This window comes from Acartia tonsa, chromosome 10 (genome assembly GCF_053477335.1).
Source record: "Acartia tonsa isolate MP-2025a chromosome 10, ASM5347733v1, whole genome shotgun sequence".
NCBI classification, from domain to species: domain Eukaryota; kingdom Metazoa; phylum Arthropoda; class Copepoda; order Calanoida; family Acartiidae; genus Acartia; species Acartia tonsa.
In genome coordinates, this window is record NC_137269.1 from 7,259,286 (window position 1) to 7,403,464 (window position 144,179).

Genomic DNA, 144,179 nt, shown 5'->3' on the forward strand with positions numbered 1-144,179 from the left:
TGATAATTTATGCTGAGTTAAATGTACTGTTTGAACTTCTATCTAACAGGATATGAGAACTGGGAGGTTGTGACACAAAAGAGGCCAGCTATGGTGCCATGTAGGAAAAGTGGCATTGCATTCTAGGGCCTAAAAGGCGTCATAGCTGACCCCTTTTCAGTCCATCATATGACATGGGAAGGAGGTTGAGGAGCATTTTATGCAGTCTAAATTCCCAAGAATGCAATGCCACTTTTCCTACATGGCACCACCTCCCATGTCATATGATGGACACAAAAGAGGCCAGCTATGACGACTTTTAGGAAAAGTGGCATAGCATAGTGGAATTAAGGCTGCATAAAATGCTCCTCAACCTCCTTCCCATGTCATATGATGGACTGGAAAGGGGCCAATTGAATAATTGTTAATCTGAATGTACTATGTAAACACTCTTGTTATGTGTGTTCTGATTAAGTTCTCATATCCTGTTAAATAGAAGTTCAAACAGTACATTTAACTCAGCATAAATTATCATAATTTATGCAGGGGTAAATTTTAAATAGGGGGGGGGGGAGGGGTAATAATAAAGAATTATCATAATTTATGCAGGGGTAAATTTTAAATAGGGGGGGGGGGGAGGGGTAATAATAATGAATTATCATAATTTATGCAGAGTTAAATTATGTAAAACTCTTGTTATGTGTGTTCTGATTTAGTTCTGATCTCCTGGTAGAAAAAGGTCAGAAAAACCTATGTTTTGTGAGATTTTGCTTTGTGAAGGACCAAAATGCTATGTTAAGGACATAAATGCTAAGTTTTGCAAGAATTTGCTATGTGAAGGACATAAATGCTATGTTTTGCAAGAATTTGCTATGTTTTGCAAGAATTTGCTATGTTTTGCAAGAATTTGCTATGTTTTGCAAGAATTTGCTATGTTTTGCAAGAATTTGCTATGTTTTGCAAGAATTTGCTATGTTTTGCAAGAATTTGCTATGTTTTGCAAGAATTTGCTATGTGAAGGACATAAATGCTATGTTTTGCAAGAATTTGCTATGTTTTGCAAGAATTTGCTATGTTTTGCAAGAATTTGCTATGTGAAGGACATAAATGCTATGTTTTGCAAGAATTTGCTATGTTTTGCAAGAATTTGCTATGTGAAGGACATAAATGCTATGTTTTGCAAGAATTTGCTATGTTTTGCAAGAATTTGCTATGTGAAGGACATAAATGCTATGTTTTGCAAGAATTTGCTATGTTTTGCAAGAATTTGCTATGTGAAGGACATAAATGCTATGTTTTGCAAGAATTTGCTATGTTTTGCAAGAATTTGCTATGTGAAGGACATAAATGCTATGTTTTGCAAGAATTTGCTATGTGAATGACAGAAATGCTATGTTTTGTGAGGTTTTGCTATGTGAAGGACAGAAAAGCTAAGTTTTGCAACTTGAAGGACATAAGCAGCCTTCCTAATGTAAGAATTTGTCAGACAAAGGACATAAGTCACCTCCCTTAAGTTAGATTTTGTTAGATGAAGGACATAAGTAGCCTTCCTTAGACCAATTTTCAGTGACTTCTGTCCTAATTAGGAATGACTTTGTTTTCTTTCCATGATCCGAAAAATCTATAAATAGAATTATGTAAATATTGCTATGTATCACTAAAACCACATCTTTTCTACAATTTGGGTTGTTTTGTCCGTCCTTATTATTAGCTCTGATTGTTTACTTAGGCTTTTTTGGCTAGGTATTAGGGTGGGTTCATATCGGAATTAGACAAAGCGGGGATATGCAACAGATAAAATTAACCTTAAAAACATTTCTGACCGAAACAGAATTTTAAAAAATTGAGTTTTAGAGCACGACCACTTAAAAATATAATTCATTACTTATTAGTATGCAAAGACGACATTCAAAAAAATTTTTGAATCAGAAATATGGTGCTCCCTGGAAAGGCCTTGAGGAGCTGAATCAGGAACTTTTGTCCGTTTCAAAATATCTCGTTCCTAGCCTTAGAAATCACTAAAAAACCAAAATTTTTTAAGGTTTATTGAGAATTGTTCAATTTGTAGAGGTTTTTTAGATTTTCTCAGGCTAGGAACTAGATTTTTTGAAACGAACAAAAGTTCCTGACTCAGCTCCTCAAGGCATTTCCAGGGAGCATATGCCATAGTTCTGATTCAATAAATTTTTGACTCCCATTTACAAATAGCTATACAATTGAATGTCTGGTCGTCAGCGGTTTTAAGACTTAGGATAAATTATAAATCATCCAGAGGTGTATTATATCTATATAAATTGAGTGCAGATCCCCGCTTTGGCCTCAGAAAAAAAATGTCCAAAATCGACCCACCCTACTAGGTATACATTTTGAAAGTGTAGGAAGTCTATAAGAGTTTTGGAATTATGATTCTTGGAACACTTAGGCACAACTTAATCAACAAAGCTTCTCTATACTTAAGTCGATAACACATAAGTACATCAATATTAAACATTACACTTGCTTACATATTTGAGTCAAATTTTCTCTTATTTTGAAATAATATTCTATAATTCTATTTCCTTAATATTCAAAGTGCAGGTACTCTATATATGTACAGGGAGTAAGGGAGGGGACAATGGGCAATTAATTCAATATAAGAGTTATCAAAGAAAGGGCATGAAATCCAGTTTAATCCAATAGATTTGTAGGAAATTATAAAGGGATTGTTAATTGAATAATAGATTTCCATAGCGTCATGTAAAGTGAAATCACAACTTGTTTTTGATGAAATATATTGAGGATTTTGGTGTGATTTTTATATTAAAAGATTATTGGACCCAGCCAGCTGCTAGCAAGAATATGACTGCCCCTTTTTATTCTGTTTATTTTCCTTGCCCCTTGCCCCACCTCCCTTCTCCTTTCTCCCCGTCTGCTACATTCCAAACTAACACAACGAGTGTTTATTTCCCTTCCCCCCACTTCCCTTATCCCTTCTCCCCGTCTGCAATATTCAAAACATACATAACGAGTAGCGGCATTCTATGCGCAAGTCCCCAAACTCAGACAAAAACTGCTAAATTCTTGCACATTCCCTTTAAGCCAGTCCCCAAAGTCTGAGACTCCTAAAAATTGAATATTCGATCCATTGTCCCCTCCCTTACTCCCTGATATATGTAGCATTACTTGTTGAGCTTTGTTTAAATGTATGTTGGCGTTCTTGTTTGTAAGTTTACATCTGCCCAACCCCTGTCTTACTTTTGACATACATAGGTGTTCAACAATTTCCTCAAATTACAGATTTAGAAAACAGAAACATAACTATTTTTTTTTCATTTTATGTAAAAAAGCAAAAGATAAAGTGCATGCAATAGTTTGTTTTTATGAAATAATTAAAACCATTTTAAATCATAAGATATTTTTGTAGTTTTAAGAAAACACCCAAACATTAGTGATTAATGAATATATAGTCCCCATTTGTTGACCCTATGGAAAATTTAGAGGATTGATGAGAGATTTCCTTTTTTTTTTCTTGTAAAAATTTCAGATAAAAATTGGGCTATTATAAAAGCTAAAATTTACTACTTTTATATCGAGAATCCAAAGTTACTTTTAATCTTTATGGTATACATATGCTTCTTATAAGTAATCTAAAGACTTTTCAGAGAAAATTATTCCTTTAAAGCCAACTAACTTTCAGTTTTGGCGTTTTTTATATGCATAACCAGATTACTACGGGGAATTTCTAATAGCGATTTTCCATGCATTATGCAATTATAGTAATCAAGTTTCGGACTAAACAACTAGGGGACCTCTTTCGTCTGCTTCTAAATTATTTTCTGCTATTTGGCTGTGCTAATATAAGCGACACCATTGGTTGATTTTCAATGACCTAATAGAAAGGTTGCACAAGGTTAATGCGATGGGAAGATACAGTTATTTAACCCTTTCTCTCTCTAGTAAATGTATAAGAGTCGAAGCAAAATTGTTTCAAAACTGATTATATACAAGATATTAGTAAGGATATTAGTAAGACTAAGGACATACTTACATGTTTAGGACATAATTATAGAGATGCTTTACTTACAACATTGCACCTTTTTGCCGTTGGAAACAGTATTAAGATGAATAGGATAATTATATCACATGAAAAAACTGTTTTTAAAAAGCAGCATGTTTTAAATAGATGTACGGACTTTCTGGTAACGATTATAGAGATGCTACGCTTCCTAAATCGTACCTAACTTTTGTTGGAATCATCATGCAAAGGTTGAAATCTATAGGACAATTCCATAAGTCCAAGTTAACGAAAAGTGCTAACCGTTTCGGGCCTACGGACCGACTATAATTATAGAAAAGCTTCGCTTTAAAAATGGCCTAATATACCAATTTATACAATTCGTTACCGTATGGGAGGGAGAAAGAATGAAAATGTGCACAATTTTTTATAATCACGTTCTTTCTTTCGTTGGCTTAAATTCTTTGGGAACTTTCATTTACTCTTGATTGGATCGTACAAATTATAATTGTTTAAACTTTTCTTCTAATTAAAAAAAATTCCTAAAAGACAAAAATACAGTGTGTGTTTTTTTATGAGAACTTTTTGAAAGCAATTTTACCCTACTTATAATCATCAGAATTTAATGATTAATAGCTTATTTTCTTCGTTTTTTAAGGCAATTAATAAAACAACAAAAAAATATTTCAGTTTTTTTTCAAAAAGTACAGTAAAATCTAAAATTCAAAATTTAGGTGTACACATCTAAAAATGTTTTAGCGCATTTTTCTTATGATCAAATCTTCTACCTTATGCAAGAATGGCTGCAAAACGCTTTAAAGTTGAGATATAGAGATAAAAATTGATACAGATACTATTGGTGATATGTACTAGAACCTGTAAAAGTTTGAAGGCCATATCTAAACCAGGGAGGAAGCACTGGCCCCCCAAAGTTGACTACTGAAAATCCTTTTTTTTTCTTGCAAAGAAGATTTGAGCATAAGAAAAATGCGCTAAAACTATTTTTAGATGTTGACACCTAAGTTTCGAATTTTAGATTTTAATGTACATTTTAAATGAAAACTGAAATATTTTTTTAATGTTCTATTAATCATTCAATTTTGATAAGTGGGGCAAAATTGCTTTCAAAAAAGTTCTCATAAAAAAACACACTGTATCATAATAAAATTAATCAGTACGCACTTATTATTCATCTAGAAAAATAAATATACGTATAATAACATGTGAAAATCTTGGAAAAACCAGATCATAATTTTTATAAAGTAGGCGAATTATGTTATTATATGTTATGAACAGCTACTGTACTTTTATTAGTGCGTCTGTACTGCTGGATATCTAAGCTGTACTACGTCAAACCCTAGATACATATGTAGATGCGACAAACGGTATCAGACAAACAGTTAAAGTGACAAACGCTCTCAGACAAACAGTTGAAGCGACAAACGCTACCAGACAAACAGTTGAAGCGTCAAACGCTAGACAGGCCTTCCTAAATTAAATTAATTGCATCTGAGTCCCCAAAAAGAATGAAACATTTGTAGAAGCTTTTCTATAATTTGGGTCGGTCAGTCTGTCCGTAAAGGTTTGCTCTTTTCGTTAATTTAGTCATGTTAGAATTGTCCTATCGATTTTAAACTTTGCATTATGATTCCTGTAATAGTTAGGTACGATTAAACAAATTTATAAAAAACCAATGGATTTACTTAAATGTACAGTACGTTTATGTCTTGACGCACAGTCGCATGCTGCTAATTGCTTTGCTTAAATATATGGATTAGATTACAAGCATGGCTTTGAAACCAAATAATATCCGCAGGATTAGAATCGGTTTACAGCAATACTAAAAAATGATGTTTAGCATCATATTACAGACATTTTTCCGCGAATATTAAAATAAAAATCATAAAATTAATACCAGTTTTGTTTGCCCGTGCTTTCAGACCCTTGGGACTAACAAAAATGGTATTAATCTTCTAATTTCATTTTAATATCCGCGGTAATTTGTCTATGATACTATGCGATAAATGAGAATTCTAAACCAGAAACCACTCCTGTATTGTATATCCCAATGTAAATTACAATTTGGTAAAAGTTAAGAAGTTTTTAAACCTTTTTTTAAATGATAAAAACAAAGATGATTATGTCCAAAGTAAAATAATTTTCTTATGTAGAAATGTGTGTTTAAGGAAAGGGATCTAAAGGGAAAAGACAATGGCCGAAAAATTGATGTACTTCCCCAAAAGTATACACAAAATTTCAATTACAATTTGTGGTTGAAACGTTTGGACAAAAACAATCAAAATTTAATAAAAAGAAACTGTTATCATAAAAAATGGGAATTAGTGGAATAAACAGCTCAATGTCCACTCCTCAAAATGTCCCCAAAGTTTTTTGAGTCAACGAATAAGAAAACGTTATTATAAAACTTTGGGGACTAGTGGAATAAACAGCTCCATGTCCTCTCCCAACCTGGTTTAAATATAATGCATGGTTAATGTTTTTACAAAGTGTAATATACATAAGGCACTTGAACAAGGATGACAAAATCCATAAAAGCGAAGCACTGAAACTGTAGGACAAACGGACATTAAAACTTGTATAGTGTCAGAACTGAATAATCAGAATATAAATATATAAAAGTCGAACAAAATTGTAAGTAAATTTGTTAAAAAGCTGCTTAAATACAGGATACTATTTAAGGACATACTTACACTTTTAAGGACTTAATTATAGAAATGCATCGCTTATAAGATCATACCTTTGAATCAGTATTCCAAAAATCAGATGAATCGGATACAAAAATTTGATGTCAAAATTAAAAATCAACATGTTTAAAATGGAAGTACTGACATTCTGGTAATGACTGTAGAGTTGCTACGCTTTCTAAATAGTACCTAACTACTACAGGAATCACCATGCAAAGTTTGAAATCGATAGGACAATTTTAACATGCCTAAAATCACGAAAAAAGCTATCCATCTCGGACGTACGGATGGACCGACCCTAATTATAGAAAAGCTTCGCTTTTAATAAAGTACTTGAATAATAAATTAATATACTTACGAAGGGAAATTATGTATTTTGGCTTTCATTATCCTGTTAAACTTAGGTGCCATATGCTGACACACAATTACTCTTAGTGACAAAGGGATGTATATTACACTATTCCCCAAATAACGTTTTCTTATTCGTTGGCTTAACAACTTTGGGAACTTTAGTGAATAAAGTTAAGTGTTCAAACGTTTCAATCACTAATTTTAATCTACGTCAGAAGGGTAATTTTGTGTATCATCATGGAAGATGTACATCAATTTTTCTGTCAGTGTCTTATCCTTTTCGATCCCTGTCTTCGACACTTTTCAGAGTCTCCTATTGAACAATAAACTTATGAACGCTGTTCTTGTACTGATTTTGTGACCAATATATGTATGTTGATACAATAACAACAACGAATTTGACAGGGAAAGTCCAACTTCCTGGTTACAAGAGTCTCTTTCTCAATTTATGCTTTTTAACGCCTTATTTGCAGTTTCACTTCTATTTTCCTATCCCTCTCCCCCCCTCTCTCTCTCTCTCTCTTTCTCACTCACTCTCTCTCTCTGTCTCTCTCTCTCTTTCTCTCTCTCTCTCTGTCTCTCTCTCTCTCTCTCTCTTTCTCTCTCTTTGTTTGCCTACTTGTTGAAATGCAATGCTTTAGGCCTATTTGGTAAGGGTAAATATGTTTTTCCATTTTCTACATTTTTAAGAGGACTCCTATAACAATGTATTCTTAAACCCTATAGCATATACTTAAAAGTAAATCCATTATAAATTTTTTTTTATGTAGAATAATCATATATACTTAATTATCCTGAGTGATTTCTAGGACGATCAGGCACAATTTGGAAAGCGTAGCATCTGTATGATTACGTCTTTATAATGTGAGTACGTCCATATATTATTAATTATTCTATAATCACACCAGAAAACATGGAACTTTTAATACAATGAATGAAAAATTGATGTAATCCCCATTGATGATATAAAAATTTATCCCTTTTTAAGATTACAATTAGTGGTTGAAACGTTTGGACACTTAACTTGATGAATCAACGAATCAAATTTAAGGAAAGTCCCCAAAGTTGTCAAGCCGACGAATAAGAAACATTATTATGAAACTTTGGGGACTAGTGTAACAAACAGCCCAATGTTCTCTCCATCCCTGCATTGTCACTCTGTATATGTTGATGTCTATCCGTCTTTTTGTCTGATTTGTTGAGTCTTTCTATTACGGATGAAAATATTTTTTTGTTTATTTTTGTGAAGAATATTAATCACCGACCGTGAAAGAACATTTAGCCTCCCCCTTCTAATTAGTCTGTTACACCTGTCTACCCCTTTTCCCATTTTTAATCCTCCCCTTTTCCTTCCCAATTAACATTTAAACCATATCCCCCTAACCCCTCCCCCTCTACTTGTTACCTGTGAATGGGGAGTGAGTGAAGTTGTTCTAAGAATCGAAAGGCCTTTACAAAATACCATTTCAAAAATAGTTTTTATTTTATTAAGTAAAGCTTACAGCCCTCCGAAAATTTTTACAAAAAAGTAATTTTTGAGAGCTATTTTGAAGCAATTATTCTTTATAATTGATATTATCATGGCTAGGTTAGGTTAAGTTGGGTACAGTAGTCCCAAAGGTTAAAGCCATAGGCATAGGGTTAAACTTAAAGTAACAAGGCTTAAGTGACTAACAAAAAGTCTAAAAAAAGCACTAATATTTCCTTTTTCTGTCAATTTTCCTTTCCATAACTTCTCCCTCCTCTTCTGAGTAATTTTCTCAAATTTTTTTTTCATTAATTCAACAAAACGTTTATAAAAATCTTTTTTACAAAAATTTTTAGTAAAATCTTTTATAGAAAATTAAAGTAAAAGCTAGCAAGATGAGATATACTAAATTTTCAAAACTTTTTTATGAAAAGATATTACTTTCTTTATTACTTTTAGATTTTCAATTCCTAACTTTGTATATATTTATACTTTATACATTTCTTAACTTAATTAAACTCAATTCTTTAAAAATGGAATATTAGAAGTTGAAATTAAAATGTCTTGAATAGACTAGACTACATTTTGTTACATAATATTTTTTTCGAAATGATTTTTTGAAATCTCTTGCAAAATTAGAAATTTAGAATTTGAAATTAAAATGTCGTGAATAGACTACAATTGATTTTGTAACATGATATTTTTTAATAAATTCACTGAGTGAAAAAGTCTCTGATACTTCTAAGTTATTTCGGTGAACATGGCACCCTCTTCAGTCTAAATGACATAAATCATATTAATTTAATTTACACATTAAAAGATAAGTAAAATTAAAGAACTTTGTAAAACTATAAAAGCAGAAAAGGAACCTCTATTGAAATACAATTAATAAGTTGATATACCTTCAATAATAGCAGGCATGACTGACATAATAACAAGATGTAATTTTATGACGAATATATTGCTATATCAAAAAGTGGTCATAATAGACATATTAATGATAAAATGATATCCAATAACAAATTAACAACACGTTTAACACAATTTTTTGACAGCATTGTTTCAAAATAAATACAAAAGTCTAGTAAATACAGTAACTATGCAGTTAACTTTTCATTAAGCTTCACTCTTTTATAATATTTTATAAGTAATACAATTTTTTATGGCTTTGAAACCGATTACAATACGCTGGATTAAAACCGGTTCTCAGCCATACTGTATAGCATAGTAAACATTAAGATAAAAATCATAAAATGAATACCAGTTTTATAGCCAGGGTCTTCGGCCCCGCGTGGCTAACAAAACTCGATTTAATCTTATATTTTTTTTCATTTTAACATCTGCGAAAAATTGTTGTCCATAAAACAATATGATAAATAACTATTCCAATTTCTGTTATTTTCTTTTTTGTTGTTGTTGTTGCGCTATTTTTGGACCAATTATGCCTAGTCTCTTTCACAATAATTTTCCACAAGTGTGTAAACAAGAAAAATGCGGGTAAGCTGGGGATCTTATTGCAATGTTAACTACCTGGTTCGTTCCTATTTCTTTCATGGTCCTTTACGATAATATAAAACAGGCTTTAAACACGAGATCTTCGGACAATTTGGGTTATCTCGATTTAATTCTTATATTTATAAAACTTAAAAGTATTTGAATTTCTTTTTGCAACATTATTTTTGAATCTTTACAAGCCTAGGCATAATCTATCATGGCAGGTTTTGTGCTATTTTTCTTCGGGTTACTCGTATTTATTAAAATTCAATAAAAGTACAGCATAACTTTTTGAGGTTACTGTTAAAATTACATGGTTATGAAACTTTTGGTACCAGTGTAATTTACATTTAAATATCCCCTTCCTCCCTGGGTTATAGACCCTCAACAAGAAAACAGCCTGAAACCTGACCCTAAAATGTCTAAACTCCAATCAAACGATAAAAAAATGAGATATTAAAAGACATACATCTAGATGCTAATGATATATTGGCAGTGAGGGAGGGGACAATGGGCTGTTTATTACACTAGTCCCCAAAGTTTTATTATTCGTTAGCTAAACAACTTTGGGACTTTTGGGGAATTTTGATTTGTTGATTCTTTAAGCTGAGTGTTCAAACGTTTCAACCACTAATTTTAAATCACAGAAGGGGTATTTTTTGTAGCATCATTAGGGATGCACTTAAATTTATCGACCATTGTCTTATCCCTTTAGATCCCTGTATATTTGTTACGACCTAACTATCCGAAAGTTGGCGCACCCAAAGAACGCGACGGAACACAATATACATATTATATCCCAATCCCAAATATTTTGTTGTTAAATAAGCCAACACCAGAACCAGTATAGTACAGGGCTGGAAAAACCCCCTTTACAACGAATGTAGATCTAGCTGACACAAAGTGAAATGTGAAAATTTACTTTTGGTTATTTATTTAGTGACATTTTTAAAGTTAAATTTGATATTACAATTTAATATATTTAAAGTTAAAATAAAATATTAAGTGAATAAAATTTTATGGTTTTTCTACATTTTAAGAATGTCCACCCACTGGAAACTTATAGCTATAAAAAATCGTCCTATTGATATGGGGATTCCTTTAACAATGAGTTACAAAGTTTATTGTATACATGCTTTTTGATGACTCCCAAGTTTTTTGTTATTAAAATAATGTTCTATTTAACTTGGTTGTTGAATTGCGATTCCTTGTATGATTAGACATGATGTTAAAAGCGCAGCTTCTCGGTTATAACGTTTCATCGTTTATGTAGCAATCTTCAGGGATAAGACAATGGCCGATAAATTAATGTACATCCCCAGTGATGATACTCAAAATTATCCCTTTTGTAGATTACAATTAGATTACAATTTTAACACTCAATTAATGAACCAATCGATAAATATTTATTAGAAGCCCCCAAAGTTGTTGGGCCAACGAATAAGAATATGTTATTGTAAAACTTTGGGGACAAGTGTAATAAACAGCCCAATGTCACCTCCCTCCTTATCGTTATTGATGTTGTCATCCATGTTTTTTAAATAAAATTGAAATATTAATTCTCAAAGCAATCTATTTAATTATTTATAAAAGTAATATTTGATAAATGTAATTGTATGCGGAAGTTTTATTTTATTATTGCATTTTCAGTAAAACAAAGCTACTCTTTAATTAGAGCGTGCACATTTGCTCGTAGGTTCTAATTTATGTCAATACTAGCGGCTTTGCCCCTAGCCTCTAGGGGCTTTCCCCAAGACGTAGTTAAAAAAATAAAAGTACTACTGGTGCTACCCGTAGTTTTATATGAACTAACTTCCCCATATACAAAAAAAATTGGAAATATTTTTTTTTTTGGGGGGGGGGGTGTCCCACCCACAAAGAAAATAGCCTTTAACCACAACAGGACCAGTAGGCATATTCCCTGAAGAGTAGAATCCGATCGGTTCAGTGGTTACCGAGATCTTAAGGGACGGACAGACATCAAGCTACTTTGTATTATAGATATAGGCTACCAATTTAACAAGGATGATAACATCCGTAGGTAGCGAAGCACGATAAATCATGGCTGGACAAATGGACAAAGTCTGTTATAGAATATATGTTCAGTGCCATTAAAAAGTAGTAGAAATTATGAATCCTATTTTATAGAATATAGGTTTTTTTTGTAGCACAACCGACAGACTGTCGGACCAAGTAAATTATATACTGGATGCTTTTTGGTGCAGCGAATCTTCCCAAAAAAATCAGAAGTCTATCGTAAATAAATGTCGAACATACCATAGTTATAGAGAAACTGCGCTATTGAAAATTGAAAGTTTAATTAAAATATTTAAAAAGTTAGTTAAGCATATCGAACGTTATTTAATATTTAAAAATTGCATAAGTTTCAATATATTTTGATGTTTATTTAGCTTTATTTATTTTACAATAAGGGTGCGTATTAAATTATACCTGCGGCTTTGACCCTTGCAACTAAGGATTTGGTGCTACCCCCTAACCCTCCAACATTACCGTTTTATTTAGAAACTAGTGGTAGTGCTCCTAGTCTTTAGGGGAGGGTGGTGATGGCAGGAATATAGCCTAAAACCACCACAAAACATTGATAAAGGTTTCCTGAAAAGTAGAATAAATTCGAACCTGTATCATCAGAGATCCTCAACTTCATATAAAAAACCTTACTGTTGGCATATTATCAACTTTTCAGGATCAATTTAAAGCTTTCCAATGGTTATAGAAGTTTCTGAGGTCTTCATGGACATACAGACACCTATCCTACTCTTTATTTACTTAGTTTGACGCATTTTTGAAGCTTTTTGTAGTGCCTATAAAAGAATGTTTTCCTACAAAATGACCAAGGCTAATACACAGACCAAATTACCAATGGCTGGCCAGTAAACATTTTAATTGACTAATGGTAGGCCTATATTACGTTATTTTTGTTTATAGGCACACTGTAAAGAGCTTCGAATTTTTTTGTCGTTTCAGCGTGTAAGATTGTACTACATTATACAGTAATCTTGGATTTTGTAGATTATGTTCTTATTATTACCCCATGCTGTAATAGACATCACAACAGAACAGGGATAATCAACTTTTTAACCGGCGGCGCAGAATAAATAAAAGAGCTTTTTTTCATGAATCTTAAGGGATAAGACAATAAACGATGAGTATCTGTATTACGATGATGTTTAAACCAATCAAGCAAGGACGTCCATGGGGGGGGGGGGGGGTTATTTCACCCCCCCCCCCAAATAAAAAAACTTGGACGCCTTTGCAATCAAGATTTATTAAAAGTACCCAATGAGAATACGTGTTTACAATACTTTGGGACCAGTATTATTTACAGTCCAATGTCCCCTCCCTCTAGAGTTTTCTAGTTTCAAAAACTCAATCAAACCTAAGAACAATATGTGATATTTGATTGTTAAAGGCGAAGTTTTTCTATAATTATGGTCGGTCTGTCCGTACGTCCGTCCGTCCGTACGTCCTTCCGTAACGGATAGCTTTTTTCGTTAATTTAGGCATGTTAGAATTGTCCTATCGATTTCAAACTTTGCATGGGGATTCCTTTAGAAGTTAGGTACGAGTTAGAAAGCGTAGCAACTCTATAATCAATCCTAAAAATGTAAGTATGTCCATAAACATTATCCTGTATCAAACAGTTTTTCAAATTTGCTTACATTTTTGCTTTGACTCTTATACATTTACATTCTGATTATTCAGTTCTGACATTATACAAGTGTTAATGTCCGTTTGTCCTACCGTTTCAGTGCTTCGCTTTTATGGATGTTGTCATCCTTGTAAGGTATATATTTATAGGTGAATTTTTTTAGATAAATAATAAATATACCTATTAACATCATGCAATTCAACCTTTTATTGCTTTAGTTATATGTTGATATGATTAAATTGAAAAAAAACTTTGCTTCAAAATTAAACATTTTTACCCCCAACTTATGAATTTATTTTTATATTTTGATATCTTATCAAATTACACTGCACCAGGACCAACCTATCCATAGGCAATCAAGCAATAACAAGCTTAATTTTTTAAATGTTTTAATTTTACCCTCAAATATGGTTTTTATCCCCCCCCCCCCTCTCAACTTAAACAAACCCAAAATGTGAATCAACCCCTCTTTTCAGATTCCCCCACAAAAAAATAAAAGCTTGGGAGTCCTTTTTTCTACCCCTAACTCATAGAATAAGGAGGAATAGAAATGAAAACCCTAAATATTTCTGGGAAATTTGAAGGAATCTTTGACTTGCGCAGTAAAGACAATAATGATAAAGTACAAATCACAATGACTAGTTGGACAAAACTAGAAAAGTTTAATTTGTATCAACATCTAATATAAGAAACATAAGAGCGCAACTTAGTTTTATAATATAAATACTGAGACCAATATTGTTTTGTAAATTTTCTTACATAATTATTTTTTTAAGGCTTAATATGCACATTAAATTCATTTTTAATCCATTGTGAATAGGGAAGAGGAAGCTGGATTCTTGGCTACATGGCTTTTAGTAAATCATTGGAAAAGAAATTTATTTTGAATATTTTTTCTGAATAATTACTGAAATCATGTTATTTACTAACAGCCTTGTAGCCGTTTTGGTCTTTCAAAAGTTCCAATTTTACTTCAGGCTAGCCAGGCAGAATCTTCTACCTGGATTCTATTCTATACTTTATCTTCTTTGCCCTAACTTTATAAAACCATGTCAATTAACTTAATTACAAAGCCAATTTTAGATGGAAAATTAAACGAATTTTTCCTTATAGTAAAAGTACTTTAAAGTTTATAATAGTTATCTAACACATCGTATTTCAGACACCCTTCCGCGGGAATTAAAATGAAAATATATAAGATTAAAAACAGTTTTAACATGCTTTTTCAGTATGACTGAGAGCTAGTTTTTAGGACATACTTGAAGAGAAAACATAAGGACATCCATAGTCAAATTTTAGAGGAGCTTCGCTACTAAAAAACACCCTTCTTGTTTTGATTACATAATATCATATTTAAAAAAAATGATTATAGAAAGATGATAAGATTATTTTTTTTAAGCAAAGCTGCAATACTACTGAATCTGCCACCACTAATTTCCAAACAAAAATTTATAAACGGGGGCAAGGAATTTTTTTTTGTTTTTTTGGGGGTTTGGGGTTGTCTCACCCTCCAAGAAAATAGCTTAAAACCACCACATTACCAGTAGATATATTCCCTGAAGAGTAGAATCCAATCGGTTCAGTGGTTACCAAGATCTTAAGCTTCAGACTGACGGACAGACATCATTCTACTTTGTATTATAGATTTGGGTATAGTCCCTTTCGTGGCAACGCCTCTTAAGTGGCGTTTCGTCGTATTTTTATATTAGTTTTTAATAGGTTATTTTAGGATAGGTTAGGTAAGTTGGGTTAGGTGATTGCCCCACAGGGTTAGAGACTCCCCCAATGGCTAGAAATAGAAGAAACGCTACTGTAAAAATACGACGAAACGCCCCTCAAGAGGCGTTGCCATGAAAGGGACTAAACTTGTCTAAAGGGATCTAAAAGGATAAGACAATGGATGATAAATTGATGTGCATCCCCAGTGATTATACATTAAATTCCCCCTTTTGTAGATTACATTTGGTGGTTGAAACGTTTGACATCACAAATCTTAGAGAATTAACAGGATAAGGCTGTATAAATTCTTTTTCCTTATGAAACCTAAATTAATTTTGATATTTTAAGTTATTAGAATCAATTAAAATGTTAAAATTTTATCATGATTGACGGAACTAAAATATAAAGGGGGGAGGCAGAAGTGACACATTTTGAAACCAAAACTAAAAGTCAAAGGAACTCATCTAAATATACAGCATGACCCTCAAAAAGTATTTTTAAGCATCTGCAGCCTATATTTCTCAATAAAATATTAAAAGATTCATATGTACTTGTTCTCTATAATTTTCTACATCAAAGGATTAGGGTTGGGCCGGATACTTTTTTGGCCGGATACCGGATACCGGATATCCGTCTGATTTCAAATGCCGGATATCCGGTATCCGGCCGGATATCCGGCCAACGCCGGATATCCGGCAAATATCCGGTTATCCGGCCAAATTACCGGATATCCGGCCGGATAACCGGCTAAATTACCAGATATTAAAGTAGCAAAAAATATTTATTAATAAACTTTTGAGATTTCATATAATAAAATTTGCATAAAGATAAACATATTCAAAAAATGTTCTTCTATCTTCAATAATAAGAAAATTATAGCCATTTAAAATTTTAAAAAGCAGAGATTTTTGGTGTAAAATATAAAAAAAGTTATAGCCGGATATCCGGCCGGATAGTTTCAATATCCGGTATCCGGCCGGATATTGAAAATGGCCGGATATCCGGCCGGATATCCGGCCACACCGGATATCCGGCCCAACCCTACAAAGGATATCAAAATATTTTTTTTACATCAATTAACAGCCGAGATTTTTAAAGCCAAAGTTTGGAAAAAGTGCTTGAGAAACTGGATATTGCTAAATATTTCTTAGTTTTTTATTAGTATATTACTTTTTATCAACCAGTTAAAAAACAAATAAGAGAGAAGAGCAAGTTTACAATTGATACATTTTTTATGCATTTAAAAACGTTACTTTTACATATAAAAAACTACTTTTCAAATTTTACTGAATACATTTTTCTTATAACCATTTTTCCTCAAATCTTATAATATCTCCCACTTATTAATATGACCTTAAATAAACCCCTCCCCAATTTATGCTCATTACCAGAAGGATTAGCGCAACCTTTACCAATAAATTCACATTTCACGCCCACTTATCAAATTAATCTAAGACACATAAAAATCATTTAAATTATTAAATGTTTAATAAAAGTTTGTAGCTGTAACTTTTTGGTTTTTTAACTTATTTTGATAAAATAAAAAGTGTTTGATTTCTGTTTATGTAAACTTTCAGTTTCCTACTATTTTTTATAGGATTTCTTTCTGTAAGGGTGTTTTTGCAATTTACACTAATCTAAAAATGCCTTTTAGAGCAAGTGAAAAAAGTGCTTTCAGCATGAAATAAATTTCTTGGAAACATCTTTATATAAGTTTTATAAAAAGTATTGAAATTATGAAGAAAACACGTCATTTCACTTTAAAAAAACATTTTTCTTGAAAAGTTACTTTTTCCTCAGCCACTTTTTCAAAACTTTGGCTCAAAAAATCTCAGCTGTTGATTGATGTAAAAAAAATATTTTTATATCTACTTATGTGGAATTCTACAGAGAACAAGAACATATACATTTTTTGATAATTCATTGATAAATATGGGCTGCAGATGCTTAAAAATACTTTTTCGAGGGTCATGCTGTAGAGTTACAGCTCTGAGATTTGGCAGTTGTTTTAAAGAGGTTCAATATGGAACTGTGAAGAAACGGTGGTGGTCGAATTATTTTTTGGCGGGAAACGGCTGAAGCGGCGGTTTCACCAACTTTTCTTCACAGATCCACATTGTACCTCTTTAAAGCATCTGTCATTTAAAATTTCAGTGCTGTTACTCTTTTATAGGTTGAACTCCTGAAGTTTTGGTTTCAAAAAGTGTCACAACCGCCCCCTCCCTTAAAAAAGAACAATAAAGTCCAACAGTAGCACAGAAATGACAACCAAGCTTTTGATAAAATGATCAGTGGACAATAAATTGTTCTGCAGAAATAATAGAGAAATTAATAATAGAATATACAGATCATAATCATGGATTGAATATATGACAAGGTGGATTTTTTAGTAGAATTTTTCAATAATTCACTGAAAATATCCAAGGCTTGCCTCCGCCGCCTTTAGCAGTCCAGCTTAATAAAGCCTAAACGGTAGTTGTGCGGCAACAAAGCCAACCAATAAGCCTCTACCGCAGTTAAGCCGTTTTTAGCCTTAGCTATCCTCAACCGCAGGATATAAATTTGAAATAATATTTAAAACTAGCGACTACGCCCCTAGAGGCCTCTAGTGGCACTTTAAATGTTTTTGTTTGTTAAAGTCTCTACGATAATTCTTTATGTTACGGATACCTCTTTATGTAACGTTAAAGTCTCCCAGATATTAAGAAAATTATTATTTTTTTTGTCATTTCTCTTGGGAGGGTGGTGGTACCCTCCCCGAAAATAGTTAAAAATCTACCCTGTTAAGGAGAAACCGATCGGTTCAGCGGTTAGCGAGATCCTTTGGTACACACAGACAAACATCCTGTTACTTTAGTATAAGGATATGCTTTTTAGAATAAGTGACTTGCTAAGATTAATTGACGAATGGACGGACCATAGTTATAGATTATTTGCGCTATTTATAAAGTATGAAATGTAAAAATGAAAGTTATATAAAAACTTGATAATTATATCATGACAAACAATTAGGAAAAAATGGAAATCTGGATGGCATGATCCAGGTATAGGCATGATCCAGGTATAGGCATGATCCATAGATAGCGAACCAAATATAGAACAATTTCAACTGTAAAAATGACAAAAAGTTAAATAGACGGACGTAAAAAGTAAGTTTTATATAGGAAACATTATATCTATGTGCATTAGTGATGGACTGACGGATGAATGGGGGGCTATTGAGTAGATACTCAATGATCCTGCGATTCTCCATATTTCAGTTATCTATCTTTATTAGTAACTGAGTAAATTAAATTGTATCTCTACGATCTAGCTAACAAACAGATGAAATTGATGCTAAATATTAAGGAATCTTCACAAGAAATGTCATTCTTCTATCTTAAATAGTGGCCGAGAAAGTAAATCTCGATTGGAGGATAATATTACACTCAGATAAATACTTAAATTCTAACCGGGACCATTATAAATCTGGCCTAAAATTTGCAAATTCTACGGCCAGCCGTTTTGGGGATCTTATTCTTAATAGACACAAAATTAAAAAATAAACTTTCAAAGACTACACATGATATCAAACCTTTGCTTAGTAACAAACATATTGTTATAAATATAGGCAAAAATATATTTTAGCAGTTCTAAAAATGCAACTTAATTTTTTGTATAGCTGATATAATGCATTTTCGATCATATTACAAACTTCTGCGTACATATTTAAACATGTGAGAAAAAAAATAGAATTAAGTTATGTACAGATTGAACAAGAATAGTTATGTTCATTGATAATGTAGTAAAGAAAATAAACAAATCTCATTTATCTGTAAGTATTTTATCTACTTTTAGTAGCGAAGCTACTCTATAATTCACTTTATTTGTCCGTATTGCTCTTTTTTTTTATAAACATTAAACATATGAACATTTTGTCCGTTTTTTGATCCATATTTTTTTGTGCATAGCTATTTAAGGATGTTGTCATCATCCTTGTTTTTATCTAATTGACCCCTGTTTTTTTAATATACCGTAAGAAAAGGACATGGACGTCCAATGGGGGAGGGGGGGGGGGGGTAAAGTTTTGATTATTTCTCCCCCCCCCCAAAAATAAAATAAAGAACTTGGACGTACATGCCTATATGACATAAAGATTACCAACCTCCTCCCCCAAATGCAAAAGCTTGTACGCCCTTATAGTTACATTTTACCTAACCTCAAACTACCTATGTATTTGAAAAGGTTGCTAACATACCCTAGATATGGAGGGGAGAGGACATTGGGCGGTTTATTACACTATTCACCAAAGTTTTATTATAAGGTTTTTTTTATTCATTTGCTTAACAAATTTTGTGACTTGATTGAATCTTGATTGTTTGGTTCATTAGATTGAGCGTTCAAACGTTCTTTCACCAATAGTAAAGGGGTAATACTGTGTATCATCATTGGGAATGTAGATCAATTGATCAGCCATTGTCTAATCCCTTTAGATCCCTGGTTGAATTTACTTTACAATACAGCGTCCGTTAGCCTGTCGGATAGATCTTACCAATTATAGAGTAGTTTTCTTCCATACTATCATATTCGCCCCCTACCTCGAATGTTTACAAAATTCTGTGTGTGAGAGTGTGTGTGAGAGTGTGTGTGAGAGTGTGTGTGTGTGTTTGTGTGTGTGTGTGTGTAATCATTTCTTCAAAAATATATATAACTATAGATTTTTCTAGAGGTTGGTTGGTAATTTCCTCCCCCCCCCCAAAAAAAAATAGATATATACCTATTAGAAGCTGTACTGAAAAGGAAAACTATGTCAGACCAGTGGGGTTAGCGAGATCTTTCGGTACACCCAGACAAACACACATAGTTTCTATAAGGATAAAATTCTCCCTCTAGTAACTCGCCATTGAGCCTTTTTTGCGAAAAAAAAAACACTTTGTGTGAATGATATTATGCGGAGGTGATAGAACATCAATTCTCTCTGTTTTAGTTATCATAACAAACTCATTGATATTTAAGCTATTTTCAAACGAACATGTTTTTTTTAGTTTGTCTTTGTTTTTATTTCAGTGATATTTAGTGATTTATTAAAACAATTATTCCATTACAATAAGGATTTTTAGAATAGTTAAAAAAGATTAGTTAGTCATGTTCAGAAAATATATTAAGAATTCAAAAAAACACATTTATCTATTATACAAAGTAGAGCGATGTCTATCTGTTTGTTTGTAGCGAAGTATCTCGCCAACCGCTGAACCTATCGGGTTCTCCTTTACAGGGTAGCTTGTCATAGGTCCCGGGAAGGTTTATAACTATTTTCTTGGGGGGTGGGTCACCCCCAACTACCTCAAAAATGAAAAATACCCCCCCAAATTTTTTTTATCTTTAAAACTAAAATTAAAAACTTTTTAACCAAAAATACAAAAAATTAGTTTGATCACACCTCTTGGGGCAAAGCTCCTAGAGGCTATGGGCGAAGCCGCTGGTAAGAAATAAAATACAAACCTACATTTAAATGTAAAATATATGCTAAAATAATAAAAAAAAAAGTTTATTTGTCTACTCACTTTCTATGATTATCTAGATTTTTTTTTCATTTTTTTATACTGATTTTTTCCCTAATCTTTTTATTCGCATATTATAATCTTTAAATAGATTTTTATTAGCGAAGCTACTCTATAATTCACTTTGTCTGTCCGTCCGTAACGCTATGGGGGAAATGTGATTTTCTCGAATGCTATTCAAGATAAACAGCTAAAAATTTTTAGGGATTAAATATGTTTACATTCTACATATATCAACCAAGTTTTTTTTGATTTGCTCAACTCCTTTTTGATATAGAGAACTGAAATTTTCAGGGATTAATTAAGTTACCTTCGCTATATATAGATGTTGTCATCCTTGTTTTATGTAAATTTTATATTGTTTGTAGACGACAAAACAAAAAAGACAACAAAAATTGTGTTTTATTTGGATTTTGTCTTTCTTGTTTAGTTTTATGCCATTCTGCGAAGCTCTTACGCTCTACTTCCTTTTTACTCTAAATCATTATTTCTTTCTCAGTTTACACAAAACTTTTCATATATTTTCAGTAGCTAAGCTACTTTATAATTCACAATGGCCGTATGCCAGTAAGAGACACATTATAGGAAACTTGATTTTCACGGCTCCTATTCAAAATAGACAGTTAAAATTTTTAGTGTAGATTCCTATGACATATGCCCGTCTAATCTATACATTGTTTGTCCATCTGTCTGTTATTTTGGGTGCTAGATCGATTCCTAGATTTTCGTGATTTGCTCAACTCCTTTTCAAGATAGAGGTCTGAAATTTTTATGAATTATTTAATTTTACATACTACATATTTTCACTAAATTTCATTGAGATTTAACTATCAATTGGGGTGCTAGATCGATTCCTAGATTTTAAAGTTTTCGTGATTTTAAAGGTTGTTGATTTTAAAGGTTTCCTGTTTTACCTATTTTATCAAGTTTAATGTTTATTGAATAACACTGCTCTATAGTAAATCTTTTTCCTATAACCATTCATAATTTGTTATCTTCGGTACTTATGGATGTTGTCGTCCTTGTTTTTTTATTTTGCGTTTCTAGTACGGCACTAGTTTTCTTCCCTCTCTCCTTTCTGGAAAATGGCCTAAAACCTGATTTGGACCAACTAAAAGTCTTATCGGACTAGTAACTTTATCAATAAACAATTTATTTTGACATATTAAGTTACTAAAAGGTGATTAACATTTCTACATATCTTTAATTTATACATATCATATTAATAATATTTTTTCTCAGGGCTCGTCAGCCACGCGTCAACCGCTTGTAAGCCTCAGAGAAAGAAACCTTTTACAATTATAGAACTGAGCTGGAAGTCTAAGCCTGACCCAAATATGACAATCTCTCTGTTTTTTTAAATTTTTAAAGTATCCAAACGGATTTAAATTAGAGGCTTAGTCGCGGCTGACGCGCTGCTGCCGAGCCCTGGTTTTTCTATTGGGTAAAAAATATTGTTTTAAGTTGTATGTTCTCATTTTAAACAAATACGTTTTTACATGTTATTTCAATTTGCCCTAGAGATTTATATCCATTTTTTTCCAAAAAGAAATCTCATTAGGGCAAAAACTGTTAAGTTTAAATCTCATAATTAGATTTGTTGATAATATATATTATCTTTTTTTTGGGTGTTTTTAGTCTTTTTTTATTTACTAGCGGCTTTGCCCTAGTCTCAAGGGGCTTTTTTCCCAAGAGGTGATTAAAAAAATTTAATTAAATATGAAGCTGCCACCACTAATTTCAAATAATTATACCTAAAAAAAAATTTTTTTGGGGGGGGGTGGGGGTGTCTTGTCCCCCAAAAAATAGCCTAAAACCACCACAGGACCAGTAGGTATATTCCCTGAAGAGTAGAATCCGATCGGTTCAGTGGTTACCGAGATCTTAAGGGACAGACAGACAGACGAACGGACAGGCAGCATTCTACTTTGTATCATAGATATAATTTTGTTTCACGTCTTTATTTTTGTATTACTCACTAGAAAACAATTTTAGAATTATTGACTTTTTAGTTGTGGAGCTACTCTGTAACTAAGATATGTTTGCAAGTCTGTTATTATGTTAACGTGGCTCTATCTCAGGGCACGGCAGCCGCGCGTCAGCCGCGCGTTAGCGTGTGTAATCCTCTGTAAAATCGTCAAATTATCTATAATACAAAGTAGAATGGTGTCTTTCCGTCCGTCCGTCTGCCTGAAGCTTAGATCTTGGAAACCACTGAACCGATTGGATTCTACTCTTCAGGGAATATACATACTGGTCTTGTGGTTGTTATAGTTTAGGCTATTTTGTGGAGTAGTGAGACACTCCCTACCCCCCAATTTTTAATTACCTTTTGGTTACAATGTTTTATCTTAATTTTTTTAAATAACAAATTGGTTCAATTTCAATAAAGTTATCAAACGAAAATGTTCACTTCAAATTTCTATCGATAATCCAAATTCAAATGTTTTATTGCAATGCTACTTATGGATAAATTAACTCTTGTTGTCTATGAAAATATTTTCCGAATTTAGCGGCCGGCCTTTTATTTCTAATATTGTACACTTGTGCATTCATAGGAATATTTAGATATAGAAAGCCGAAAAAATTATCATACTTTTTAATATTATATACATGAAGCCAGGTTCTTAAGGGATAAGACAATGGCCAATAAATTGATGTACATACCCAATTATGACACACAAAAATATCCCTTCTGTAGATTAAAATTAGTGGCTGAAACACTTAACTAAAAAAACCTACCAATCAAAATTCAACAAAAGTACCCAAAGTTGTAAACAAGAAAACATTTTTGTAAAACTTTAGGAATCTTTGTAATAAACAGAAGCTCTCTATTCGAATATAGGGGAGGAAGGAGCTGGAAAATAACCTAAAACTATCTCATGAGCTCTGTAATGCACTACTTTAAGATCGTGATATCATTCATTTCAGTGGTTAGCGAGATCTTAATGATCATCATCAAACACAAAAAATATTCATATATTTATACGTTTTCTAATTTATATATGATTTTCTATTTTTAAATTACATCGAATATATTTTTTCTAACATATGATATATATTTAGTTTTTTTTTACGACAAATTCCGATGATCTAATATATTTGTAAGCAATTTTATTGATCGAAACACGACACTAATTAATTGGATTTTTTTTTATCCAACTATGTAAATTACTTTACATAATGTCCTTTTCTAGTTTCATATAAACGAAGATATTATATGATTTTTATGAATAGTTAGCTTTACAATGATCTGGTTAATTGCCATTGAAAAGGATGATTAAAGTCCCTCAACAGATTATGACATATAGCCAATGAGAAGCCAGTATACACTGTAATTGACTAATGATTAGATTTATGCTGGCCCTCATTGGTATGACGTCATACTCTGTTGAGGGACTTTAATCATCTCTCCATTTAAACATTACATTTACTGAAAATATCATACATTTTTAAAAGCAAAGCTTTTCTATAATTAGGGTCGGTCCGCCTGTCCTTCCGTCCGAGATAGATAGCTTTTATTCGTTAATTTAGGCATGTTGAAATTGTCCTATCGATTTCAAACTTTGCACGATGATTCCTGTAGTAGTTAGTTACGATTAAGAAAGCGTAGCAACTATATAATCATTACCAGAATGTCCGTAAGTCCATTTTAAACATGTTGATTTTTCTACTTTTTTAAAAACAAATTTTTATGTGATCTGATTTTTGGTATATTGATTCCTGGGACAACAAAGAACAATATTATAAGCGAAGCAACTCTATAATCAAGTCCTAAAAATGTAAGTATGTCCATAAACATTATCCTGTATCAAGCAGTTTTTCAACAAATTTACTTACAATTTGGCTTCGACTCTTATACTTTTATATTCTGATTATTCAGTTTAGACACTATACAAGTTTATCCTACCGTTTCAGTGCTTCGCTTTTATGGATGTTGTCATCCTTGTTCTAATAGGATCACAATAATGATGCTACTTGTTTAAAATCTCAATATTCAGTGTACAATAATGTAGTACCCAGAGTTGATCTCTGTGAATCTATACAATTGTCAGAAATACAAGGATAGTACAATGTATGATAAATTATCTTCCTCTTGTCTTGTATGTGATTCTTGGGGAAAGAAAGGGTCGTAAATGAAATAATCTGGCTTTCTTCTAAATATCAAAGACAAACCCTAATAATTTAATCTATAAACCTCCTATCACCATATAAACTAGTCCCCAAAGTTTTATAATAACGTTTTCTTATTTGGTGGCTTAACAATTCAATTCTCATTGGTTGGTTCATTAAGTTGAGTGTCTGTACGTTTCAATCACTAATTGTAAAGGATATATTTGTGTTTTATTGAGGATGTACATCAATTTATCATCCATTGTCTTATCCCTTTAGATCTATTAGTCATACTGATTATTATATTAACCACTAAAAGGGCTTTTGAAGCCATACTGGAATAGCTATTTCTCGCATCGTATTATAAACAGCTTTCTTCGGATATAAAATGTACAATTATAAGATTAAAATCTTATGATTGTTCATTTTTATATTTGTAGAAAGCTGGATATAATATGATGCTATACATAGTTTTTTTCATATGAATAAAAACTGGTTCCTATCCACCAGATTCGAATGAATACGAGAATAGTTATTTCTCGCATCGTATTATAAACAGCTTTCCGCGGATATAGAATATAAAATTATAAGATTAAAATCAGTTTTTTTAGCCCCGAGGTGCCGAAGAAAGCTGGATATAATACGATGCTAGACATAGTTTTTTCGTATGGATGAGAACCGGTTCCTATCCACCGGATTAGAATGAATACGAGAAAGTTTTATTATTTCATTCTTATTTTTCGTTATCATTAATCCCCAAAATCTCTGGAAGTAAAGTCTGAAATTGTAAACAAAATATCTATCTACTTTTTCAGTTGCTTGAGTGTAGGCCTAGTCTACATATATGTAGGCCTAGTTCCTCTTATACATTAGAGTGTTTCAAAATCAGAAACTTTGTGAATTCGTGCAAAATTTGTTGTTCAATTTATTTACAAATTTGTAAAAGCGAAGATTACAAATAATTAAGGTCGATCCGTCCGTCCGTCCATAACCGTTAGCTTTTTTAGTTGATTTCGACAAGTTAGAATTGTCCTATCGAATGTAAACTTTTAAGGGTGATTCCTATTTATAGCACCAAATGAATAAAAGTTAAATAAGTTATAATTTTAATTCAATTAAGTTATAATTCAATTGTGTCTTTTTTAATCAGTGAAAATACTTTCCAGTATGGCTTCCAAACCGATTAATATCCGCAGGATTAGAACCAGTTCTCAGCAATGCTGAAAAATCATGAGTAGTATTCCACTAATACTAAAATTTGAAAATCCGCGGAAAGCTGTCTCTAATACGATGTGATCTATAACTATTTTCATATTATTGATCATAATTGTATCTATATCTCTCATTGATATAAAATTGTGTATTTAATTTTGAAACTCTCTAGATACAGCCGCTTCAATTGACGTATTAATATATGTATTTTATATACGAACACTTGTTTAGTGTAGTGTGCTCAAATGTAAATTTTATTATTTTTAAACAATTAATGTTATTATAATGTATTTTTTTTGTATAGCTTTTATAAAACAATGAATCATTAATCACTAATCAAATAAAGTTGATACGGAGAACGTTAAACAGTTTTTAAATCAGTAATGCTAAATTGGTTCATTAGAAGAATTCTGTTCTTTTCATTGCTGCGATTAATATGGATATTATAATCCTTGTTATAATCGCAGCTCCTCTATAATCAACGTATATTTGCACTGTATGTACGTCCGATGGTGACTATATATTCCTTTTTTTATTGGCGGATTTTTTTTCCTACCAAATCATATAAAGGTTAGGTTAGGTGATTGTCCCGCGGGTTTAGACAATTGGCCCCGCAGGAGCTGGGTATATGTAAAGCTTTCGTTACTTATGATTAAAAATCAAATCTAAAAATATAAATGTTTATTTTTTTCAGACTAAAACAATGATAGGAGTAGTAGTTTGATGAATAAGCTAAAATCAAAACTACGCATCAGTTCAATCAAACATTAGCTTACAAAAAATTATTACCTACAGTGAAAAAAAAGTGATTAATTAAAGATTAAAAAGAGGAGTTTCTTTGAAACTCGTTTTTGGGCCCCATGAAATATTGAATATTTAAAAAATCCACATACAAAGTACATATGTTGTATTGCTTAAAAAGTTAATTTAAAAATATTAAAATCTGAATTGAGTTCAGTAATCAGTTCAGTAGAGTTATCAAAGAAAAATACATCAAATGTGAATAAAAGAATTGATAAAACAACCGCGGTGATAAAAATTTATTTGGTTCAAATAAATGTAAGGAATAAGTGATTCCTTTTGAAAATGGAGTATTAAATTTCAGGAAATTATCTATTTTGATTTTTGATTAACAATTTAATTAAGCAAGTTTTAATTTGATTATAAAATAAATGTAGTGTAAAAAAATAATATTAAATGCACAACAAAAGGGATTATGGAAAGAAAACGAAGTAGTGGGTTTGGTCTTTTCACAGTAGCTTTTGAAAGGTTATTGTAGGTTAGGTTAGGTTAATGTTAATGATTGTCTCGCAGGGTTAGAGCCATCAACAGTTGCTATAAATAGGAGAAAAGCTAATGTGAAAATACGTCAAAAACCTGCTACTTCGTTTTCTTTCCATGATCCAACACGAATAAGAATAAACTTTACCTAAACTTTAGTATGTGTGTTATACTAAATATTTAAATGACTTAATAATATTTTCAACCATTAATGTTAGAAAATTAACAAAAAAAAAATAAAATTTATTGGCACCTCGGACAAACCGACGGACATACAAACAAATTTTTAAGTGTATTGAAATTGAAACAACGTGTCTTAACTTTTTATGATTTTTTAAAAATAGCTAGTCGGTGTTTTTAGTAAGTAGTAGATGTGAAATGATCCATACAATTTAGATATGTAATCGTTTTTTTTGTAGACCTCTTATTTTTGAAGTAATTTAAGTTTTTTTTTTTAAATTAAGTGGTTTTAAGGTGCCAAAACGCAACAGAAAAGAAGAAAATTGCCATTATGAAGAAAGATTGTAAGATCTTTAATTCGACACATTAATTTTTGAATTTTGTTGAGTAATTATTGAAAAAATCTATTTTGTTGAAGCCCGGTGAATCAAAACTTTGAACTTTGTTTGCTCGTCACGAATGGGTTAAAACAAAAAATTACTAAAGTTAGGTCAAGTTCTTAAAAAAAGATAGTTTGATTTTATCAGTTAACCAAACCAAGATGGCTGAACACACGTCTGGGATTTGTACTCTTGTACTGTCTGTACTATGTCTTGCTGGCAGTACAGTAGCCCAATCTTTTGCCACAGACTGTAACAAGGACAATTCAGTTGATCAGAAATATGATTATGAAGTCAGATGTCCTTATATTAATAATGCGTGAGTTTGTTTAGTAGCGTAGCTACCTAATAAAACCAATGGTATGTCCGACTGACCGTCCGTAAAGCACTTTTGCAAAATTATTACAATTTCTATTTACTTATATCTTTATAATAAAGTAAAAAGATGTTTGTTTCTCTGTCTGTCTGTCTGTTTGTTTGTCTGTACCGAAGGATCTCGCTAACCGCTGAACTGGTCGGGTTCTCCTGAACATATGTCCCGGGAAGTTTTATAACTATTTTGGGGGAGGGTACCACCACTCTCCCAAGAGAATTCGCCCCTAGAGAAAATTACACCCCCTCCGAAAAATAAATTAACATTTTTTAACTAAAATCAAAAATGGTGGGGCACCCGCCTCCCCCACCCCAATTTTTTTCTTTCTTTTTCTTTTAAAATCTAAAATAACAAACTGGGTTATCAAATTCGATTCTCCCCTCCTTAAGTGCCCCTAGATGCCTCTAATGTATATATATCATTATCCTACCACATTAAAACCATGGAGGGAGGTGACATTGGGTTGTTTATCAACAGGGTTCTAAAGGGATAAGATAATGGGTTATAAATTAGCCAAAGATGGCACACAATATTACCCCTCCTGTAGATTAAAATTAGTGGTTGAAACGTTTTAACAATCAAATTAATAAACCAGCCATTCAAAATTCAGTAAACGTCTTCAAAGTTTTTAAGCCAACGAATAAGAAAACCTTGGAGACTAGTGTGAAAAATATAGGATAGGTAAATGTTAATGATTGCCTCTCATGGTTAGGAAATTGGCTCCGCAGAGTTAGAGCCCCCCACATGGGCTATTAATTGGAGAAAAGCTACTGTGAAAATACGAGGAAGCCCGCTAATTCGTTTTCTTTCCATGATCCATCTTTTTAATTTTATGAATTCAAAACATTGTTATTTTTTTAGGTTCTACTTTTATGTGAAAGAGGGAGAAAAAGCAGATTTCAGTTGTGATCCAAGTATCAGTTATGAAGATATTTTATCCAAATGGAGACCTCCAAAAGATTGGATTGGCATTGGAAAAGTTGATCATTTCACGTAAGAATCATGCTTATGAATAAATTTTATATTTACTAGATAATTAGGTATTATCCTCTTAGAAATATTTTTTTAAATTTTGAGATTTTTATACCACCCCCCCCCCCTCCGGATATCCGGCATCAGAAATCAGCCGGATATCCGGTATGCGGTATCCGGCCCAACCCTATAAATATAAATGTTTAGGATAACAAATTGTCCGCTGCCCGAGTCAAGTATTTATGAATTCACCCACAATATATTCAACGCAACTGGATTTAAACTTTTGGAAATAAAGTAAGTTAATTGTTTTTGTGTTGTCTCCGCTCGTCGTTGGGCAGGTGATAGGTTCGAATCTCGGTCAGACATCGCGTCAGACATAACTAAAGACGTTAAACATTGTTCTTACTGCTGATATATCAGGTGTTTGACATAGTTTGAGAGGGGGGATGCCCAAAACAGGCGCAGCTCATTACAATGTACATTTAATACTTCTCTGACAAAGGTCGTGCAATCAAAGAATTGGTTGTCTAATGGATGTTACTTACTTATTTCGTCGGCAAGACAGACATACGGACATACCTTAGATATATAAACAGATTGTTACAAAGTGAGGAAAATATCCTTTTGCAGTATAGCTTCGAAACCGATCAACATCCGCTGGATTGGAACCAGTTCTATTTCATACTGAAAAATCATGTATTGCGTTGTATTACAGACAATTTTCCACGAATATTTAAATACAAAATCATAAAATTGATATGACTTTATTAACCCGAGCCTTCGGCCCCTCGGGGCTAACAAATCTAGTTTTAATCCTTTTTTTTTATTTTAATATCCACGGAAAGCTGTCTATAATACGTTGCAATAAATGTCTATTATTTGTTTATTCTTGTGACGATGTAAAGTTTAATATTAACTTTTTGTCACCGAAATTTTATGAGTTTAGAAAACTTCTCAAACTTTGTGGACAAAATCTTCAAAACTTTTCATAGACAATAATGACTAAATCCATTTAAACGAAGCTTAAATGGTAATGTCTTTCATTTAATAGAGTTACTAGCGGCTTCGCCCCTAACCTCTAGGGGCGTTGCCCTAAGAGACCTATAAGTACATCTTCCCACCCCCCCCAGAGAAAAACAGCCTAAAACCACTACAGGACCAGTAGGTATATTCCCTAAAGGGTAGAATCCGATCGGTTCAGTGGTACATACATACAGACAAACGGACAGACATCATTCTACTTTGTATTATAGATTGCGTTTGTCTTATCACGTTGGATGTGAAAATTAAGCAAAACAATATAAAAATGATAACTTTTTTTATGACTTAAAATTGTGAATTACTCATCCCAGCCGTTAGGGAGATCTAAATGGACATTCATACATAATTAAAGATAGAAATTCTACTTCTTTATTTTATAGAATAAGTTTACAAAATTGAAAACTTAGCATTTTGAAAATTACTACGCATTTTATATTTTGATAATTGCACATGTAATGCATTTTCTCGTATTCATTCGAATCCGGTGGATAGGAACCGGTTCTCATCCATACGAAAAAACTATGTCTAGCATCGTATTATATCCAGTTTTATAGAAATATACAATCATAAGATTATAAACTGTTTTTTAGCCGGTGCCTTCGGCATCTCGGGGCTAAAAAACTGGTTCTAATCTTATAATTGTACATTCTATATCCGCGGAAAGCCGTTTATAATACGATGAAAGAAATAACTATTTTTTAGTTACCACAAGGATAGGTCAATGAAACATATATTGATATTCTCCACCACCCCCGCCCCCCCCCCCCCCTTCGAGTTGTTCTGTCCTTCCTCAGAATATAATAGTTATTTATTGCAGCTTTCCGCGGACAATAAAATGAAAAATTAGAATATTAATTCCAGTTTTGTAGGCCCCGAGGGGCCGATTTCCCAGGTTCACAAAACTGATATCAATGACATTAATTTTATTTTATTATTCGTAGAAATTTGTCTGCAATACGACACGATACATGATTTTTCAGAATGGCTTAAAGACGGTTTCAATCCAGTGGATATAAATTGGCTTCTAGGCAAATGAAAAGTAATTGCAAAAACTATTTATAGAAAAACTAAAATAGATTTTAAGTTTTCTTATTGACGTTATTTATGCTGAAATAAATATAATATAAATAATATAACGGATAACTTTTTGCAAATTTACTTTTGTTATGATTTATGTAAGACTTTTTAATTCTGGAAATTGATATACTATTAGTTGTACAGATTAGATATGTAAATAGAAAATTGGGCGGTTTCCCTTATTTTGCCTCTGTAATAAAAAAACTTCTTTAGAAAAAAACTTGTTTTAGTTTAGGTTAGGTCATGTTAAGTTTAAAAGAGCCCTGAAAGGTAATAGTTAATAATAGGGACGCTAAGGAATAAAGCCCCCCTCCCTCAGTTTTCCAGTTTTCCATTCAAGCGCAGCAAATCTATAATTGTAACCAAAAAAAGTCCATACGTCCATTTAAAAAATGCTGATAGTTTACTTTTTATGACAACAAATTTTTGCATGTTAAAATTAGCGGATGCATCTGATTTTTTGAATATTGATTCATAATACAACAAGGTACAATGATATATGCTAAGCATCTTTATAATCAAGTCCTAAAAATGTAAGTATGTCCTTAAACAGTATCATCTATTTATGCAATTTCGCAACAACGTTACTTGCAATATTGTTTGTACTTATGCATTAATATTCTGCTTATTCAGTTCCGACACTCTGCAAGTGTTTATGCTCGTTTGTCCTTCAATTTTAGAGCTTCGCTTTTATGGATGTTGTCATCCTTGTTTTTGTACAAATGGACCCAACACCCTCCTGTCATCAGACAAATAATGATATCATTTTTTAGTCGTGCTACTGGTTCCCTCTCCGATTTCCATCTCGCAAATCTAACAGAGGTAAGTGGATTATTATTATTGTACTAGCGGCTTCGCCCCTAGCCTCTAGAAGCTTTGCCCCCCCCAAAAAAATCAAGTATTTCTGGTGCTGCCATTTATTTTCAAATAACTGCCTAAAAAAATGGTGGGGGGATTTTTTGATTTTTGGGGGGTTGTGGGTGTCCCACCCCCCAAGAAAATAGCATAAATTCACAGGACCAGTAGGTATATTCTCTAAAGAGAGAATCCAATCGGTTTAGTGGTTACCGAGATCTTAAGGGACGGACGGACAGACATGATTCTACTTTGTATTATAGATAGCTGCTACTCTATAACTAGGAAGTGTTCGTTTGTACGTCCGTCAGTTGTTCAAATATAGGTTATGTTAAGAAAAAGTTTTATTCTATGTTAAAATTAGCAGTTTATCAAAAATATTCTTAGTCATGTTTTTAGCTATTCACCAAAAATATCGGCTAGGCAGCGTTTTTTGTAAAGGAGCACCATATCGGTTCAGCGGTTAGCTAGATCCTTCGGTACAAACAGACCGACAGACTTTCAATCCTTTAACCCTTAACGGTCGGGCGGAGGGGGGGGGGATGCGTTGACGCCCCCCTCCGGTTTTTTCTTTCTCATTTTCTGTGTGTGAAAGATAAAGAGCCCAAACTGCGTGACTTTTTAAGTTTGGGTATGACACATAACTGAGAGTTGGAATTTTTTGAGTATCTCCATCCTGGCGGGTTCAAGATGCCAGCAAACCTGGCAGGGTCATCCAGGTACACACTGTTGTGGAAGGACATACGGACACCCTTACTGTATTAAATCGTCACTCTATAAAAGTATAATTCTTCACAATATATAAAAGTATGCATTTAGGGCAAAGTATATTTAAACCATAGTTTGTTACCAAGTACGCAAAAATATCAAGGATGCAGAAGGATATTATAGAATACTAGTGGCTCTATATTTGAAGGGATATGGAAGGGCAGAAAACTAGTCCAAAACCATAACCAGACTTATTCATTAAAATATAGCCTAAAACCATATTAGGATCTATAAGAAGCTACACTGTTAAGGAGAACCATATCGGTTAAGCAAATTAATCTGTTACAGACAAGGGAAGCTTTATATATATTTTGAAAGAGAGTCAGAGAAATCACCACTTAAAAAAATAACCCAACCTCCCATTTTTTCTTTTTTTAAAAACAAAATTTTAAGAGGAGGATCAACGCCCCTCCTTCCGACAAGTGCCCCTAGAGATCACTAGTTAAAGAAAAAAAGAAATATAGTAATGGCTTTTGTGTACATTTTTGCACATTAAGAATGAAAAAAACTCTCGTTACTTTACACAAATCGACATACTAACATAAAGACAGACATACAAATTGAGGGAAGCTAAGCCGTGCAGAAAACTAAAAAAAAGTTAAAATCCCCTTTGGGGCTTGGTCGAATAAATTACTTTGTTATAAAGCTGAACCAATTTTAAATATCTATTTATTCTTAAGTATTTTTTTATGAAAAAAAATATATTCAATGAAAAAAGGCATTTTCTGTGTATTTAATGTTCACCTCAATGCAATATCAATATTAAATGCAAAAGAAAACTAGGACTATGCTGTTCAAAAAAATCATAAAATCTATAATTATCATTATACAGACAAAATGTAGTTTCCTTGAAGTTATTGTACAATATATTAAAGTAAAGTGTGTTTGTGTGTGTTTGAATGTTTGTACCGAAGGATCTCGCTAACCGCTAAACCGATCAGGTTCTCCTTTACAGGGTAGCTTCTCATAGGTCCTGGGAATGCTTATAACTATTTTGGGGGAGGGTACTATCCCCACACCAAAAAAATCAACCTCCCCCGAAAATTTTTTAAAATTTTCTTTTTTAAATCTAAAATTAAAAGTTGGGTTATCAAATTCAAATCTCCCATCCTCAAGTGTCCCTAGAGGCCTCTAGGGGGCGTATCTATCTATTGTATTGTAATTACTAGCAAAGAAAAGGGGGATCATGGAAAGAAAACGAAGTAGCGGATTTTGTAGTGTTTCCACAGTAACTTTTGATAGGTTAATTTAGGTTAGGTTCGGTAAATGTTAATAATTGCCCGTAGGAGCTAGAAATAGGTGAAAAGCTACTGTAAAAAATAAAACGAAACCAGCTACTTCGTTTTCTTCACTATGACCCGAAAACGGTATTTACATGAAACTATTCATCTTGTTCAGAAGAATTTTGTTTGTTTAATATTAATATAAGATTAAGCTTAAATAAGCCCAGATAAAAGCAGATTTATTTTTTTTTTTAAAATTATAGAAAAATCTAAGATCAATATTTTGAAATCAAAAAATCATAAGCGAATAGCCACCTGCACCAGCTTGAAAAATTTTCTTCAAATGTTAAATAACAATCAAAATACTTTCAGAAAAAAAGTGCAAACGATCAAAAGTGCTTGCATTTAAAAAACTTAAATAGAATTTTGTTTCAAAATATTCTTTATAATTCTTTAAAAGACAAATTCTTGAAATATTATGAAATATAACAGTCGTTTGTTTTGTATAAAAAGCTTTCTTAAAATTTCTTTTTCAAAATACATTATATTGTTTGAACCTTTTTTTTTATTCTGAATTATTAAGAAATGCACGACACACAAAAAAAGAAATTTGCATTGTTTTGATATAAGTGGCTCTTTTTTTTATAAGCGAAGTATTTCTATAATTAGGGTAGGTCCGTCCGTCCGGAACGGATAGGTTTTTTCGTTAATTTAGGCATGTTAGAATTGTCCTATCGATTTCAAACATTACATGGTAAGTTGTTCTTGTAGTAGTTGGGTACGATTTAGCAGCTCTATAATCATTACCAGAATGTCTGTAAGTCCATTTTAAATATGTTGATTTTTTTACTTCTTTAGCAACAAATTTTTATGTGATCTGACTATCCGATTGCTTAAATTTTCGGTATATTGATTCCTGGGATAACAAAGTACAATTTTATAAGCGAAGCAACTCCATGTTATCCTTGTTTATAAAGTTTATAAAAATTACTATAGACTTAAGAAAAATCTTAACAGGATACAGAATACGTGAACATTGTGAGAGATAAAATATTTCTCACAGCAGGCTATTGTGATGTATAGTCCCTTTCTTCCTGACTTAAGAGCAATGCATGTATTTTGTATTTTAGCTTTTAGTTCTTGTGTCAACCGTTTCGGAGCAAGACATTGCTCTGCAACACGACACGAACATAAAAGTGAATAGTTGTCTTAATATTTAATATTATTATTGTATGTTTAACTTGTCTTGAATTAATACACTTTATTAGAATATTTAGCTGTTTGTTCTTGCTATTACTACACATCATTTTGGCGCAGTAGTGTAGTACGAATCTATAGCTCAGATTTTCTTTTAATTGTATTATTTCTTTTCTTTTTAGTTTGTTCAGGTATTTTTTTGTGTTGGAACGATGGGCTTGACCATTGAAGAGTGGAGGAAGTTGTCTCAGGATGAGAAGGACTTGCATTTGATTAATGAGGTTCATGCTCTTGGGACTAGAATTGATAATGTGGCGGCGGAGCTGGGTGGGCGTATGGCGCCGCTGGAGACGAAAATTCAGGAGTTGACGGATAATGTTGATACTAATAGTGCTGCGGTTACTGGACTGGCTACTCGGTTGGACGATTTGGAAGATCGTCTTGATAAGGTGGTGGTGCCTAGTGTTGATAATGATATCAAAACCGAGAATGTGACAGTTGTGGATGAGTTTATGACTGGCCAGCAGCGAATTCTAGAAAAGATTGCCCAGCAGAATAGTATGAATGACCAGCAGAATGGTTCGAATAACCAGCAGAATGGTTCGAATAACCAGCAGAATGGTTCGAATAACCAGCAGAATGGTTCGAATACCCAGCAGAGTGGGTTGAATAACTCTATGCCGTGGCAGCGAACGACTGGAGGATCTGGAGGTTCAGAGGAGAAGCCTAACTTGTTTGCTAGTGGTTCTCGAACTATTTTTGGTGGTATGCAAGATCATGAGGATAAGATCATAAAACTTTGGGAGTTGTCTAAGGTTGATGCTGTGGATAATATCTACAATGGAGTTCTCATGTGGTGGCCAGCCCTTTCTGAGGTTAGAGCGGAGGATTTTAATACGCTCAATTTTTTTGAAGCTGGACTGAGTGAGTTGCAGGTTAGTTGGTGTAAATCTCTTGTTTATGTACCAGATAGATCTCTGTATGTTTCACAGGGGGAGGAGAATGTTCATAGGTACAATGAAACGTGTGCTAAACTTGATGATCAGTTCAGAAAAAATGCGCCTGAATTTGCGGTTGACGATGATGTGATTTTCTTTGATGATTATTTGGAGAGATTTTGGATGACTACTAGACGTTATCATATGACTAATCATCAAGTGTGTAAGGAAATTTTGTTTGATAAGTGTGTGGGTGTAAGAACCGCTTGTGGTTATACACTAAAACCTGCTGACATGGAGAATAGACGATTAACATTAAAGGGGTACTTGTGTAAGATGCGAGAGACATTTTTACCACCCGACATGAAAAATGTGTGTAAAGATGCGTATTTGAGTGTTAAGCAACATGAGAATGATAAGATTGATGCATTTTTTGATAAGATACTATCTTTCTGGAAACGTGCGTATCCGAAACCAACTGATGATATGTTTATGGATTTCTATTCTCAAGTGTGTAATGTGCTCTTATCTCCACTTTTGGCTAATCAGATGCGTCAATTTGCGTTGGATTTGGAGCGTGACGGACAAGTGCGAATGATAACGAAGTTTCGGACAGAGTTAATAGTTAAAGCACAATTGATTGTTAAAGGGCTACAATTTAACCAAATTTCAGGGTCAATGGCTAGAGGATGTACAACAAACCAGATGGCTTTGGCTAAAACGATGGTTGGTGGCGTTGGTTCCAAGTCAAATCCTGTAACTATTGATCAGGTTAGTGATGAAGATAATTTGTCATATGAAATAAATCAATGTGAGATTGATTTAGCTGATGAATTTGGTGGACCAGCTGAACTTATTCCTTTAATTGGCGCAATTCAAGGTGGTTTTATTTGTTATTATTGCAACAGAAAAGGTCACATGATGAGGGATTGTTTTGATATTAGAGATAAAAAGTTGCCTAATCCTAAAGGAAAATACTTTTTGCGGTGGGGAAACAAGCCTTTTGTTCCTTATAAGACGGGGCAAAAGAGTTTTAAAAAGAATGAAAATAGTATTGATAAAAAGAAATTGGTTGGTGAAATTGAAGGAGAGGTGAAAGAAGGGGAGGATACGAAGGAAGTGGCGCATGTCGATGGTTTAGGGGCAAGTGATTATGAAGACGATCTTGTAGCGGAAGTTGAGGCATGGAATAATGCTATTATAGATGACATTTTATGGTATTAATGTTTTGTATGTATTATAATCATTAAAACCTTATTCCATTTTCTACTTGTTACGCGGCATTGTTTTGATTTATGCGCATTGTAAATAAACAACAACAAAACAAAATTAATGATAAAGAGTGAACGAAGCAACTCTAATTTTGTGATAATTTATTTTGATGGTTTATTTTGAATTATGAAAAGATAACATATTGTTTATAAGCGTATATGAAATTATGAGATTATGTTATAATGGAAATCAAAATAATTAATTTAGTTTTTGATTATGTTTTGTTGAAATTAGGAAAATTCATTTTTGTTTCAGACTGTTGTGGAGTCTAACAGAGATAAGAATAATAAAAAGTGAAAATGAAAAACGAATTAGGAATACAATTTTGTAAAATTGCTATTGAAAAATATTAAATTGAATTTTAAATTGAATCAAATTTGATAAAAATGTGAAATTAGATATTTGAAGAGTATTAAATTTTGATGAAATGTGGAAAATTGTTTTAAAAGTTGAGTCAGTTATTGTGGTTTAAAGTATTCGATTTTAAAACAATTATATTGCGATTTAGTAATGTTGATTCAGCAAAATTTTTTATGAAGTTTAGAATTTCATGAAGCAAAATTGTTATAATGCATTAGATATAATCGTGGAGTAGTCTCTCTCTATGAAGGAAGGGAGGGGTTGTCTCTCGGAGTTGGTATGCGCAAATATGGTGGAGCTGTCTCTTTTGTTGGAGGAGAAAGGGGGAGTGAACATATTTGCAAAGAAGTTTGCACTATCTCTCAGAGTTGGTATGCGCAGATATGGTGGAGCTGTCTCTTTTGTTTGAGAAAAAGGGGGAGTGAACATATTTGCAAAGAAATTTGCACTATCTCTCAGAGCTGGTATGCGCAAAATGGGGTGGTGTAGAGAGGTAGCTGCAATGATTATCAGGCGTGGGGCGCGCCATGCGCAGAAAGTTGAGCTGCGCAGAGAAGCAGAGCTGCGCAAGAAGGTGCTCTCAGGTATTGAGATATATAGTTAGTTGAATTTCGACTTTTAAACCTTTTATACATCTCAGTTTTAATCTGACAATAATAGTTTTGTTAGGTAATATTTTATTGAATCACAAAAGAATTGAACTTATGGTATTTGGAAAGATTAATTTGATTGGTGATTGATAATATTTGATCATGTCATATTTCTTAATACAATTTCTTTTATTGTGTTGCAAGTTTATTTGTTCAGTGAAAACATTTAAATATGGCATCTAAAATAATTGTATTTATTTTAGATTGGCTGAGAAGAGTATTTGTGGTGATTGGGAGATACTGTCATCATTATTTATTTGATGGTGAGTTGTTAAGATTTTGTTTTATGTTGTTAATATTTGATTACCATTATATATATATTGCTGTTCGAAAAGTAGTCTTGCAAAAATTTGTTATATATATATATTAATATCGATATTAATTCTTATTTACAGTGATTTATCCATCAATTGGCATCTAAAAGTTTGTAATATTTTAGATTGGCCGGAGAGAAGTTTTACTGATTGTGGATTAAGAGATATTTTGGGATGTTTCTGTTGGCCGGAGAGAAGTTTTGTTGATTGTGGATTAAGAGATATTTTGGACGTTTCTGTTGGTGGATGAAATATTGTCGGTGAGTGATTTGTTTTATTCCGTTATTTTGTTATTTGTTGTAGATAGATAGATAGTTATTTGATAGACAATTGGATAGTTACAACCTCATAACTGCTGGTGTTGGTTAGATAGCTGTTTATAAGTTTCATGAAGATTCTGAGATGGCGGCTGGAGCGGCTGAAGTCTACGTTCCAACGAAGATTGGTGGCATGGAAATCCTGACCTTAATTGATAGCGGCAATGCACGAGGCTGCCTGATATCTCAAGTGTTGGCTAGAAAGCTTGATTGTATGATTGAAGAAACGGATTCGAAAGCAACAGGCGTGCAGGGTTCCAGCATCAAGATTGATGGTGTTGTTCGGAATGTTGAATTTCAGATTGGAGGTCACAGTTTTCAAGAAGATTGCTTTGTTATTTCTGGCATGACTGTACCTATGAATCTAGGCAGTCATTGGCTGAACAAAAATAACGTGAAGACGATATTTGCCAAAGACGGCAACAGGATTGAGATGCATGGAATCAGTGTGAATTTAGTAGCTAAAAGAAATATTGTAGTGAAGAATTTGGTTCATACGGTTTTGGAGAAACTGGAGAAAGCAAGAACTAAGAAACCTGAGATTAATGTAGCTGAATTACAAGACCAAAAATGGATTTGTTCATTGAAAAATCGAATAGAAATTCCAGCATTAAGTACAGTGGTGGTAGAAGTTTCAACTAAGGGAAATATGCCTGAAGGACAGTTGTGTTATATAGCTCCTAGACAAGGTTACTGTAGCCGAAACAACTTGTTGATAAATGAAGGAATTACTGAGGTGGGAAACAACGGTAAAATTATGACTAAAATCACGAATTTTGAAACTGTTAAGAAATCTGTTCCTGCTGGTACTTTGGTTGGAAATTTGTTTTTGGCGGAGAAGATAGCGATGTTGCAAGAGAACAGAGTTAAAGAAGATGTGTCAACAACATTAAAGAAGATTCGTTTTATTAAAGATAAATTGAAGTTGGATAAAGTTCCGTTTTTAAAAGATAATGTTTCTTTGAAAGGAAGAATAGTTGGTTTGTTTTTGAAGAATTTCAAGGCATTATCGATTGATCCTACGGATATTGGATCTTGTACTTTGGAGGAGTATGACATTCAGTTGGTTCCTGGAGCTCAACCTTTCAAAAATAGGATGATTAGACTCAATCCTCATCATGCAGAGAAACTAAAAGAACAGATTGATTTATGGTTGGAAACAGATGTGATAGAAGAATGTAATTCACCGTTTAATTCTGGAATTTTTGCTGTTAAGAAGAAGGTTGGAAATACTAACGAGGTGAAAGTCAGGTTTGTCCTGGACTACCGCTCGTTAAATGAGATAACTGAGAAGATCTGTTACCCTTTGCCTAATATTGGTGAGCTATTTGACAAACTTGGAGGAAAGAAGATTTTTACGTCTATTGACCTTACTTCGGCGTATAATTCAATGCACTTGAAGGAATCTGTCAGGAAATATACAGCGTTTTGTTCTAATGGACGGCAGTATTGCTTCAAGAGGCTTCCGTTCGGATTGACCAATGCTCCAAGTGCATTTGTAAAGTTGATGGATAGAGTAATGGATTTGAGTCCTGAATTAAGGGCATTTTGCCTAGTTTATTTGGACGATGTTCTTGTATATAGTATGAATGTGGAGGAACATCTGGAGCATTTGAATACTCTACTACGAACATTCTGTGAAGCAGGCCTCAAGATTAATCTCGGAAAATGTACATTGTTTGCAGAGGAAGTGAAATTTCTGGGCCATATTATAAATGCAGAAGGCATATTTATGGACCAAGCATATATTGAAAAGATTAAGAATTGGCCAGTACCTGAAACAGGTAAAGATATTCAAAGATTTACTGGTTTCATAAATTATTATGGTTCATATTTCAAGAATTTTTCTGATATTACGGCACCATTGAACAAATTCAGAAACAGTAGTAAAATAGAATGGGATGAAAAAAGTATGGAAGCCTTTACAAAGATTAGAGAATTGTTCTGTGAAGAAATAAGTAAATCATTCCCGGATTGGAGGATGGAGGCTGAACCATTTGTGTTGGATACAGATTGGTCATCTACAGCTATGTCTGCGGTGTTAAGTCAAAAACAAAATGGGCAGGAGAAGATGATATCGTGTTGGTCACGTGTTTGTTCAACTCATGAAGCCAATTATGCAGCGCATAAAGGAGAATTATGTGCATTAGTAAATGCTGTTGAAAGATTTGAATGTTATTTGAGACACAAGAAGTTTATCATGAGAACTGATTCAGCTGCACTGAAACATCTATCTACTTGGAGGCAGAACGGATATTTTGTTGGTCTCACCATAAGGTGGATAAACTTTTTATCCACCTTCAGTTATGAGGTTGTACATAGGCAGGGCAAGATGCATACTAATGTTGATATATTGTCACGTACTGCATTAGAGGATAGTAAAGATAGGATATCTAAATTATCGACGGACGAACAAGGAGAGTTAATATTGGATACTGTATATCAATTGGAAGAACCTAAATTGTGTCTTATTGCAGGAATTGGAGCAGAGACGGCCAGTCAAATAGCATCCAGATTGAAGGCGAGAGAATTTAGTCGTAGCCTGGAGAAGGATCCTGTTTTAGTTGAGGTGAGGAAATTTATTGTAAATAATGTAAAACCTACGTCCAGAGAATTGTCTCAAATGCCTTATCGTGGTAAACAAATATTAAGATTTTTTGAACATTTGAGTTATAAAGATGGTTTAATTATCTTGACTTCACCTATGCGGCTCCAGAAAGAATTTCAATTTATTGAACGGGTAGTGGTACCTATTGGAATGTACAATAAAGTTTTCTTGTTAGCTCATGCAGATGTTACAGCGGGGCATAGGGGTTATTTGGAAACTTTGAGCAGGATTAATCGTCACTTCATTTTTCCCTATGTGTCTAAATATGTAGCGGCGGCAGTTGCAAATTGTGTCATTTGTTTGAATAGACGTAAAAAACCAAAACATAATCATAATATAGAATTTTCTCCTTTGGCTGGAGAAGCTATGGCAGAGTTGGCCATAGATGCTTTAGGTCCTTTGAATGAGTGTGAATATAATGGAGTCATTTGTAAGCATATTTTAATAGTAGTTGACAGTTGTACTAGATATGTGTGGTTGTTTGCTATTGAGGATGTTAAAGCTGAAACAATTATTGAATGTTTGAAGTTTAATTTATTTTCTGTTTGGGGATTATGCGAGAGAATCAGGACTGACAATGCACAAAGTTTCAAATCAAAAGTTTTTAGGGAAGTTTGTTTAAGGTTGGGAATTGAACAAATTTTTATCCCTCCAAGATCAGCAAATTCGAATTATAGTGAAAGATACAACCAATCGGTGTATTCGTTTCTTAAGACTGATTTACGTTTTCAAGATGGAGATTGGGCTCATAAACTTAAAGCTACACAATTTTGTATGAACACTTCTTTCAATCGGAGGTTAGGATGTTCCCCGTATTTCAAGATGTTTCTACGAAACCCTAAGCTTCCGCTTGACTCATTTGATCCTTTAACCCGCTCGAAAATTAAACATATGAATTTTTCAGAGTTATTGGAGTGCCTTGACAGAAATTGGAGAACTGGACAAGAGAGAACTGAGAAGTATTTACAGGTAGAAAATACAGAAAGGATAGGTCGGCCGATAGCTATAAATTCCTATTGTTATATTTATTATGACGTCACAACGATTGGTGTAGCTCGTAAACTCTGCTCACTATGGGTGGGTCCGTGTCTAGTGACAAAAGTAATTTCTGACAGTTTGTTCGAGATTCAACCCCTAGAAAAGTGTAGATTGAAAGACAAAGGGGTAAGAATTGTACCAAGGGATAAAATATATGTTATTGAGAGTACTTTAGACTTGACTCCAGATGAAAAGATTGACTTAGTGATTACAGATGAGTTTTTCTCTGTGGATAATACCTTGAAAGTAAACTATGACTTTCCCAATACTTTAAGAAATTTAACTTGTTCAGGCGTTTCTGAAGAGGAGAATAGTTGTGGCGCTAGTCCAGAGGTGGTTGGAAGGCGGAAGGATGGACAGGTAACACCAGATTTTTTGGAGAAATCTTTTTTGGGTGTTGGGTTGTCACAGCAAAGGTCAAATGTATCTCAGGATAATGAAAATTTAGGTGATTTAGTTGAGGATCTTAGTGATACTTTGGAAAGTACTCATATTTCTGACAGTGTAGATACGAATGATACGACTGACAAAACTAAGTTAGACTCTACATATTCTACTATTAGTAAGGATAGTGTTTTTCATGGAGATTATGCCTCTGATAATAGTTTAGTAGACAACAGTTTGGGTGTAGAGGATGTTAATATGGAATCTGCTAGAGAGTTAGAGTCTCGGATGAGTATTTTAGAGGACACTTTTCCAAAACTGCAAAGTAAAATTGTAAACTTGGAACAAAGAAGGGGAAGTGTTAAACGAGGTAGGGATGTTGAGGAGGATGAATTAGATAGATCGTTAGATAATGCAAAACTGCAAAAAATGTCTGAGACTATTCCTGTTAAAGGTCGTCCTAAAGGTTCTACAAATGAAGTACAATCACAAAAATTGGAAGAGGATAGACAAAACAGAGATAAAGACAGATTAGAACGTTATTCAGTAGCAGATGTAGTAACTAGGAACCTCGCAAAATTGATTAAAAAATAATATTTGTAATAATTTGTATAATATTTGCAGGAGAAGAGATTACCACGAAAACCGTCGGGAGCGTGATGACAAGAGAGGAAGCGGCGGTGGTGATAGACATGACCGGAATAGATGAGATGGAGATCGTGGTATGCGAAAGAGGTCGCCTGACGCTTGTAGTTCAAAGAGTGGACGTGCTGGACCAGTACCTGTGAAGAAATCCAAGGATGATAGAGGAGTCAGGTACTTGGATATTTTGTTATTTGTTGTTGTGATGCAGACCTATTGTTTGATTATTGTTGGTGGTATGTATACGTCACAGGATCCACGGTTAGCAGCTTATGATTGTTCTCAAATAAGTGATGTTGAACTTAGATCAGCTGCCTGTTTGCATGATAGGATGGAACCGGTCAGATCTGTGGAATTATTGGGGTTAGCAGAAACCGATTTTATACTGTCGGAAGCCATTAGTTGTGAGGTTAGACTAAAATTGGAGCGCTGGTTTTGCGGCACCGCGAGTCATGTGCACGTATTAGACGTGCCACATGAAAAACAGGTAGAGTTGAGTATGGATGAATGTAGAAGGATTTTTCATTCTGGCAAGTATCAGCATGATGGTATTAGTTTTAAAGTAAACATAGACTTGCCAACTGTTCACAGTTTCACGGTTAATGGAACATTGTCACCTTTCTGGGATGTTGGTGGTGAAAATATTCAATGCAAGACACTGGGAATATACGCGCACAATATGTGGTTCAATTTAGGTTTTGCTATTGGGACTTTGCATATTTTAGTAAAAAATACACCCGTTTTGATCAAGGGAAATGTTGTTATGGATTATGATAAAAAGACGATTGTGGCGAATTTTGAAGAAAATCATTTGTGGGCAACATCAACTTCACCATATTTTCCGTATGTAGTACGAAAACCGGCCAGTAATTTTAAGGTAGTTTTTCAAGATACATTTAATTTAACTACGTGGAATGAACAACTTTTTGTTTCTAACTTGGAAAGGAATATTTTAGTTAAAATTATGGGAACAGAGAAACTTACTTTGCAGCATCTAGATTTCAACATTTTTGTAACAGAATTGGAGGGTATCAAGTTTTTAGAGGAACCGAAGGCGGCTGTTAGAAGTTATTTTGGGGATTTGTTAAAACAGGAAGCTAGATTTGATTTGAATGCTATGTTTTTGGCTAGTAGAGAAAGGAATGAGAGGATGATGGAACTTTTTAGTATTTCTAGATGTGCTCAAACAGAAGTTAGATCAAATGTACAGATGCATCATGGGTTCAGAATTATATACCTGGGAGAAATTGCTAAGTATGAAAAGTGTACAGCGGTTGAAATTCCAGTAAAGTTAGGTGTGGATTATGGATGTGCAGTAGGACATTTCTGATGCTGAAATTTAATTATATTGTATTTTTGCAGGTTGGTTACGGCGGCAACAATGAATCAAAAGTTATTGAGCAACGAAGAAGATGGCCGTCACAAACAATCTGTCAATGAAGGAAATCAAGTCAAACCTGGTCTACCGGTGTCTGCATTGGTCAGCAACTCTGCATCTCGGCTGGTGTTGGTAATGTCGCGCGTTGAGCTGCCCACGTTGAGTGTGGGCAGGGCGACGAAGAACATATTTTTGAGCAGTGAGGACATGCCACTGGCAGATTTAGCTCGTCTTATTGATAATGAACCAAGGTTTAAGTTGAATTTAGTAAACATGCTTTCGGTGCAGTTAGAGATGGGGAGATGCATCAACTCCATAGACTGGCCTGTGGACAGGATCCCTATCTTTACCAGCCAGAATTCAAGACACCTCAACCTGATGGCGGCTGGTGAGCATTCTAAAGCTATAAACAGAAAGTTGTCATGGAATGAGACAACTAGTTTGAATAAGTTGAGTGCAACCATATTTCTCTCTAAGCTTGTTTGCGAAATTTTACCAAGTTTGGTGTTGCTTGCTAAGATTGAATACCTGGATGGAGATGAGAGAAAAAGCTGTCAAACGTTGGGCGAATTGTTACCCATAATCAAACATATGGGGGAACTTGAGGATTGGCATCAACTTTCAAAAATTGACGTCATACCTGCAGATGGGCGAATGAGCCTTCAGACGGTGTTGAAAACGGTGGGTAATAGCGTTGATCTGAGGTTGAAGACGCAGGTTGTGTCAGCTATCCGGCTCCTGGCACATTGGAAAGACGTCGTGAATAAAGTATCCTTTATTCTGAAGCAGATGCCATCCACAACTTTGTTCGAGTTACAGAAAGATTGGCATGATGGAAAGTCTGAACAGGATTTGAGTGCTAAAGTGTTTATTGACTCTATTCAGGTGAATGAATACATGAACTTATCGGTCTACATTCCACGCATTGTAAATGTGAATTCGGTGAGTTTAATCACCAGTGGAGAGATGCCAGCTGAGATACGTTATGTTAGATTGGATGGACAAAGAGAAATAATTGATAACCTGGTGAGTGCCACATACGCAGGTAGTCTGGTGAATGATAAAGTAGACGCAAGAGTTCTGACCTGGGAAATGCAGATGCGCTGCAAGCGTCTCCGTCCGACTCTAGCCAAGCAGATATTGTTATGTGATCCAGATACTACTTTAGAGAATGTAGTAAAGGAACTTAGATTGGAGTTGGATGGAAAAGTTTATACAAGTTTGTTGACAACCAATATTGAGTGGAAGTTTAATCCTGAACACAAAGTAAATGAGTGGTTCGAGGGTGATTTCAAATTGGTTACTCGGTTTGGGGATCCTGTTTGTGTTCAGATGGATCAGCCCTTAAATCCGAACATTCCTGTTTGTCTGGACCTTGAATTGTCAGGTCAGCAATGGCGTGTTGATGAACAAGCGAGGGAGGAAATGAGGATGGAACACACGCCTGGAATATTGATGATGCTTGATAAATTTGGGGAGGAGGTTAGTCGTAAGCATCAAAAGATTTTGGATAATCAGGAGGAGGTTGATAACGTTGCAACCTCGATTTCGGTTGCGGTTACTAGTGGATTTGAAAGATGTCTCCATATGCTTGGTGATACTGAGGCAAGGATGTCTCAAGACGGCTTGTGTGATGAGACCGCAAAACTTGGAGTGAATGATGATGAAGCTATCATGCCTATGGATATTGAAGAATCTGGCAAGAAGAGCAGAACGTCTGGAAAAAGAAAGTAATAATTATAGTTTATGTGTATTAATTCATATTTTATTTTATTTTATGTATTTAATATTTGTTGAGGCAGTAGTAGTCTCGAAAAGGTTTAAAATTAATGTTTCATATTAATGCTCTATAATACCATGTTTAAATCTGATGGTTATATGTTAACCAGTGTTATTTTTATATCATGCATTTATGATAACTATGTAATTAATGCATTATGTGTTAATCAATGCATTTTCAATGATTATATGTTAATCAATGTTTTTTTAAAAAAAAATATTAAAAAGAAAAAAAAACACATAAAGAGAAAAGGAATATAAAAAAAACACAAAAGAGTTCTAATGAACAAAAATAATAAAAAAAATGTATATGAAGTGTTTAAAGATCTGGAAATAAAATATATATAAAAAAAAAAAAAAATATGGCAGGTGTCATACCAGATCAATTATTATCTATTTAATAAGCGTTCAACGCTACTCATAATATATATATGATAATTAACATGTAAAAACCCATTGTTATATTTAATCTGAAATATTACAGTTTGAAATCCAGGTTCATGTTAAAGCCAGGGAGAAATGTGATGTATAGTCCCTTTCTTCCTGACTTAAGAGCAATGCATGTATTTTGTATTTTAGCTTTTAGTTCTTGTGTCAACCGTTTCGGAGCAAGACATTGCTCTGCAACACGACACGAACATAAAAGTGAATAGTTGTCTTAATATTTAATATTATTATTGTATGTTTAACTTGTCTTGAATTAATACACTTTATTAGAATATTTAGCTGTTTGTTCTTGCTATTACTACACGTCACTATTATAATGATACAATCCCCCTGTAGCAGATCGGACGTAATAGATAGCTTTTTAAAAACTATTAAAGCCCGCCTCGAGCGGTGTGGCGGCACTTCACGTTGGAATGGTAACGTTGTGGCTGAAGCGATCCAAGAGCGAAGCAACTCGTTCCCTTCGTTTGTACGTCTCCGCTAAGTTAAATAACGAATACTACACGCAAGTACCCACAGGGGATTTTATATGTTTCTGGATAATTAATTGCAGCTAGGATTAGCTGCCCACAAATTGGAGTTGATACTCTACTAACAACTGTTTGTGCGGAACTGATGTATTTTCAATAGACAAGTATAGTTTACACAAAATTAATGAATACATATTATATCAATATACATATAGGAAAATTACAGAGAGTATTGAAGTATTGAGGGGGCGTTTCTGATCATACAGGGATGGCAAGGGATACACGTAGGTCTGCGTAGGATATATCAGCAGGCCGGAGTGTATGTTGAGTTTCCCGTTTAGTCACGTTCAGTTGTGCATGGAAAATCTCCGTGATGCATTGAGGATGCCAAATCCCTGGATAACTGGAGCTCTCTTCTACAAAAGTACATAAGTTAAATATCGCCTAAAACCTACACGCGTAGATGATAGAAAGGTCAAATATACATATAAATGCGGAGCATTATATGTATATCGATTTCTTGGAAAAATATGGCCTCATATGAGATATCACAAGATTATCAAGATTTTAACAGAATATAATAAGTACAAATGTTTCATAATTAAAACTCGAGATCCGTCATTTGTGGGCTTAAAAATTCAAATAAAAGAAAAATCAATAGAGAAAAATTAACGCTTTAAAATGGTACTAATTTCATAAAAATCTGTCCACTCGTTTAGGATCACGAAAATGCCATTCTGCTTATTTTACAAGTATCTCAAGTAAGACCCACTACATTTTCTCCCCTTTTTATCTGGCGAACAGACGTGCCAGATAACATAACGCTCAAATTGGCAAAGACAATAGACTGGTCGGCCAATATTACCTATTGCGATGTCATGGTATTAAGGTTGATAGCCTAGATGCTTTAGTCGCAGTGTTGTATGATGGCAAGGATGCAGGATCTAACATGATGGGCTGTATCTCTGTCATCTGGATCTTCGGGGTTGATGTCGTTGGTAATAGCGACGTTGTCTCTGCTGTTGTCGTAGGTTCTCGCCTCTCAGGTCTGGTGTCGGCCTTCTTCTTTCTCATAAGCTTCTGGTAGGAATGCTTGTTATAAAGGTAAAGGTGAGCAATTAAGGCGATGGCGGCTCCAGGTCCTACACGTAGAAATGTGAGGATAATGCATATCAGATCAGTAATAAATTTTAGCCCTAGGATGACCAGGCATGCGAATGCCATTAGGTCGCCATATTCATGGAGCCAGCTCTTGACGCTGCTCCACAAATCAAGTTTGCGTTCCATGTCCGGCACTAGGTTCTCAAGGGTGTACAGGGGTAGGTTGTTGGTGGAAAGCTGGTTACAATTTCCATCTCCGATGCAGAGTCCGTAGGTGATCTCCTTCAGGCTTGCCTCGGTGTAGGAAGGGAAGGTGAGGGTGTGTAACCATTCAGCTCTCTCTCTTTCCGTGTAGATTCCTCCATGGCTGAAATCCGTCCAGTTAACTAGAGGGGTGTCGATGGTCATCTCCATGGGGGCCTGAGTCTTGATGATGGCGGGAGTCAGCTGAATCCAGCCTTCTTTAGACTTGACAGTTAGGGGGAAAGTGGCTGAACACGTTACCCTTGTAGAATGCAACTTATAATGTTTAGTTGCAGCATCTGCATAACCATCAGGATCCAAAGGTATATCTTGATAGCAATTGATGTCGTCTTTGATCTTCTGAGTCCTCTTGGTGCACTGGAAGGTCATCAACAGGTCTCCCTTCAAGAGTCCGTAAGTCTGCTCGTGTAGCAGCACTGGTTGGTCTGACTTTCCATGGTAATGGGTTTCGCATATGGTCTTCCGTAGTGTTACATCTAACTGGCTGAAGGTCTGGCGCATACTGTAGGCTAAATAATTTAAATGTACTGCAGCTTGAAGGTTCACATCTATCTGTCCGGGGTCGATGGTGGCGAGTCTGCTGAGGTCGCTGGTCTTGCCCAGGTAGATGCCGTCGTGGTCCGTAGTGATGACATTAAAGGGGCAATGCATTAATTTCATTGCGCCTGTAGTGTTGAGTAAAACTTGCTGCTGGTGGTCCACTAGGTAGGTGTCCATGGTGGTGAGGGGGTTGATGGTGTTGACCATTTGTAGAGTGCAGGAACTGTCGTTGATATTCCAGACGAATGTCGCGGCGCCAGTGATGCACTCCCCTTTATGATATGGACATGGTAGAGATAGATGATCCGTTTCACTCTCTACCTTGTTGTTGCTAACCAGAAAAGTTTCTTCTTTAAGGAGAATCTGGTACTCAGCTAACTTCAGGGTGTTGTAGTGGATGGTGTCGCCCATGCGGATGGTCTGCCCAATGCAGGTGATCTTGTCGTCTTCCATCTTCAGGGATCCGGCCAGGGTTGCCGAAACGTAGGTTGGGCGGTTAAGTTTTACTTTGATAGGGTCACCGTAGCCAGAAATTTGATATTCCTGCACCAGTGACATGCGGCGGCAATTTTCTGCAGTAATTTCTTCGTGCCTCATAGTTTGGGGTACCTGTTGTAACTTGAGGTGGCCCCAAACTCCGCACTTGAAATGGTACAAGGATACCCTCACTTCGCAGGAGTATCCGTGTACCTTCGTCAGTGTTGGCCTCTGTAGGATTGTGTAGCGCTCCTTCACTGGAACTTCTTGTGTAGGTTCCTCTGCTCTGCATATTGTTTCCTTGTTGAATTTCTTGATGGTGGAAGGGTTTGTGCAATCTACTATATCTATTGAATATGCCTTACTGGTTGGTGCTACCGAAGCCGTTAGCACCGCGATCAGTGGTAGGAAGATTATCGACATGATAAAATTCCACCTCGCGAGTCTCTAGGATCACCGCTTGACACACTCGTTGATTCTTGTTGAATTCCACTGCTTCGGTACTCAAGTTCCAGAAGACTGCTTGTATCTCGCCGGTGTAGTCGCTGTCCACTAATCCTGCCAGTAAAATTACTCCCTCCCGTTCTATGCTTGAACGGCCAAAGAGTTTCAGAAAATATCCGGGGGGTACACGGGTGTGTAGCTTGAGAGGGACGCAAGTCTGTTGCCCAGGGGGAAGGATTGTGTGGGCGGGGCAGTATATGTCATGGCCCGCACTCTCTTTCGTACCCTTGTACGGCAGCTTTGCTCCGCGTTTGACGGGGATTCTGATCGTCCGCGCAAGTGTAGCCACTGCAGGCGGGTCCATATCCTCGTCCGAGCTGTCTAACACCTCTTTGCTCTCCTCCACTTGCTGTTGCCAAAGTGTCCCACTCCTCTGCTTCTTTCCTCCGGATTTAACCCTCTCCCCTTTTTCGGGTGAGTCCGTGGACGGCTCTTCATTGTCGCTCAGAGCGCGCTTCTCTACCCGGGGTGCGGAAGGGTATGTGTACGTAGCTCGCTCGCGCTCTCTATCTCGGCGCGGTGTCTGCGGGGGCGAGCTTCTTCTCGGGCTTCTCTCTCTATCGGGGGTTCGCTTGGCATCTCTCCGTTGAGTGCCCGAACCGGACGGTTCGCAAGATTGATCTCTCTCCCTCCCTCTCCTCTCACTCTGTTCTCTGCGCGGTGTGCGCTGCATCGTTGGTGATCTGGGCGGTGGTGTATCCGGTAGGGGAAGGTTGAGGGGGTCAATGTTGGGCGGTGGTGGTGGTGCTCCTCCCGGTCTATTGGGGGGTCCTCCCTCATCATCGCTGTCATCCCCATTTGAGAAATCAACTCTTGGATTAGGCGGCTTCGCCTGCCTTTCTGGATTCAAGGGAATTTGCTCCCCTGCCTCATCTCCGTCTTCTTCAAATGGTTCTGGGGGAGAAGTTGGGTCTCCATCTGTCACTGCTGGGGGGTAATATGGTTTTAACCGACCAACATGTACAACCAAGTCCTCCTTTTCTCCCGCTGGTATTGTCTGAATCCTGTATAAAACGTCGGCACACTTCTCGGTAATTAAGTATGGTCCACTCCAATGTTTGGTCATCTTCTTCTTTGCTTTACCATGGTTGGGTGCCAAATAAAAAACTTTGTCGCCTACTCGAAATTCGCGACTGCCGTGATACTGCAAAGCATTTCTTCGAATGGTGCTTGCTTGACTCTTCGCCATGGCTTCATACATGGTCGTATATCTGTCCAATAAATTTCTCACGGCTGTGGGAATATCCTTGTCATCGTCAGGGTTTGGTAACCGCAAAATTAAATCCGCGGGTAGAGTAGCCTCTCTACCCTGGAAGGCAAGAAAGGGGGTCACGCCGGTGCTGCTGTGGATCCTCGTGTTGTACGCCAGGACAACTCCAGGTAAGTACTCTGGCCATAGAGTCTCCCGTCCTTGGATCACGGTTCTCAGCGTCTCTTCCATGGTCCGGTGCCACCTCTCTATAAGGTTGCTCTGGGGGTTCGCCACGGGGCCTAGTTCGTGCTTAACACCGAGCTTCTGCAAGAGTTTCTTCATGATGGTGTTGCAGAACTCTTTTCCCTGATCACTGTGGAATGCCTGTGGGCATCCAAAGGTACAAATGAACTTGTCCATAATCGTCGTGGCGACCTCGTCGGCGGTCTTCTGTCTCAAGGGGTACGCCTGAACGAAGCGTGACCATCCGTCCTGTAAGGTCAGGATAAAATTGTATCCTTCTGTAGTTGTGTCGAACTTGCCCACCACATCCATATAAACTGTCTGGAGCGGGTACCCGTTTTGAATGGGTACGTGCGCTCCGATCTTGATGTTGGCCTTGATGTTCTTCTGGACGCAGTCATGACAGACGGCGATCCTCAGGCGGATGTCTGCTTGATGTCCCACATAATAAAAATTCCTCAAAAACTTCGATATGGTGGAGTGCATGCCAAAATGCGCTCCTGTGGTAGTTCTGTGGCAGTGAGTGAACACCTCTTCTCTCAGGGACAAGGGGACCATGATTCTGCGTCGCTTCCCTGTGAAGGTGTTGATCTCCTGCTCAATGACTCCATCTTCTGCAATGCGCAGAGTGTCGAAAATCTCAGCCAGCCGGTGCACGTCCCTACTCTCTCCACGCAGGGTTGCCTTGTCTGGTGCACGCCGGTCAACGCCTATCCATCTACGAACCTTTTCCAAAATAGGGTCGTCTAACTGATGCCGGTACACTCTGTCTCTGTACCGTTCTCGGCGGTCAGGAAGCTCGTCAGCGGGATCATCCACAGCTCCGACGTACTCTTCCTGCTCAGCCTCTTCCTCGGCTGTGGGGTCTGGCATGTCAGCATCGGTACGCCGGCTTAACGCGTCGGCGTTGGTATTGAGTCTCCCCGGCCGATGAACCACACGGAATTCGTAACCAGCCAGCTCCTCAGTCCACCTGGCCATCATGCCAGTGTTCTTCTTCAGTGACTTCAACTGCTTGAGGGCGCTGTTATCCGTATTAATTTGGAACGGCTTGAAGCTCAGGATTGTCCGAAACTTTCTGATGCCATAAATAACTGCGGAGGCTTCTCCTTTCCATGAGGGATATCTCTGCTCCGCGCCAGTCGTCTTACGTCCCATGGCGGCGATCAACCTTTCGGCGCCATTCTGAACCTGACTCAGGATCGCACTGATTGCTCTTCCGGAGTAGTCGGTGGTCAGTTGAAATGGGGTATCCGCTTCAAAATCAGGCACAGCGCGGATGGGGGCATTCTGGAACTTGTCCTTCAACTGCTGGAACTGCTCATTCATCCCTGGGGTCCACTCTAGCTTCGTGGCTTTCTTCTGTGCATTCATCTCACACGTCAGGTCGGCGTACTCCGGTATGAAAGTCCGGTAGTACCCGTAAAAACCAAGGACACTATTCAACTCGGCGACAGTTGAGGGCGGCGGCCAGTTCTTGATACGCTCCACATACTCTGGCACCATACCGATACCCTCGTGACTTAGCATGTGGCCAAGATACTGGATCTTCTTCTGGAACAGCTTGCTCTTCTTAGCCTTCAGCTTAATTCCAGCCTTGCGGTGGGCCTCAAAAACCTGTCGCATCTGTGGTACATGATCCGCAACTCTCAGGTTGTATGATATTACGTCATCGAGGTAGCATTGCGCTACCTCGCTCCCCAGCGGGTTCATTGCGGTGCTGATGAATCTGCTGTATACCGCTGGTGCTGTGCTGATGCCGAAGGGCATGCGGCGGAATTGCCACAAACCCGTTGGCGTGGCAAAAGCCGTCAGCTCCCTGGATGCTGGATCGATGGAGATGTTGAAGTAGGCGGCTGTGGCATCTAACGTTGAATAAACACGATGTCCTCCTGCGCGGTCCAATAGCGTCTGTATCCTCGGCAGCGGGTAACTATCTTGCTCTAAGCAACTGTTTAACCTGCGGAAGTCCACTGCCCATCTGATCTTTCCATCCTTCTTGCGCACGGGAACAAGGGGGCTCGCCCATGGCGATGAACTCGGCTCGATCACTCCTTGATTGAGCCAGTCGGCCATCTGTGCCTCCAGATCCTTCAACATCTTAGGGTTCAATTCCCTGTATCTCTGCCTGATGGGCTCCGTCCCTGGCTTGAGCTTCAACTTCATGGTTACCAGGTCTGTGTGCCCAGGGGCCTCTCGACTGAATATGTCTCTGTACTCATAAATAAGCTCCTTGACTTGCTTCTTGACGTCGGGGTGCTCGTTTAGTAGCTCGTTGTCCTCCATCTCCAGGTCCTCCCAAACTTCCTTGAATGTGGGGTTCTCCATCTGCTCCTTCGTCATGGGCTTGGTGGCGTCGCTCGTCTTGTTCTCGGACATTGACTGAATAACTTCATGGGGCTCTCTCAACACCAAGCTTTCGGTGTTGATCACCATACTGCTGTCCTCACAAATCTCGGCGGTGAACACACACCCGGCCGATGCAATGCACGGCGCCTCCTGCAAGTTGACGACAGGGATGCGGACTATCCCATTTTGCTGGGCTCTGTATACTCCTTCCAACACACGCACTGGACTATCATCTAAAACGGTCTCTTCTACCATGACAATCGCTTGCGGTCGGAGTTCTCGGCTAGGAAGAAAATTCACGACAGACACTGACTCTGGCGCGAGAATCCTAGTCGCTTGGACGGACAAACGGACAGGACGCGGCCGCTTACCTACTGCGACGGTTTTCAAACGAACGGCCGGCCCTTGGGAATTACGAAGCGGTCCCTTGACATTACGTGTCCAAACGTTTTTGCGCTCAAAATCTGCTTTTGCTTTGTGCTTAAAAGAAAGTTGCGCAACATATGATTCGACGGAATCCGGTTTAAGTGCTAAAAACTCACGTGAATGGTGCACATTACCATTCGCAAAATTATCTTCTGCTTTACATAAATCTTTAAAAGTGGGCGTACAAACATTTACAGCATTACTGTAGCTACTTATTTCTGCATTCAGCTCCTCGAAGGCTCGTAATGAAACACTTATCTGAGGGTTGGGGGGCGAGTGCTCCCCCGGCGGTTTTCCAGACCGCTCTTCGTCTTCTGAGGTACTTGGAACCTCGTAGTCGATGGACTGCACAAGCGGGACTCTCGTCTGCTTCACGACCAACGCCGCCTGCACCGGTGATGAGTAATCTAGAACTCCACGAATCTCCTCGACCCACTTGCACCCAAGATTGATGGGGGTGCGAAGCTCAGGTATAACCAAGGCCTCTCGAATGTAGCTAGGACAGTCGTCTCCCAAGATAACGCTGATGTTGTAAACACGGCCGATGACGTCCATATCGCCGCCATTCGCCGCTGTTCCCACTGATAACTCGCAAGGAACGATCGGCAACTGTAGTTTCCGGGCTAACTCCTCATTTACGGCGACTCCTTCGTGCAACTTGTTACCGGTATCGATGAGACCATAGGTCCGCACAGTCGGTCCATTTGCACGCAGGCTGATCTTAACCATGGCCCGGGCGCCTCTCCGTCCTTGCATCTGATTGAGGGTGGTAGGGTCTACAGCTGCTGAGGGACTCCGACCTACCGACGGGAGCCCTCTCTCACATTTTTTGAAGTCTTGCTTCTGTGGCCAACTGCTTCCAGACAGTTGACATCTCCGTAGAACTGCGCCTGGTCATCGTCTCCTACGCCACTGTCCGCGTCTCCCGGTTCGTTGGTACGCATCTCTCGCACGGCATGCCGGCCACGATCTTGATATTGTCGGCCGCGTCCGCCGCTGTTGGCGTTCTTCTCCTGGTTCCTCTTGCGCACGTTCGCCAGCTTGTCCTCAGGAATAGTACACGTCTTCTGCCAATGGCCAGGCGTGCCACACCTCCGACAGTTGCCTTTCGGTTTGTCTTTGGTGGCACCGCCCGTACCCTTACTCGCTTGCTGTTTCTTCTTAGGGCAATTACGCGAATAATGGCCTGTCTGGTTACAATTGTAGCACTTGACGCTACTGGTTCCATCTCCGACAGCGTTGACCTCCATATCCTCGGTGCCGTCGTTGCGATAGATGACACGGTTGGACGTGGCGAGGCCATCCATGGAGGTATCTTCAGCATCTCCATGGTGAATAAGTTGGCGCTGCGTGGCAATCTCGTTCATAATAACGTTCCGTAGGACACCCATGCTGGTAATACTAGGTAACTGACAGAAAACTCTTTTCCGTACCTCTCGATGGCGTAAACCAAGGGTTACCTCTTTCCGGAATTGACCTGGATCACGGTTGTCTGGGGAGTAGGCCTTTAACCACATCTGCTCTTTCTTGGCAAGGTACGTCTGCGGAATCTCGTTCTTGCCCTGCGACAACTGCTTATACGCGTCCTTGTTGATGTCTGAATCTGATGGTGCTAGGAATATGGCATCCAGCCTATCCATTACCTGCTCAAGGGTGAGCGCATCTTGGTTGTCAGCGACTTCTCGGGCCATCTGGAACGCTTCTCCGTCGAGACTCTGGATGTATTGGCCTTTCCTGCCCTCTTGATCCGATGGGTGATGACGGGCAATTCTAAACGCATTGGCCATCTTGGTCTTGTGGCCATCCCAATCTTCTCCGGCACGGTTGCAAAACCGGGGAAAATTCTGCTTGTTAAGCTTCCGGCGCTGGTTCTCCAACCAGGTTTCGCCTAGCGCAATGAGTTGAGCGTTCTCATTCGGCGCTCCTGCTGCCTGTGCCTCTTGAATAGCACGCTGCAAATTCAACTGCTCTAGATCAGCGGCCTGTTGAGCTTGCGCCATCTTTGAAACTTAACGAAATTTCTTCAAAATTTAAGGAAAATTTTACCAAGTTGATGTCCCAGACGTCAGAATGGCTCCACACTGGTCTCCAAACACAGGGGTTTTCGTCCTTTCTGATCTCAGTTCTCATAAAACTCGTCTGGATGTACACAATCGTCCGAAATTACCGTAGTTCCTCTGGGTAATTTCCTCGTAAATCTCCTGTTGAGCACTGCGGTTTATCCAAGCACAGCTGTCACCAGTTTGACTGTAGCAGATCGGACGTAATAGATAGCTTTTTAAAAACTATTAAAGCCCGCCTCGAGCGGTGTGGCGGCACTTCACGTTGGAATGGTAACGTTGTGGCTGAAGCGATCCAAGAGCGAAGCAACTCGTTCCCTTCGTTTGTACGTCTCCGCTAAGTTAAATAACGAATACTACACGCAAGTACCCACAGGGGATTTTATATGTTTCTGGATAATTAATTGCAGCTAGGATTAGCTGCCCACAAATTGGAGTTGATACTCTACTAACAACTGTTTGTGCGGAACTGATGTATTTTCAATAGACAAGTATAGTTTACACAAAATTAATGAATACATATTATATCAATATACATATAGGAAAATTACAGAGAGTATTGAAGTATTGAGGGGGCGTTTCTGATCATACAGGGATGGCAAGGGATACACGTAGGTCTGCGTAGGATATATCAGCAGGCCGGAGTGTATGTTGAGTTTCCCGTTTAGTCACGTTCAGTTGTGCATGGAAAATCTCCGTGATGCATTGAGGATGCCAAATCCCTGGATAACTGGAGCTCTCTTCTACAAAAGTACATAAGTTAAATATCGCCTAAAACCTACACGCGTAGATGATAGAAAGGTCAAATATACATATAAATGCGGAGCATTATATGTATATCGATTTCTTGGAAAAATATGGCCTCATATGAGATATCACAAGATTATCAAGATTTTAACAGAATATAATAAGTACAAATGTTTCATAATTAAAACTCGAGATCCGTCATTTGTGGGCTTAAAAATTCAAATAAAAGAAAAATCAATAGAGAAAAATTAACGCTTTAAAATGGTACTAATTTCATAAAAATCTGTCCACTCGTTTAGGATCACGAAAATGCCATTCTGCTTATTTTACAAGTATCTCAAGTAAGACCCACTACACCCCCTCACCCGTTTATGACTTTACCCCATCCTCTCCCCTGACCATGGAGGAACATATTGACCAATATTTCAGGACTCTATTAGCAGGAATAAGGTATAACCAACAAGCGAAATAAATCTAAAATAATATTTGGGGGGCAAAGAAGGTCGTCAATTTTACGATGTGTTGCCCCCCAACGACAACTGGAAAACACGTATAGGTTTCGTGATTTTTTTATTAATTTCGTTATTGGTAGAGGCTGCTCTATTAGTAACCTAAACTGATGACAGAAATTCCCCTTTTCACAGTATCCACGTATTCTATACCAATTTCTTTTTATCAAGTACTTTAATCTGGTATTTTTGTGGATGTAGCTAATAGTCAAATTGATATTCATGAGTTAAATTTTTAAAAGCGAAGCTTTTCTATAATTAGGGTCGATCCGTCGTTAATTTAGGCATGTCAGAATTGTCCTATCAATTTCGAACTTTGCATGGTGATTCCTGTAGTAGTTTGGTACGATTTAGAAAGCGTAGCAACTCTTTAATCATTACCAGAATGTCCGTATGTCCATTTTAAACATGTTGAGTTTTTTTACTTTTTAACAACAAATTTTTATGTGATCTAATTATCCGATTGATCTGATTTTTGGTATACTGATTGCTGGGACAACAAAGTACAATACTAAATGCGAAGCATCTCTATAATCAAGTCCTAAAAATGTAAGTATGTCCATAAATATTATTCTGTATCAAGCAGTTTTTCAACAAATTTACTTACAATTTTGCTCCGACTCTTATACATTTATATTCTGATTATTCAGTTCTGACACTATACAAGTGTTAATGTCCGTTTGTCCTACTGTTTCAGTGCTTCGCTTTTATGGATGTTGTCATTCTTGTTATTTTAAGGAATACAGAGGTGTAAAAATCCTCCAAAATCACATAAAAATTTACAAAAATGAAACAAAAACTTATATTAGTAACCCTTTTAAGATTTTATCTAATATTTTTAGGTTTTTTATGCGATTTTGGAGGATTCTTCACAAAAATAATTTTGCCTCACTAAGCAGGGAGTAAGGGAGGGGACATTGGATCTAATATTCAATTTTTAAGGAGTCTCAGACTTTGGGGACTGGCTTAAAGGGAATGTGCACGAATACAGCAGATTCTTACTTATTTTGGGGACTTGCGCATCAATGCCCCGCTCACTAGCTGAGCTAGTTTTGAATATGCAGACAGAAAAGTTTGTTATTTATCGCTGGTTTTAACAAATATTTTTTCCCAAGAAAATGTCTTTTCATGTATAGAAACTCTACTGTGATATTTATGTATTAAATAATCTACGAACCGCTTGAATTAGGGGTCAGTTATAAATATATCAGAAGGGTGGAGGTAGTTCTAAACAAGATTTTTCTAGTGATTAATTACAGAATGTTTACTACATTGTGATGTGTTGATAATTTAATTTTCAAGTAAATGATTTTTTTCTTAGAACTAATTTTGTTCTAAATTAGGTTACCATGATCCCTTTACAATTTTGGTAATATTTTCTTGATAAATCTGGTTTTCATTGCTTTTCAGCGAACCCTCTTAAATTGAATTAATTGCCCATTGTCCCCTCCCTTACTCCCTGCTCACTAAGCGACTCTAATTTTTTTTAAAGAATCCACCTCAGTACATAATTCCAATGTATTGTTCAGTACAAAAAAAATAGAACCATTCTTCCCTAATCATATTTGAGAATGCATTCAATATCAGGGATCTAAAGGGATAAGTTAATGGCCGATAAGTTAATGAACATCCCCAATGATAATACACACAATTACCCCTTCTGTAGATTACAATTTGTGGTTGCAACATTGGACACTTAATTTAATGAAAAAACTAATGAACATTTTATAATAGTCCTCAAATTTGTTGATCCAACGAAAAAGAAGACGTTGTCATAAAACATTGAGAACTATTGTAATAAACAAGCCGATGTCCCCTCCCTCCCTAATACAATATGCAACTGGAATAATATAATATGTTCGTTTATTGCATACGTATATATTAAAGTGTCCCGCCCTGGAAAATTTTTTCTCGTATTCATTCGAATCCGGTTCTCATCCATACGAAAAAACTATGTCTAGCATCGTATTATATCCAGCTTTCTACGAATATAAAAATGTACAATCATAACATTAAAACCAGTTTTTTTAGCCCGTGCCTTCGGCACCTCGGGGCTAAAAAACTGGTTTTAATCTTACATTCTATATCCGCGGAAAGCCGTTTATAATACGATGAAAGAAATAACTTTGATTAAATTTTTACCCGCAGCTAAAATGTGGTCGATTTATGCAAATAAATGACCCATTCAAAATATTTTTCTGTAATGCAAAAATTGCAACCACACAAGAACATTGAAATTTTGAGGCCCACCTTATGAAGTTAAAAATTGCATTGCATCATAACTATGGCTTCATGGTGCTCCCAGAAAAGGCTTTGAGAAGTAGAATCAGGAACTTTTGTCCGTTTCAAAATATATCGTTTCTAGCCTTAGAAACGACTAAAAAACATCATTTTTTAGGGTTTATTGAGAATTGTCCAATATTATGATACTGACAAAAGTTCCTGTTAGGCTGTTAGGCTACTCAAGGTCTTTATAAGATGCGATGAATTTTTGACTTCCAAACGGGGGGCCTAAAAATTTCAATGTGCTTGTGTGATCGCAATTTTTGCATTGCAGAAAAATATTGTGCATGGGTTATTTTTTTGCATAAATTAACCACATTTTGGTTGGAGGCAAAAACTTGTATCCAAACTTTTCCATGGCGGGACACTTTAGTGTACATATTGTCAAAAAGCATTAGGCAAGTACGTGAAATAAACACAATAAAACAGGGCTTCGTCGCAGCCGCATAATTTTTGGTCCAGCCGCTGAAACTATCAAAGGTTTGGATCATGGAAAGTAGCTGGTTCCGTCGTATTTTCACGGTTTATTCACGGTGCAATTCTCGTGGAAGCTACTCAATTATTACATCACCCTGGCCTAGAGTGTTGGCAGGTGTTCCATATTAAGCCACCCTAATTAATGGCACTCTCATACGAGGAGCATGGATGAGGGAAAGCATGATTAGAGCTGCTTGATCTGTAGAATCCTAACTTCCTACAAGGGTAGGTTGCGTGATCTTAATCTGACAAATTGCGACAGCATTTGTCAACCAAGTGCAGTCTATGTGGGGACTTGAACTAGGTTTCTCCCAACCACAGCGTAGTGCGCTAACCACTACACTATGGGACACCCTTCGAAAGTGCTCTAACCTTCCGAGGCAAACATTAACCTAACCTAACCTAAAATAACCTATCAAAATCTAATGTGAAAATGCGACGAAACTCGCTACTTTCTTTTTTTCCATGATCTAATAGTTTTTTTGGTAACCTTTTTCTTCAAATTAAAATTTTTATATGTTTACTTGTTATTAGAAATGGTGGTATACAAAAAGTTTGACTGTGTCACTTTACAAAATTTGTCTTTTCTTTTGATTTTGATGGCTTAAAGGAAAGTAATTAAGTTTTCAATATTTTTATTCAACGTCAGCCGCGCGGCCACAGAGTCTTGTAGAATATTAAACATAAGAATACATCTTAAATATGATAACAAAATCTCTATCTGTAACTCAAGAAGGCTTTACTATGCATTTTATTGCAAAACATGTAATTCCCTGAATTATAAAATTTTAATGATTCTCCCCCCCCCGTACGTATGGCTTCGAAACCGATTAATATCCGATGGATTAGAATCGGTTCTCAGCTTTTCTGAAAAAATCTTGTATAGCATCACATTACAGACAATTTTTAACGAATATTAAAATAAAAATGAAATAAAATTGATACCAGTTTTGTTAGACCGTACCTTTAACCCTCGGCGCTATAAAAACTTGTGTTTTATCTTATAATTTTTCGTGTGAATATCCGCGGAAAGCTGTCTAAAATACAATAATATAAAAAATATAATATGTACATATGAAGAAAATTAGAGTTATATTTGAAGCTTGCTGTGTCACGTTAAACAAGTTTTATAAACCTATATAACAATTACATGTCATAAACCTAAAATATATATTTATAGATTAGAGTAACACAATAGAGGGGGAAAGGGTTAAATAACTGTATATCCCCTTGTGCCGACTTTCAATCTTTGGAAATCAACTAATAGCGTCCAGAATATATATAAACATATCCAAGCTGCTACAAAAAAGCAGAATACAATGTGATAGCAGACGAAAAAGGTCACAACAGGGGGATCCAGGGAGTTGTCTTGTTATACATCTATTAGGGTTTGGCCGGATATCCGGATACCGAATATTCGGCTTATTCATAATGCCGGATATCCGGTTATCCGGCCGGATATCGAACGTTAGCCAGGTATCCGGTCGGCTCGAGATATTCGGCATTAAAAATCAGCCGGATATCCGGTATCCTGCAAAAAAAGTATCCAACCCAACCCTAACATCTATACTATTTTTAGTTGAGATACCTGACATTATCCTACATGAAAAGTGAACGGCTGGATGCAAGCTTCTTCCAGGGTCTCACCAACCTGGTCTACCTGAAGATCAAGAGTATCATCAACTTTGATATTTCCAGTGATGCTTTCCATGGTAAGTTTTTGAATCCTTGTATTAAAGTAACAGGATGTCTTTCTGTTTGTCTGTTTGTAACGAAGGATCTCCTAACGGCTGAACTGATATAATTCTCCTTTACAGCGTGGCTTCTCATAGGTCCAATAAAGTTTTAAAAGTATTTTCGGGGAGGGTACTCCCCCCCCCCTAAACTGCTCCTAGAGGCCTCTAGCCGCTACTAATATGTCATCTGATAAAAAAACTGGAATCATAATATCACTTATGAGTACACTGTAATATTAATAATTGGAACTTACATCAGATTCTCTTGTTCTCTGATAAAGTGTAACTTTTAGCGGGCTAAAATAACGATTTCCCTTCCACCCCCTTTCCCCCATCCCACTGAATGAACGAACTGGCCAATAAACGAGTTCCATGTTAGCAAACTATATTAACGACAATTTTTTTCCATCATAATATCATTATCCACGTATATTTTACATCCATTTTGCACAGTGATTCATCAGGGAGGGGGGGGATTTTGATATCCAATGCTTAAAATGCAAAGGACGATTTATAAAGAAACCTTTTTTAAAGAAAGAAGATTGACTATTATAATCTAACTAATGTTTATAGATTCTTTTTACTTACAAAGAGCCAAAGTACCTAAACACTTCTTTTGAAATTGGAACTTTTCTTTTTTTAAGGTTTGACAAAGCTAAAAGAAGTGAGCCTCGACAACAATAATATCTTGTCGCTGGCGCCTGACCAATTCCAAGGACTATCCAGCCTCCAGAAGCTGAACCTGCACAAGAACAAGCTGACCCAGCTGGACGCCGGCCTTTTCGCTGACCTCACCAACCTGACAGATTTGACTATGAGTGAAAATAAGTTGACATCTCTGCCGACAGGAATTTTTGATTCGCTTGGAAATCTGGAAAATATTAAAATGGGAGAAAATTTTTATGAATCTTTACCAAATGGTCTTTTTAGTAAGGTAAGAAAAACATTTTTAAATAATTTTAAATATTAAATTTCCAACCCCCCCTCCAAATTAACAAATTCACTGTCAAGAAGGAGGTTCTCAACACAAAAAAAAACTTATTTCTTTTTCCCCCTCTCGCTCTCTCTCTCTGTCTCTCTCTGTCTCTCTGTCTCTCTGTCTCTCTCTCTCTCTCTCTCTCTCTCTGTCTCTCTCTCTCTCTCTCTCTTTCTCTCTCTCTCTCTCTCTCTCTCTACGCTACTATTGAGCAAATCAATCTTTTTTTATTATAATTATCAATAGTTATTTCATGAAATGCATGTTTTTTAAAACTGTTGTTAAAGTATTTAAATTGTTTTATTTTTTAGGCTGTAAAACTGAAAAATATAGATATGACACTGAACAATGATCACTGCAATTACAGGAAAAAAGTTTATTTTAAATATTCATTTTTAACAAAATTAGATAAAAAAAAAAATATCAATTTTACTTGGATTATAGAGATTAGTATTAACATTAGAGTAAAATACTAGAGGGAGAAAGGATTGAATAGCTTTATCTCCCCATCGCAATCACCTTGTACAACTTTTCCATTGGGTCATTGAAACTGAACCAATGGTATCGCTTATATTAATTCAGAAAACAATTTAGAAGCAGACGAAAGAGGTCTTTAAAAAGGGAAGGGAGGTAGTTGTCTGTATATACATCTATACTATAGATCCTTTATATTAACATTATTTAGTGTCTTAATTGAAGGATTTAATTAAATATTTTGCAGTTATAAGATTTTTTTTTCAATTATTAAATCGATTAAAATTCTTTAAAATAAAATATCTTCAAAAATCTTTATTTAAAAATTAAAAGTTTTTTATGTTCCAACATTTTTTAAGGCCTTAAATTAACAAGACAAATTTTCAAACATTACTTGACTATCTTTTGATTACAAAAAGGGCAAATATAATTACTAATTTTACTTTTTAATGTTAAAGCTTTTTTTATTACCAGCTACTTATGAACGTGACTGTCCTTGTTAAATTATAAAAAATAGCGACTTCGCCCCTAGCCTCTAGGGGCTTTGCCCCAAGAGGTAATTATCAATTTCAAGATTTTCGGGAAAAAAAGAAAATTAGAGCTGCCCCAAAAAATTGTAAAAAAATAGGTACCTATGCAATAAAAATAATTGGGGGGATTTTCTATTTTTGGGGGGGTTGGTGGTGTTCCACCCCCCGAGAAAATAGCCTAAAACCGCCACAGGACCAGTAGGTATATTCCCTGAAGAGTAGAATCCGATCGGTTCAGTGGTTATTGAGATCTTAAGGGACAGACGGACAGACAGACAGACAGACAGACAGACAAACAAACAGACAAATAAACAGAAAAACAGACAGACATCGTTCTACTTTGTATTATAGATAAACTATTGTTGATATTCCAGAGGGCCAGTTAGACCTGAGAATTCAAATTTTTTCAAGAAATTAAGCATTGACTACTGTCTGGACAAAGTAAACAAAATTGATATTCCCACAGATTTATTTCAGGTCAGGTTTGTAAAAGCGGAACACAAGTTAGAATCGTCCTCTCGATTTTTAACTTCATGATATTATATGTGGAAAGCAACTTTACTTTTTGCCTTTGTACATGAATTGATATTTTTATCATATTACTTTTTTAATGCTTCCTAAGATGATGTAGCGACAGAATAATAAAGTCTTTGAAATTGTCCTTAAACTTTTTTGTATTCAAGCAATTTTTCCATAAAATTTACATAAGATTCTTATCTACAGTTCTAAATAACATTTAAGTTCTTTTTCAAATTTTTTTTGTTTTTAGATTCCATCGTTAGAAATCTTGAAAATGATATATTTTCCCATCAATTCTATGCCTCAAGATATATTCAAGGTAATGCTTAATTTAAAAAACTTTAAATCATGGAAAGAAAAAGTAGCAACGGGTTTTGTCGTAATTTTACAGTATCTTTCATCTTAGTTTTTGTCATTGCTGACTCGAGGGCTCTATCCTTTCGGGGCAATCATTAATATTTACCTAACGTAACCTAACCTGAATTAATCTATCAAAAGCTACTGTGAAAATACGATGAAACCCGCTACTTCATTTTCTTTCCGTGATCCAAAACTTCATAATTCGTTTTGAAGATGATTTAAGTCCCTCAGAAGATTATGACGTCATACGATAGAATAGCCAATGAGAGGCCAGTATACACTGTAATTGACCAATGGTAAAATTTATGCTTGCCTCTCATTGGTTATTTTATCGTATGACGTCATAATCTGTTTTTTTTTAATTCAAGCTTTTATCTTAGCTGCCCCTGAAATGTATTTAAGTATTTCAGCCTCCTAGGGTTTTACTCCAACTATACTATAAGATAAAAATAGCGTAAAACATGCCTTTTTTATGTAAAATTCAATGAAAATAAAATAATAATTTTAGGGAGCTGTGAATCTGCAGAATGTAACCATTCAAACGACATATTCTGGAAATTTCCCTCCAAATATTTTTGCAGATTCCAAGAATATTGTTGGTCTAGATCTAGCAGGTAAAATTAATGATTTTTTTTAGTAGCAAAGCTACTTCTAAAGAAGCAGATTGTTTAGCTTGTCCGCATTATTCTTATTTAATGTATTTTAGACTTAAATAAAGTGTTTGATATAAACTACTCATACTTATTAATCTAAAAGCTTATCTTTTCTATTTGATTGATTGATTGATTAGCCATAGTTTCTTATGGTTTGGGCCTAAGTAGTCATGGAGTAGGTTGAGACGTTCAAGCACATTATGACTTGAACCCTCTATCTCATGAGAGCTACTCATTATTACCTCACCCTCGCCGAGTATGGCAGGTTTCTCAAATCAAGTCACCGTAATGAATGACGCTCTCCGCAGAGGAGCATGGGATAAGGGAAGTACTGATATTATGTACTTGACTATTGAGTATCCATACTTACTCAATAATCCCCTTCTTTCACAACCAGGGGAAGTTGCGTGATTACTATTGCGAAGAGAAATTCGAGTCAACACATGGAGAATTGAACTCGAACTTTCACCACCGTAGAACAGTGTGTTACAACTGACCTACGACGCCCCTTTTCTAGGAATATGGTCGGTTCGTTACTATTACCTTATAGAATGTTAAAATCATCCCATCAATTAACGATTTCATATTTGTAATTAAGATAACTATAACATTTGAGCATAATTTTTAAAAGCGTAGCAACTCTAATGGCATCATTAGACAAAAATGGGCTTTAAAAAAAATATTTTAACATTTTTATACATGGTTCAATTATTATTCGTTTACCTTTATATTTGAAATGGAGATTCCAAGGAAAAATTGGCATCATGAAATAAGCGAAGGATCTCTAAAATCATGCTAAAAATTTATGTCCAAATAAGATATTAGGGTTATAATTCGATATTTTTACTTTACTGATAGGAATCAGATTAATCGGATGATTATATCACATAAAAAATTGTTGTTAAAAAAGTTAAAAATCAACATGCTTAAAATTGACGTACTTACATTCTGGTAACTATTATAGAGTTGCTACGCTTTCTAAATCGTACTTAACTACTGCAGGAATCATCATACAAAATAAGAAATCGGTAGGACAATTCTAACATGCCTAAATTATCGAAAAACGCTATCTGTTACATACGGACGGACGGACGTACTGACCAAATCTAATTATAGAAAAGCTTCGCTTTTAATAATCATTATTTTTTAAGGAAACAATATTCGTCAGCTGCCAAAAAGTATATTCTCTGGTATGCACAAGTTGTTAACTTTGGAGCTTATGTTTAACTCAATAACAAACTTGACAGAAGCAATTTTGGATGATTTAGACAATCTTAAAGAACTAAAATTACATGTAAGTGTTTTCTTTAATTAGTAATATTTCTTTCTATATCCTTTTATATAAAGTAGTCACATTTTTTTTGTCTATTGTGAAAGATCTCACTAACCGATGATCCAATATGATTTCCCTGGCTGGTTTTAGGCAGTTTAATTTATTTTTATCTAAGTTGGGCTTTAGGCTATTTTCCTGCTTTCCTTACTCCTTGGAATATAGAGCTTCTAGATGCTAAGAGCTCAGCCTTTAGTTAATAACAAATAGTATTGTTCTAAAGATATAAGTTTTTATTGCCATTTTAGGGTGTCCAAATGGAAAAGAGGGGGGGGGGGGTAAACCGCAGAAAAATATTGATTTCTCTCCCACCAGCCAATGAAAGCTCTGTAAATAATCTAGTTTACCTGGGTTATCTCATCAATTACCTCATACGCGAGGGAATGCTGTCCATTACACTCAAATGCCAGGTCTAACAACCCAGGATAACTTAGGGGAGCCAAATGTCTTTTTTTCTGTCCAAACACCTGAGTTGTTCTTGGTGATGCCCAATAATTACAGGAATTTTACCTTTACATTATTAAAAATTATATTTGTTTAGGGAAATTTGATATCAGACATACACAGAGATTCCTTTAGATTTCTGAAAAATCTGGAGTACCTTGATTTAGCCGACAATGCCATAGTTTTCTCAGGTATAGTTATTCCTACCAGTATGATCATATATTACTGAGATAAAGTAAATGCAAAAAAATCTGTCAAACTGTTGTTGAAAATCCGCAAATTTATTTTTATTCTGGCCATTACTGCATAATATTGTGATATGCCATAATTTTTTTTTTTCATCTATAGTTATTTGTAGAGTAGCTACTTAACAATTATGTTGTGTCCTGATGTCCATTTTAGTAGCGAAGCTACTCTATAATTCATGTATGTACGTAAGTCAGTCCGTAACGCTATGGGGGAAATGTGATTTCCTAAGCTGCTGTTTCAGATAGAAGACTGACTTATTGATGTTGTCATCCTTGTTTTTCATCCATTTCTTTTAAAATAATTTTAAAATAAACATTAACTTTAAAAAAGATATTTTCTTATAATAAAACATTTTTTTGTATCTAGGGCGAAAAGAAGAGGAGTTTTTATCAAGTGGAGTTTTTCAACAATTAAGAACTTTAAAACTTGCCAATAATTCTTTCTCTGAGCTTGAAGCAAACATTTTCAATACATTTCAAAATCTGGAAAAATTGGATCTTAGTCACAATAGTTTCAGGTAAGTGTTTTATTTATGAATAGCTGCCATGCCCCTAGAGGCATCTTGGGGCACATGAAGGAGGGAGGGTTGAGGGGGGATGAATTAAGTTTAATATTGATTATGAAATTTTTTTTTAAAAAAGTAGGTATGGGGGAGGGCTTGGTTGCTTTTTTACATAGATAATTTTTCTTGGGATATTTAAAAGATCTATCTTCCTTCTTTTTCATCCCCAATGTTTTCAACCCCCCCCCCCCCCGGAGAATCTCTGTACACGCCGCTGGCTGGAAAAATAATAATTGCCAACAAAGAGGCAAATTTTTTTCGGATATTTTCTGCAAAGTTGTGTGTTAGTGTTAGTTAAATGTCCTTATTAATAACAGTTTGACTTAATAAGCGCATGTGACTGAACGCCAACACACAACTTTACGAAAAAATGCGTTAAAAAATGACCCCATTTTTTGTTTTAGGAAATTCGTAGCACGAGATTGGCAAAATTTTAGCCAAATAAAGAGGGGCACAACTATTGATCTCTCACACAACCAGGAAATTATATTTTTCATACATTTATTTAGAACCATATTGGTTCAGTGGTTAGCAAGAACCTTAGGTAACACACATCCTATTACTTGCAATAATTATAATTGATATAATGGGGAATAGTCCCTTTCTTGGTGATTCATTGAATTTTAAAATGGCGTTTGATAGGTTATTTTAGGTTAGGTTAGGGTCTATTGGGTTAGGTGAATGTCCCACAGGGTTAGGCAATTGACCCTGCAGGGTTAGAGCCCCCCGCAGGACTTGAAATAGGAGAAAAGCTACTGTGAAAAAAACGAAGAATCGCCCCTTAAGGAGCGTTGCCACGAAAGGGACTATACCCATATAATGTTTATTTTCTAGAATATCTTTATTTGGATCATGGAAAGAAAACAAAGTCATTCCTTAATTAGGACAGAAGTCACCTTCCTAGGAAGGACATAAGTAGCCTTCCTGAAGTGAGAATTTGTTAGATGAAGGGCATAAATTGCCTCCCTTAACAAAGATTTTGCAAGATTGAGGACATAAGTAGCCTCCCTTCACCTAACAAAACCTAGCTTTTTGGTCCTTCACATAGCAAAATCTTGCATAAAATTGGTTTTTGGTCCATCACATAGCAAAATAATGCAAAACTTAGCTTTTCTGTCCTTATTATAGCAAAATATTGCAAAACATAGCTTTTTGGTCCTTCACATAGCAAAATCTTGCATAAAATAGCTTTTTGGTCCATCACATAGCAAAACATTGCAAAACTTAGCTTTTCTGTCCTTCACATAGCAAATTCTTGCAAAACATAGCAAATTCTTGCAAAACATAGCAAAATATTGCAAAACATAGCAAATTCTTAGAAAACTTAGCTATTCTGTCCTTCACATAGCAAATTCTTGCAAAACATAGCAAATTCTTGCAAAACATAGCAAATTCTTGCAAAACATAGCAAATTCTTGCAAAACATAGCAAATTCTTGCAAAACTTAGCAAATTCTTGCAAAACATAGCAAATTCTTGCAAAACATAGCAAATTCTTGCAAAACATAGCAAATTCATGCAAAACATAGCAAATTCTTGGTAAACTTAGCTTTTCTGTCCTTCACATAGCAAATTCTTGCAAAACATAGCAAATTCTTGCAAAACATAGCAAATTCTTGCAAAACATAGCAAATTCTTGCAAAACATAGCAAATTCTTGCAAAACATAGCAAATTCTTGCAAAACATAGCAAATTCTTACAAAACATAGCAAATTCTTGCAAAACATAGCAAATTCTTACAAAACATAGCAAATTCTTGCAAAACATAGCAAATTATTGGAAAACTTAGCTTTTTTGTCCTTCACATAGCAAATTCTTGCAAAACATAGCATTTATGTCCTTTACATAGCTAAATCTTTCAAAATGCAGCTTTTCTGTCCTAAACATTGCTAAATGTTGCAAAATGTAGCATATTCTTGCTATTTAGACCACCCATTCCTGGGATCTTAAGCTTCAAACAAGAAAACCTTTCTGTTTGGTTATTGAATTGATAGGATTTCAGAACAATGATATTAATTTTGAGGTTTTATAACTCTGAATTTTTTCATCCATTTAAAATAGCCAGCTTTTTGTTAATAAATGTGAATACTAAAAATGCTTTTAAATTTAATGATCTACTAGCTGCTCTGCCCCTAGAGACCTTTTTTTTTTGGGGGGGGGGGTTGGTTAATTTTTACTAGGGGTGAATTCTCCTGGGAGGGTGGTACCTATACCTATAACCTATCCCAGAACTAATAAGAAGCTAAACTAAGTCCAGAACCCTATAAGTTCAGAAGTTAACGAGATATACATACAGATAGACAGACACAGATCCTGTTACTTTTATTATAAGGATAGTAAAATATATGTTCTTGTGTAAAAGCTAGCTTTTCAAAATAAGAAGAAAAAACTTGACACATCATGCCGTCCGCTGTCGCGAAGTATGGTCTATGAAGATTAGAGTGGGTCAATTTTCAAAGTTTTTTTTAAATTTTTAATTCATCACAATGGATTTATTATTACTTGGATCTTACACGAGATTTGCATGTTCTATAATAAAGTGAACTCTCTAGTGGGCTAAAATAACGATCTCCCCCACCCAATTCTTTTAACCTATTCCCTCTTCTCTTACTGAATAAATGGTCCACAAAATAAAATCGAAGAGAAATTGCAACCAAAATTTTCTCCTGTTATAATATCAACGTGAATCAATACAGAACTTAGCAACTTAATTTGGCGACAACTTTTCTATGTAATTCTATGTCAATAAGATAGCGTGCTTATCAATTCCAAAATTGAGCCATCCTTATGACTTTTGACCCAACACGACCTGGGGTTGGTTAATTACCAATACTAAAATCTAATCACACAAAGTTTTGAAATTAAGAAATATTCTAATTTATTTTTTTGGTATTAATTAATATGAATACTAAGAAAATTTATAATCCCTTATAACTTTTCAACATATATATTTAATTTTAAAAAATTCCGAAAATTAACATTTCTTTAGCTCTGTTATTGGTCATCCCCCCATATAGTATTATAATGTCCATTTCGCAAAACGTACTATTTACAGGGATCTAAAGGGATAAGACAATTGCCGATAAGTTGATGTAAATCCTCAAAGATTAAACATAAAATCATCCCTTCTGTAAGTTATAATTAGTGGTTGAATCTTTTACTATTAACAGGGATCTAAAATGATATTCAATTGCCAATAAGTTGATGTAAATCCTCAATGATTAAACATAAAGTTATCCCTTCTATAAGTTATGATTAGTGGTTGAATCGTTAATGGACAAGACACTCATTTTAATGTACCAACCAATAAAAATTCAATTATATTTCCCTAAGATTAAGCCAACGAATAAGAAAACGTTACTATAAAACTTTGGAGACCAGTGTAATAAGCAGCTCAATGTACACTCACTCCTTGGATTATTACACAGTACCCAAAGTTTTATCTTAACAATTTCTCATTTATGGGCTCAACATTTTGGAGACTTTTTATTTGATTAATTATGTAAATTGATTTATCATCCATTGTGTTATCCCTTTTAATTCCTGATTTTGGCGTGATTTTTATGTGACGGCATGGGTCAAAAATGTTTAACATTAAAGACAATTTATAAATATAGAATATCTATAATACAAAGTAGAACGATGTCCGTCTGTTTGTTTGTAGCGAAGGATCTCGCTAACCGCTGAACTGATCGGGTTCTCCTTTACAGGGTAGCTTCTCATAGGTCCTGGGAAGGTTTATAACTATTTTCTTAGGGGGTGGGACATCCCCAACCCCCCTATTTTTTTTTTCTTTTTAAAACTAAAATTAAAATAGTGGGCTTGACTACCCCCCCAAGAAATTTTTTTTACATTCTTTTTTTAAATCTTAAATACGAAATTTTGGTTTGATCAAACCTCTTGGTGCCCAAGCCCCTAGAGGCTAGGGGCGAAGCCGCTAGTGTAATATAAAAGATTTTAAGAAAAAAAATAATCAGGGACCGCTGAACCGATATGGTTCACTTTCATAGTGTAGCTTCTTACAGGACATGGGTAGGTTTATTGCTATTCTAGGGAAGGGTACCACCGTCCTCCTAAGATAAACCGTTCCTTGAAAAAATAACCCTTTAAAAAATCGAATGAAAAATGGGGGAGGAGTAATTTGTTTTTTACTTTTTCATTTTAAAAATAATATAAAAATGGAAGGGTTAAATCCAAACCACATCCACCTCAAGTACCCCTGGAGACCTCTAGGAGCGTAGCCGATAGTTTAAAATAAAACACCAACAGGCAACAATAAATCAAAATTCTTACAAATCTAAGCATACATAGTCTATGGTCTTTGTGTGTGTTCCGACCCATGCCGTAAACGCCCAACTAGCCACCTAGCCAAACAGTTTTTTTTTACTTATTTCTTTATTATAAAAAGCTATCTTTTAAAAAAATATATTTTTTTACTATGCTATTATAGTAATTGTATGGTTCTTTTACAATTTATCTTCGTATGAGACCAATAAAGGTTTAAAGCTATTTGGGGGAAGAGTACTACCACATTCTTAAGAGAAATCGCCCTAGAAAAATGAAATAAAAATTAGGGTGGGGAGACTTTCCCCTCTTTCCATTAATATGTCTATAGCATAGCAGTTAGTTGATCATTAAATTTAAAAGCATTTTTAGTTTTCACATTTATTAACAAAAAGCTGGCTATTTTAAATGGATGAAAAAATTCAGAGTTATAAAACCTCAAAATTAATATCATTGTTCTGAAATCCTATCAATTCAATAACCAAACAGAAAGGTTTTCCTGTCTGAAGCTTAAGATCCCAGGAATGGGTGGTCTAAATAGCAAGAATATGCTACATTTTGCAACATTTAGCAATGTTTAGGACAGAAAAGCTGCATTTTGAAAGATTTAGCTATGTAAAGGACATAAATGCTATGTTTTGCAAGAATTTGCTATGTGAAGGACAAAAAAGCTAAGTTTTCCAATAATTTGCTATGTTTTGCAAGAATTTGCTATGTTTTGCAAGAATTTGCTATGTTTTGCAAGAATTTGCTATGTTTTGCAAGAATTTGCTATGTTTTGCAAGAATTTGCTATGTTTTGCAAGAATTTGCTATGTTTTGCAAGAATTTGCTATGTTTTGCAAGAATTTGCTATGAGAAGGACAGAAAAGCTAAGTTTACCAAGAATTTGCTATGTTTTGCAAGAATTTGCTATGTTTTGCAAGAATTTGCTATGTTTTGCAAGAATTTGCTATGTTTTGCAAGAATTTGCTATGTTTTGCAAGAATTTGCTATGTTTTGCAAGAATTTGCTATGTTTTGCAAGAATTTGCTATGTTTTGCAAGAATTTGCTATGTGAAGGACAGAAAAGCTAAGTTTACCAAGAATTTGCTATGTTTTGCAAGAATTTGCTATGTTTTGCAAGAATTTGCTATATTTTGCAAGAATTTGCTATGTTTTGCAAGAATTTGCTATGTTTTGCAAGAATTTGCTATGTTTTGCAAGAATTTGCTATGTTTTGCAAGAATTTGCTATGTTTTGCAAGAATTTGCTATGTGAAGGACAGAATAGCTAAGTTTTCTAAGAATTTGCTATGTTTTGCAAGAATTTGCTATGTTTTGCAAGAATTTGCTATGTTTTGCAAGAATTTGCTATGTTTTGCAAGAATTTGCTATGTTTTGCAAGAATTTGCTATGTTTTGCAAGAATTTGCTATGTTTTGCAAGAATTTGCTATGTTTTGCAAGAATTTGCTATGTGAAGGACAAAAATGCTATGTTTTGTGAGGTTTTGCTATGTGAAGGAAAGAGAAGCTATGTTTTGCAAGATGAAGGACATAAGCAGCCTTCCTAATGTAAGAATTTGTTAGACAAAGGACATAAGTCACCTCCCTTAAGTTAGATTTTGTTAGATGAAGGACATAGGTAGCCTTCCTTAGACCAATTTCCAGTGACTTCTGTCCTAATTAGGAATGACTTTGTTTTCTTTCCATGATCCCTTTATTTTACCGTCTTCCATTTTCACTTACGAATATAGATATACAATCAAATGTTTTATATACTAGCGGATTCGCCCCTAGAGTCCCCCCATTTTCATATTTTTGCTAGGGACGATTTTTACTAGGAGCATGGCGGCGGTATCCTCCCCTCAAATAGCTATAAACCTTCCCAGGACCTATGGGAAGCTATTTTTAAGGAGAACCATATCAGTTGAGTGGTAAGCGAGATCCTTCAGTACAAACAGAGAGGCACACAGACTCAAAGACATCTTATTATTTTTATACAAGGTTGATGTTAATTAAATCTTATTTTTGGTGTAATTTTTTAGACGAACCCCAAACTGTCCCACTTTGACAAAGACGATTCAAGTGACGTCATATACGTTTCGGGAAAGAAAAAGGGAAGGGGGGAAGAAAATCTTTTCAAAAGAGATGGGAGAAAAAGAAGAAATTTTCTTCCCCCTTTCCCTAAACGTATATGACGTCACTGGAATCGTCTTTCTCAAAGTGGGACAGTTTGGGGTTCGTCAATTTTTAAGATTAAGGGAAATACCTTAGCCCTTAAGAGGTGCATCATGCATAATTAGAACAAAGGCAAAGAATCTGTTGTTTACTTGAGGAGGGGAGAGTCGAATTTATTATTTTAGATTTTAAAAATAAAATTAAAAAAAAAAATTGTTGGGAGGGGAATTTTTTTTCTATGGGCGATTTCTCTTGGGAGGATGGTGGTGCCCTCCCCCAAAATATTTATAAACCTTCCCGGGGCATATAAGAAGCTACCCTGTTAAGGAGATCCCGACCGGTTCAGCAGTTAGCGAGATCATTCGGTACAAACAAACAGACAGACAGACATACAGACAGAAAAACACACATCCTGTTACTTTATTATAAGGGTTCTCCCCTGAGATTCAATGAATATAAGTAGACCCTGTTTTTTATATAAGCTTTTAGGTAATATGTTCATTAGAAAAATCCAAAAAATATCATCTTGTTAGGAGAAACTTGAAAAAGAGTTAATTAACATATTCAGAAATTTTTTTTTTAGATTTTTGAATAATAAAACAAGGGCAATATTTTAGATATTAGTAAAGCTTTTCAATCAAATAAGTTAAGACAGGATATTAAAGTTAAAGACTTTTTAAAACGATGGATTAGAACCGGTTCTCAACCACACTGAAAAATTATGTGTAGTATCGTATTATGACCAGTTTTCTACGGATAAAAAATGTACAATCTTAAGATTAAAACCAGTTTTTTTTACCCTTTGCCTTTTGGATCTCGGGGCTAAAAAAATTGGTTATAAACTTTTAATTGTACTTTTTTATATCCGCGGAAAGCTGTTTATAAAAAAATGCGACAAATAACTATTCCGTTGTCAATTCTTTAACGATTTTTAGTCGTTTACCATAAATATCTTGAATTTTGATTAAATTAATTCAAATGACCCTCCTATTTGTTTTAAACCAACTTTGTTATGCAAGAATTGATTAAAATCCCGCTACAAATGTATCAAGAGATTGACACTGACATATAGGACTTGTTGAGTAGATTTGATTCTTTATGTAAACTTGAGTAATAAGTATAAGAGATACTCTGAAATTAGGGGTTGTCCGTAAAACGTCTATCTGTAAAGGTAAATAATAGTTATTTCTCGCATCGTATTATAAACGGCTTTCCGCGGATATAGAAGGTACAATTATGAGATTAAAACTAGTTTTTTTAGCCCCGAGGTGCCGAAGGCACCGGCTAAAAAACTGGTTTTAATCTTATGATTGTACATTTCTATATTCGTAGAAAGCTGGATATAATACGATGATAGACATAGTTTTTTCGTATGGATAAGAACCGGTTCCTATCCACCGGATTCGAATGAATACGAGAAAGAAGAAACATGTTTTTGAAGTTTTTAAATGAAAAATCGACATAAGTTAAATAAGCTATTTAATGGAAATGTCGTATGGAGTGATTTATTAACAATACCTTAAATTAACTTTTCTCATACAATTTGTTTTTGCCGGGCTTCTCTGTCTGTCCGTTTGTCCACTTATCTTTTTTAATACGTGCTTTGCTACTAATGGATATTGTCTTTCTTTTTTAATTAGCAATACTTAATGAATATAATTTATAATACAAAGGAACTTTATGTCTGTCCGTCCGTCTGTATGTTTGTCAGTCCGTCCCTTAAGATCTCGGTAACCACTGAACCGATTGGATTCTACACTTCAGGGAATATACCTGCTGATCCTGTGGTGGTTTTAGGCTATTTTTTTGGGGGTTGGGACACCCACAACCCTCCAAAAACAAACATCCCCCCCATTTTTTTGTCACTTAATTTAAAATGTTGTGGTTGCAGCACCAGAGATACTTAATTTTTTTAAAATCACTTCTTTGGGCAAAGCCCCTAGAGGCTAGGGGCGAAGCCGATAGTAAGAAAAAAAGTATGAAAAATATTAAAAAAAAACAGATTGAAAGAGTTGACTTTTCGTCTAAACCAGTGGACAATCTGCTCGATAGTAATCTGAATGGTGGTCTGGATGGGGAGGGAAAACAGAGTTCTCCTTCATTGGTAAGCTTTTATCTATAATAAAAAGTAGAATCATGTCTGTCTGTCTGTCTGTCTGTCCGTCCGTCCGTCTGTCCCTTAAGGTCTCGGTAACCACCGAACCGATCGGATTCTACTCTTCAGGGAATATACCTACTGGTCCTGTGGTGGTCTTAGGCTATATTTTTGGGGGGTGGGACACCCCCAAAAAAAAACAGTCAATTGAAAATCAGTAGTTGCAGCACCAGAGATACTTATCTTTTTTTAATTACCTCTTGAGGCAAAGCCCCTATAGGCTAGGGGTGAAGCCGCTAGCAATGGATATATTATTACTTGGATCTTACATCAGATTTTCATGTTCTATAATAATATGAACCTGAAGCGGGCTAAAATAACGATCTCCCCAATCCCCCTTCTTTACCCCATTCCCTCCCCTCTCACTGGATAAACGGCCCGACCAATAAAAGCGAGGGGAAATTGCAACATAAATTGACGACAAAATTTCTCCTGTCATAACATCCACGTATCCACACCCATTGTTTTTATTTTGGTAAAATATGAAAATAACATTCCTAAATCCTCCCCTACTGTAGATTAAAATTGTTGAAACCAACCAATAATATTTAATAAAAGTACCCAAAGTTTTTTAAGATAACAAATAAAAAGATGTGTGTATATTTGGATACCAGAGTAGTAAACAGTTCAATGTCCCCTCCTTCCTTGATATTAAACATCCCAAAAAATCATGTATAGCATCGTATTACAGACACTTTTCTACGATTATTAAAAAATAAATCATGAAACCAATAATAGTTTTATGAGCTTAGGTTTTGGCCCCTCGGGGCTAACAAAATTGGTTTCAATTGTATATTTTTTATTTCAGTATCCACGGACAGATTTCTATAATATGTTGCGATAAATAAATGTTAAAAATTTAGGTGAAATTGCGACTAGATGGAAATCCTATAGTATGTGATTGCTTTATAACGGAACTAAAACAGGTATGTAATTTTTTTAAAAAAAGTATCGTAGCTACTCTACTTTACATTTAGTCCGTCCGTCTTTTTGTAAAAATCTCCCTTTTTTTAATCTTTTAAGAGAAAAATAGGTCATATTTTATCATTTGCAGTTACAACTTAATATATAATATGTATAAAAAGTACTGCTTTGAATATGGTTCACGTCATGCACTTTGAAAGAAGGAATTTGTCTCTATGAGGACACTTGCTGAAGATTTCATTTCTGGTGTTTAAAGTTTGCATATTAGATTTGAAAGCTTTCATTATTTCGAAGCTTTCTGTTAAGCAAATGTTGCATTGTTTGGAATTTTGATTGTAAGGGTTTGCTAGTTTTTCAATTGACCATTCGATTTTATAGTTTGTGTTTTCTGTCTTTGTGTTTTGATGAAATCAGATAGCTTTGTGCAAGCTGTGTCTTTTGGGATTTATTTCAATTTTAAAAAATTGTGTAAAATAAAGAAACAAGGATTACAACATCCGTAAGTAGGATAAAAAGTCGGCCATAAGTTGTAGTGTAGATGCTCACACCAAATTTCAGCGACCTAAAAAAATATGTTAAAATTCAGAGCTTTACCATTAAACTGCCGGTCCATGTAATTTATATAGTAGATTATTATTGTACTAGCGGCTACGCCCCTAGAGGCCTCTAGGGTCACTTGAGGAGGAGAGAGTCGAATTTAATAACCCAATTTCTTATTTTAGATTTTAAAAGAAAAATTAAAAAAAAAAAATTTTTTTTGGGGGGGGGGCGAAATTTTTTATTTTTTTTTGGGAGGGGTGCCCCCCCCCTCATTTTTAACTTTAGTAAAAAAAATTAAAAATTTTTTTTTTTTTCGGGGGGGGGATTTTTCATTTTTTTGGGGGGGTTGGGGGTGTCCCACCCCCCAAGAAAATAGTTATAAACCTTCACGGGACCTATGAGAAGCTACCCTGTTAAGGAGAACCCGATCGGTTCAGCGGTTAGCGAGATCCTTCGGTACAGACACACAGACACACAAACACACAAACACACAGACAAACAGACATCCTGTTACTTTAGTATAAGGATATTGCACAGAAAAATTTGAATATTTTTAAAAATTTCTGTTTAATATGTACACTACCTGCTACGCTTCTAGGCCTCTAGGGGCACAAAGAGGGTGGGGGGATTGGCCAATAACCTTACATATTATTTTTTTTTGAGATTGGGGGAGAACCTTTCATGTAAAATAGAATTATACCAGAACAGTGGTTACCAAAATCTGTTTTTACAAACCGACAGACATCCTGTCACTTTTACATCAAATTTGATTTTAAATTCTTATTTTATTTTCAGTTATTGGAGGGAACTCTGAACAATGTTTGGTCAAAAAGATTCCAAGTATTACAGCCTCAGCCAGGAGGTCGTTACAATCGAGACGGGGAAATCAGAGCCACAGATCAAGTAAAATGTTCTGAGAACTCGCCGCCACATCTGAGCAATGTCAGCCTTGTAGAGGTATGTTTAGCCTAGTAATAGCTAAAAACCTGCCTTGTTTGAACTCATGAACGGACATACCCACGTTTCAGTTTAGCTACTCTGTTAAGTAGTCGGACAAAGTGTTTTAAAAATCAGCCATAAGACGTCATAAAAATGAGGGAATATCGTTTTTTTTTCAGGTTTTTTCTTACCCTTTTCTCCTCTTATCTCCCTTATTTTTTATGACGTCACATGGCTGATTTTTAAGACACTACTGTCCCACTACTTAACAGATTAGGTACGCTGTAACGTGGGTATGTCCATATTGTCATTTTATGTGTTCACACAAGGCAGGTTTTTAGCTATTATTAGGCTAGTGGTGAGTTCATACCATTATTATGGTTATTTAGGTTATATTCTTTAAAAAAAAATGAAAATAGCATTACTAGGTAATATCCTAACGCAATATTTTTGAGTTTTTATATTATTAGATAGATGGATACATAAGTAGATTATTATATCTAATTTTTAATTTATCAAGGCTAAAATTTTCTACTTTATTGAATTCATGTCAATTGGAACTAGGGTTGGGCCGGATACTTTTTTTTGCCGGATATCTGGCCGAATATCTTGCCAACACTGGATATCCGGCAACTTACCAGATATCCGGCATTATAGCTGGATATCCGGAATTAGAAATCAGCCGGATATTGAGTTTTCTAGTTTTCTCACTTTAAAACTTTTGCAACTTTTATTTTATCATTATCGTGATTGGTTGGTGTAAACTTGCAGTGTTCTAACGTTTCAACCAATTATCTTTTTTCTACAAAATCTAATTTTGTTTATCATCATATGATTTTCTATTTTTAAATAATAAAAAAAATGGGTTTAGTAACTTTCGTGACAACGCCTAATAAGGGGCATATCTTTGTATTTTCGCAGTAGATTTTCTCCCATTTCTAGCCCCTGTTGGGTGCTTTAACCCTGCGGGGCAATCACCTAACCTATCAAAAGCTACTGTGAAAACACGACGAAACGCCCTTTATGAGGCGTTGTAACGAAAAGGACTATACCCAGAAATTTTAGTCCCGTTACTACTTGATACAAATGTCCTTGTTCACTTTAGGTTGAGATGAAGCACTTGTCGTGTGATTTCCCCTCTCCCCAACTGCCCGACCCCTGCCCCAAGAACTGCGCTTGCTCGTGGAACAGGAAAAATAGAGATATTAATTTTTGTAGCGAAGCTATTTTAGGATTATTTAATATTTGTCCGTCCGTCTTTAAGAAACAGATTGGGAAAAACGTTCGAGATAGACAGGTAAAATATTCTTTGGGGGAAAATTCCGTGTTTCAATGAGAATCCAAAATATAATTATCTTGGTCCGTCGGTCTGTCGGTCCTGCTACAAAAGAATAATACATATTTTATGTAAAAAAAGTTTCTTGAATTTTTTTCCTTTGTTCTTGGCTGATTTTTTACACTAGTCTCCAAAGTCTGATAAAAAAAAACGTTTTCCTTTTAGTTGGATTACCAACCTTAGGGACTTTTATTGAATTCTGATTGGTTGGTTCATTTAATTTAATGTTTAAACCACTAATTTTAAACTACAGGCGGGGTAATTTTGTATCATCATTATTTGGGATGTACACGATTGTGTATGCATTCTCAATTATGATCATAAAAGAATGGTTTTATTTTTTTTGTGCTGAACAATACATTGGAATGTTCTTGAAATGAATATTGTTAGAAAAAATTTAAAATTTGATTTTTAGGTATATCATTGGGGATGTACATTAAATTATCGGTCATTTTCTTATCCCTTTAGACAAATAATTTTTTTCCTTATAATGTTAATTATAAGAATTTGCTAGATTTACCTACTTTTTTTTATTTTTTTTTTATCAATATACAAATTTATTATTAACAAATATTAAAATATTGAAAGCTATAAATATTTGATTTATTTTTTAAATACATATAAAACTACTAGGACTCATGCGAATTGGAAATTACAAAACTAAATTTGTGAATAACATGGGGTAATTTCACAATTTTTTTTCTATGAGAAACTCCCATCCTTCGTAAAAAAATGGCGGTTTTTTGTCGACATGTATATTATATGGTATATATCCATATCCTTATAATAAAGTAACAGGATGTTTGTTTATGTGTCTGCTTGTCTGTACCGAAGGATCTCGCTAACCGCTGAACCGATCGGGTTCTCCTTAACAGGATAGCTTCTCAAAGGTCATGGGAATGTTTATAACTATTTTGGGGGAGGGTACCACCAAACTCCTAAGAGAAATCGCTCTAGAAAAAAATTACTCCTCCCCACATGAAAAAAATTTAACTAAATTAAAAATAAAATAAAATAAAAAAAGTCAACTTTAAAAAAAAAGTTTTGGGATTCAACTCCCCCCTCTTCAAGTGCACCTTGAGGTCTCTAGGGGCGTAGCCGCTTATTATATATAAAATAAAAGAATCTCTCTGTATTTTAAATTTTAAAATTTGGGGGGTTTGCCTTACCCCCTACCTTAAGGGCCCCTAGAGGCCTTTAGGATGTATTATCCGCTAGTTATTGAAATAGTGTGGTCTTGCATGCCATTTTATTAATCATCGATATGTCGTTGATCAACTAATTCTACAACACCTATACTCAAAAAATTATATAAATAGTTGGATATAATAACAGTACAAATAACTGGGTTTAGGTGATTATTTACTTTTTAGTTTAGGTTAGGTTAGAAAGGCCCTGCAGGGTTAATAATCTTGCTTCTGAAGTATTTTAAAAAGTATACGTCTATTATTTTTAACTATAACATTATGATAGCAATATCTCATAGAATTTTAAAAAAACCAGACGTGGGTTGGAAGTTGGAAGTGGGGGGGGGGGGCTTTGTGGCCCCCATTGGAAAAAATAGGAATCTACTCCAAAAAAATGTGTCAAGATCAATTTATAGGATAAGTTATGTTGCACAATATAAATTACTTTTTTTAAGGAGTGTTTTTAAGGTGTGTATTTAATTTTACGATAGGGAAAGAGGAAAAAGGGGATTTTTCTTTTAAACTTGATTTATTTGACGTACTCAGAAATTTTATCAATAATATATAAAATATCGGATCTACTGCAGTTCACGGTAAAATATTGCTGGTAAAGAAAGAAACAATGAGCAACTAGCCGAATAAAATTTTTTAGAATAAAGGCCCTTGAAATAAGTTGTTTTAATTTTATTTCGATCCCTTTCCCCTGAAAATTGCAAATATTATTTTCCTTTTTGTAGTTACCATGGTAAACCGTTGCTATCAGGGAAATGGAAAATGATTCTGACAAACAATTCTAAGTGAAAATTTTCAACTGCCCCCTTCCCTTTTTCCCCCCTTCTTATCCACTATAAATTCAGTTAAACCAAAAACAAGTTTTACTTTAACTTTACTCCAACAAAATATTTAATTTTCGGCAATTTCAAATGGAATTAATTGGCTGAATAGCAGCCCCTGGTTGCTATCTGTAATACAAAGTAGCTTGATATCTATCCGTCCGTCCGTCTGTCTGTCTGTCTGTCCTTTAAGATCTCGGTAACCACTGAACCGATCGGATTCTACTCTTCAGGGTATATACATATTGGTCCTGTGGTGGTTTTGCGCTATTTTCTCGGGGGGTTGGACACCCCCAACCCACCCACCCCAAAAAATGAAATTTCCCCCCCTGAAAAAAAAATATTTTTTTATTTTTTTAAAAACTACCTCATGGGGCAAAGCCCCTAGAGGCTAGGAGCGAAGCTGCTAGTAGGTTAACCCATTAGTGCCGAGCGCCACTTTAATGGACCGATCGAGCTGAAAATTTCAGGGAAGCTTTGTAATGGTAAAAACGGAATTCCAATTTTTTAGTTTTGCTCTAGTGGCGTGCACAGGAAAGTTGCAGGAAAACCCGGTTCGGCGCAAGTAAAGAAACCATTCGGCATTGGTAACCGTTTTTGGCGTTTTTTGGTGCTTTCCCCGGCCCCGGCATTAAAGCCCGTTTTCGACCTAAATACCCGGTTATTTGGCCCAAAAAATTAAAAATGTAATTTTTGAACGTCCAAAGTGAGTTGTAGAGTAGCTAATACTACGATACGATCCGCAATTGAAAACTACATAACCTCATGTAATTGATAGAGCTACAAGTAAGATACAAAATGATTTATATCACATTTAGTGTTTTGGCTATAGGTGCCACCCTTTTCAGTTAAAAAAGCCCGTTTCCTAGAAGTTTTAAAATTTTGATATTATATGTGGACGGGTATCTTTACTCGCGCCAAGCAGGGCGATAAAACTAGCGGGTATCTTTACTTGCGCCGAGCCGTACCTATATAGCACGTAAAAAAACGATACAAAAATCATATAAAAAATATTAATTTGAATAAAACGAATTCACAAATGAATGTAGTTGCCAATAAACTTTAAATTTCAACAAAAAAATCAATAACTTTACTTTATAAACAAAAAAGTTAAATCACCTCATTTTTCTTGGTTTTCAAATTTTGTTGAGCTATACCGGCAAACGGAAGTAAGCAAAACGGCCTGCTCCAGGGGGAAATGAAAACCAGGGTAGTAGAGGGGGGATTCATACTGAGAATGATGCAATCCTGAAACTGAGAACCGGTTTTTTTTCGGGATTTTTGGAACCGGGCGATAAAAGCCGGTTCGTCACTAATGGGTTAAAAAAGAAAGAATACAATACTGATATACAATTTGGAGTTTACACTACTTCGGCCTAGCCCTTTGTTCAGTTAAAAAACTTCATTGATCCTTTAATTTTGTTAACATATAATTAAAAAGGGGGAAAAGGGTTGTGGATCAATAATTTCTGTTTATTCATTCCTTTGCACATAAGAATAGTTAATTATCGCATCTTGTATTATAAACAGCTTTCCGTGGATATAAAAATGTACAATTATACATAGAATTAAAAGCCAGTTTTCTTTGCCCGGTCTAACGAACCTGGTATTATTTTCATGATTTTTATTCTAGTATTCGTGGAAAATTGTCTGAAATACTGTGCTATACATGATTTTCCACTATGAATAAAAAACGGTTCCAAGCCATACTGGAAAAAATTTAACTTAAACTGTTCCTCAATTATTTGTGTACTGAAATTAACTAACCCCTGCGGATGGCTCCAACCCTGCGGTATCCTAACCCAATACCCAAAATAACCCAACCTGATCTAAAGTAGTAAGCAAACAAACCCTCCCCCGCCACATCTTATTTTGAATTTAATTTTTAAAAAAGGGGTGTGGTGGTTCTGAAATTTCGAGAGAAAGATTTAATTTTGAATTTAATTTGATGTTTGTTTGACATAAGCAAAGCAATTAATAAGCTGAAGTAAAAAGTGACAATATAGCTACTTTATAATTAGGGTTTGCCACCCAACGTACATCTGAACGTACGACCGCCAGACTGAAGACCATTCATAGATCATTAAGAATTAAAGTTTGAGTAGCTCAGACTCTTAAAAATGCAGATTCTCCAGCTTATTCCCTATTCCTTTTCAATACGATACTAAAATCCAAGTTTGTATATAAAAGCGGGGCTTTCCTAGTATTAAATATACTGACTCCTATAACCACAAGGTACAATGTTATGAGCGAAGCATCTCTATAACCAAGTCCTAAAAAGTAATTATGTCTTTAAACAGTATCCTGTATTTAAGAAGTTTTATTTACAATTTTGTTCAGACTTATACTAAATATTCTGCTTATTCAGTTATGGGACTCTACAATTTTAATGTTCCTTTGCCCTATTGTTTGGGACGTTGTCATCCTTGTGAATCAAAGTTCTTTAATAGTTATTTCTTTCATCGTATTATAAACCACTTTCCGCGGATATAGAATGCACCTCGGGGCTAAAAAAACTGGTTTTAATCTTATGATTGTACATTTTTATATTCGTAGAAAGCGGTTTATAATACGGTGCTAGACATAGTTTTTTCGTATTCATGAGAACCGGTTCCTATCCACCGGATTCGAATGAATACGAGAAAACTTGTTATTGCTGCGCACTTTTGTACGCTATTGTTGATGGTTTTTAATCTCTATTCGTGGATGGCAGGCATGAAAAGTTGATCAATGTAAACTGTGAGATGAGAAACTTCGTTAACATTCCAGAATGTTTGCCGAGCCTAAGCAGGTATATTTAGATTTTTAAAATTAAGATACTCAATAATAATATAGATTCTTTTAAGGCGTAAATTATATAAAAAAAATCTTAAATATTTTATTTATTATATGGAAAGTTATTACCTAAGAAAATAGTTTCATAAATGTAAATTGAATAAGAATAATTTATTTACGTGAATTATTCATATTTTATTTAGGTTCAGTTAAACAATTGTCAGTTGAGCGAAGCTGCTCTATAACTTGTCTTTCTGTATGTTATGTCTGGCAGCTTTTCGAGTTACGAGTTTTTTTGACTGCATCTTTTTTATTTGTCGAAAATTTAGTAAATCGAATTGAATCTACTTTTTATTACAATTTAGGATTTAAAATGAAGAATTACAAAGAGTCTTTAAAAAATCAGCCATGGGACGTCATAAAAATGTTAGATTATCCATCTCTTTTTTTAGGTGTTTTCTTTCCCACTTTTGCTCTTACCATTCATTTTTGTGACGTCACATTTTTTAGATTTTTTTAGACACTTTGTAAATCTTCTTAAAGATCAATTTATATGCTAATCTTAAAGATTATCATTAAAACATTAATATGCTTCTCATCTTACGGACGAATTAATTCTTGTTAATTGCGAAGGAATGTATTAAATATTTGATGAAGACGTATTTCTCGTACAGCATGGCCCAAAAAAATCTTTACTCTAAATTGAAGCGACTTCTAAACTGTGGCTTTTGGGAGAGTGATTGGGTGGGGTAAAGCTGTTTAAACCCTCCCTAGACAATTAAAATACTGCTAAAAATAATAAAAATGGAAAAGATTCAATATTTCATTACTTAAACTGACTGTATTCAGAGTGTTACAAGTAAAACTTAGAAAATTTTTCAAAAGAAGCTCTTAACTTAAGTGTATGGCTAAAAAAAAGATTATTACATTCAATTTAATACTTTTTTTAGATTCATACTGTAGTTGAATAATTTTATTAATATTATAAAATTATTTAAATTTCAGTCAACGAGATGTGAAGTTTTTGTCTGTTGATTTGTCTGGCAACAAGATAGTCAACATTACTGATGCAACTAAACAGGTAAAAGGACGTGTCCTAACTTTTGTGATTTTAAAAAAAAAATAGCTAGTCGGTGTTTTTAGTAAATAGTAGATGTAAAATGATCCATAGAATTTAGATATGCAATCGTTTTTTTAAAGTAATTTAAGTTTTAAAAAAATAAGTTGGTTTTAAGATACTAAAACGCAAGAAAAAAAAGAAGAAAATTGCCATAATGAACAAAAATAGTAAGATCTTTAGTTTGACACCTTACTTTTTAAATTCTGTCGGGTAATTATTAAGAAAATCTATTTTGTTGAACCCCGGTGAAGCAAAACTTTGAAATTTGGGAGAGCGTCACGAATGGGTTGAAGAAAATTCAAAAAAGTTAGGACACGTTCTTTATGCCTTTTAAATGGAAAGGGAGTACGTAATTGTTTTATATATTAGCTATTTTTCAAAGCAAAGCTTCTCTGAAATTAGAATCGGTCCGTCCGTCCTTAACTGTTAGCCCTTTATGTTAATTTAGAATTGTCCTGTCGATTTCAAACTTTGCATATTGATTCAAAAACAGTTAGGTGTAATTTAGAAAGCATACCAACTGTATAATCGTTAACAGGAAGTCCATACGTCCATTTCAACCATAATGATTTTTTACTTTTTTGACAAAACAATTTTTATTTTATGTAACTACCCAATTCATGTGATTTTTAAAATACTGATTCCTAGGACAACAAAGCACCATGTTATAAGCAAAGCTTCTCTTTAATCAAGTCTTAAAAATTTCCCTTCAAGTGTCAGTAGAGGCCTCTAGGGGCGTTTATAAGAAAGAACAATGTACACAGTATTTCTTTGTAATAATAAAAGAGGTAGATGCACGAAATTCATTTAAACATTTATAGGGCTCACTCACATTTGAAAGAATTTCATTTTTCTACCATGTAGTTTTAAAAATATGAAGACTTTATATTAAATATGAATATCACATTCTTGTGATATTCGCAATGCATATAGCTGGCTTATTTGAACTAAAACAGCAGGGCGACTAATACAGTGATGTCTCATTGTCTGTTATTTATTTCAATACAAAATTATTTATGTTTGATGGTATAATTATAACTTATACTTGAAATCATTTTTCTAAAATGCACTTCATGCAACTATAACTATAACTTTATCCTAGGATATAATGGCTCAAGTGTATAACAGCAGCAGATGTGGATACTTAACTGGAAGATACGACAACATCAAATATCTAAATCTTTCAAATAATCAGGTCAGTGCTTTAAGATCTCGGAAACTGTTATATTAAATTATTTATTGTTTGTCTTATTTTGCTGCCAACAGATTTAAAATCTACCTAACCTTTAACAAATCTAAATTGTATTGATCTAATGTATTGCAGCATACAACAACTAGCTATTTCATTGACATTCAAATATCTATAATACAAAGTAGAACGATGTCTGTGTGTCTGTCTGTTTGTTTGTTTGTAGCGAAGGATCTCGCTAACCGCTGAACCGATCGGGTTCTCCTTTACAGGGTAGCGTCTCATAGGTGGGACACCCCCAACCCCCCAAAAAATTAAAAATACCCCCCCTAAAAAAAAATTTTCTTAAAACTAAAATTAAAATAGTGGGATTGACTACTCCCCCCCCCCAAAAAAAAAAATCTCCCCTCCCAAAATTTTTTTAAAAAAATTTTCTTTTAAATCTAAAATACGAAAAATTGGTTTGATTAAACCTCTTGGTGCAAAGCCCCTAGAGGCTAGGGACGAAGCCGTTAGTTATTTAGAAAGTAATTGTCTTGTGACTATTTCTGTCACTTAACCGAAATGTTTCTCCTTTACAGTGAATCTTCTTATTTGTCTAGTTTGGTTTTAAAACTATTTTGGAGAAGGGTTTCTCCTTCCTCCTAAATTAAAATCGCCCCTTGAAAAATACACCTTCCACAATTTTTGTTTATCTTTTTTCATTTCAAAATAAAATTTAAAGTGAAGGGTCGACCTACACCTTCTCTTTCCTTCCTCAAGTGCCCCTTGAGGCCTTTAGGGTCGTATCCGCTGATATAAGGATAAATTTGCACAAATGACTGATAAATTATGACCTCTTTGGTAATTAAATTGTTATTTATTGCATCGTGTTATAAACAGCTTTCCGCAGATATAAAAAGGTACAATTATAATATCAAAACCAGTTTTGTTAGTCCCGAGATGCCGAAGGCACTGGTTAAAAAAACTAGTTTGAATATTATGATTTTACATTTTTTATATTTGTAGAAAACTGGATATAATACGATACCATACATGATTTTACAGTATGGCTGAGAAGCTTTTCTTATCCACCGGATATTAATCTGTTTCGAAGCCATAATGAATAAATATTTATTGTGCCAACTGACATTTAATTTATTACAGCTGGAGCACCTGGAGCCCGCAGGACTGCCCGCCAGCCTGGTCAACCTGGATGTTTCTGGAAACCGACTCACTAGTTTCACAAACATTGACATTGAGAAAATGTAGGGTTTTAAATAAAATAAAGAGAGAAGTAGTTTGTTAGGTTCCAGTACAAACGCAGGAGTCCCAAACGTCGGAGTGGACAAACGCAGGAGTGTTAAAATATTAATTTAATTAAGTATTTCTAAGCAGATTAGGTTAGGTTAAGATATTAATGTACAAATAAGCCCCCCGCAGGGGTTAGGCATTTAAAAAATCTATAAGATGGTCTAAAATAGGTTAGGTTAGGTTAAGTGTCCACTCCATCGTTTGCCCACTCCGACGTTTGGGACTTCTGTGTTTGTCATAGAACCTTTGTATTGCGTAAAATCCATGAGTTAGCTTCAGTCAAAAGCTATTATTAAGTCTAACTGTTCTCAATATTGACAAAACGCATAGTATAATTAAATGCATGTTTGATAACAATTAGACTTAATAATCGCTTTCGACTGAATCTAACTCATGGATTTTACTCAATACAAGCACAAACAACTTCTCCCTATATCTTCTTAACAACTATAATTACTCTCTCAATAAAATACAAATCATAATATTAATTTGAAAACGATTAATATCCGCTGGTTTAGAACAAGTTCTTAACCATATTAAAAAGAAACTTGTATTGTTTCAGACAATTTTCCACGAAAATCAACAAAAAATCTTAAAATTAATACCAATTTATTAGACAGGACCTTCGTGGCTAGAATTAATTTTCAAACTATTCTGGCAATGTGAAGAATAAATTAGAAACATCTTCCATATTATAATAAATACAAAAATATTATATGCTATTTTGTCGTTTTGTAGGCAAAATTGTATTTAAAATTCAAATTGGAATACATATGTACATCATGGTTTTAGATAAAAGAACTTGAAGCTCTTTATAGTGCCTATAAAAAAGGGGATAAATTTAAAAACTTCATTATTCCAATATGACGTCATCGGGATACTTCGGCAAAAATGTATCCTCTTTTTTTATAAACAATAAACAGAGCTGTATTAACTTTGGAAAGCAGCTTATATGCCTTATAAAAATGATGTCATGCAATGCACATGACCGATAATATGCCAGTTTAAAATGTGTACTGGCCTATCATTGGTCATTTGTATTTTATGACGTTACTTTTTTTAGGCACTTTAAAGAGCTTCTAAAAACTTTGGTTAATAATTGTTAATTTTAGGACGAAGGGCGACTTTACTTTGTACCTGGGACAAAATCCATTCTCCTGTTCCTGCGAATCTGAGAACCTGTACAAGGAAATTTCCATGTTGTAATGAAATTAGCCCCTGGGATCTATTGGGATAAGACAATAATAGCCAATCAATTGATGTACATCCCCAATGATTATAGACAAAATTATTCCTAGTGTAGAATTAGTGGTTGAAACGTTTGAATACTAAACTTAATGCACCAACAAATGAAAAGTCCACAAATTTGTTAAGCCAACCAATAAGAAAACGTTGCCCTCCCTCTCTGTAAAAATAACCCCATCAATATGGTCACATTTTTTATACTTTCACCATTTTATTGAACAACCTTTGTTAAAAAGTTACATCACAGGAAGGAAGGGTACACTGCAAGGACGTCCAAGGGATGGATGGGGGGCATTTTACCCCCCCCCCCCCAAAAAAAAAAAAAACCAAATTAACCCCCCCCCCTTAAAAATTTTTTACCCCCCCAAATAAAAAAAGCTTGGACGCCCCTGGTAAAATGGGCTGTTTATCACACTAGTTCCAAAAGTTTATAATAACGTTTTTTTCTTCGTTGGCCTAATAACTTTGATGATTTTTTTCAAAATTGTTATTGGTTGATTCAATTGTTTCAACCACTAATTGTAATCTAATACAGGGTTAATTTTGTGTATCATCATTTGGAATGTACATTTATCGGCCATTGTCTTATCCCTTAAGACCGCCCCCCCCCCCCTCTAGTTAATATAACTTTTATTTACTTATTTACATGGAAACTGAATGTTTAGTTTGCCAGTAGTAGCAAGAATATTTTGGACAGCAGTGACATTATAATCAACTGTTCTCCAAATACAAGAAAATCTTTGCTCAAGTAAGTCAAATTTTGTGTTAGTAGCGCACTTGCTTTATAATTAAGGTATGACAGTTCGTGCGTCCATGCAAATCCATCAATTGTCGTACCGAGTTTGTTATGAAAAATGACTTTTTTTATTTGTTTTAAAGTAGAATATATGTCATTAATTACAGAAATGTATCAAAATTTATGATGAATTTAAAATTACTTTGTGTAAAGATTTAAAAGAGGAAAAAAATTAACATCTCCCACTTTAAAATAGAATTTAAATTAGAGAAATACAACTTTATAAAGTTTAGTAATGAGACAATAGTTCGCATACAGACATATACACTTAAATTTATACCCGCGACCGTGGCTCAACACGTAGCGCATCCGCTCGTCGTCGGGAAGGTGATAGGTTCGAATCTCGGCCCGACACCGCGTCATAACTAAAGACGTTAAAAATGGTTCCCACTGCTACTATGTCAGATGCGCGACGTAAATAGTTAGAGTGGGGGGAATGCCTTGGCCCAAAACAGGCGCAACTCGCTACCATGCACAGTTAGGACTTCTCAGACTCAGAGAGTTAGTTGTCTGATGGGTGAATGGACGCTTTACACCGCAATCATAAGTATTGTATGTATGTTTCAAGGTGCGTGGAGAGAGGTCGTCTAGTTACCTAGTACCCGAAGCGACACCTAGCCCCCTAGAGTCTTAACTCTTTTACACTTAAATTTAGAGCAGCATTTTAACAACAACAACAAAACAGAGCTCGCTATCCGCGCGTCAGCCGTCTGTAAGCGTCATGGAAATCAACCATTTACCATGTTAAAAATCAGCTCGAAATCTGACCCTACTATCTTTTTAAAGCACCCAAAGAAGTTTAAATTTAAGGCTTAGTTGCAGCTGACGCGCGGCTGCCGAGCCCTGCACTAAACAATGGCATTGTTTAGCACATTTTTAAAAGCTTATTCCAAAGAACCAAAATTACAAATTTCTCAAAATCTATCTTTGTTAAATATTTAAGAATTATAGAAATATTAATTAATTATTTCTCTTATTATTCTGGATTTATTTAGATTTTCACAATAAATAGTTGAATAACTTTGTTACATAAAAATATTTTATTTGTTTATTTCTGGGGTAAATTTGTATTCCTTTAAATTTGGATAAGAGCTATTTATTGTCAAAGCCCTACCTCTGTGGTAAAAGCTTACAAATAACCGGGTGATGCACTGATAACCCCTCCCCCATTATTTGTTCAATTATTTGAAAATAAGTATTGGGGTGATTTTTTTTCTTCCATATGCCTAACCCCTCCGGGGGGCCTTTACCCTGGGGGGGGGGGGGGGGAGGAGGGTGTTACCCAGTATAACTTAATCTGAAATAAATAAGAAACAAGAAACTTTAAACTACCCCCTCTCCGGCCCCCTTAATCTTTAATTATTTCTAAATAATAGGGAGGGGGAGTTGTCAGTGTTAATTTGTGTGCTGCGCCGAATTTATATATTTTTTTCCAGTAAGGCCCCGAAACCGATTAATATCCGCTGGATATGAACCGGTTCTTATATACCTTAGAATCATTTACAGCATCGTTTTACAGACAATTTTCTACGAACATTAAAATCAAAATTCATAAAAATAATACCAGTTTTGCTAGACCGGGCCTTCGGCCCCTCAAGAACAACCAAAACTTGTTTCAACCTTATAATCTTTCATTTTAGTATTCGTGGAAAGCTGTTTATAATACGATGCAATAAATCACTATTGTTTTCCTTATTAATTCTAGATCAAACCTGAAGGACTTTTGTCAGAAGGAGCTGCCTCCTGGGACTATAGCAGGTGTCAGCCTAGCGGTCATCTTCTGTATTTTCGCGGCTGTCATGGCAGTTTTCTACGCCATGTACAGCGATTCCATACAGATTTGGATATACTCTAAAGAATGGCTAAGGTAACAATTTTTAGTAGCGCAGCTACACTACATTCAACTTTGTCCGTCAGTATGTCCGCACAACAGATCTATAATATAGATGTTTATACAGATAACTACCTACCCCCTTTTTCAATGACCTTCTTCGTCTGCTAGCAAATTGGTTACTGCTACTTGGCTGTTTTAATATTCTCGTTACCATTTGGTTGATTTTCAAAGACCCAATTAAGAGTCGGCACAAGTTTATTGCGATAGGGAAATACAGTTATTTAACCCTTTCTCCATCTAGTGTTGTACTCTAATGTCCGCAGTTAAACATAATTTTCTTGGCTGCTATAAAATGTATTAAGTTAATTTTTTTCACTACCAATCCTTTACTATGAAACCTACGGCTGTAGGCAAACCTATGGGAGAAACTATATTTCTAATTTGTCTGTCATTTGAGATTTAAGGCCAAAAGCAGCTATTCGTTAATTTATTTTGGGAAAGACAAAACAAATTATTGTCCGTTTATCAATTCATAACTTGTTTGAGAAAAGTTTTGAAATTTTCATGAATTTTTAGAGTTGGGCCGGATACTGGATATCCTGCTGATTTATAATGCCTAATATCCGATATCCGGCCGGATATCTGGCCAACGTTAGATATCCGACAAATTACTGGATATCCGGCATTAAGAATCAGCCGGATATTTTATTTTTAGTAGGGTTGGGCCGGATACTTTTTTGGCCGGATACCGGATATCCGGCTGATTTCAAATGCCGGATATCCGGTAACCGGCCGGATATCCGGCCAACGCCGGATATCCGGCAAATATCCGGTTATCCGGCCAAATTACCGGATATCCGGCCGGATAACCGGACAAATTACCAGATATTAAAGTAGTAAAAAAAAATTTCTTCAGAAATCTTATATAAATTTACATAAAGTTAAACTTATTCAGAAAAAATGTTCTTCTAGCTTCAATAATAAGAAAATTATAGCCATTTAAGATTTTAAAAAGCAGAGATTTTTGGTGTAAAGTATAAAAAATTATAGAGCCGGATATCCGGCCGGATATCCGGCCACACCGGATATCCGGCCCAACCCTAATTTTTAGATTCATGTTTGATGACGAATTGATAGATAGCGACAAACCGTATGATGCTTTTATATCTTATTCTCATCACGATGCTGACTTTGTAAATGAGGTATGTTATATATTTAAAAGAGGCCTCTAGGGGCACTTAAGGAAGGGAACCATCCCCAATTGTTAATTTTAATTTTGGCCTATAAATTGATGTACGTCTCCAATAATGATACACAAAATTACCCCTTCTGTAGATTAAAATTATTGGTTTTGGCACTCAACGTAATGAACCATTAAAAATTCAAAAAAAAATCCTCGTTGTTGAACTAAGTCAAAAAAATAAGAAAATATTATTATAGAACTTTGGGGACTATTGTAATAATATGCTCAATGTCCCCTCCCTCCTTGGTAATTATTGTCCTTGATTACAAAATTTTTACCCCCTCTACCAGGAAGGGATGGAACATTGGGCTGTTTATTACACTAGTCCCTAAAGTTTTATAATAAAGGTTTCTGATTCGTTTGCTGAACAACTTTGGGGACTTTTATCGAACTTTATTGGTTGATTCATTAAATTAAGTGTCCATACGTTTCAAACAATGATTTTAATCTACAGAAGGGGTATTTTGTGTATCATCATTGGGGATGTACATTAATTTATCTACCATTGTTTTATACCTGCAGATCTCTGCATATTTTAGCACAAAGAATAAATTAACATTAATAAGAAATATTGAATTTTAGATCAAAAGTAAAGTCTAATAATTTTCAAACAAGGATGATTTATTAGTTATATTCTTAAGTAGCGCAGCAATTTTAAGCTGAATCAGTTTTTATGAATTAAGAACAGAAAAGTACAGTACAGTAAAAAAATTGGGTTAGAAATTGTCCGAACAACTATAAAATTTAAAGACTTTATTATCAATTTTTGGCAGAAATTCTTATAATAAAGTAACATGATGTCTGAGTGTCTGTACCAAAGGATCTCGCTAACCGCCGAACCGATTGAGTTCTCCTTGTATTCCTTATTCAAATGGACAAACCTTTATTTATGAAGAAGTTTCGCTATTGAAAAGTTAAAAAGTTGGGTTTAACAGAATTATTAATAGCTGAAAATAAAATTTTACATAAATTAACATAGGTACTAAAGTTCCAAAATTTTATTGCATATTTTTTTTTTAACATATAAGTAATCAAGTAATATGATGTCTGAAGGTACCAGAGAATCTCGCTAACCACCGAACTGATATGTTTCTTCCCTAAAATGTAGCTCCTAATAGGTCCTTGAAGGGTTTAAAACTATTTTTTTTGGAAGGGGGAGTGCTTCTACCCTCCCATGAGACTATAAAAAATTACACCCTCCAACTTTCACACGAATTTCTATTTACAACTAAAATTGAAAATGATGAACTGAAATTAGTTTCCGAATGTGAACACATTTTCCTAGGTGTTTCCCAATCCTATCTCAATATTTGCTTCTAGCTAAAAAACCTTCAAACTTCAAAAAAAAATCAAAATTTGAATGTATTAACGATTTATACATTATACATTCAAAGTTTTAATTTTTCAAATTTAGATTTTTTTTTGGAAGTTTGAAGGTTTTTTAGTTAGTAGCAAATATTGAGATAGGATTGGGAAACACCTAGGAAAATGTGTTCACATTCGGAAACTAATTTCAGTTCACCTTGAAAATGGTTGTTGGCGACTTCTACCTGGGGACTTTAATGAAAATTTGTTTGATATATTTTAGTGTCGAGACGTTTCAACCTATTGTTTTTCAGTTACTTCTACCTGGCTTGGAGGCCCCGGAAGATTCCTCGTACAAGTACAGATGTTTGACCCATGAGAAGGACTGGCTTGTAGGTCAGCCTATACCTGACAACATCCTTGATAGTGTACAGTCATCCAGGTATAGTTTTCACTGGTAGGTCAGTCTTTACCTGACAACATCCTAGATAGTGTACAGTCATCCAGATATAGTTTTCACTGGTAGGTCAGCCTTTACCTGTCAACATCCTAGATAATGTACAGTCATCCAGCTATAGTTTTCACTTGTAGGTCAGCCTATACCTGTCAACATCCTAGATAGTTTACAGTCATCCAGTATAGTTTTCACTGGTAGGTCCGCCTATACCTGACAACATCCTAGATAGTGTATAGTCATCCAGGTATAGTTTTCATTGGTATGTCAACCTATACCTGACAACATCCTAGATAGTGTACAGTCATCCAGGTATAGTTTTCACTGGTAGGTCAACCTATACCTTACCACAGCCTAGATAGTTTACAGTCAACCAGGTATAGTTTGCTTCAATAAATTATCTAAAACTTTCATACCATTTAAATTTTTGTTCAAACATATCATTAGTTGTTTTTGTCATGGCAAACATTTTGCTTGTCGTTTTTTGAAGACTCTTTTTGTGATTAGAACTAATTTTAATTGCATTTGTTGAGGTTGTTTACCTTTTTTGATCAATTATATTTTTTTTATAAAAATAATGTTATATTTAGGAGGACAATAATTGTGTTAAGTAAAAACTTTATAAAATCTCACTGGAGCACCATGGAGTTCAGAGCTGCCCACACACAGGCACTGCAGGATAAAACACAGGTAAATAAATATCTTTCCAGTATGGCTTCGAAACCTATCAATGTCCGCTGGATTAGAACCTGTTCGTATTATAGCCAGTTTTCTACGAATATAAAAATGTACAATCATGATATGAAAACCAGTTTTGTTAGCCTGTGCTTTGGGCATCTCGGGCCTAACAAAACTGGTTTTAATCTTATGATTGTACCTTTTTTTATATCCGTGGAAAGCTGTTTATAATACGATGAGATAAAAAGACTATAATGCAGATTTACCTAAGCTTTTTACAGTGGGTCAAACATCATGTTTGTTCAAGAAGTTTTTAGCTCTACGGCCGTTTCTAAAAAGTCCGGTTTTATGTGGCGAACCCTGTAGATTGTCGACTACTGAATATAACATATAAGCAGAACGAGGGTTAGTGCTAACAGATAATAAAGGGAGAGGTAGGTTGTGCTAAAATTCCTTAAAGGTGTGAGTAAAGGTTTAAGAATTTAAAATAGAAGCAGAACTTTGTATGGCAGTTGCTCTAATTTAGTACAATATAGCACATTAGCGTACTTCAAGATAGTACAAGAGTTCTACTTATATTTTAAATTCTTAAAAATCACACATTTACGGAATTTTAGCACAACCTACCTCCCCCTTTGTAAAGTGCTGAAATGTATCTTATTATTTAGAGAGTTGTGATAATCCTACGTGGAGAACTACCTGACGAACAAGCCATGAAAGAATTTCCTGAATTAAGAAATTATATCAAGCTGAACACATATATTGAATCTGAAAGCCCGTGGTTCTGGGAACGGCTAAGGTTAGAATATTTGAACCTTTTTTCAGTAGTTTATTATATGATTAGCGGCTGCGCTCCTAGTACCTAGGGGCTCTATATTCAAAGGGATATTGGAGTGCAGAAAAACAGCCTAAACCCATACCTAGGCCTATTATTATGAAAAGTAAAATAGCCTAAAATCATCCTAGGACCATTTTGGTTCAGGGGTTTGCGAGATCTTTCGCTACAGACAAGGATTTCCCTTGGTACCCTCAACCCAAAATAGCTATAAACTTTTCCAGAATCTATGAGAAGCTACACTGTAAAGGTGAACCTTATCGGTTCAGCGGTTAGCGAAATCCTTCAATACAAAAAGACAGACATTTAATAATCTATAATACAAAGTAGCTTGATGTCTGTCCGTCTGAAGCTTAAGATTTCGGTAACCACTGAACCGATCGGATTCTATTCTTCAGGGAATATACCTACTGGACCTGTGATGGGTTTAGGCTATTTTCTTGGGGGGTGGGACAACCCCAACGCTAGTTTATTATAAGGATATTATTATACATCAAAGATCCTAAAACTTTTTAAAGTAGGTTGTTTTCAACTTTTAAGGGGGAAAATAATCTATAGCATCGTATTACATAACATTCCATGAATATTAACTAAAAAATCTTATAATTTTTTAATTTAATACCCGCAGAAAGCTGTCTATAATACGATGCGATAGATAAGAATTCTTATATCATTCTTAGACAAATATTTAAGACCAAATCCTATAAAATTTCTTTAGCAGTCTAAGAGTTCGGATTCTCTAGCCTTATATAGATAAAGAGGAATATGTAGATGTAAATTCTAGGCTAGCATACAAAAATTTAATAGTATTTGGCCCATTTTAAAAGCTTAAAATATGTTTTTTTTTATAAAATGTTATAAGTATCATTTTATTTTAGGTATGCTCTTCCCCATAGAGGAAGTGGCGGCCTACTATCCGCCCACCGGCGAAGAAAGCGCACCCGCCGTGAAACCGACCAGCTAGAGCTGATGAAAGCTCAGGCAGAGGCCGAATTGAAGAGCGGCAACCGAACCCCAAGCCCGCCCACTATTTCAGCATTAGTGGATTCAAACGGCGGCAGCGAAACTAAAATATGTATAAACGGTAATGCACTAGATAACGCCTTCGAAGTGCCAAACATCGCCTTTGCCAACGGGCAGCAGCAGAAACCTGCCGATCATAAAAACGGCACAGCCGTCGTAATTCCCGCCGTTAACGGCGGCACAAACTATTTGGCGCAAGCTCAAAATGCAGCGGCACTTAGCAATGGTGGTGGTACACCCACATCCAACGGCAACGGATATCATACAAACGGCGGATTCAATCTGAACGATTCTGGACGCCAAGTGAGGAAAATAATAACGGCTCAATAAAATTAAAAATAAATGTAGAATGACGTTCATAAAATTTACATCTTTGTTAAAAGTGATTTTATTTTATTACATGGCCTAGTGTAATAACGAAACTACTCTATAATTATGTTAGCCTGTTTGTCAGTCTTTCAGTCTGATTATCTTAAACAAATAGTTTTTTTTTTTAAATGTTTATTGTGATAGATCATATGAATTTATTAGGCATACACCTAGTAACTATTTAAGATTTTTAAAAAATTGCCTTTTCCCCTCATAGTTAAAACTTCACTATTTTTTACATTATTGTGTCTTAATTGTGAATTTTGTTACGCTTCTTATGGCCAATTTTATATTCAATGAATCTTGACTTAGAGATCTTTTATTTTTATTTTGTTTCTTTAATTGATATTGTATTTTTATTTTTTATCTTTATATACAAACTTATCTTCTCTGTTGAACTTAAGAGCATTGTATTAACTTACAAATTAATATTTTATATCGACTATGTGGCATTTATTAAAAGTGAATATGGCTGATATGACATCTACTTGACTGTCACAATATCAGACTAACTTAAAGGACGCCTGCAAGAAATACAAGGCTATAACTGCTTAAAGACTACCACAAGTAGAACCAATGCCCCAAGTTTAAAGCTTTCAGCTTCAATAACAAAAAAGTTTTAGGCATTTCAAAATGACATTTTATATATTGAGTCTACTTGTGGCAGTCTTTTAGCAGTTAGAGCGGTGTATTTCTTGCAGGCTTCCTTTACTAGTGATAACGCCAAAAATTATTATTAGCCATAGAATTGTTTTACTTTTCATTACTGCATTTAATAAACTGTTAGATATTTGATCATTAATAAAAGGTAAAGTTAAGATCCATATAAGAATTTAGAATAAAATTTTTAAAAATATCATGTTTTATACAGAATAAAAAGATCGTGCGTTTTATTTAGGGAGTTGATACCCCCCCCCCCCCACATCACGCATAAGTATGGACAAAGCAACTTGTAAGAAAAAGACGACAACGAAAATCTGAGCTTATTCTCTAACATTCACTCTAGCTAGTTATTGTGCTTTTTAGGTCAAATATCTTTAAATTTTGGAATCACAAAATAATCAATTTTATTAAATGCTGTAAGCAGTTTCTTTTAGCCAAAACTATCACGTTCTTCTAACGCACAAAATTGTCCTTACTTTTAATATAAAAACTTTTTCTGTTTTTGATCAATTTAATTTTTAATTTAAAAATTTTTATTTTTAACTTAACTTAAAATTAGTTTCTGTATTTTTATGCAAAAATAAATATCATCACTTTAAATTTGCAGGATGACTTTTTAGTATGGTAATTTAAATTATTAACATTAGTATGGTAATTTTAGATTTGATTTTAGTTTATTTTACTAAAGTAAAAGGCAATAATGATCTATTGATCTCTATTTCTAAAGAGTATTTATTTTTTTTTTAGGTAGGGAGGTGAAATTGGACAAAAATTTAGGAGTGGATACAAAACCGCGACAATTACAAAACCGCCCCATAACAAAACCGCGACAGTTACAAAAACGCGACAGTTACAAAACCACGACAATAACAAAACCGCGACAATAACAAAAATATAACTATGTAGGAATTTTTGTAGGAATACATGGCCGCAACGCTCGGCCCCCTGGCGCCCGCGGCTAGGCAGGCCAGGGGGCCGAGCTCTGCGGCCATGACCTTCTAGAATTAAGATTTTTTTTTATATGTAATGTCGCGGTTTTGTTGCTGTCGCGGTTTTGTTATGGGGCGGTTTTGTAACTGTCGCGGTTTTGTTTGTCGCAGTTTTGTATCCACTTCGAAATTTATGATGTTACCTAAAGTTTTATAAACATATTATTTTAACCGTTGGTTAAAAACTTCAAGAACTTTTAAATTTTAATTTAATTTTAGCAGTGTCTAATTATTTCAGCCAATATTTTTTTATCCAGAGAAGGGTTATTTTGTTAATCATATTTTACAAATAAATTGGACTTATTGAGCTATTGATCAGAGACCTTAAGAAATAAGAAAATAGACAGTAAATTTATGTAAATCCCCATTATAATAAACAAAATTACCCCTTCTGTAGATTAAAATTATTGCTAGAAAATTTCGGACACTGCGGTTTAAACAAAAAAAAGTTCTCAATGCTTTGAACTAAGAAATGAGATATCATATTTAAGACTTTGGGTACCAGTGTAATTTACATAACATTGTCCTCTACCCCCTGGCTATAATTTTATGTAAATTACATGCTTAATATAACTATTATTTTGTTATTTTCAAGAAATTATTGTCCATATACAAATATTTTGTCAACTGGACCAAAAAAATAATGGTATATTATTGGACTGGAATAAAAATAAAATGATTATATCTAGGGTTGCGCCGAATACTTTTTTGGCCAGAAACCGGATATCCGGCTGATTTCTTATGCCGGATATCCGATTCCGGCCGGAAACCTGTCCAACGTTCGATATCCGGCAAATTACCGGATATCCGGCCGGAAAACCGGATATTTGGCGTCAAAATCAGCCGGATATCCTGTAACCGGATAGTTTTCTTATCCGGTATTCGGCCGGATATTGAAAATGGCCAGATATCCGGCCGGATAACCGGTCAAACCGGATATCCGGCCCAACCCTAATATTATTATCACGAAGGGAAGTGACATTAAAATAAAAAATTGCTAGTGCCCAAAGTTTGTTTAAATTTTTGGGTATTGTTCATTATATCTTCATTTGTTTGTTCTAACTAGCAGTTTACAAATTTCTTAACCTAGATATATAGAAGGAATAGTTTTGTCTATCATAATTGGGGTTGTCTATTAGTTTATCATCCATTGTCCATCCCTGAAGAACTAGGGTTGGGCCAGATATTTTTTGGCCGGATAGCAGATACCGGATATCCGGTTGATTTATAATGCCTGGTATCCAGTATACGGCCGAATATCTGGCCTAAGCCGGATATACGGTAAATTACCGGATATCCAGCCGGATATTCGGCATTAGGAATCAGCGGGATATCCATTATCCCGATAGCTTCAATATCCGGAAACCAGCCGGATATCCGGCCCAACCCTATTAAAAACTCTGAATTTTACATATTATTCAAATATTATTCTGTTAATTTGACGAACTAATGGTTCATAATTATATTGAACAGTGAAAATATTATTATCTGTAAATAAAACCTTCTGTGATAAAATTTTTTATATAAAATATAAATATTCAGTTTTATAATTGAAGCAGACACTGTAAAAAAATATAGTTTATTTATAAGCTAAATGGTGTGATTATATCTTTACAGTGTGTATTTTAATCATTACAATAGCATTTAAATTAATATACGTGATTTATTTTTAGTAAAAAACAATTGATTATTTCTTAATTTTTATTTCAAATTGTATTAAGTTATTTTTAATGCAATAAAATTACTTTTTTGCTCATTTTTCTATCTCAACCCAAATTGATATTACAACAATAATTTATATAAAATGAATCAGTTTGGATATTTAATAGTTATTTCTCACATCGTATTATAAACGGCTTTCCGCGGATAAAGAATGTACAATTATAAGATTAAAATTAGTTTTTTTAGCCCCGAGGTGCCGAAGGCACCGGCTAAAAAACTAGTTTTAATCTTATGATTGTACATTTTTATATTCGTAGAAAGTTGGATATAATACGATGCTAGACATAGTTTTTTCGTATGGATGAGAACCGGTTCCTATCCACCGGATTCGAATGAATACGAGAAAGTAATATTATTCAGAGAGATATGGGATAAATTTATTACACTAGTCCCCAAAGTTTTACAATAGGTTTTTATTATTTGTTGATTGGTTGATTCATTAAGTCGAGTGTTCAAACATTTCAACCACGAATTGTAATAAGCAGAAGGGGTAATTTTGTGTATCATCATTTGGGATGTACATCAATTTATCGGCCAGGGAAAGGTTATTTGAATGTATATTGAGCTGGTAACCACGTTTTCTTATTCGTTGATTAAAAAACTGTGGATACTTTTTTCGAATTTTGATTGGTTTGTTGCAAACTCCTAGCCCGTTGTCTTATCCCTAATCTAATGAATACTAAACTTTAAATATTCAACTTGGTCCAATGAAGAAGTTTAAAAATGTAATAGTTATTTCTCGCTTTGTATTATAAACAGCTTTCCGCGGACATAAAATGCTTAAGGTTAAAACCAGTTTTTTTAGCTTTAAGATGCCGAAGGCACGGGGTAAAAAACTGGTTTTAATCTTATGATTGTACATTCTTATATTCGTAGAAATCTGAATATAATACGATGCTATCAATAGACATAATTTTTTTCGTATGGATAAGAACCGGTTCTAATCCACCGGATATTAATCGGTTTTGAATGAAAATACGAAAAATAAATATTATTAATATTATTTGTATATTATATTACAAAGATTTTACTGTAGATTTTATAAAGTACAAAATAATTTAATGTTAAAGTATACATACAGTTATTAATTGAAATAAATTACAAACCTATTTTCCTTTTTAAAGGCGAAGTTTTTCTATAATTAGAGTCGGTCCATATGTCAATATCCATTTTCGTTGAATTAGTCATGTTATAATAGTCCTATCGATTTCCATCTTTGCATGTTTGATGATTCCTATAAAAGGCGTAGGAAGCGTAGCAACTGTATAATCGTTACCAGAAAGTCCGTTCGTCCATTTAAAACATGTCGATTTTTAACTTTTTTATTGATATAATTATTCTTTTTATTTGGTTTTTGGAACTCTGATTTTTTAAATTAATTGGTATTTTTTTTAAACAGATCTAAAAAGAAAGGTTTTTCAGCAAAATTATTATTTTTTTAAAATTCTGATGAACGGATACAAATTTCTTTGTTAACTTTTTTTTCATCCGTATCATTCATTTTGGATTAAGTTCTTTTCTTGATATCAGGTATACAGGATAGAGTAGAATTATAAAGTAAAAGGTTATCTGTCTGTCTGTCTGTCTGTACAGAAGGATCTCGCTTACCTCTGAAGTAATCTGGTTCTCCTTTACAGGGTAGCTTCCCATAGGTCTCTAAGTATTATTAATTATTTTGGGTAAGGGTACCACCACCCTCCCAAGATAAATCGCCAATTGAAAAAAAATTACCCTTTCCCCAAGATTCAACTCCCACCTCCTCAAGTGCCCCAAGGGGGGGGGGGGGAGAAGCCGATAATATAGGATAAATTAGTATATGGTGTAAGGTTAATAATGGGAGGGGGTTAAAAAGGTGATAATTTTCACTTAAGTTTCTTGTCTGCTATTAAAGATACATAGGTAACATATAGAGTGAACGAGAGGCTGTGCACCTAACAACTAGGGGCTCTATATTCGAAGGGCAGAAAAATAGCGTAAATCCTTACCCATACTTATTTATAAAAATATATAGCCTAAAACCTAGACCTATAAGATGCTTCACTGTAAAGGAGAAACATATCGGTTAAGCTGCTAGGGAGATAATTTGGTACTGTTAAAAAAAAGCTTACTACTTAATATAATACAAATATCATTGCTAACAGCAAATTCCACTTCAATTTGATTATTTTGTTTACATAAATCTCCATATGGATGTTGACATTCTTGTTTCATTGTAAAACACTAGCGGCTACGCCCCGAGAGGCCTCTAGGGGCACATAAATGTTTTTTTCTTTCAATCTTTATTAAGATCAGCTGTTTACGAAAAAATACCTTTTCGGCCGCTAGATTTTTATCAATTTATCTCTGGAGGGTAGTGGCACCCTCCCCATAAACAGCTATAAACCTTCCCAGAATCTAAGAGAAGCTACACTATAGAGGACAACCATATCGAATCGTTGGTTAACGAGATCTTTCGGTACAGACAGACAGACAAACATAGCTCCTGTTACTTTATTAAACGGAAGAGGTGTTGAGGTTTAGAATACTATTTTTTATGATACAAATATCATATATATTTCCCTAAATTCCTACTCTAACGGAATTAGACAAAATTAAATTCTGGCCAAAAACCATTTACTTTAACTTAAAGACGTGGTTGCAATACAACTAATTTTTATTATAGAAGGACAGCTACTCTTTAATCATTGGATTTCTGTATGTCTTCTGCCATTAACTAATTCGTTTACTTTATACTATGTGAAAGATTCAATTAAGTTATCAACAAATATATGAAGAAAACGCCTAATTGTTATTGGTTTTCGTTTAAGTATTAACTAAATATGTATAATATTTTACTTATTGTTAATGTATTTAGGTTTACTGTTGATTTTTTATTTAGCTGTTAAGCCATCAAAATTTCGAACTGCTATCCAAAAACCTAGATTTTGTGATATAAAAAAGGCGTTTGATTGTTGCTTCTTTGTTTTGTCTTATACAAATACTGGTTTAACCAAGGGATTAAGTGGTCACTTACAGGGCAAAATATATTCGTTTTCTTGAAATTGATTACCAAAAGGTTAAAGGGTTAAAAGTGATTTAAATGCTTTTTTCTTGACTTTGTTATTATAAAACATTACAGAGTTTAAAACTTAGTTTTTATGCCCTCTTAATTAAAAAAAAAAAATATGCAAGAACCTATTGAGCCCTGCCAGTAAACAGTTTATATAAAAACAAGAAAATAAATTTTTAACTTTCACTTCTTTTTCAACATAGTTAAAGGTAACAATTTAATATTTAAGACAAGAGCTGCATCTGTGTAGCCGTTGCCATTGCCGCTGCCAGAGGTACAGCCACTAACCTAATAGCGATCTTTTATTCAAATTGGCTACGCGTGGCTACGGCTATATGCGATCTTTAAATCACAACCACTTTTGAATTTTAAGTAAAAATATGAAATGAAATAATAATAGTAATATGTAAACACTTCAAACATTTAAAAATCCATATTTTATGGGCAGCACTGGCGACGGCTACGGCTACAGCTACGACTACGGCCACGACTACGGCAACGGCCACGGCTACGGCCTTGGCAACGGCTACACATTTAAAGATCCAGCTAAGGATTAAAACATTCATAAAAAGGAAGCACTGGATGTATAATGTATTTCGAATCTAAAAGAACAATTTTTTAGAAATTTATAATTTACACATGAAATTCAAATATACCTGGTACAAACCTCCACTATGCTTTATTCAAACTGTGAAGACTTACAGTTTACCGGTTCGAATTTACAAGGCTACAATTTGAAGTGCTTAAAAGCTACATAAAGCATTAAGAAACCAGCAGGCTTCCTTTGAGATGGGCAAAAGAAGGCTGATATAAACATACTTTTGCTGATACTTTCAATTTTTTATTGTGTTATTATATTTTTTAATTAAGTTTAATTTTTTATGTAGGTCTATATTTTTGTATTTTTTTAACATTAATAATGTATTAATTTATAGTGTATTTTTGATAGTGTAATTTTTTATGTATTTTTAAAGTCTATTTTGATTTAAATTGATTAGAATCTAATATTTAAAATATTAGGGAAAGATGAACAAACAGATGGACAAAGTTAGTTATAGAGCATCTTTTAAAAATAGTATAAAATATCGTACAATTTAATTCATAATGTAGCTTTACTAAGTTTTATTAATGCTTTCATTGCATTGGTTTGCTTTAATTTCTTCCAAGACTTTTAATGAATATTGATTGGGTCGTACAAACTAGCAGTGTCCAAAGTTTCCACCAATGATTTTAAAAAAGAAGAAGAAGAAATTTTATTTTATCATTTTTGACCATCATCTTATCCCTTTCGATCCCTGAGAATGAAAGTTTAAATGTTTTAATTGCAGGATGATTCTTAGAAGTGGAATAATTTTGGTTTCAATATTGCCATTTCTAAGATGTATGCCATTGGATAGAGGTAAATACATTATTAGATTCATAGCTTCTCTGCAAGTCTCCCTCACTCTCTTACTGTTGATTGATTGATTAGCCATAGTCTCTAAGAGTTTGGATCTAAGACTCTTGGAGTTTGTTGAGACACTTTTGTCTAACAACAACAGGGCCAGCTCAAGCTCCAGTTTAAGTAAACTTGACACGCTGTCTCATGAGAGCTCCTCGTTATTACCTTACCCTCGCCGATTTTGAGTTTGGCAAATGTCCCAGATTAGGTCATCGTAATGAATGACGCTTTGCTAAGAGAAGCCTAGGATTAAGGGATGTGTTGGTATTATTTACTTAACAATCTTCTTTCTACTGCAACTATTACTGTCTGACTTAATTGCTGACTCCCCCAGTTAGAATATGATTTAGATTTTTGTGTGACATCTTTGGAAAATTTGATGCCTAATTCTTTTTAAAAGCGAAGCTTTTCTATAATTAGGGTTGATCCGTCCGTCCATACGATTTTTGGGAGGCTGATTTTTAGGACAACAAAGTACATTGTTATGAGCGAAGCATCTTTATAATTAAGTCCTAAAAATGTAAGTATGTCCTTAAACAATATCCTGTCTTTAAGCTGTTTTTCAACAGGTTTACTTACAATTTTGTTTCGTTCGACTTTTATACAAATTTATATTCTGAATATTCAGTTCTGACACTCTACAAGTGTTACTGTTCGTTTGTCCTACCGTTTTAGAGCTTCGGTTTTATGGATGTTGTCATCATTGTTTAAAATGTATCTTTTCTTATTATTTTTTCTCTTGTAGATGATTTCCACAGTCGACTTCCTATCAATGTTTTACCAAATCTGAGAAGACATGCAAGCTTGTAAGTATTGCATTACATTTTTGGATCAGTTCACGGTCAAATATTCCTGGTAACGAATATCAAAAAAATTCTGAGAATTTTAAAGGCTGCTAGCTGCTAAACGGCTGAACGTACATTTCATGCCCGCACACTATCTTAAGCGGTACAAGAAGACCTGAATAATTTAAATAAACAAAGATCTAATGATGCACATGGGCAGCTTCCAGGAAGAAAATAAGCGAAAAATAAGTCTTTTTCGCTTATTTATGTGCACTGCGAGATAACCGTGCATTATTAAGTAATGATTATTCCAGATTATTTGTAGGCCTTCTTTTGACAGTCAAAAGTTTTGTGCGAGCATAATCTATAATAAGTTCCACCGTTTTGCCGTTAGCAGCCTTTTGAGTTCATAGATTTTTGGAGATAATCGTTATCAGCAACATTTTACCATGAACTGCACTAGATCCCATTTGTTTTACTTATTTATATCAAATATAATTCATATAATCTACTAATGATCTAATGATCTTCTAAACAGCGGTCTCAAAAAATATTGCTATGTGATCGGGTTCAGATAGTGATGAAACTCGGAGAATTTAAGGGAAAAGACAATAACTGATAAAGAGTTTTACATACCCTATAGTAATAAACAAAATTAATGTTGTTTTAAAAAAATTAGTTGAAATATTTGGACACTTCTTGTATAGTTTAAAGCAATCAATTAAAATTTTTAAAAAGTACCCCAAGATATTTTTGGGTACAAGTGTAATTTACTGTCCCTTGTCCTATCCCTTCCTGGGTAAAACCCATTTGGGGTAAAATTCTAATCCTTATAGTCAGGGGCGTCCAAGCTTTTTTATTTGGGTGGGGTAAAAATTTTTTGAAGGGGGGTATTTTTTTTTTTTTTGAGGGGGGGGGGTAAAATGGTTCGCAAAACAAATTTTGTTTACCCCACCCAAAAACAAATTTTCACCCCGGGGGTAAAATTAGCTTGGGGGGGTAATTACCCACCCTGAAATCTGTTGGCAGTGGAAAATTTTTAGGGATTTTGTATTTTGGGGAGGGTATTTCCCCCTCAAAATTATTTTGGTGGTACCCAAATTCGTTTATCCCCCCCGCCTTGGACGTCCTTGCTTATAGTAAAGTAAAGGAATTCTGTCTGTGTGTCTCTCTGTGTGCAACGAAGGATCTCGCTAATCACTTAACCAATATGAGTAGCTTCTTATGGTCCTGGGAAGGTTTATAGCTATATTAGTGGAGGGCACCACCATCCATAATGAAATTGCCTCTATTAAAAATTACAACCAAATTTTTTTTTTCACTTTAAAAATACAATTGGTGGTTCGACTACCACCCTCTCAATGGCCCCTAGAGGTCTCTAGAGGCGTAGCCGCTAGTAAAAGATAACAAATAATAGGAATGAGATACCATATCCGCCACTGGATGCGAGAATACTGAAGAGTATGACAAACTTAGAAGATACCGGTGGTGGAAATTTTAACAATTTCCTATCACCATCTCCTTACTTACATCAGGATAGTATTGCTTTATTTTGGAGGGTTCAGGGGGTTCAGAAGCGGTAATGCCCCCCCCCCCAAAAAAAAAATAAATAAAATCTGAATAATTGAAAATTTTTTGCAGATAAACACCACTTTGCTCCCCTTCCCCATCCTTAAGCGAAACAGCGCAAAATGGCACCAAATAAAATAACCAATGAGAGGCGAGTATATATATTTTACCACTGGTCAATTACAATGTATACTTTCCTCTCAAAAGAGAACTTTATTGTATGACGTTAATTTTTTGGTGCCATTTTGCGCTGTCTTCCCTTAGACGTCGTTGACGTGTAGAAAATTTAGAAAAAAAGTTATGGAGTAGCTGCAAAACCAAAAATAAACTTTGCTATAAAACTAGGCTGAATATGAAGAATTTAACAGAGAACTAACAAACCTTCTGAAATTACAAAACTCTTTAGGAAAATATCATTATGAATTCCTAATTCTAATTTTAAATTTAACTGAGAAAGTAATTTTCTGGGTAGCTTCATATTTGTTCTGGGTATGTAAATATTAATATCAAAATGGTATTCATGGTAAATAGAAGGTTCAAATGGATACAATTTGCTATTCGATGAATTGCTCGCAAATCTTTTGGAGTCAAGGAAAATACTTTTAACCACTTTGCTTTCTATACTGGTTCAAGTACTCTTTCAAACCACAGTTATGTTACAGTGCTCGGCAGCTGTGCGCCAGCCGCCTGTTAGACTCCATATCACAGTTCACTCGAAGCGACAGTAATAGAAAAAAAATTTCCCAGACATAAGGCCAACTGTTTCTAAAATGTCCCAATGAACATATAAATTTAGTATAAAAGACTTGAAATCTTAAAACGAGGCCTTTCTGAGAAAATTAGACCCAGGAAAAATTAAGGAAATTTACATATAATTTTAATTATATGTAAAAATTTTCAATTTTTCCAATACCCTGATCATGAGGAAAAGTTCTAGTACCGGAAATTTGGGGGGGTTAGCAACATTGCCTTGAAGTTTTGAGGGGGAAGGGGGTGGGCTAGGGAAATGGGAAGGGTGTCAAAAGTTGCGTATTTGCCATACGCAGATGGCAAAAAAAAGTTTGGCCCGATCGGACCAACGGTCCGCGCGTGGCGGGCGCGTAAGCGCCCAAAAAACACCTAAAAAGTTAGCAATGTCCATTTCCATCAAATTCATACTCATGTGAAAAAATAGCCATTTTTCAAAACCTTCGATTTTCAAACGTTAATACCGCCAATACCGTGACAGATAGAGACAAATGGTTTTCGTGGGTCACCAGATCACCGTCGTGGAATCCAGAAACTTTTGTTTTGGTGACCCCCATCCCCCCCGAAGGGGGGGATATGGGCCCCCAAAGTTTTGCAATTTTGTGTTTTTCACAAAAACCTGTTGGGTCCATTTAGGACGGGAAAGAGTCATTTTAGAGGGGTCTGAACATCAGGCCCATAAAACAAGTCCATTGAGACGTGTTAGAATTTGAAAAAAAATTTGGACCCGCCAATGACCGTTTTGACCGTTATCAACCGTTAAACGTAGCGATTTTCGGTTTTTCGGAAAAAAATCGTGCAAGGAGTCGTTTTTCGGGATTGACATACAAAAGCAAGTTTTTACAACTTTTTGAGGCGGACATTTCATTACTTATGCATTTTTCGCCTCAGGCGGACCGTTTGGCCGTTACGCACCGCCGAAGGCGCGATTTTTGACGATTTTTCGAAAAATCTCGGTTTTTGCCTCTTTAGGGGGTGACGGAGTCGTTTTAGCGACATTGACCTTTTCTTTAATTTTGTAGAACTTTTTAAGGCGGACATTTCTTTACTTATGCATCATTCACCTCCGGCGGACCGTTTGGCCGTTATTCGCCGCCGAATTCGCGATTTTCGGCGATTTTGCTGTTTGCGAGGTTTTAACGGCCATTTTGGAGGCAAAGGAGTCCTATAATCACAATGACTCTGAAATACTTTTCTTTTGCAAATTAAATTTGCAACATTTCATGTTAAGCTAATTTTTTTGTACATCCAACCGGTTTTGTTCCAGTTGAAATTTGAAAAAATATAACAACTACTGTTATTATTACACCACCCCCCGTAATGTATTTACCCCCCGCAAGAAACAAGTTTGGATGAAATAATTTTTTAAGCCGAAGGCTCCAAAAAAATTATTTCATCCAAACTTGTTTCTTGCAGGGGGGTATTTAGGATTAGAGGTAACTTCAGTTTTTAGTACATTCCCTCTCTGAATATAACAACTACTATTATAACACCACCCCTCGAAATGTATTTACCCCCCTCAAGAAACAAGTTTGGATGAAATAATTTTTTAAGCCGAAGGCTCCAAAAAAATTATTTCATCCAAACTTGTTTCTTGCAGGGGGGTATTTAGGATCAGAGGTAACTTCAATTTTGATACATTCTATCTCTATCTCTCAATGACTAGGTATTATTACTACAGTTATTAATTGAATTATCTAACCAATAAGTAATCTACCACCACCTAAAACTCTAAATTAAACGATTTTTGACGATTTTTCGAAAAATCTCGGTTTTTGCCTCTTTAGGGGGTGACGGAGTCGTTTTAGCGACATTGACCTTTTCTTTAATTTTGTAGAACTTTTTAAGGCGGACATTTCTTTACTTATGCATCATTCACCTCCGGCGGACCGTTTGGCCGTTATTCGCCGCCGAATTCGCGATTTTCGGCGATTTTGCTGTTTGCGAGGTTTTAACGGCCATTTTGGAGGCAAAGGAGTCCTATAATCACAATGACTCTGAAATACTTTTCTTTTGCAAATTAAATTTGCAACATTTCATGTTAAGCTAATTTTTTTGTACATCCAACCGGTTTTGTTCCAGTTGAAATTTGAAAAAATATAACAACTACTGTTATTATTACACCACCCCCCGTAACGTATTTACCCCCCGCAAGAAACAAGTTTGGATGAAATAATTTTTTAAGCCGAAGGCTCCAAAAAAATTATTTCATCCAAACTTGTTTCTTGCAGGGGGGTATTTAGGATTAGAGGTAACTTCAGTTTTTAGTACATTCCCTCTCTGAATATAACAACTACTATTATAACACCACCCCTCGAAATGTATTTACCCCCCTCAAGAAACAAGTTTGGATGAAATAATTTTTTAAGCCGAAGGCTCCAAAAAAATTATTTCATCCAAACTTGTTTCTTGCAGGGGGGTATTTAGGATCAGAGGTAACTTCAATTTTGATACATTCTATCTCTATCTCTCAATGACTAGGTATTATTACTACAGTTATTAATTGAATTATCTAACCAATAAGTAATCTACCACCACCTAAAACTCTAAATTAAACGCTTATCATTATCTTCTTAATTATTATATAATAATAATTAATTATATTAAATAATTATTATTATATGTATTAACAAAATTATGATTTTCTATTATAATATCTAACCTATTACTTATGAATCAAATAATCTTATTACATTAAATCTCAAATAATCTTATTACATTAAATCTCAAACAATTCTATAAACTACACACTTATAATTATTTAACCTCCCACTAATTATACTATTATAATTATGAATTATAACATCTAACCTATTACATATCAATCAATAATTATTCAAACTGAATATTGTTATCTTATTATTAATCATAATTTTATAATTATATTATCTTCCATATAACAACTAATTCAATAATTTCACATGATAATTATAATTATCTTTACTATTTTATTCATATCAATTATTTTTATCTTATTATTGTACTTATCTTATAATTATCTTATTATAAACACTACAACAATTATATCATCTAACCTACTGCAAATAAATTGATAATTATTCATGCTAATTATCATTATCTTATTATTAATTATACTATACAACCTACTATAAATCAGTTTTTACTCATATTAATTACAATTATCTTACTATTACTTATCAATTATAAAATAATAATTATACCAATGATTATATCTAACCTCTTACAATCATTCAAAAATTACACATAGTAATTATAATTATCTAATTATTACTTACTAATAAAAAATTATATTTTCTTTCCAATTATCATTAACAATAAAACATAATTATTATAATTATTTATTATTACTTATTACTTAAAATACTATAATTATCAATTATAGTATTTTACCCTTTACAAACCAATCAATAGTTACTCACATTAATTTTTATAATCTTTTTATCTTTTTTTAATTATAATACTATAATTCATAATTATCTTATTATTTCTTATTAATCAAAATAATATAAATAACAATTATATTATCTTAACCATTACAAATCAATATATAATTGCTCATATTAAGTATAATTATCATATCTTAACTATTACAAATCAATCAATTATTACACATATTAATTATAATTATCTTATTATGACTTATTAATCAAAATACTATTAATAACAATTATATTTTCTTATCCTTTACAAATCAATATATAATTGCTCATATTATTTATAATTATAATATCTAACCTAATACAAACCAATCAATTATCAAACATAATAACTTTAATTATCTTGTAATTATTATAATATTTTTTTACCAATTATCATAAAAATCAATAATTACACATATTAATTATAATCAGTTTATTACCTATTAATTATAATACTATAATTATCAATTATATTGTCTTACCCGTTACAATCAATCAATAATTACTCATATTAATTATTATCATCTTTTTGTCAATTATTAATTACTATAATTCACAATTATAATATCTTACCCATTAAAATCTATCAATAATTACACATAATAATAATAATTATCTTATCATTATTATTCATCAGTTTTAGTATTATAATTATCAATTATTATATTATTAATCAAATCAATCAATAATTACTTATCATTATTACTTACTAATATCATTTTATTATTATAATTTATATTAAATAACATTAATTGTAAATTACATTGTAATTGTAATCTTAAATCTTATAATAATCATTTTATTATCTAATTGATGTCTAATGACTGTTACTTTTTAAATATAAATTCTAATTAACTATTATTATTATGTAAATTTAAATTTGAATACTGATTATTACTATCTCTAGCAAGTATTACTTTGTAATTATAATTAAATTTAATATCTTAATAAGCATTACTTTGTAAATCTGATACTAATTATTAATCCCTAGCAATTATTACTTTGTAAATATGAATTAAACTTTTTGTATCCATTCACTAACATTACGCTCTGCAACAGGCTGACGCCTTGGGGTAGATATGCTGTCAATTCTTTTAACGGTTACTTATCATTTTCTTTTCGGTCCCCATACCTCAAGTAACTTATTTCCTCATAATTTTTCCGTGTGCCATAAATGTGGTCGATAATCAAACAATCGATTTACAATTTATGGCGATCCCAGCATTGGTACATTTGAAAATTTCAAGTTCAATTTTCACCCCCTAGGAGTTACCGCATAATCATGAAAGAAAAGCAAAGATTATTTATTCAAAATTTTGAACAACTTTTCTTTTATGAGGTCTTTCATTAAACCTCTCTATATGTGATCTATTTAAGGCTGAATTTCCGTGACCTTAGCAAAGCAACTGATAAAAATGGCCATTAATTAACTCCTTTCAGAAGTGGTTTTATGAAGAACTTTATAAAAGCAAACTTATTCAAAATTTTAAATAATTAATCTTTGCTTTTCTTGCCATAATTTGGCGGTAACTTCTAGGGGATGAAAATTGAACTTGAAATTTTCAAATCTAATTTTCTCAAAAAGGCTCATTTTAAGATTTTCGTTTTTCCACTAAATTTATATGTTCATAGGGACATTTTAGAAACAGTTGGCCTTATGTCTGGGAAATTTTTTTTCTCTTACTGTCGCTTCGAGTAAACTGTGATATATAGTTTCATTGAGATTAATTCGCTTATTGATTGGAGTGCTAGTTCGATTCCTAGTTTTTTTTTTAAGTTTTATGATTTTCTTAACTCCTATTCAAGATAGTAGGCTGAAATTTTCAGAGATTAAATAAATTCACTTTTGACATATTTCCACAAGGTTTCATTACTTAATGGTTTTGATGCTGGATCGATTCCCAGATTTTCACATTATACATTTAAAAGGTTTTGTGATTTTAGTTTAATATTTCTTATGACATTGCTCTATAGTTTATTTTTTTCGAATGTCCATCCACAATTTTAGAGCTTCGCCAATTATGGATGTTGTCATCATTGTTAAATATCTAATTAATTGCACTAGCTATTTTGCCTTATCGCTTCCAAAAAAGGCTTGAACAGAAACGCCCGCCAAATCTAGGTAATATAAAAGTATCATAAACCAGACCTTCTAAACCTGTTTGGAACTATGCTGACCTACCAAAGCCCCAGCTCCATAACCATCCGCTCCCTGCTGGCCAAAGTTATTCACCAAATAATTATGCTGCCAGATTCATAACAAATGCTAAAAGATTTTCAGCGATGGAACCTGGTTTTGCTAATTCGCTGGGTTTGCAAGGTAAATTATTAGGCCTAGTAAACAAGTTACTTCCTGTTAACTTCCTAATTGGTTTCGAGCAGGGAAAAGGGATTGTGATTCTGACAAACAATTCTAAGTTAAAAATTCCCCTCAACCCCTTTTTTCCCTTTTTGCTTCCCTTCTTACCACCTTCCCTTTCAGTTACACCAAAAAACAAGATTTACTCCAACTTTTCTCCAACAAAATATATAATGATTGGCAATTTCAAATTTTGGCTGAATAGCAGCCCCTGCTTGCGAGGCTTCTCTGTGATTTCATCTGTTGTCTATCTGTTATAAACATTTTGGCTGCTATCAAGGGTAGATGCCTTAAATCTTTTTTTGCATATTTCCTCGACCAATATGTTTTTAATTTTAACTCACTTTTCAATAAATATATTTCCAGTATGTCTACCAAACTGATAAATATCCGGTAGATAAAAACCAGTTCTCATCCACACTGAAAAATCATATATCGTATTGTAACACATCCAGTTTTCTACAAATATAAAATGTACAATCATAATATCAAAACCAGTTTTGTTAGCCAATGCCTTCGGCATCTCGGGACTAACATAACTGGGTTTAAACCTTCAATTGTACATTTCATATCCGTTGAAAGCTGTTTATAATAAGGAATAAATTACCATTACAATTTTTAAAAACAAATTTTGGTGAGGATTTACCCTCAATTTTGGCTTCCACAGCTGATTACTTCTAATATATTTCGATGCTGTACGTATTGGTGCAAAAAATGGGGACAATTTTTAAATTGATTGGACGGGGCTGTTTATTTACGTCACAAGTGAGGGGAAAGAAAAGGGAAGGAGGAGAGAAACCCTCTAGAAAAGAGATGGGGGTATGACGTAACACTCCAAAACAATTTGAAATTTGTCCCCATTTTTTGCACCAATACGTACAGCATCATATATTTGTACTAGGTAATATAAAATCTAAAAGAAATACAGAGATGCTTCACATTCTAAGGAGTATGCCAAAGCAGATGGATAAAATAATTAGGTAAGCAACTAAACTTTTTAGTATCGAAACTACTTTATAAATTAAAATGGCCGTGTGTTTCTGAGCATAATCTATAATACAAAGTTGAACGATGTCTGTCTGTTTGTGTGTTTGTCTGTTTGTACCAAAGAATCTCGCTAACCGCTAAACCGATCGGGTTCTCCTTAACAGGGTAGATTCTCATATGTCCTGGGAAGGTTTTTAACTATTTTGGGGGAGGGTACTACCACCCTCCCAAAAGAAATGACAAAAAAATTGAAAATTTTCTTAAAATCTGGGAGACTTCAGCGTCAAATAAGGTGGTATCGTACATAAAAAATTAACTTTAACAAACAAAAACATTTAAAGTGCCACTAGAGGCCTCTAGGGGCGTAGCCGCTAGTTTAAGAATAAAACATCTATTGCAAACGGACTCCATTTAAGCAGCTGTTGTCCTATACAACTAATTTCCCACATATCTTTGGTGTTTGTGGGCCTCCATAAACCATTCGCCCCCCCCCCTCTGCATTATTTAACAAATAAAGGCAAACTTCCCTCTCAAAGAGGTATCCCCACCCTCTAAATGTATGGTTAAATTGGTTTAGTTTGGTAAATCTAATATGTGCAAAAAATACGAAGGTGCTTTTTCTGAGGGAGGGGGGGGGGGGGGGGGAAAGGGTGGGATAATATTCCTAAAATTCAAGAAAAAAAACTATTTGTACAAATTATTATGTACTGTACACAATCAGACCCTTGATTTAGCATATCATCATTTAAATCAATATGGAATGGATTCTTTCAAAATATTTGATTGTTTTTAGCAAAAATTTATTCATTTTAACTTAACAAGGATGACAACTTCCATAAAAGCGAAGCTCAGAACTGGTATGACAAACGAACAATACCTCTTGTAGAGTGTCAGAACTGATTCATCAGAATATAAATGTATATTGTATTAAATTCGAAACAAAATTAAAAGTAAATTTGTTGAAAAACTGCTTAAATACAGGATAATATTTAAGGACATACTTAAATTTTTAGGACTTGGTTATAGAGATGTCTTAGGAATCAGTATTCGAAAAGTCAAATTAATCGGATCAATATATCACATTAAAATTTGTTGCTAAAAAAGTAAAAAAATTACATGGACGTTTTAAATGGACGTACGGACATTCTGGTAACTTTCTGGCTACGCTTTTTAAATCATACCTAACTACTACAGGAATCACCAAACAAAGTTTAAAATCGACAGGACAATTATAACACGTCTAAACGAAAAAAGCTATCCGTTCCGGATGTACGGACGGAAGGACCAACCCTAATTACAAAAAAGCCTCGCTTTTAAGAATATAGCCAATTATATGGAACATGGAATATGGATGATGAAATACATTGAAAAAACTTTCGAAAAAAAAGAATAAATTTTTTTTAGAGGTTTAAATACCCATAGGAAATAAAAAAATGGGAAAACAGACCTTCCTAAATTTAATTTTTACACCCCCCTTTTAAGCTTTTTAAAACTTTTTTTTATTGAATAGTTAATCTTTAAAAAACAAAGATGTTAAGAGAAATATACAACGTTTATTTTATGTAAAACTAGCAGATACGCCCCTAGAGACATCTAGGGGCACTTCAGGCGGGGGGAGTTAACATTGATAACAATTTTTTAGATTTCTTTTTAGATTTGAAGAAAAAAAATTTTTTTGGGGGGGGGAGGGGGGCTGAAGCCCTCTCTTTTTTTTATTTTTAGTTAATTAATAAATTAAATTTTTTTTTGGGGGGGGGGGGTTTTTTCTTGGGGCCATTTGTTTTGGTGGGTTGTGGTACCCTCCCCAAAAATATATATAAACCTTCTCGGGACCTATGTGAAGCTACCCTGTAAAGGAGAACCCGATCGATTCAGCGGTTAGCGAGATCCTTCGGTACAGACAAACAGATAGACATCCTGTTACTTTAATATAAAGATTTGCAAATAAAGCACATTATTATACTTTAATAACGTGCTATATGGTTGCTATCACTAAATAAGTACTTTCTTATAGTTACAGGAATCTTCTGGCAAAAAATATTTTGATCATTTTGTCTGTATTTTACAACATATAAACGGTTACAAACAAATGAATACAAACTTTGCTTCAAAAGTTTTTTAGTAGGCAGTTGTGTAACAATTATTTCTATAAAACTTTGAGTAATATTTTCTCACATCTGTAAAGTTTTGACAAGTATAGGTTACACAACATCTCAGGAACTATTAAACATATTTATACAGTTAAATAATTTCTTTTCGCCTTCAAAGGCGAAGCTTTTCTATAATTAGGGTCAGTCGGTTCGTCCGGAACGGTTAGCTCTTTTTGTTTATTTGGGCAGGTAAGAATTATCTATAAATTTCGAACTTTGCATGTTGATTCCTACAACAGTAAGGTGCGATTTGGGAAACGTGACAACTCTAAAATCGTTACCAGAAAGTCAGTTAAAACATGTTTCAACCTTTTTAACAGTAACTTTTATATGAATTATTAACCTATTCATCTGATTTTTGGAATACTGATTCGTTTACAATAAGGTACAATGTTTTAAGCGAAGCATCTTTAATAGTGTAAATATGTCCTAAACAGTATCCTGTATTTAACCAGTTCTGTAACAAATTTACTAACAATTTTGTTTAGAAGTATTTATACTGTGCTTTAGTTAAGACGCTCTCCAAGTGTTAATGTTCGCTTTTATGGATGTTGTCATCCTTGTATTAATAAAAAGTGTACCTCAAAAATTATTATCAATTTAAACCTATGTGTGTATATGTAGCGAAGGATCTCGCTAACCGCTGAATCGAGATAGGTGATGGAAGGAATAATTTTAATTATTTTAGGAGAGGGTAAATCTACATAAGGAAAAAAATCACCCCTAGAATCAATTTATCGAAAAATAGGTGGGGGGGCCGGGGGGTATCAGTGTTCAAAAGGCATTTTATGTAAAAACACCGCTTATTAATCTATGCTGCTTTTGAATGTTTTAATTCTTGATTCATTTTAGAAATGGCTGATTTCTTCGAAGCAGAAAGAGAATGTTAGAGAACGATATAAAATGTAAAAAATATATTATTTATACATATATTTTTGAAATTGTTATAAAAGCCCTTTAAAATTTATTGAGAAAGGAAAATTTTGAATTGTATATTTCTTTTACAAAATTGGATGCATTAATGAATTACTGAGAATTAAAGAGCTAATGTTCTATTCTTTTTTACAAATTAGATTAAATTTTTTTTCTTCATAGTATAGAAACGTACTTTTTACACATTATTATATATCAGAAGAAATTAATAACGTTGAGAAGTATATTAATCAAAATTACTTTTAAAAATAAGATTTCAAATTTATACATTACATTTACCGAATACACAGTAAACCATTCTTGTACCTTACTGGATAAAAATAAAATATTATTAAATGGTAACTGGACAAAGTGTTCAAAAAATCAGCCATGTGACGTCATAAAAATGATTGAGTTAAGAGGAGAAGTTGCAAAGAAAAAACCTCATTTTTGTGACGTCACATGGCTGATTTTGAGACACTGTGTCCAGTTATATTAAATGTAAAATAAAATATATCACATAGGTAAACCTAACACGTTTTTGTATACTTAGCTATTATGTGATTTTATGTAAAATAAAGTTAATCCATGACATAGGTTTACCCATCTAAGAGGCCAGGTAAACCTATGTATATTGTATGTTATAATTAAATGTAAAGTAAAGTACTTCAATTTCTCTCGCCAACAGTGATATCAAATTAGAAAAATGAATTATGGCAACATTTTACCTAATAAATCTAGCTGCAAAACAACAGGTGTCAGTCAGCACATCATAAAGGCCTACAAATAAGCTGTACTAGCAGTAGCGAGCACATAATTTTGCTGGGGGAGTGTCCAATGTCCATAGCATTCCAGAAAATTTTGGGATCTATGAATTTTAAAGGCTGTTAGCTGCCAAACGGCTGAACGTACAGATCATGCCCGCACACTGTTTTAAGCGGAAAAAAGGCCTACAAATAATCTGTAATAGCCATAATTGAATAATGCATAATTATCTCGCAGTGAAGAGACAGCCGCGAAAAAGACTTATTTTACGCGTTTTTTCTTCAGTGAAGCTTTCCCTGTGCATAATTGGATCTTGGCTATTCCAGATTATTTGTAGGCCTTCTTATGACGCTTAAAATGGTGTGCGGGTATGATCTGTACGTTCAGCCGTTTGGCCGCTAGCAGCCTTTAAAATTCATAGATTTTTGGAATTATTGCTGACCAGCAATATTTTACCGTGAACTGCAGTAGATCCAAATTTTGTTACCCCCAGAAACTGAAATTTTAGCTTAGAATAGTGTATTTTTGTGTCATGGGGGTACATAATTGTAGCTATTCCAGAGTATTTGTAGTACGTGTTGTAACCAGCTGTTTGGTCGTACCCAACCGTCAAACAGCTGGCTCCTTATTTCTGACTAAATCCAAAATAGTTTTAGGAAATTCTTGTAATATGTAATGTAATTTGTGATATTTGAGGCTGGCTATATAAAAATGTTGTACATCATGTATACTCTTCGAAATATATCATTGTAGTATAGCATCTTTATTGTTTTATTATTAATTCTTAAACATAAAATAAGGATGGCACCATCCATAAGTAGCGAAGCTCAAAAATTACGAATGGATATTGGGCAAAAAATTACTATAATGTCATACAATAAACATTAAAAACATTAAAGTTAATGAAATACGGAAATCCCGAAAACTTTAAAATCACGCAACCTTTAACACCACAAAAAATTTAAAAATTAGGAATCAATGATGATTTCAGTCGTCAGTCCTGAATAGGAATAGAGAAAAACCACAAAAACCCCAATTAATAGACAAATCTTAGTTAAAATATGTAGAATGTAAAAATTATTAATCTCTGAAAATTTCAGCCCTCCATCTTGAAAAGGAGTTGAGAAAATCACGAAAACTTGAAAATCTAGGAATTGATCTATAGCACCCCAAATAACAGACAGATGGACAAAACACTGTATAGATTAGATGGGCATATGTAATAGGAATCTTCACAAAAATTTCAGCTATCTATCTTGAATAGGAGCCGAGGAAATCACGTTTCCCCCATAACGTTACGAACGGATTGACGGACGGACAGACAAAGTTAATTATAGAGTAGCTTCGCTACTAAAAAGTTGAACATCAAACTTAATGTTTTATAATTTCATTAGAGTAAAACGAGGGGTTAAAAAACTAGATGTTCCCACCCCAAGGACCCTTTGCCGACTTTCAATTAAGTTTTTGAATATCAGCCAATAGCATTATTGATATTAACACAGCCAATTCGTTCAAAAGAGCAGAAAGCAATTTTAAGCAGACGATAAAGGTCTACACTGGATCCAGGAATTTATCTGGGTTATCTATCTATACTTTTACATTTATTATTTAAGTTGGCCATCCTATTTGTATAGTCTTAACCCTTACAGATCGGGGGGGGGGTCATATTGACCCCCCCCCCTCTAGTTTTTTCAATGTCATTTTTTTTGTAGGTAAGATGGAGAGCTGTGACTTCATGACTTTTTAAGTTTAGTAATTATGCGTCGGCAAGAGTTGATTTTATTAAGATATCTGGTCTGTGTCGGTCGTGGTGTCCGGTCAAAGTTGGTTGGGTAGCACCAAAATTAAAAAAAATTCTAAATAAATCTTAATTTCTACATTATGACTTTTGTGTATAAGGTAGAAACCTAAATTTTTTTTTGGTGAATACTAAGATATCAATGACCTTATGAGAAAAGTGGTGTTATGACCGTTTGACCGACTTTATGACCGATTTTTGTCCGGCTTTTGCTACTGACATATATCATGAATATCGTGGCTTCTATTACAGCTAGAGACCTAAAATTTTTTTTGGTAAATTCTTGAGCAACAATAAACAGATAAAAATATTAATTGGCGCCGCCAACCGCCGTTTTACCGCCGTAACCGCCGAAAATATGGCGGTTTACGTTATTTGCCGTTTTTCGGCGATGATCAGAAAAAGTAATTTTTTTATTATGAAAAATAAAAGTTCGTCCTAAAATTTGGTCATCCTAGCTGCAAAATTGGCCGCTCTACAGCTGTTTTAAAATTTGGCGGCTGGCCGCTAAAAAGCGGCTAAGGAGCGGCCTAGCCGCTATGACTAGAAAAAGTAATTTTCTCTAAAAATACACATGAACCACCAGAAAAAAATTTTACGTCTTTATCTGTAACAGGAGCCGAGATAGAGGGGGGGGTCAATATGACCCCCCCCCCCCGATCTATTAAGGTGGGAATTGGGGCCCGATCTGTAAGGGTTAATGTTCTATAATTCCCGCCTTTTTTGAAAAATAAAAATTCTTATCATTATAAAAAACCATAAAAATGGAATGGCTTTTTGAAAATAGACGCATATCCTAAACCTTATTTGAGATAATTGCATTTAGAAAGACAATAAAAAACAAGGATATTAACATCCATAAAATCGAAGCTTTAAAAGTGTATGACAAACAAACATTAACATTTGTAGATTGTCAGAACTAAATAATCAGAATATAAATTTATAAAAATCGAAATAAAATTGTTAGTAAATTTGTTGAAAACTGGTTAAATACAGGATACTGTTGAGGGGTAAGATATCCTTCGCTTATAACATTGTCCTTTGTTGTCCTAGAAATCGGCATTCCAAAAAAACGATCAACCGGATAATTGTATCACTTAAAAATTCTTTGTTCAAAAAGTTAATAAATCAACATGTTTGTTTTAAATGGATATTAACAGTAACAAGCCCCTCTCACTCCACAGGGGGAGCATAGGCCGCTGACAATTTGTCAGTGTTTCTGTGACAATGTGGCTTTTTATGAATATTGGATAAGGTTGTCAGCCCTAAGCCCTATGATTGCGATGTAAAACGTCCATTTGCCCATCAGACAACCAACCCGTTGATTGCACGACCTTTGTCTGAGAAGTCCTAACTGTGCATGCTAGTGAGTTGCGCCTGTTTTGGGCCAAGGCATTCCCCCTACTCTAACTATTTATGTCGCGCACCTGACATAGCAGCAGTAGGAACCATTTTTAACGTCTTTAGTTATGACGCGGTGTTGGACCGAGATTCGAACCTATCACCTTCCCGACGACGAGCGGATGCGCTACGTGTTGAGCCACGATCGCGGGTCAATAATAACAATAATCGTTAATAATAATAATAACGACTATATTAAATCAATAAGACAATTCTAACATGCCTAAATTAACGAAGCTATCCGTTCCAGACGGACAGACCCTAATCATTGAAAAGCTTCACTTTAAAAAAAAACATTTTAGTGTGGAAGTGATATTGCACCTTAGTTTTATTTAATTCAATTATTCAGTGAATATTGAGCTATAAATAAAGTTCTCAGTGTGATACCTAATATCTCGGGTACATGGCGTTCCTACAACTGGCAGAAATATAGCTAGAGGTTTTTTGTCAAAATGTAAAAAAACTCTGCCAAAAATACAGTCATACTACAAGTATCTGCCATAAATACACCTAACACTAATATTTATACATACAAAATTGTCAATTTTAAATCTATTTCTTGCCAAATTTACATCTAAACTTTTTTATATGTCATAGTACATTTTAATTTTTAATAAGCAATATGTAGGCATGTTATACAAAGCTTAGTCTCTCTTACTAGTTTTAGATGCCAGTGTTAGATGTATATTTGTCAGCATACCTATGATATTTAGCAAATTACTGTCGAATTTACATCCATACTAACAATTTTGACATAAATGCATCCCCTGTATTTCTGGCAGTTGCAGAAACGGCAACGTCCCAATCTCTCACCGTACCCATTCATGAGATATATTATCCTACGCAATGTTTTTGTACCCTCCTCCCCCCTCTATTTAATAAACAAGGATGACAACATCCATAAAAGCGAAGCTCGGAAACGGTAGGACAAACGAACATTTACACTTGTAGAGTGTCAGAAATGAATAATCAGAATATAAATTTGTAAAAATCGAAACAAAATTGTTAGTAAATTTGTGCAAAACTGATAAAATACAGGATAATGTTTAAGGACATGCTTACATTTTTAAGACTTGAATATACAGATGCTTTGCTTATATTATTGTACTTTCTTGTCCTAGGAATCAGCGCTCCAAAAATGTAACACATAAAAATTTGTTGTTAAAAAGTTAAAATATCCACAAGTTAAAAATGGACATATGGACATTATGGTACGAATTATAGAGCTGCTACGTTTTTAAAATCATACCTAACTACTCCAGGAATCACCTTGCAAAGTTTGAAATCGATAGGACAATTCTAACATGCCTAAATTAACGAAAGAAGATATCCGTTCCAGATATACGGACTTTATTGTTAAGATTATTGGGAGCAATTCTTATCCATAAATTCTTTAGTCTGACTTATTTGTCTCTCAATGGGAATTCAATAAATAGGGGAAATGTTGTTTATGATCTCATATACTAACTTATTAAGAATAAAAATTTTCCAGTATGGCTTTAAAACTGATAAACATCCGATGGATTAGAACCGTTACTCAGTCATACTAAAGAATCATGTATAGCATCGTATTACAGACAATTTTTTTTATCAATATTAAAAAAAATCAACAAAACCGGTTTTAATCTTATGATTTTTCATTTTGATATCTCATATTTTGTATATTCAGTTCTGACACTCTACAAGAGTTAATGTTCGTCGGTCATATTGTTTCAGAGCTTCGCTTTTTTGGATGTTAATTCTAAAGAGGGGAATTAATATAAAGGGAGGCACAATTGTATTGATGCAGGAATTTGTTATTATTTCATTCATTGCGCTATCTCTTTCTTTCGCCCATTCTTGCCCACAAACTAGTGTGGGCTTAACTCAACTATAAAAATTTGGCCAAATATTTGATGTTTTTTCTCAGGAGAGTGGAACAGGATTAGATAATGGTTTAGATGGTTCCACGCCAAACGTAGGAGTGGAAAAACATCAGAGTGGACAAAAGCAGGAGTCCTAAACGTTGGAGTGGGACAAATGCAGGAGTGGGACAAACATCAAAGTAGACAAACAGAGGATTAATGGGACAAACGTCAGAGTGGACAAGCACAGGAGTCCCAAATTTTTCTTTCTTTCAATTTTAATTTTTTTTTTCAATTTTGATTTTTTTTTTCAATTTTGGATTTTTTTTATACAACCCATCCCCCCCCCTCTTGGTCCCCTTATTCTTTTTTTAGTTAGGTTAGGTAAGGTTATAGGCCAGGGGGACAGTGCTGCGGCCATAGTCATTATTTTGAAGACAGGGGTATAATTTTTTTTTTAAATTGTCATATTATTAAAATAACGGACACTCCTAGGTTTTACGTAAGCAATGTCCACTCTGATATTTGTCCACTCTGATGTTTGTCCCACTTCTACGTTTGGGACTCCTGCGTTTGTCCACTCTAACATTTGGGGTAGGACTGTTCAGATAATTTGTAAAACTTAACTTTTTAATTTCTCTTCTTTTCATCTACCTCCCCTTAATTCAACCCCACAGCAAAAATTATGGATTATGGAGTGAAAACAAAGTAGCAGATTTTGTTGTATTTATACAGTTGCTTTCCTCCTATTTCTAGCCACTATGGGGATGGCTCTAACCATGAGAGATAATCGTAAAAATTTACCCAACCCAAAATAACCTATTAAAGTTACTGTGAAAATATGATGAACCCACTACTTTGTTTTCTTCCCATGATACAAAATTAATCCAAAGTTAATATTCAATTCAATTCATTAAACCACCATTGACCTAGGTGTACTAAAAAACTAAATGAATCTGTTAAATCTTAGCACAAAAAAATTAAGTTTCTTGCCTAAGAGATATTTTTAATTCAATAAAAAATTTTAGCTTATTCTATTGAAATTTTATCTTATATTGTGAACTTCTTCATTTTTTAACTTACTAAGTTAATGATAAGTCTGCCCAAAAAAATGTATAACAAAAGATTTTTTTATCATCCTTATTTCTAATGTTTAAGAAGAATCAAAATAATTAAGGCTTAAAAATTTCACAAAAAGATTTAAATTTGATAAGCTTTTTCTATATTTCAAGGTTCTTTCTAAATCAGCATCTCAAAATTAAATTAAAGAATTTCTGCTGGGAGAAAATTTAATTTGTGCACAAAATCTAGCTTTCGCAATAACTTCTTTCATCTTTTATGATGCTTAATTTCTTAAAATTTATATAATAAAGTTAAATGAATCTTATTTTCAGTTGATTTATTAATGAATTTAATTATCCATGATTATCCAGGGCATTTGCACAAACATAGAATCAAAAAATATTTAATAAAAAAATATTTTCCTATTTTAAAATTCTAATGTTAAAATAATCTGCTTAATTTGTCTTGCATATTTTTAGAATTAACAACATTCAGTAAGAGGTATTTTCTTAACAATATTTTAATTTTTTAAAAAGATTTGAAAGGATATTTTTGTACGTTAAGTAACATTAGTAAACTAAAGTTGGTTTTAAATTGATTAGTTTTGTTTATTATGCATAGTAGATATTTATGATTTATATAATTTTAAAATTGTTATTTTAACAAAGAATATTAGTAAAATATATTTTGCATGATCATTTAAATAGAAAAAATAGTTCCTTATATAATTGTTAAATGGTTGGTAAATCAAAAGAATTTCTACTCTTTTTTATTCTAAACTAATGACTAATGAGATATGCATACATTGAGTAGACACAATTTGTTAAGCAATCAGAATATAAAGTTTGTTAGTTGATTGCAACTTGCAATCTAATCCACAATGAATTAGGGTAAAACGTAAATAATATATTTCCAATGGAAAATTACAGATTAAGGATAGAACTTCTGATTGAAGAAACTCTTTTTATAACATTATTTCTAAAGATTAATCATTTCTTTCTCTTTGTTATAAAATTCAAACTTTTGTTTGAACTTTTATTATGTCTTTGTATGTTAAATCTCAAAAAAATTATTTAGAGACATACCAACAAACGCACTAAGAGACAAAACCACTTGTGGAAAAAACGTACTAGGGGAAAATTGCTCAAGTAAATATTAGAACATTTGGACTTTGTTTACATTTTTCTCTTTACCTGGCTGACCCTGCCAAGTTTGCTGGCATCCTATGCATCTAATTATTGTATTAAACTGATAAAATAATTTGGCGCCAAAAAAATTTGCTAATTTATACCCAGTATGATATTTGATTCTACCGTAACAAACTGAAATAAACATTTTGTATGCACAGATCTACGCATATTAAACTTTAGTTAGTTTGCAATACAGCAAATATTATATTAGGATCTTAAAGAATTGATGTAAACAATGATGATTATGTATTATAGAAGAGATTTTGTTTGAAATTATAAGCTAAAGATTAGGACTAACATAAAGTGTTTCTAGGATAAAAGAAATATAAATAAAAATGTAAAACAATGTAGTTGAAACCAGAGATTTAAAGGGATAAGACAATGGCCGATAAATTTATCTACCATTTCTGTAGATCAAAATCGGTGGTTAAAATGTTTAAAAACTTAACTTATTAAACTAACCAATCAAAATTCACAAAAGTCCCCAAAGTTGTTAAGCCAACAGATAAGAAAACGTTATTATAAAACTTTGGGGACTATTGTAATAAACTGCTCTTTTTCTCCTCTATATCTTAGTTTTTCAGTTTTTCGTTATAACTACAAAATTTTGCTGAATCAAATGGACACCGCTCAAAATTTTGGTGATAAGTTTAACAATTCTATTGGAGGATGGTGTGAATTTTATCTGCCCCCCCCCCTCCCCCCCCCCACGTTAAATATAGTGTTGCCATAAGTTCAGGATCATAGGGGATAAGACAATGGGCGATAAATTGATGTTCATAAGAAATACTGTACTACAAATTACTATCTAATAAAGTAGTGAATTTTGTACTGATAACACACATTTTTTCAGACTACCTACAAAAAGACAATGTGTTATATAAAAAAGAATAGAAAATCTTTTTTGTTAAGATAATTATAAAAAAAATGCTAACCGACAAATACAACTTTCAGAGAACATTTGCTAGGGATAAGACAATGGCTGATAAATTGGTATACATCAATATGATGATGCACAAAACTACCCCTTTAATATATTACAAGTTCTGATAGAAACTTTTTGACACTAAACTTACTGAAACAACCAATCAAAATTTAATAAAAGTCCCCAATTTTGTTGAGCCAAAGATTAAGAAAATTGTATCATAAAAATTTAAGGAACTAGTGTAATAAACAGCCCATTGTCCCCTCCCTCACAGATATTTGCTCTAAATACCGAAATAGTTTTTAAAAGCGAAGCTTTTCTATAATTAGGGTCGGTCCGTACGTCCGTCGGTAACAGATAGCTATTTTTCGCTAATTTAGGCATATTAGAATTGTCCTATTGATTTCAAACTTTGCATAGTGATTCCTGTAGTAGTTTTTTAACAACAAATTTTTATGTGATCTAAGTCCTAAAAATGTAAGTATGTCCATAAACATTATTTTGTATCAAGCAGCTTTTCAACAATTTTACTTACAATTTTGCTTCAACATTTATACATTTGTATTCTGATTATTCAGTTCTGACACTATACAAGTGTTAGTGTCCGTTTGTCCTACCGTTTCAGTGCTTCGCTTTTATGGATGTTGTCATCCTTGTTTAAATAAATCCTCTGGCTCTTTTAACATGATTCCAATTAGTTATAACATGTGAATTATTCAGGGGGTGCGGGAGGAAACATTAAAATGTTATATACTGGAACCCAATTGTTTTAAACAAGTTTTTTCATGTGTTTGTATAAAAACTTTGGGGACTTTTTGTCAAATCTTGATTGGCTAGCAGTGTCCAAACTTTTAAAGAAAAAAAGTTAATCTATAGAAGTAATACGCTATCTAATAAGCTTATCATTATTTTATCACATCAAAAATTGTTGTTAAAAGAGTAAAAATAACATGTTTAAAATGATCGTACGGACATTCTGGTAACGATTATAGAGTTGCTACGTTTTCTAAATCGTACCTAACTACTACAGGAATCATCATGTATAGTTTGAAATCGGTAGGACAATTCTAACATGCCTAAATTAACGAAAAAAGCTATCCGTTACGGATGGACTGACGGACGGACCGACCCTAATTATAGAAAAGCTTCGCTTTAAAAAAAAATTTACTGAAAGTTTATGGTTAGACAGTGGTTTTTGGTCCATGAAGATTTAGGTCCACCTTGGCTAGATCCCCGCTGGGTTATACATTTGAATACAAATCAGGATAATATAAAATCTTGGGTATTAGTAAGAATTGCCAGGGAGAGGACATTGGAAGGAAAATTACAATTAGTTCCCAGAGTTTTGTACATTCGTTTTCTGATTAACTGACTTAAAACCTTTTTGTACTTCTATTAAAATTGTAATTGGTTGGTTTCAAACTAGTAGAGACAAAGCTTTCAAGCAATAATTTTAGTTTACAGATGGAGTAATTTTATTCTTAATCATTGGTAATTTCGTCTATTGTCTTATCCCTTAGGATCCCTGAGTTTAAGCAATTTGGTGTGTTCTTGTGAAGCAGAGATAATACAATGGCCTATAAATTGATGTACTTCCCCAATGTTGTTACTCAAAAATACCCATTCTTTAGTCTACAATTGTTAGTTGAAAAGTGTGGACACTCGACTAAATGAACCAACCAATCAAAATTCAATAACACAAAATTTTGGGAACTAGTGTAATAAATAACTCAGTGTCCACTCCCTCCTTGCTTGTCAAGGCTAATATAGTAGGATGGGGGTAGTCCTGAAGTCCACTACTCGGTAAGAGGAATTTGCCATCTAACTCAAAGCTAAATTGAATTGCTTCACGTATAATTATGCACTTTACAAAACAAGTTTTTAAACGCTTTAAATCCAGGAAGAAAGGGGTTAGTAATTGATAAAAATAAAAGTAATTGAAAGGTAGGTTATTGAAAGAATTACTTTGACAGTTTGAAGAACTGATATTTTATAAATAAACTAGCGGCTTCTGGGGGCTTTGCCCAAAGAGGTAATTAAAAAAAAATTTAGTACATGTGGTGCAGCACCAAATAGTTGGTATCATCTGCATTATCAAAAATTTTTTAATTTATGGGGATTTTTTTATTTTAGGGGGAGTTGGGGGTGTCCTACCCCCCAAGAAAATAGCATAAAACCACCACAGGACTAGTAGGTATATTCCCTGAAGAGTAGAATCCAAGCGGGTCAGTGGTTACCGAGAATTTAAGGAACGGACGGACGGATGGACGGACAGACAGACAGACAGAGGGACGGACAGACATCAAGCTACTTTGTATTATAGATGAAAACAACAATCGTAGTGATGGAAACAATAAAGAATGACGTTGAAGAGTTCTTGATAATGAAAGACATATTATGTTATTTTATTTCAAGCAAACATCCTATTACTTTTTATTTAAGAATTTACCTATCCCATTGTTCTGATAAGATATTGACCCACACCCTGCTTAAAATGTAACTCTACATGGTTTTAAATTTACTCTTTGCTTAGTGACCACACATAACATTTACTAAAATATACTTCTCTGGTAGCTTTGCCTTTGTACATTAAAGAGGTGGAAAACTGTCACACACCTCGGAAGCAGTTATATTGCCTATTCAAATGACGTCATACAATACAAATGACCAATGAAAGGCCAGTATATACTTTGGTAATTTGTATTGTATGACGTCATTTTTTTTGTATAGCCAATAAAAGCTGCTTAAATGTAAAACTAAACCCACTTGTGTGCAAAAAAATTCTCCAAAAGTTATATTCCACTGAGGCTAAAACGCAGTTGCCGAGCCCTCTGAAAGATTCAATAATTTGATAGCTCCTAATTTAAAGGGGTTGTAATATAAAGTGAATAATTATAGTAAAGTATGAGTGTGGAGATCTAAGTTGACATAAAATAACCATTTGAACGGGCATACGACAATTAGACAGCTCGCACTAGAAACATTTAAGTAGCGAAGCTACTCTATAATTTGTCTCTTAATCTGTCAGTCAGTCCTGTACGCTTTTTGGGAAATGTGATTTTCTCAGCTGCTATTCAGAATAGACTGCTGATTTTTTTTTGTGTCCAATAAATGATGTCCATAATAGCAATCTAAATTAAAACATTTTCCAGTGTCATAATATCCACGTAATTTCTTACGCCCCTTGAGGCCTCTAGGGGCACTTGAGGAGGGGGGAGTCGAATTTGTAAAAGAAAAAGTAAAAACAAAAAACTTTTTGGAGGGATGGAATTTTTTTGGGGGGGGAGGGAGGTTGGGGGTGTCCAACCCCCCAAGAAAATATTTATAATCCTTCCTAGGACCTATGAGCAGCTACCCTGATAAGGAGAATCTGATAGGTTCAGCGGTTAGCGAGATCCTTCGGAACAAACACACAGACACACAAACACACAGACATCCTGTTACTTTAGTATAAGGATTATTGTATGAGTTGATCTTATTCTCTTCGTCGAAAACCTAACATAGCAGCAGTAGGAAACATTTAAAAATTTTTTATTATGACGCAGTATAGGGATAAGATTCGAACCCGTCAACAAGCGGATAGTTTACTTTTTTAATACACTACAATAGCAGGTTATAAAGAGCAGTTACTAATTGATTAGGGGAATATTTAGAACCCTAGCACGGTGTAAAATTTAATGGAGCGAAGGTTTTAAAGGTTAAGAAAAAATGATAAAACAATTGTAGTTATACCCACTTTCTTTTGGGGGGTAAAATATATAGGCGGAGTTTTTATATTCTTATATTTTTTTGAGGGAGTTGGGGCTTTAATAGCTGATGGATACACAGACATATACTAATCTTTGAGTAGCTATGCTGATAAAAAAGAAATATTAATAAAGTATGTGCACATAATTATATATATTAATTAGTTTGGTCGTAGAATATTATATAAATTGTATAAGAGAAAATAAAAATATAAACAACATATAAACACGGATTACTACATCCATAAAAGCGAAGCTCTGAAATGGAAGGACAAACGAACAATAAAACTGAATAAACTGAATATTAATGCATATTTCTATACAAAATTATAAGTAAATTTGATGCAAAACTGATTAAATACATGTTATTGTTAAAGGACATACTGACGTATTTAGGACTTGAATATGGAAATGCTTCGCTTTTAACACTATACCTTTTTGTAATAGGAATCAGTATGCAAAAAATCAGATGAATAGGATAATTTAAATATTCAAAAATTTGTTGTCAAAAAAGTTAAAAATAAGCTTGTTTTAAATGGACGTACAGACTTTCTGGTAACGATTATAGAGTTGCTGCGCTTTACAAGTCGTACCTTACTGTTATAGGAATCAGCATGCAAAGTTTGAAATAGATAGGGCAATTCTAACCTATTTAAATTAACGAAAAGAGCTTACTGTAACGAACGGACGGACTTACGGAACCCTAATTATAAAAAAGCTTCGCTTTTAAAAACTGAAAAATGTTTATGTATATTTATGTAAATATAAAATCAAATGCAATTATATCTTAACTACATAAAAAATAAAAAGCCCAGAGGCCTGTAGTACTTTTAGGAAGGACTGGGGAGAAATGATCTTCAACTTCACATTTAGTTTTATAAAAAAAAAGCAGGAAAAAAGTTTTTTTGGATGATGGGCTTTTTTCCAGGGGAGATTTCCCCTGAAAAAATGGTGGTACCCTCCCCCAAAATAGTTAAAAACCTTCCCTTTACTTCCTTTATTTGAGTTCATATAGATCTATCAGTTAGAGAGATTCTTTGGTACAAACACACATAAACCACTCTCTAACAATCTAAAAATCAAGACTTCTACTTAATAAATCTATGCGGGGGGGGGGGGGGGTAAATGTAGTTCTCTATAGTGAAAATATAAAGTGTTGTACGTATTAATCAATGTTTATGTAGAAATATATTAATTAGGATTATTTATGGGATAATATTTTTATATAAAAGTGTTAATCTATGTTTCTTTTGTTCTGAAAAAAAATAATATTTTATATTCTTTTATTATTTATAAAACAAATAGAGTTATCTAATATTACTAGAGGTGGCGTTCTAAAATAATCCCGCTATTGGCTAGATTGAATATTTATCGTTTTCTTCCATTGGCCTATCCCTGAATATTAATAATATTTTTACTTTTTTTAATAACAATTTTTTATGTGATAAAAACATACGATTGATCTGATTTTTTGATTACTGATTCCTATTACAATAAGGTACAATATTATGAGCGAAGCATCTCTATATTCAAGTATTAAAAATGTCATTATGTCCTTAAACAGAATTCTGTATTTAAGAAGTTTTGCAACAAATTTACGTACAATTTTGTCAAACCTTTTATTTTCATATTTTGTATATTCAGTTCTGACACTCAACAAAAGTTAATGTTCGTCTGTCATATCGTTTCAGAGCTTCGCTTTTATGGATGTTGTCATCCTTTTTCCATAAAAAATTAGCTCAATTAAAAACATTTTAACATTATATAACAACTTTAAATTTAAAGGCAACTTATAGAGTAGCCAAAAAATCCAAATTCTCCTAAAATGGATTGACCCAAAAATGCCAAGATTTTAAATGCTTGATTAGTTATACTAATTTAAATTGATGTGAATAAAATACGTGAATGTATGTTAGGTGTTTATGTCTGCGACCAAAGCCTCCAGGGGGCTTTGATTAGCAGGGAAAAAACAATTAGTGGTTGGTAACGTTTGGACATTCAACTTAATGCTCTAACCAATCAAAATTAAATAAAAGTCCCCAAGATTGTTAAGCCAACAAAGAAGAAAATGGTATTATAAAACTTTTGGGGCCAGTGAAAAAAAAACAACATCGCAATGTCCCCTATTTATATTTCAAGGAGGCAAACATGGAGATTATGTATTTTTATATTCATCAATCAATCACGCTTAGGGATTAAAGATCCTAATAGTTATTTCTCGCATCGTATTATAAACGGCTTTCCGCGGATATAGAATGTACAATTATGAGATTAAAACTAGTTTTTTTAGCCACGAGGTGACGAAGTCACCGGCTAAAAAAACTAGTTTTAATCTTATGATTGTACATTTCTATATTCGTAGAAAGCTGGATATAATACTATGCTAGACATAGTTTTTTCGTATGGATGAGAACCGGTTCCTATCCACCGGATTCGAATGAATACGAGAAACTTTATTATTATATCCCCCAAATTTGGCTTGTATGCAGTTTGAATGAACTTATTGAGGTAGATGGAGAGGTGAATTTCGGTATAATATTAAATATTCTGAGCTGGATCTTTAAAACATTTTAGTGGTGAGTCAGATCGGGGTGAGCCAACTTTCCACCAATGAGAGCACAGCATTTATGAAAAGCCGCGCTGTGATTGGTTGAAATTTGGCTCACCCCGATCTGGCTCACCACTAAAATGATTTAAAGATCCAGCTCTGTTTAACAGCTAGCCCCACACACACTATGTTTGTCTTTTTCCTATGGTTTACGCCCCCTGAAGATAAAATAACACCACTGCATTACACCCCCTTAAAGATCACACCACGAATTTGGTTTACGAAAGGTGTCCTGTGGTGTCTTTACTGGACAAAGTTTCTAAAAAATCAGCCATGTGACGTGATAAAAACGAGGGATTATCCATTTCTTTTCTAGGGGTTTTCGTTCCCATTCTCCTCTCATCTCCCATTTTTTTATGAAGTCACATGGCTGATTTTTGAGTCACTTATCCAGCTACCCCGTGACAAAACCCTGGGTACGCCACTAAATCAAATGTAAAATTTGTTTTCTCGTATTCATTTGAATCCGTTGGATAGGAACCGGTTCTTATCCATACGAAAAAACTATGTCTAGCATCGTATTATATCCAGTTTTCTAGGAATATATAAATGTACGATCATAATATTAAAACTAGTTTTTTTAGCCGGTGCCTTCGGCACCACGGGGCTAAAAAACTAGTTTTAATCTTATAATTGTATATTCTATATCCGCGGAAAGCCGTTTATAATACGATACGAGAAATAACTATTATAACTATATGAAAGAAGCTATTTTTACACGTTTCACACCTCCAATATTCTTGATTAGATTACATTAATAGAATTTAAATTTAGAATGCGTTTGCACGTCTATAAATTTTATCTTGACTGCTATTTTTACATTCTAACGGATTTTTTTGGTATAGTGCAACTCTTCCCCCTTTTTCTAACCCTGCAGGGCCTTTAACCTAAAATAACCTATCAAAAGGTACTGTGAAAATACGACGAAACGCCACTTAAAAGGCATTGTCACGAAAGAGACTATACCCGATTTTTTGATACAATCATAAAAAAAATATTTACAGCTTTTGTTTCATAAAAAAACCTAATATTTATAAGTAGTTTTTTCAATAAGTCTATTAGTCTGTCCGTCCGTCGATCTTTAAATAACGGTGTTTTTTTTTTAAATTTAAACATTAGGTAATTGCTTTTAACTAATAAAAAAAATGTTTGAAAAATTGCTCTTCCAACAAAAATAACTTTTTTCTGCCGTTTCTAAGATCATTAAGAAAAGCACTGCCAATCAATCTTTTATAAATCTTAATAAATGATTTTAAACATAATTTGGTTGTTTTAAATAAACATTACAGCAGACATCAGCGTTGTTTTGTGCGGATTAAATCTTCAGTTTGCTTTAACCATTACACCCTTCAACACAAAAAAGAAGGGACCATGGGCTATTTATTACACTAGTCCCCAAAATTTTGTAATTACGTTTTCTTATGGCTTGGCTTGACAACTTTTGGGACTTTAGCCAATTTTGATTTATTAAGTTGAGTGTTTAAACGTTTTAATCATTATTTTAATCTACAGTAGGGGTAATTGTCTGTCAGAAAAAAAGTAATAATGATAATATAAGTAAAAACGTTCTAGCACAAAAACAGGCGACAGGAAATGGTCAGTTAATCAAAGAGTTTTTTGTCTATAATAATAAAATTAGTAGATACAAAAAATGACTAATACGGTACTACTTGCTAGCTATAATATTTGGTAAAATAAAAATATTAAAACTAATGGTGTGCACAGGGTTGTTTGAAACCAATTAAGGGGCGTAAAAGGGAAAGGCACGCCTTCCTGATTTTTCATAGTGGCTTTTCTCCTATTTCTTGGCCCTCCAGGGCACTCATTAACATTTACTTAGCCTAAAATAACCTTTCAAACCTCTTGATAATAAAGTAACCTTTTAGATTGATGTAATTTTTAAAATGTATGGTCTTATTATTTTAGTATTTCTAATACAGGTAAAGTTATATATTTTTTAAAAACAGGGTAAATTATGTCGTACATCATTAAGAGACAAGGATGACAACATCTATAAAAGCAGGATCTGAAACGGAAGAATATAAAGGTAAAGTCTAAGCAACATTGCAACTAAATTTGTTGCAACACTGCTTAAATATTGGATCAAGAACTTACTTGCTAGATTTTTAGGATTTGATTATAGAGATGCTTTACTTAAATCTTGTACCTTGTTGTAACAGGAATCAGTATTCCAACAATCAGATGAATCGGATAATTTTAACTTACAAAAATTTGTTGTCAAAATATAACTGTTATAAGAATCTTCATGCAAAGTTTAAAATCGATTGGACAATTCTAACCTGTTTAAATTAACTAAAAGAGCTGACCATTACGGACGGACATACGTACTTATAGAAAAATTTCTATTTTTTTTTAAATTCAGAGAAGTAATTCATAGCACATTAATAACTATGAAAGTATAAAGCAAAATTTATCTTTATTTTAAATCTATACACTAGTGACTGACACCCTAGCATCTAGGGGCTCTATACTGAAGGGGTAGAGAAGACCAGAAAAAAACCTAAATCGTCTGAAAACTTAAATCTTTAAATTAAATTTTTAAATTAAAACCACTCCTCGATTTATCTGAAGCTTTCCTAAAATGGAGAACTCAATCGGTTATCAAAATTTTTAGCTATTTATCTTTTGTATAATATATTTATATCTAGCTATCTATATGTCTAGTATGTGTGAGTATGAGCATATATATCTCTCTCATACTATGTAAAGCGTGTTACTTTATTTTATGTTTTATTATTATTTGGCCACAACTTGGTCAAAAATGCTCACAAATCAGACCTTTTTCGACCAAAGATACTCAAATGGTTCCTTTACAAGCCCAAGCAATCAGTTTTAAGATATCTTTATATTTCAAGAAAAATTTATGAAAATACTAAAAAACAGCAAATTTGGGTGTTACCTTTTATATGCACAGATACAATAAAATCAACAGAAAAAATACTTATTTTTACTTTTCTGTCATTTTTAAAGTTTGATTCTGTTAAATTGGCTATTCTTGAAGGGATTTATGCATTATACAAAAAGTTTTTTATTATGGTAAAAAAATGATAATCTAAATCTTAATGATGATCTAAAGGACGCTCTTACTGGTGGTGATGATGACCCAGATCGTATCCAAGTACTTGAGCATTATGACAACTCATCTATTGAACTATGGTTCAATTTTTGTATTTGTAGCAGCCTCCAATTAAAAGTTGTAACAAGAAATATAACCATCTTTTTAAAACTACTATATTTACCTTATGAATTGGAGAATTTAAAAACCATGATTGTATGTTTTGGGATTTCTCTTGATTGGAGAATGCTACAAATACAAAAATCGGACCATAGTTTAAAAGATAAGTTGTCATAATGCTCATGTATTTGGATACGATCTGGGTCATCATCACCAACAGCAAGAGCGTCTTTATTATCATCATCCCCAAAATTAAGATTTAGATTATCATTTTTTTACCATATTAAAAAAAATTTTGTTTTACTTTTTGGGCTAATTATTATAAGAAACAAGTATTTAACTACATCTTGTCAACTGGAGGTTGGCAGCAGTCCTCTGAAGTGATAGAGGTCGAATTTCTTATTTTCCAAAATTTCTTTCTTTGAAATACATTCATTTCTGTCCAATAATATGTTTCAGTATAATCAATGCATAAATCCCTTCAAGAATAGCAAATTTAACAGAATCAAACTTTAAAAATGACAGAAAAGTAAAAATAAGTATTTTTTCTGTTGATTTTATGGTATCTGTGCATATAAAAGGTAACACCCAAATTTGCCGTTTTTTAGTATATTCATCAATTTTCCTTGAAATATAAAGATATCTTAAAACTGATTGATTGGGCTTGTAAAGGAACCATTTGAGCATCTTCGGTCGAAAAAGGTCTGATTTGTGAGCATTTTTGACCAAGTTGTGGCCAAATGATAATAAAACATAAAAAAAGGTAACACACTTTATATCTATCTATCTATATATCTATCTAGGTATCTAGTATGTGTGAGTATGAGCATATATCTCCCTCTCATACTATGTGTATATTTATATCTATCTATCTATATACATATCTATTTAGGTATCTAGTATGTGTGAGTATGAGCATATATTTCCCTCTCATACTATGTGTATATATCTATCTATCTAGGTATCTAGTATGTGTGAGTATGAGCATATATCTCCCTCTCATACTATGTGTATATATATATCTATCTAGGTATCTAGTATGTGTGAGTATGAGCATATATCTCCTTCTCATACTATGTGTATATATCTATCTATCTATATATCTATCTAGGTATCTAGTATGTGTGAGTATGAGCATATATCTCCATCTCATACTATGTGTATATATCTATCTATCTAGGTATTTAGTATGTGTGAGTATGAGCATATATCTCCATCTCATACTATGTGTATATATCTATCTATCTATATATCTATCTAGGTATCTAGTATGTGTGAGTATGAGCATATATCTCCCTCTCATACTATGTGTATATATCTATCTATCTATTTATCTATCTAGGTATCTAGTATGTGTGAGTATGAGCATATATCTCCCTCTCATACTATATGTATATATCTATCTATCTATTTATCTATCTAGGTATCTAGTATGTGTGAGTATGAGCATATATCTCCCTCTCATACTATGTGTATATACAAGCCACGGATGTGTATGGGGTCCAAACTGATACGTGAGTATTTTTAATTTTTAAACTAATTCAATCCTTATAATAAAGTAACAGGATGTCTGTGTGTAACGAAGAATCTCTCTAACTGCTGAACTGATATAGTTCTCATTTAAAACTAAAATAAACTAAATAAATGCCTATAAAAATGATGTCATACTGGCCAACCATTGATCAATTAAAATTAATACTGGCCTGCCATTGGTAATTTAGTCTGTGAATTGGCCTATCATTGGTCTTACCTACTTGTTATGATTCAATCTATCTATCTACATTTCTGTCTATCCTCCTATTTGTCAATCTATCTACCATTATGTCTATCAACCTATATGTCTACCTATATGACTATCTATCTGTCTATCTATCTATCTATTTATCTATCTGTCTATCTTTTCTATCTGTCTATCTGTCTATCTGTCTATCTGTCTATCTGTCTATCTGTCTATCTGTCTATCTGTCTATCTATCTATCTATTTATCTATCTATCTGTCTATCTATCTATCTGTCTATCTATCTATCTGTCTATCTGTCTATCTGTCTATCTGTCTATCTGTCTATCTGTCTATATGTCTATCTATCTATCTGACTATCTGTCTATCTGTCTATCTGCCTATCTGTCTATCTGTCTATCTGTCTATCTTTCTATCTGTCTATCTGTCAATCTATCTACCATTCTGTCTATCTACCTATATGTCTATCTATCTGTCTATCTATATGTCTATCTATCTATCTATCTATCTATCTATCTATCTATCTATCTATCTATCTATCTATCTATCTATCTATCTGTCTATCTGTTTATCTGTCTATCTGTCTATCTGTCTATCTGTCTATATGTCTATAGGTCTATCTGTCTATCTATCTATCTATCCTTCTATCTGTCTATCTGTCTATCTGTCTATCTGTCTATCTGTCTATCTGTCTATCTGTCTATCTGTCTATCTGTCTATCTGTCTATCTGTCTATCTGTCTCTCTGTCTATCTGTCTATCTGTCTATCTGTCTATCTGTCTATCTGTTTATCTGTCTATCTGTCTATCTGTCTATCTGTCTATCTGTCTATCTTTCTATCTGTCTATCTGTCTATCTGTCTATCTGTCTATCTGTCTATCTGTCTATCTGTCTATCAATCTATCTATCTATCTATCTATCTATCTATCTATCTATATTGTTTAGGTAGGTAGTGGTGGAATAAACTGTATGGAAAAACAGGCAATATTAGATGAACATAATCTGCTAAGACAGAGAATTGCTAATGGAAAGGTATTGTATTTTTAAAGCACAGCTGTTCTATTAATTGTATCTATCGGTCTATAACTAGATAATTATACATGTTGTTGATGATGATATGATATTGCTATTACAACCTTAAAATATTTAGCTAAAGAACAATAGAAAGTGAATAATATAGTAGCTACCTGACCAAATATATATAAAAATGCGTAAGAATTCTCAAATCAATTCATACATAGTATGCATAACTATGTTACAAGGACTCGGCAGCCATATTTTTGGATAGATCAGCTGAATTTATCAAAAAATGATTAGATTTCTCGTATTCATTCGAATTCGGTGGATAGGAACTGGTTCTAATCCATACGAAAAAACTATGTCTAGCATCGTATTAAATCCAGCTTTCTACGAATATAAAAATGTACAATCATAAGATTAAAACCAGTTTTTTAGTCCATGCCTTCGGCACCTCGGGGCTAAAAACAACTGGTTTAATCTTATAATTGTACATTCTATATCCGCAGAAAGCTGTTTATAATACGATGCGAGAAATAACTATTCTTTGGTTAAACAAAACTTCAGAAAGGGATGGAACATTGAACAATGTAAATTATGCTGATACCCAAAGTTTGAAAAACAATATGCTTTCTCATTAATGGCTTAAAAAAATTCGGTGTGTTTTAATCTTGATTAATTGAAATAAACAAGTAATGTTCAAACTATTCAACCGCTAAGTTTAATCTACAGAGGGGGTACTCTATTTGGGATGTATGTATGATGAACAACAATTTATCGTCCATTGTCTGATCCTTTAAGATACAAAAAAAAATAAAAGATCGAGAATGCAATCAAATTTGAAGACTCACTCCCAGTCGCATTCAACCGGCAATTATTTGCCTGTAGCTTCGAAATGCTGCTTGCTGTTGACTGCTACTGTATGTTATACCAGCGGCTACGCCTCTAGAGGCCTCTAGGGACACGTAAAATTGTTTCTGTTCAAACTATTTTAAAATCAGCTATTTAACAAAAATATTTTTTTCGGCCATAGATGGTGTTAGTTATGTTTTTAGCTGATTGCAAATTCCGAAGGGCGGCATTTATTTTTATTTTCTATTTTTGTCGAATTCTCTGAGGAGGTTGGTAGTACTCTCAACCAAAATTATTATAAACCTTCCCGGGACCTATGAAAAGCTACCCTGTTAAGGGGAACCCGATTGGTTCACCAGTTAGCGAGATCCTTCAGTACAAACACACATACATCCTGTTACTTTATTGTAAGGATTACTGCTGCGACTGTGGCTGGTGGGCCCTGAATATTTGAAGGCTGTACTCTTCAAAGGAAATATAGAAAAGTATTGATTAGAGATTCTCTTTTATCCTACCTTTTTAATGGAAAATCTGCATTTCCTTATTTGAATTTCTATATCTTTAAGAGCGAAGTTTTTATATCTATAATACAAAGTAGAACGATGTCTGTCTGTCTGTCCGTCCGTCCGTCCCTTAAGATCTCGGTAACCATTGAACCGATCGGATTCTACTCTTCAGGGAATATACCTACTGGTCCTGTGGTGGTTTTAGGCTATTTTCTTGGGGGGTGGGACATCCCCAACCCCCCAAAAAACAAAAATCACCCCTCCCTTTTTTTTGTAGGGGATTTCCTTAGTCCTTTTTTTGTAGGGGATTTCCTTGGTCCTTTATATCACCTCTTGGGGCAAAGTCCTTAGAGGCTAGGGGCGAAGCCGCTAATAACTTATAAAGATGTATTAAATATAATTTAGGATTTGATTTAACAAGTACAGGAACAAGGGAAAGTGATTCTGACAAACAATTCTAAGTGAAAATTTACCCCCAACCCTCTTCTCTTATTTCTCACTTCTTACCCAGTTCCCTTCAGTTACAAAAAAAAAGTTTTACGCCAACTAACGAGTTTATTTACAACTAGCGGCTACGCCCCTAGAGGTCTCTAGGGGTACTTGAGGAGGGGGGAGTCGAATTTGATAACCCAATTTCTTATTTTAGATTTTAAAAGAAAAAGTAAAAAAAAAAATTTTTGGGTGTGGAATTTTTTTGTTGAGATGCCCCATCCCCCACTCATTTTTAATTTTAGTTAGAAAAATTAAATTTAATTTTTATTTTTTTTGGGGGGGGTGGGGTATTTTTATTTTTTTGGGGGGGTTGGGGGTGTCCCACCCTCCAAAAAATAGTTATAAACCTTCCCGGGACCTATGAGAAGCTACCCTGTTAAGGAGAACCCGATCGGTTCAGCGGTTAGCAAAATCCTTCGGTACAAACACACAGACAAACAGACAGACTGACATCCTGTTACTTTTGTATAAGGATTAATATTGTCTCCAATCAGACATCATTTTGACATCTGACAAGATCCCTATTACTCTTACGCATAATTTCAGTTGAAAGG

At 34.2% G+C, this 144,179-nt stretch overlaps 3 protein-coding genes and 1 long non-coding RNA gene across 5 annotated transcripts in view; all 4 read left to right on the forward strand.

Moving 5' to 3' along the window:
• The first annotated feature begins 26,943 nt into the window (after positions 1-26,943).
• Positions 26,944-104,190, forward strand: Tl (toll like receptor). The gene is made up of 31 exons (XM_080174930.1): positions 26,944-27,346; positions 28,230-28,405; positions 29,321-29,452; positions 29,639-29,728; positions 32,326-32,374; positions 62,944-63,076; positions 63,745-64,034; positions 64,388-64,440; positions 65,452-65,557; positions 65,850-65,918; positions 66,468-66,573; positions 67,764-67,906; positions 68,484-68,577; positions 69,002-69,152; positions 69,602-69,674; positions 77,638-77,742; positions 78,657-78,719; positions 80,053-80,214; positions 81,302-81,384; positions 86,263-86,343; positions 87,333-87,408; positions 88,550-88,642; positions 89,783-89,883; positions 91,042-91,115; positions 91,838-91,922; positions 93,676-93,837; positions 94,916-95,006; positions 96,667-96,794; positions 97,397-97,496; positions 98,153-98,283; positions 99,198-104,190. The coding sequence occupies exons 2-31, from the start codon at positions 28,248-28,250 to the stop codon at positions 99,670-99,672; spliced, it is 3,657 nt and encodes a 1,218-aa protein (XP_080031056.1). The 5' UTR covers positions 26,944-27,346; positions 28,230-28,247; the 3' UTR covers positions 99,673-104,190.
• Positions 104,191-107,442: 3,252 nt separating this feature from the next.
• LOC145330033 (uncharacterized) lies at positions 107,443-109,896 on the forward strand. Its single transcript, XR_013883212.1, has 3 exons — positions 107,443-107,533; positions 108,321-108,381; positions 109,778-109,896. It is a non-coding gene; the product is annotated as an uncharacterized LOC145330033 (long non-coding RNA).
• A 686-nt stretch (positions 109,897-110,582) lies between these two features.
• On the forward strand, positions 110,583-120,537 carry LOC145330414 (uncharacterized). The gene is made up of 4 exons (XM_080175051.1): positions 110,583-110,653; positions 116,225-116,397; positions 117,338-117,416; positions 120,426-120,537. Exons 1-4 carry the CDS (start codon positions 110,583-110,585, stop codon positions 120,433-120,435), a joined length of 333 nt encoding a protein of 110 aa, XP_080031177.1. The 3' UTR covers positions 120,436-120,537.
• Positions 120,538-137,675: 17,138 nt separating this feature from the next.
• The window catches only part of LOC145330505 (venom allergen 5-like), a 22,606-nt gene continuing 16,102 nt past the window's right edge, over positions 137,676-144,179 (forward strand). The window contains exons 1-4 of one of the 2 annotated variants that reach the window (XM_080175135.1): positions 137,676-137,764; positions 140,444-140,534; positions 141,708-141,790; positions 144,172-144,179. The exon at positions 144,172-144,179 is cut by the window's right edge and continues 113 nt beyond it. In XM_080175135.1, the coding sequence (XP_080031261.1) occupies positions 137,729-137,764; positions 140,444-140,534; positions 141,708-141,790; positions 144,172-144,179 (218 nt within the window). In that variant the 5' untranslated portion in view covers positions 137,676-137,728. Of the gene's footprint in view, positions 137,765-140,443; positions 140,535-141,703; positions 141,791-144,171 lie in introns of both variants that reach the window. The other variant, XM_080175136.1, reaches the window with a different exon arrangement.

Bases quoted from the DNA above. Each gene is read 5' to 3' on its own strand.
- Tl (XM_080174930.1), top strand. From the start codon at position 28,248: ATGGCTGAACACACGTCTGGGATTTGTACTCTTGTACTGTCTGTACTA. The intron at 93,838-94,915 runs GTAACAATTTTT...CCTAATTTTTAG, and splicing joins TACTCTAAAGAATGGCTAAG to ATTCATGTTTGATGACGAAT. The intron at 96,795-97,396 runs GTATAGTTTTCA...TGTTATATTTAG, and splicing joins GATAGTGTACAGTCATCCAG to GAGGACAATAATTGTGTTAA.
- LOC145330414 (XM_080175051.1), top strand. From the start codon at position 110,583: ATGTTACAGTGCTCGGCAGCTGTGCGCCAGCCGCCTGTTAGACTCCAT. The intron at 110,654-116,224 runs GTAATAGAAAAA...ATCATAAACCAG, and splicing joins ACAGTTCACTCGAAGCGACA to ACCTTCTAAACCTGTTTGGA. The intron at 116,398-117,337 runs GTAAATTATTAG...TATTTGTACTAG, and splicing joins TAATTCGCTGGGTTTGCAAG to GTAATATAAAATCTAAAAGA.